The sequence below is a fragment of the Camelus ferus genome, chromosome 23 (assembly GCF_009834535.1).
Source record: "Camelus ferus isolate YT-003-E chromosome 23, BCGSAC_Cfer_1.0, whole genome shotgun sequence".
Lineage (NCBI taxonomy): Eukaryota > Metazoa > Chordata > Mammalia > Artiodactyla > Camelidae > Camelus > Camelus ferus.
Window position 1 is genome coordinate 31,389,710 of NC_045718.1, and position 143,021 is coordinate 31,532,730.

The 143,021-nt window shown below is 46.0% G+C and overlaps 2 protein-coding genes and 1 non-coding gene across 3 annotated transcripts; 1 reads left to right on the forward strand and 2 right to left on the reverse strand.

Annotated features, from left to right (window-relative positions):
• The first annotated feature begins 11,145 nt into the window (after positions 1-11,145).
• TP53BP2 (tumor protein p53 binding protein 2) lies at positions 11,146-65,483 on the forward strand. The gene is made up of 18 exons (XM_032466622.1): positions 11,146-11,487; positions 34,357-34,504; positions 39,938-40,051; positions 43,507-43,589; positions 44,689-44,790; positions 46,772-46,946; positions 47,492-47,673; positions 48,032-48,196; positions 48,589-48,817; positions 50,106-50,216; positions 50,517-50,665; positions 51,565-52,030; positions 53,326-54,101; positions 55,805-55,942; positions 56,821-56,954; positions 59,416-59,582; positions 62,286-62,485; positions 64,666-65,483. The coding sequence occupies exons 1-18, from the start codon at positions 11,461-11,463 to the stop codon at positions 64,705-64,707; spliced, it is 3,408 nt and encodes a 1,135-aa protein (XP_032322513.1). The 5' UTR covers positions 11,146-11,460; the 3' UTR covers positions 64,708-65,483.
• On the reverse strand, positions 42,348-42,419 carry TRNAI-AAU. The gene has a single exon. It is a non-coding gene; the product is annotated as a tRNA-Ile (tRNA).
• Positions 65,484-67,686: 2,203 nt separating the features above from the next.
• On the reverse strand, positions 67,687-116,671 carry CAPN2 (calpain 2). The gene is made up of 21 exons (XM_032466623.1): positions 116,278-116,671; positions 111,735-111,804; positions 91,181-91,299; positions 90,542-90,675; positions 89,238-89,406; positions 88,009-88,092; positions 86,496-86,581; positions 85,548-85,622; positions 84,675-84,835; positions 82,587-82,756; positions 80,903-80,914; positions 79,670-79,881; positions 77,729-77,765; positions 77,125-77,190; positions 75,791-75,848; positions 73,815-73,879; positions 72,802-72,870; positions 72,187-72,265; positions 70,600-70,716; positions 70,291-70,349; positions 67,687-68,557 (listed from the first exon to the last, which is right to left on the reverse strand). The coding sequence occupies exons 1-21, from the start codon at positions 116,512-116,514 to the stop codon at positions 68,534-68,536; spliced, it is 2,103 nt and encodes a 700-aa protein (XP_032322514.1). The 5' UTR covers positions 116,515-116,671; the 3' UTR covers positions 67,687-68,533.
• Positions 116,672-143,021: the final 26,350 nt, after the last annotated feature.

Consider the following 143,021-nt stretch of genomic DNA (forward strand, 5'->3'; position numbering starts at 1 on the left):
GTAGGCTTTATTTCAAGGGCAGAGTTAGACAGGTAGACTCAGCCTGTCTCTAGTTGAAGGGACTAATTTCCCTTGCTTGTGGCTGAGAAACGCTTATTTACAGACACTCAGTGACTCTTTGATTTCTTGATGAATCACTCTGTGGCTGCCCTGCAGTTCTTGATAGCCAAGAACCAACATGCTTGGTGAGGCTGAAAAGTCCTATTTATTATTGCCCTGTACTTTAAAAAAAATTTTAAAAAGCAACCATATCCTCAGTCTGACTTAAATCCATGACTTAGGTTGCTGGCATTATCAGGAAGGAGCCATTTACCAGATTACTGTCCACCAAGATCTGCAAACATCTCTCGCCATCCTTAGGTTCAGCTGGTGTTGGGGTCATGGGCCCAGCTTGCCACTTGGTGTAGGGCTGAGATTTGACACATCTCCCGAGCAGCCCGGCCTCACAGGCTGTCTTCTCCGAACCCACCTGCACACATCCCCAGAGATGATGGTGTCCGCCTGCCTGCTGCTTCTCTGTGTAACTGTAAGGCCCCAGTTTTATCCCAACTTTGTCACCTGGGAGCAGTCAGACTGTCATCCGGGTCAACAATTCTATTGGTTAACCTCAAGTCCAGGAAGATACTCCCATATAAAGAACCAGATAGGCTGATCCAAAGAGACTTTTTCCAGTCCTCATGGAATCCTAGGAGATGGTGAAACCCTTCTTGAGGGTTCAGTGCATCAACCTCATCCCAGTGGAACACACTTCAAGCTTTGCAGCCTTGAGCTACTAACAAAAGTGACAGACTTCAGGCCTTGTTCGGGACCCACCGGGTTGCATTGCTGCTGTTACTGCTGCCCTGGTTGCTGCTCAGGTGATCTTCCAAGCTGTCTTTACTTATGGTTAGAAGTGTAAGCTTTCACTTCTGCTTCTGGCCAAGATGTAGTAATTGGTATTAGACTAGCCTCCCTGCCACAAACAAGTACAAAACTAAACAAAATATATGAGGCAACTGTTTTCAGGCATTTAACAACAGACAGTATAGGACTGGAACTGTGGGACACATAAATCAATGGGACAGAGTGGGGAGCCCAGAAATAAACCCACACATATATGATTAACTGAGTTTTGACATAAAAGCCAGGATAATTAAATGGGGGAGGGATAGCTATTTCATTGGAGCAGACTGGATATCCATATGAAAAAAGAACTTTGACCTTATTTCATAACATACACACAAAGTAACTCAAAATAGCTCATGGACCTAAATGTAAAAGGTAAAACAATAAATTTCCTAGAAAAAAATATAGGAGAAGAATCCCTGAAACCTTGGGTTAAACAAGGTTTCTTAGGACACAAGAAGCACAAAACATAAAAGAAAAACATGATAAAATGAACTTGACCAAAATTAGAATTTCTCCTCTTTGAAAGACACCATTAAGAAAATGAAATAACAAGCCACATAATGGGAGAAAATAGTCTCAATACACACGTCTGTCAAGGGATGTTTTCCAAGAATATTAAAAAATTCTTACAACTCCATAATAATGAAACAAACAACCCAATTAACAATGGGCTAAAGGATGGATACTTCAAAGAAGAAAATATATAAATGGCCAATAGGCATATGAAAAAATGCTCACTGTAAGTCATCAGACAAGACCAAGTGCTCTCAAATATGTGGAGCAACTGGAATCTCATACATTGTTGGCGGGAGTGTAAAATGGTCTAACCACTTTGGAAAAGAGTTTGGCAATTTTTTAAAAATAAAAGTTTTTGGTTAGTGTATGCTACACTAACCAAATGACCCAGCAACTCTATCGCTAGACATTTACCAAATAGAAATGAAAATGCATGCTCAGAAAAAGATGTATACATGAATCTTCATTGCAGGTTAATGCATCATAGCCAGATTAGGAAACAACCCAAATAGCCATCAACAGGTGAAGGGATTAACACAAGGGAATGTTACTCAGTACTAATAAGAATGCACTATCGATATATGCGGTAACATAAAGGAATCCCCAAAATATGCTGAGCAAAAGATGCCAGACACAAAAGAGTTCAATGCTATGTGATTTTATTTCTCTAACACTCGAAAACAGACCAAACCACCTTCTAGTATCAGAACGTAGATCAGTGGTTGCCAGGTATGGGAAACATTGATGCAAAGGGGTAGGAGGGTGGGGGGAGTGTTATATAGCTTGATTTGATGGTATTTACAAAAGTTTATACATTTGTCACAACTAAAAGGACTGTTCACTTCAGGTATGTGCAATACACTGTGTGTAAATTATACCTCAATACAGCTGATTAAAAAACAAAGAGCCTAGACCTCGGACAGTAAGGACATCTGTGGTTGGCTTCCCACTAATATGTGACCTTGCACAAGTGACTTACCTAAGTCCAAATTTCTCTGTCTGTAAACTGGGACTGTCAATAGCACTAACTTCATAGAGTGGTTGTGAGGATGTAATAAGATACCACATGTTGTTTCAGGGTCTGGCATGGGACTTAAAATCAAAGGTGGTTCTTATTACTATTATTCATAGATTTTTTCCTAATCAAATCATGAAGGAATGTAGTTCATGATTTCTCTCGTTTTTAGAAGAGCTGCCTCTACAGATCTCAGTGTAGAGAGAGCTGCAGCTTGCCCACCGCCCACAGATCACACAGGCAGAACATACAAATCACACCCTAGAAAAGCATCTTTTTTAATGCCAACTATTGGCAGGAAAATTGGGCTAACCTTCCTCTCCCAGCTGAACGCTCTGGGTACCTGGTTACAGAGGAGAGTCCCAGCCCTTTAAGACTAAGAGAGATCTTTTGGGGACAGGGCTGTCCAGGCTGACTTGCATTAAAAGGGGTTCATCTGACTCAGCAAGGTGTCAGAAAAACCCATCGCTCTCGGATTCACATGTGGTGTCATATTTTGCTAAGGTTTTCTGCTCTTTGTCTGGGACAGCTTGCCTGACAACTTGAGCCTGCCCTGCCCACAATTTGGCCCTCTGCCACTTACCTGATGATTGTGATCTCAGTAACAACTCCTGTGTGAACTACCACCCTCTCCCCTACGCACACTAGTTTAACACACCTGACCAGCCAGTCCTGCACAGTCTCCTGGAGAACCTCCTGCCCGGGTGGTACCTGCCTGCCAAGGGCTCTTCTCTTGGAGCCTTTAGAAACAGGGACCCCCTGGACTGAGCAGTTCTCTGCTGGCAACTGTGAGAAGTGGGAAGAATTTTAACTTATGCTTATCTGAACTCCTAATCTTCAGTATTAGAGCTGCCTCCCATCACCCACCAGGGATCTCAGTCTAAGATAAGAACTGAGGACGCATAATGGGCTGAGATTAAGATCGGGGTTAAATGAAGCTGGGTTTGATGCGGCTTGGGCAATACAACGCTTTATTTATCTTTGTAGCCCATATCTTTAGGGAAGCCTTTCTGCTCTCAAGACTTAACGTCTTTTTTGACTTTTGTTTCCATATGTTCCTGTTTCTTTGGATTTTCTTTGGATTTTTCAAGTTAACTTAATAACACTCAGTGATGACAACATGTAGAACGTTCGATTTGTTCCTTTAGGCAATGAGTTTAGTGGTAGAGGTGGGCTTTGGCCGTAGGCAGAGCTGGATTTGATGATCATCTGTGCTGTTTATTGGCTGGATGACTTGGGGGAAGATCCCCTGCTCCAGCCACTTTGGTTTTCCTTTCGCTTATGGACAGGCCCAGCTCACTTCCCCCTCAGGGTCTTGGCATGTGCTGTTTCCTCTGCCTGGGACCCTCTTCATCCAGATTTTTCTGAGGATTGTTTCTTGTTGTCATTCAGATCTCAGTGCAAATATCTCTTCAGACAGAACTTGCCTGGCTGCCATTTCTAAAGTACCTACCCCACTCCGGTCACTGTAACATAGTCTGATTTTAATTTCTTCATAGTATTTGTCCCACTTACTTATCATCTCCATCCTCTATTAGAACAAAAACTTCTAGAGAGAGCAGAGCAGGACCTTATCCACTGTGTTCACCACTATATCCCTAGAGTTCAGAATTGTACCTGCACACACACAGTATGTTCTTAGTAAATAGTTATTGAATGAATCAATGAGTTAGCATCTCTAAGCCTTAGTTTCTCCATCTGTAAAATGGAGATAATAGTACCTCCCTACATAGTCGATGAAGATTATACGAGAGAAAGTTTGGAAAAGGCTTAGAATGATGAGGGGCGATTAGTAAGTGTGGTGTAATTGGTGGGCCTTGTTATTCTTATTTCTACCTGCATTTCCTCCTTCCCCAGTTTATAAGCTAGTCAGGGGCCTAGATCAAGTCTTATTTGTTTATTCCATATTGCTATGCATATAGTGGACCCTCAAGAAAACTGAAGTTTAAGTGAAATAATAAAATTTCCTTCCAGTTGATCATGACTTCAAAGAAATGAAATAGAAAATACACCAACTTCAGGTAGCTCATCTTTTAGACTCAGCTCCTGAGCCCTCCAGAGGGCTTTCCAGACTGTCCTGACCTGGGAGGGTCAGGGGATTAAGTAACGATTCCCTGTGTGGACTTCAACCAAGCACCAGTATGTTTGATTTCACTCATATGCTCAGAGGGACATTTTCCTCTGCTAGGCTGCGTGTGTTCTGAACCTTACTTATCTTTATATCCTCACTGTCTGGTCCCGTGCCCCCAGGCACTCAGTGTAGAAGCACTGAAGGACAGGAGGGCATAAAGGAAAATGGCATCATGGTTAAGAAGGCAGACGCTGGACTCAAAGTTCCTGGGCTCAAATCCTAGCTTCTGCCTCTCATGCACTGTGAGACTTCAGTCAAGTTATTTAACCTCTCTGTGTCTCAGATTCCTCATTCATAAGACAGGATAACAGAAGTACCAACCTCACAATTACTGTGGCAATTAAGAGAGTCCCTACATTGGGAAATCTCCAAATAATGCCTTCAATTCTATATGTGTACCTCATTTCACAAAGAGGTAGCCCAGTTTGTGGCTCATAGTAGACATCCGTAGTGTTTATTAAATTAAACAGAAAAGCTGTGTGTAAATTGGGGGTAAATTTGGGGGTAAATGAAAACATACTTAAGTGGACAGGGAGAACTTGCTAAGGTCTGCCCATTAATTGATTGGGCTTTTTCAATTGCATGTTTTTTCTATTAGATGTGGTAAATGTGAAGTATATTTAAGATGAGATTTATAACTTTTCTCCCAAATCAACTTGTAAACACTTTCAGAGAGCAAATTACTTTACAAAAACAGAATCTTCAGTAGTTACAGCTGGGGACTCATTAATTTGAAGTGCACATTCTCTCTAACCAGATAATACTCTCCTTTTTCAGTTTTACAGTCTTCTAAGTTGACCTTCTCTGTGGGCCTTTTTTAAGCTTTCTCTGGGCCTTAACTGAAGCATTACTGTTCAGCCAAGAATTTTAGAAATGTTAGAAATGAGTGTTCTCAACTGTCAATTAATAACCAATTCAAATTTTACACGTGACTGTTACTAGAAGTGAGTTAAGGACTCTACATAAATGGGGCTTAAATGACAGCACAGAAAAAACCTTCTGATTAATTTCTCCTTTTCTAATTATTTGGCTACTGGGAAAACAATTTATAGTAGTAACATGATGACATTGATTTAATACATAATTGATGGTGAAACATTGTGTGCTAGGCGAAAAGGGATACCAAGAACTTTGAGAACTGGTCCTTTCCCCAAAGGAACTTTGGCCATGTGTCTGTAAAACCAGTGTTTTTCACAGGCACTCTTGAAAAATACTTGAACAAAGCCCAAATTTAACAGTGGTTTTAAATCGTTTGGAAATGACTAGAACTCAGTTCGTTCTGATCTAATAGAGTGCATTCTAATAGAGACCAGAAGAAATACATGTACAGCCTCATAGTGAAATAAAGACCCCTTTGCACAGGGGAGAACAGAAGCCACAGGAGGCTCTGTTGATGGCCAAGTGGCCTTTGTGACACCTCAGCACTTGAAAGTGTCTATTTTCAGTAGTTGAGGCAAGACTTCTCTTGCTTGCTAACAGGGAAGCCTGACTTTTATCTTCTGAAATCTCATCAGGTAGATTTTCTTTCTTTTTAAATGCTGCAGAGTAATTATCAACATAGTTCTATATGGATAATGACATCACAGACATCAGAAGGGCAAGCACTTAGGGTTTGTATTCCAAGAAATGGGTTTGAGTCCCGTAGATTCTTTCATCCTCATTCCAACAGAACCACTTAGAGGCATTTATGAGATGGCTTTTGGGGGTGGTGATGAGTATCACATACGGACAAAGAATTGAGAAAACGTGTAAAATGCTGGCTGTTATGGACTGAACTGTGTTCTCCCCAAATTCATATGTTGAAGCACTACCCCTCACCCCTGCTGCCCAGTGTGATGGTGTTGGAGGAGATAATTAGGTTTAGATGAGGTCTTGAACGTGGGGCCCTCATGATGGGATTCTTACCTTTATAAGAAGAGACATCAGAGAGCTTGCTCCCTCTTTCTTTCTCTGCCATATGGGATAAATGCTAAGACAGCAGGAAGAGACCCCTCACAGGGGAACCAAATGGACTGAGCACCTTTGTCTTGGACTTTCTAGCCTCCAGAACTGAAAAAAAATTCCTGTAGTTTAAGCCACTTAGTCTATGATATTTTTTTACGGCGTCTTGAGCTGACTAATACACTGGCTTTAATCATTTGCATTACAGATGAACAACACGTTTGTGTATTCACTCTTGTTCATTCAATTATTCATTCTACTACTATGTTCTGGGCCCCATGTTAGGTACTGGAGAATGAATGGTAAACAAAGATGAGTAGAAATTGCTACCCTAGGGTTTAAAGTCTTGTGGGAGAGACAGACATTAATTGAATAACACCAGCAACGCAAACGAGTCTGTGATGACACACGGCATGAAGGTGAAGTCCTTGGAGCTTCGCTGCAGCATGTACTGGAGGGAGCATGGCGGGCAAAAGGGCCTAAAAAAAGATGGTTAATCTGAGGCTCAGAGATGGAGGGGGCTGTCATACCTTGTAAGGATAGAGGATGGACAGGGACAGACATACAGGGCTTGGAGGTGATGTCAGGAGAGACTTTAAGCAGTGCTGTCTGTTATGGTACGAGTGAGAGATGGTGGTAGCTTCAACAGAGTGGCCGTGGTGATGGAAAATGGGGAGTTTGAAGACATGTTTAAGAAATAGAATGACCAGACCTGGATGACTGAATAGATGTTAGCGATGAAGAAATACAGTCAAGCACGAATAAGGAAAATCAGTGGGGAAAAAAACCCCACCTCGCTCTACCTAGCAAAGAGAAAAGAGGGCATGGTAAACATTAATTCAGTTCCATCAATTCTACATTTACTGAGTATCTACCGTGCCTGAGGCACAATGTTAGGGCTGAAGATACACAAATAAATGAATAACAGATAGCTTTGCCACTGAGTCTAGTTGGGGAGTCAGGTGTGTTTTTTTGTATCATATCGTAAGTACCATAATAAACTATATATGGATATACAATTATATATATGGCTATGGAATATAGATGAGATATTGATTAATTCTGTTTAAGAAACATCAAACATGACTTCCAAGAATGACACTTAGGTAGGCACTTAAAAGATGAGTAGAAGTAGGGTAAGTGGGGAGCTATTCAAGGCAAGGAGAAAACCATGGATGGATGCGAGGAGGCTTAAAACTCAAGCTGCTGCCCCATCTCTGTCTTTTGGATTACTGCTCATTCGAGGGGAATGAAAAATGGAGCATCTGAGGTTTCAAGAGGGAGGATAACTGGTGGAATATGAGGTGGTCCCACATCATCCAGCCCCTGGCTACATCTTCCACCTCCCTTATGACTCCCTTCCTTGTTCACTCAGCTTCAGGCACACTGGCCTTTCTGCTGTTCCTTTAAGATGCCATGCACACTCTGGCCTCAAGCTCTTTGCCCTTGCTGTCCCCCTGCCTAGAGTCTGATTCCCTTGCTTGCTTCATTCCTCAGAGGCCTTCTCTCACTACCTTATCTAAACCAAACCTTAATCTCTTGATCTACCTGGTTGCTCCCCTCACCCTCATAACCCATGGTATTTATTATAACCTCATTCATTTATTGTCTAACTCCCTGACTAGAATAGATGCTTCATGAAGGCAGAGTCTTTGTTCTGCATCTCTTGAGTCTGGAACAGTGCCTAGCAAAATACAAGCTCACCGGAGTATTAATAAAATGTATCAACAGAAGGAGAGGGAAGGAGGGAAGGAGAAGAGAGAAAACCAAGGCTGCAGGATGAGTTGGAAGTGGGGGAAATGATATTGCAGGAGTGCAGGCCCCAGTCACCTTTATTTTATTGGGTAAGCAAGATGGGAGTTCATCTTCTGAGTGGGGAGAGGGAGGTGGGGTTTGGAACACCTGTGGGAAATGGGAAAGAAAGTAACATGGGGAGGAAGTTGGGAACTTAAACATCTGAACTCCAGCCAAACAAGTAATTAATGGTTCTGTGCCTGGGGGTGAGTGAGATCCAAAGAGAAGACAGCTTCTCCGCACCCAGCAGGTGGGGATTTGGTTTATCTTTCTTGAGTTGAATACAGAATTATAGAGGAGGGGAGCCGGGGAGAGGGTCTTGACAGAATCAGCAGGTGAGACTGGGATTGAAGAACGAAAGCAGAACTTGGAAGGGAGAAAACAACTCGTCTGAGAGCTATATGTGAGTGGCATAGAATTTGAAGGAATGAAAACAATGCATAGACAAGCTTTCTATTAAAAAAAAAAAAAAAAGGAAAGAAAGAAAACAAAACAAAACCCTCAACAGAAACATACCTGCTATTTGGCAGCAGGAAACTCTCAATTGGCTGAAAGTGAGTTTCGGGACAAATTGCCAGCTACTGTCCTGCTGTCCTGCTTTCCTTCCTCTTCTCGAGAGAAACGGGCAGTAAAGAAATGGACCCAGGCCATCTTAGTCCAAATTCTTCTCTCCTTTCTTCTGTGTCTGTTATTGTGTTATTAATAAGCCAGGGCTGCCAATGCTCACTCTAAATAAATACTGGTGTGTGTGACCAATTTTTGGATAGCAAAGAGATGTTTTTTCATTGTTGAGAACAGGAGGTTTAGTGACCAATATCCACAATTCTTTTTCTCGATGACTGTAGATCACGATATCTTATGTTGTTTCTGAGTTCTTTGCATGCAAGAAAATGAAAGCCAGAGGAATGTGAGGTAAGTTTTTTTGTGTCATATAATCCCTTTATGAGCTGCAGGTTGCCAAAAAGGATTCCTGCTTTCCACAAATGTGCTAAATTCCAGGATTAGGGTTTCTTTTATTTTTAAGATTCTCAAATTTAACATGATTGCCTCTTCCCTACAACTTGCTCCACTAGGGTCTTCCCTGTCTCTGTAGCAACTTCTGTGCTTCAGGCCAAAAACCTTGGACTTGCCCTTGACTTTTTACTGTATCTCATCTGCTGCTCCTCTTCCCCTCACCCAGTCTGCTTCAGCCCTCCTGGCCTCCTTGGTAACCCTGGAATACACCAAGTAGGCTCCCACCTTGAGGCCTTAGCACTGGCTATTCCCTCTGCCTGGAAGCTTTCAAGAAGGCTGTAGTTCACTCCATCTCCTTCCAGTCTGTGCTCACACATCATCCTTTCAGTGAAGTCTACTTTGACCACCCGATTTAAAATTGCACCAGAGTGCCTCATCCCCTTAACCCCTTTAATTTTTTTCTTGTAACTATATTTGGTAATTTATGTAATTATTAATTATTAATATACTTAGCTATCGGTTTTATTATCCATCCAATTTTTGTTTTCTTCATTAATGTATCCCAGCACTTAGAATACCCAGCACATGACAGGTATTTGGTAAATATTTACTGAATGAATGAAAGGATGAATTCCCTTTAATCAGGACAATCCTCTTAACATCGCTAGACTTTAAACTAGATTTTTGGAGAACTTCTAATCGAATTAGCCATAGTTAGTGTTTCCAGTTATGTAGCTGCGAAGAGTACAATAGGAGTTTGATGGAGATCCTGGGAAGGGACATGTTGGACTAAGAATTGTCCATCCTTGACGCTAGATAAATCCAGGTGCTTTACTCTACTTAACTTTTTGGAATCATAGAGAAAAGTGATTATGAGCTCGCTTATACGGACAGCCTTACCAGAACTGAAGCTTCCTGGAGTCCGGGTTCTCGGAATCTCCCTCCCTGGAAGGTGGAGAGGATACCTTAACCAGCTCTGCCACTCTTTCAAAAGGAGCCACTGCAATTCTCCTAGGCCTTCGCTTGGCCCCTTGCAAAGGGAGCACAGTGTGTACAGTGTACCGTGTACCGTGTATTCGGAGACCGTCCTGAGGTGTAACGAGCACCCTTCAGAGGGGAAATCCAGGACATTCTAGAGCAGCAGAGAAGCACCTCGGAAAGCTGCTTGACACATTTTTACCTTTTTTGATTTTATTTACTTATTTTTATTGTGGTAAAACACCAAATGTACCATTTTAGTCATCTTTAAGTGTTTGCTTTTTTTTTTTTTTTAATTATAGAAAGTCACATAGGAGTTGTAAGGCAGAATTTGGGGGATGGCAAATGAGGAGAAAGGCGACAGCCCGGGGGCTCCTTCCCCGAGGAACTCTCGGAATGCGCTGCGGGCTGAAACGGCATCGCCGAGCTCCATCTTGCTGGGACCGGGCAGTCCTCGCCGCCTCCAGGGACGCCGGCCTTCCAGCCGCGCGGCCGGGTCCTCCCATGAGGTCCGATAGCACGGCTCGGGCCGAGCTCAGCGGCGCTGCGGGGACAGGACCCATCCGGGAGCAGAGTCGCGGCCCAGGATTCAGCCCCTGGCACACTTCGAAACCGCAGGGAGGCGACGGCCGAAGCCCCCAGGCTCCTACAGCGTCTTTCCTTATTCTGTCTTCGCGAGGCGCCGCCTCACATTCCCCGCCCCTCCTGGAAGCGCGCGCTCCAGTCGCTCCGCCGCGCGCCTCCGGCGGCGCGTCGTCCGAAGGCAAAGAAAGAAAAGGCGGCCCGGCCTCCGCCGCCTCGGGTGCGCGCCCGCCGGCTCACCTCCCTCTCGCCGCGGGCCCGCGCAGGCGCGCGCGGCTCCACCCCCGCGGCCTCCCCTCCCCCAGCCAGTCTCGCGCGCCGCGGGCGGGGCCCCGTGCGGGGGGCGGAGCCGGCGCGGGCTCGGCGGGGGCCAGGCCCCGGGGTTAGTTGGTTTCGGAGTGGAGGAGGGAGTCCGGGCCGTCGCGAGCGCTGAGGAGACAAAGCCTCGTCGGGGGCCCGGCCGGGGGTGGCCCGGGGCTCAGTGGCGCCCCAGCCCTCGGGGAGAGCTGTGCGGACCGTCACGCCGCCCCGCCACTCGCCGCCTCCTTGCAACAGGTCCGCCGCCTCCCGGGCGGCCTCCCTCTGCGCTCCCCTCCCCCGCTCCGCGCGACCCCCGGGGCGCCTCCGCTCGGCTCCAGGCTCGGTCTGGCCACCCGCTTCGATGCGATTTGGGTCCAAAATGATGCCGGTAAGCTGGCGGGCTGGTAGGGGGCCGGGGCTGGGGCCGGAAGTGTGCGAGGTCGCGGGCGGGGGTCTGGTGCGCGCCTTCGTGCGGGTCCCAAGTGGAGCCCGGGGGCCGGAGTCCGCGTCGCGGGGGGCCCACGCCTTGTGAACCTCGGGGGAGCGGCCGCGGCTCGTTCCGGCGGGCTCCCCACCCCAACTCCGGCGTGCGGGAACGGGGAGACCCTCACTGAAGGGAGGGGTCCCAGCAACAGCTCCAGAGTCGGTGGGGCAGCCACTCAAACTTTTCTTTTTTCTCTCTGTTTGGGTCCTGACTCTTTGCTGTTCTTGAAGGTCAAGAACAGGGGAACCAGGAATCTTATTTGCTTTGTCTTTAAAGAAAAACCCAACAACAAACAACTTTAAGTTGGAGTGAAATATACATACTGAAAAGCGTATCATTGCTCTATCTTTAGTTGAATTTCGATCTTTGTATCTAATAGCAGCCAAGCTGCTCTATCTCTTTTTGGAAACGGGTTTTAATAAATGCAACCTCAAAGTTTTTGATCGCAGTGAAACATATTTGCCTGGCTCCCTCTGTTTTCCACAGCTTGTTTTAGCGAGACTTATGAGCAGATTAGTGAGTTCTTCATAGGTTCCGTAGGTTCTTGACGTGGCCGCCAGGCCACAGGTGAACAGCAGGTTTGAGACATTTGAAATGCCCCTTTCCTTCAACGGTTGCAGAATCTGGAGGATTGCAGTGGCTCATGCAGGCTTGAGTAGCGTGTTTCTTCTAGGAAGTTGTACTTAAACCTCTCCCACTGAAACGAGATCTTCTTGCAGTCATCCGATGTTTTCTTAATGGCTTCATTTTTTCAAACACAAAAACAACTTTTCTTTTACTTTTATACAATCTGTGGAATCAGTGACCACAGATATGTTTATTTGTAGTCACAGATGTAGGATATAATGTTCTGTCCCCTAACCCCCTGTTTGTGTCATGGGAGGGCATCCTAAAATTTCACGTGCTGGACAGACTTAATTTGTTGGAATTGATAATTGAGTTCATATGGTTTGAGATATCTTGTCCTGCCAGGATGCAAGGAATTTGAAAGTGTAACATTATCCCTCCTGTTTTAGTTTAATACCTGGTTACGAAGTTAGATTTGTGATATGAATGCCCCAAATTAAAATATGAACAATGGATGAGGGTAGGGATTTTGCTGTTAAAATTCTTTATTCCGTGGTTTCACATTTCTTTGCCTTGAAATAACTTCTGCAAGTTTTCTGTGAATTTTTCCTAAAAATAGGAACAAGGCAAGTGTTAGTTGTTGCAACGTGATTTCTTCCTTAAAGATCCATTGTATGTTATGGTGTCCTTTGGGCTTTCTAAATAAACACTTATGAAAGTTTTCCTTCTGCCAACTACAAACCAGATCATCACAATTTATAAAAAGTTATGTAGCTCTTTAGACTGTATTTAATTTAGCAGCATGGTTCTTCTGATTGCCTTTCCTAGTGTCAGTGGAATCTTAATGAGACTCAGTGTGGTGTGCGGCATGTGCCCCAGCTTTGAACAGACTAATGCTTCAGTATTTGCTCAGCTCCTACCTTTATGACCATAGGCTTTTTTCCTTTTTTAATGATTTGTTCCTCAGTTTCACCATCTATGAAATGGGGATGAGAATAATACCTAGCTCTTAGGGTAGTTGTGAGGATTAGAGTGACTGTTTATGAAGCAATTAGTGCCTAATTGCCTTGCTTGGAATGGTGCTAGATAAGAGTTTCTGCTCCTAATTTTGCAAAATTGGTTAAACTGGAGATTCCTATACTTGCGAGACATAAAAATACGAAACAAACTTCCATTTAGTAACCTCATGTTATATGTATCTTTACCGTGTAATATTTGAAATACTTGAAAATAAGGCTATTGTCTTAAATATATTTCTCTTTAGCTTTTTTTTTTTTAAATTGGGTATTGGAGATCTAACCTTGGACCTCATGCATGCTAAGCATGCACTCTACAACTGAGCTGTACCCACCTCCCTCCTTTTTTAGCTTTTAATGTGAATTTTTATTCCAGCATCGAGTGAGATTTCAAATTTATTATTTTGAAAAACTCTAACCAATTTATCAGGAAAAGCGTTATACTTGATATGAGAAAATAGATAGTCTGGGAATGTAGGTAGTTGCCTTGATAGACTTTCTTACTGGGATAAAATGTACATCACAAATGACCATTTTATAACCATTTTTAAGTGTACAGGTCTGTGGCATTGAGTACTTTTTTTTTGATTTGCTTTTAAAGGCTTGCTAAAGATAGCAATTTGCTATTTAGACTGCATTATATTAAAAATGTGCAAATAAATTGTGTTCGTGTGTTTTCTCACCAAACGGTAGAGAATCAAGTGGTTTTCTTTCATGTGGGACATGAAGTGATAATTGGACCCAAAACCAGAAGAGGAGAATGCGTTTTAGCAGACTAAATAAAAATAAGTAGACAAGTGCTGAGAATCACAATAGAGGTAATAATAGGCTACTGCAGGAATGGGTGTAATAATTACGCTCATTTTCAGATATATGTCTGGTTCTGTGATATTTCCACAGCTTGGTGGGGAGAAACTGATTAATCTTTCATACTTGACACCTTACTTTTCTTCATTAAAGAAAGGGTCATTTGCAGTTTGACAGCACGGCTTTTTAGTGAGCCACTCTCATACTGTGTTTGCTGATCAAAAAGGGAAATCATCATTAAAAGCAAAATTTCTCTGCTATTTAAAATTATATCAGATATCTTCTTTTCATTGCTTTTATTTTGCCAAGAATTATATTCAAACAAAAATAGTTTTCTGAAGGAGCTTAGCTAACTCTAAAAGCATTCACTGTTCTTTTTAGATACAGTTTTATAAAAATTTCTGTTTATATCTGCTGTTGAAATGTAAATTAAAAAAATCTAAACACAAAATCGTGCATAGTATTCTGCAGTGCCACGTGGAAGGCCAGAGGACTTGAATTTGCCTGTCTGAATGATAGATGTCGTATCTTTGGTGTTTACATCCAGCTGTGATGGAAATGAGCTGTGTCTGTGCTGTTCGGTATGGTAGCCGCCAGCCAGCCACTGCTACTGCACTTGAAATGTGACTAATGGGACCAAGGAATTGAATTAAAAAAAATTAATTTTAATTACATCTAAATAGCCACGTGCCTGGTGGCCCCTCTATTGACAGTGCATTCGGTTTGAGGAAATAACACAAAGAATAATTTTACATTTAAATCCCATATTTGCAGCTTTATATTTACATTAATATTTTAAATTAGATAGTAATGGACTTCTTATCTCTAATGACTTGGAGAAGAGGTTTTCTGATGATTTAATTTAGTATTCTGTTTAAACGAATTTCATCGTGTAGCCCTAACAGAGGTAATATTTGCAAGAAAATAATAGCTTTATTTTCAAAAGCTCAGTTGAACTAATGATTTATTTTTAGGTTTCTGGCATTTTATCTTTCAGTGCTGCAGAGACATCATAATTATTTCTAGGTGTTCTATGATGCTGTGAAATAATACCTGATTATTTGAGCTTCTAGTTTGGGGAGTCTAGGACCAAAAAAAAGTGGGATCTCTCAGTAGTTCCTTTAGAAGTTTGATACCTGGTCAGTGGGATTTATGCATTAATAAAGGTGGCTATAGGTATCTTGGTCAGCTCCACAGCCCAAGAGCTTAGCTTCTACTGAAATGCTTGAATTATTTTCATGTAGAAGGCTGGTTTTATTTGCACACATTTTCTTAAACTGAGATTGTGTTTTGATATTCCAGACCTTTCAGGTTATAGCTTTGGAACATTGTGTTTGTAGGATTATACCAAGTGCTGAAAGAATCCCTTTTTGTTGTTGAGTGGTAATGGGGTGAGTTAGCTTAGGTTTTATTCCAGAATAAGGTTTAAGGTAGGTTCTCTATAGAATTGTGATTTTCAAAGGTTGTTAAACAAATCATCTATTTAAAAAAATGTGCAAAGTCTCTCACATTTCATGTGTTACAGTGAAGTTTGTTGCCTTGTGATTTCTGCTGTACTAATTAAAAGCTGAAGAGCATTCAAGCATTTTGATAATTTTACCTGATTTCAGCGCAACCAGATTTAGACTTTATAAAAAGACATAGCACAGATGTACACCTGCTTATGTTTAAAAAATTAACTTATTTATGGGGGGAACATGGAGGGTCATTTATTCATACACTGCTTCTAGGAAGAACTATTTTCTCTCTCTCTCCATGTCCCCTGCCCCTAGCAGCAGACAGTAAAAACAATAAAACAAAACCTCTCTTTTCTGGAGCTTTAAGGAATACTGTAGACCTTTCTCTCTTGGTAATCTACCATAGTGTGTGAGAATCCTTGAAAACTCTTTCTAGCGCTGACTTAACACTGAGCCATTCTTGCAGCTCATGTGAGGTCCAGCCTCTCTTCAGCTCAAATAGAGTAACTGCGTACCAGTACACGTTGGTATGATGTGCCATCACCTGGTATAAACCTTGCACCAGCCTTCTCTACTGACAAATATGTAAAGAATAAGAAGAGTGGGGTATAAGAATTTAGGAATCCAGTGTGTTCTTTTCAGCTCATGCCACTTAAGTCAAACATTATTTAAATACTTCTCTTTTGATGGTGTGCTAGGTACTGAACAGCATATTTGTCTTTAATCAGATGTAATTGAGAAAAGCAAACACAGATGACGGACTGTGTATGAGATGTGTACTTATGCTGGAGTGGTAGGAACGAGTAAAATTTTACATCTTGTTGGGGAGAGCCAAAAGGTCTTAGTCATTAGGAGATCCTTCAGGATCACTGAGCATCAAGGAGGTAGGGATTCTTAAAACACTCTGCATACTGTCTTATCAAAAGAAAACTATCTTATCAAAGAAATACAAACTCCCACCGTAATCAGATTATATGCAGGAAAAGTAGCTTTGCAGACTCAGCAAGTGTGATCATTTTTTGCTTTTTTCTACATAAAATTTATCCCAAAACAAGTTATTTGGTTAATTGGACCAGATTTTCACTGAAAGTGTTCATGGGGCCAGTCAATACTGAACTTTCCCTTTTGAAATGCATACTTCAATGGTTTTTCTAGAAACAAATGTATAATTTAGTGCTATTTATTTAAATTTCAAACATTTCAACTAGAAATCCCTAAGGCACACATTTAGAAAAGCAGTAGAGAACAATAATGAGTAAAGTGTTGTAGAATACCAGTTTAAACTGCTAGTGGTAATAGTAAACATGGCTAAAACAATTTGCTGATGTTCCACAGTGAAATGAACAATTTCTCTGTGAACCAGTGCGCTTGAAAGCCCTGTGCTCCCATTTCCCACCCAGGATGGTGTGGGAGCTTCTCCTGAGCACCCCTCTGTGCCCAACACCTGCCCCGAGGTTAGGCTGCTCATCCGTCTAATCCCATTATGACTCTGGGAGGGAGGCTTCCCCCTCTAATTCAACAGATAAGGAATTTGAAGTGCACAGGGTTTCAGTAACTTACTCCCCGGTCACTGGCAGAAATGAGATGTGAACCAGGTCCACCTGTGAAGAATTGTTCTGTTGGAGACGGCAATGCCCAGATCAGAATGTTTTCATATACTTAACAGTAGTCATGATGTTCCTTTGGCTAATGACAACTTCAAATATTGCTCTTCAGAGCATAACTATAATTATTTTTGACGTAGAAAGAAGAAAACAGAGATATTGTCCCATATTTAAATCCAAACTGGATGAGAAGATTGGTAAGTGGTTCTCTTATCAAGTTTCAGCTGACGTGGAGCTGACCTCACGCTGTGTAAAGTAAATGTCTCTGTGATACTATTTTTTTCTGCCTCTAATACTTCTGTAGAGATCTCAGCTCTTCCACATCTGCAGGGAAAGAAAAGGGGTGTAATGATTATCTTTTTTTCCTTTAATGATTACCTTTTGTATGAGGGGTGTTGGATAGTCTTTCTTTAGATGGTATCTTAAATAGGGCGTGAAGGTGGGAGGAGAGGGTCAGAGTGGAGGAGGCGTGTTGGGAAACAGGAGGACAGGGAGACGCAGCGTCTGCCATGAGATTGCCATCGTCATTCTTCAGTCATTTCCAGGGGCCCGAGAGGTGCAGCAGTGACCTGGAGGAATGCCCACTGCTGGTGGGGTCTCAAGATAGGGTGAAGTGACAGCATGTTCGCTTGCTGCTGCAGGCTTGTCTGTATAGTAAGGGATAGTAATTCAATGTAATCGGATGAGTTTATCAGAAATAAACTAGGGACTGACATTGAGTGAAATCACATCAGTTCATTGCTCTTCATTTTTTCTCATTAACCTGCTGATTGTTTTTGGATGGCGATTTGGGCATAACGTCTGTTCAACAAATATTTGGTGAATATCCATTGTATTCCAGGCACTGTCCTAAGTGCCAGGGATACAAGAAAGAAAAAGACAGATTTCAGGTAGCTTTCCTTTTAAATGGAGTTTCATGAAGGGTTGTGGGGGGAATGTGGAAAATTAAAAAAAATCGTGAGGGTTACGTAGGATCTAAATAACATCGCATGGCTGCGATGGACGGTCAGGGAAGTGACATTTCTGCTGAGACCTGGATGACGAGAAGGAGCTGGTCCTGGGAAGACTTGCGGGAGGAGCGTTTCCAGTAGGCAGGATGCCCGGGGACTGGTGCAGAGGCCCTGGGGAAGTGATTTGGACCATGAGGCTGGCACTGAGTGGGCGGCCGGGGACCAGGGGTGAGAGTGGCAGGAACTGAGAGGGAGAGGTGCAGTGTGTAGGCTTTTGTGGGCCGGGGCAGAAAGTGTAGGTTGCACGGAAGGGATGGGGCAGCCTCTGGAAGAGTTTTAAGCAGTAAAAGCGATGTAAATCTGAGTGATTGGAGAAGATCCCTCTGTCGCTATGAGAGAATGGATTGTGGAGGTGCCAGGGCCAAAGAATTGGCTAAGGTGGGAGAGACTTAGAACCCCTGCCATAGGAAGACTACAGAAAACCACCCAAAAGGAATAAAAGTGTTATCACACTGGGGGTGTGAACTGGATGTGAACTCACACAGTGTGTGACTTGCTTTCGATGTTCATAAGCCCGGGGTGCGAGAAGAAACAGTACTACCTACGCAGGGCTGGGGGTCAGACCCACAGGGCTGGGGAGAGTTGCTTCCATATTCACAAGCTCCCCCATGGGATGAAAGAGAAACTAGATTTTGCAGTCGTTAGAGAGCTCTGAAGAGCCTGAGAGAAAGCCTTCTTCTGTCCGCGTAGCTCTTTAAAACAAAACAGGGCACATCAGGTTCCTTACAGAAGCCAGAACTCGACAAAGTTCCACAACAGCCCTGCCTTGGACAGCAGTTTTGACCACGCCGCCTGGAAGCTTCTAATGCTTTTGCCTGCAAGTTCCTTGACCTATCTTTTTTTTTTTTAAATTAGTAGTATCTTCATTTTATGGATGGATGCAAACCAACCAGTGATCTAGGAAATTCAAGTCAGAGCTGACTTTAATTCTAGGAAGGGTCTCCTCGTGCCAGTGTTTTTCTGCACCACCACATCTTGCTGATAACTGCGAGCGAGGTTGCAATGAGTAGGTCATTTTGGGGTAATTTGTTGATCGCCTGAAAAGGGGGGCTATCCTGGATAATAACTTCTATTTTGAAGGTGGATAGGATCCTCTCTGGTAGGTTTTGCTTGCTGCTTTCAGTGGCCGGGGGACCTGGGTGGTTTCCTGCTTTCCTTCCGTTCTTCCATTTTCTCCTGTAATCGTTTCATCACTGGCACAGACCCTGCTCCCCAGCCCCTGATGCACCTCGTCTGATTTACCCTTCTCTTGCCGGGACTGGGGTCATCCTCTCCTTATTTATCTTCTTACCTTTACTGTTCTTTGCCCCTTTCATCCATCGGCACACCCCTTCTGTGCTGGTCTTTACGAGACAGAAATCTGTGTCTTCCCCCTCCAGAATTCTTCAAGACTGACTTGTTTACAGCGTAGGATGTAAACTCCTTCACTAGATACAAAGTATCTTTATTGTCTAGCCGAGTGGATTTCAGCGTTTTTGTGTCCAGCTGTATTTCCATTCCAGAATATTTAGCCTCTCAGTGGGCAGTGGAAGTGATCGAAAGAGTCAAAACTTGGAAAAGTCAGTACTTCAAACCTTCATGTTTCAGCAATTCCAGCCCCACATGGGGAAGGAGGAAGCAGTGTGAGGGCCTTACACATCGCGCGAGCTGCCCTCCCCACTGCTCACTTGGCCTTCCCTTGGGGTGGTGGTGCCGCCTTCGGGAAGATCTGCTCCCTGCACTAGGACTGACTGTGGGGCCTGATGTTATGTTTTCCTCTTGCTCACAGTAAGTTGCACCCTGTTGTATCTCACTGTCCAGAACCTGGTCTGGGCCATCTGACTTTGCTATAATTCTCTCTGTGTGTGTAAAACAAGTTTTATACATGGCAGTTTTTTTTGCAGCTTGCCTGTGGCTCACGGGTTGAGAATTGACCTGGCCCTTCTGTTTGTCCAGCCTTGCCCCCGCCTTCATGTTTCAGCAGTTCCAGGATTGCAGTGATGACAGCATGCCAGTCTTCTCATGCCTCTGTGGCTTTCCATGTGATGTTTTTCTGCCTGGATGGCCCTCTTCCTGCTTGTCTTACTCACCCTCCAGTTTTTGGTTCGGTAGTCCACCTTGAAAGGAGTAGTTTTCTCCTGTTCTCTCTGGACGTCACTGGACCCGCCACCAGGAAGTGTGTCACTTGTTTGCGGTGCTCCTGTGTTGCTCTGTGTGCTGCTTAGGGGCGTGGACTGGTTCTTTCGTCTTTGTGTTTCCAACGCTGAGCACACTGTTTGACCCACCATGGGCATTACTGAATATTGTTTGGGTGAATGAATGTTCTTATTTTTGATTTTCCTTGGTGAGAGTAGTTCTTGCCCATTTAAATTTATGCCCATTATTGGGTTTTGCGCCTTCCCAAAGATTTCCACAGAGATGAAATCTTTGAAAATGAAGGGCCAGTGTGCGAGGTAGAAAGAGAAGAACTAGAGGCAGCAGATGGGTTGTACTCATGGCATCACGGATGGATCTTAGAAACACCGTGCTTAGCGAATAATAGTGAAAGGTAGACTGAAGCATGTAACAGCACCTTTAAGTGAAACAAGACGCTCGCCTACAAAACAGCAGCGCTCAGTTTTGAAGAAAGCACAGCAGCGTTAACCTTGGAGTGGTTGGGGTAGGGGCGGGGAATTAACTAGTGGGATGTATATTTTTTAAAATTCTTTTACTTTGGTGTTGTTTATGACACATTGAAAGCAGAGTAGCCTGAAGTGAGCAGCTTTGGTGGATATTTTGGAATTTGAAATGTATCTAAATCAGGCTTCAGGCATAGTTGAAAAGGAGAGAAAAGATTTAAGTTATCCTAAAGTAAGCAGAATGCTGTGTTTTCTTCCTGTGAGACACTGTCTGGCTTTGAGAAAGCCCCCTTGGAAGTTACACCATGTGTTCACGTATAAACGCTTCTTGATTCCTCGTGACGTGGACGTCCTCTGTCACGTCCTGTCTCCTGTTCACTTTTCTGTCTTCTGGGGAGCTTTGAGTCTCCGAACCACAGTATCAACACGTATTACAGATTTGCTCCATGTAAGATACTAAGATAGATACTAAGATTGCATTTTTGGGAGGAGGAGAAGAACTGGGAGGAAGCATTTAATGGCCAAAACCTCTGTCCTGAAGGAATTAATCGACCAGTAAGACAGATCAGACGGGGCTCCAAACAGCTGTGGTGTGAGTGGCTTCTCAGAGAAGCCAAGAGAAAGTTTACTTCTGGCTGGAAGTGTGTATGTGTGGGAGGGAGAAGGTCAGAGGCAGTTTTATGGTCTGTGAATTATTCTAGAAGGATAAGGGATAACTTTGACACTGAGGCGCAAGGTGTAGGAAACAGGTGAACTACCTACCCTGGGGAGAGGAGTGAGGAAAAGCGTGGGTTTTCTAGATTTCTCATTTGGTGATTTGAGGCTGTGACTGTGGAGTGGATCATTTAAAATATGTTTAGGTCTTAATATTTCTTATAATTGAATGGAAATTCCTTGAAATTCAAAACATGCAAAGATTAAATAACCATGATATATGAATCTTTTTTATTAAAGTATATTTGATGAAATATTATATAAGTTACAGGTATAAAATCTGTGATGTTTTGATATTGTCACTGGGCTAACCATTGACATTGTAACGTTAAATATTGTACAGATGAATATGCCCAGCTGTTATCTGTTAGTGAAACAACTACTGCTATATTTCATTTACAGCAAATTACCCAGAAACCTAGCTTCTTGGTACATCCCTGCTTATAACCCCCTAATGCAGTGGTTCTCAAACTTCAGCGACATTGCTGGGCCCCACCCCAAGGTTTTCTAATTCAGGAGGGGGCCTGAGACTTTCGAATTCTGATGAGTTCCCAGGGGATGCTGATACTGTTAGCCTGGGGACCACACTTTAAGAACTCCTCTAGTGACTTTTCCTGCCTTCTTCAGCCTGCACTCCTTCTTGACCTACAAGGCCCCACATCAGCTGCCACTGTTTACCTCTCTGCCCTCATTCACACGCGCCTTTACTCCTGATCCACTGGCCTTCTTTCTGGTCATGGACTAGACGAAGCCCATTGCCATCTCAGGGCCTTTGCACGGAATGTCTTCTCCAGATGTTTCAAGAGACATCTGGCTGGCTCCTTCAGCCTCAGTTCAAACGTCCCTCCCTGGACGCCTTTCCCAACCATGCCATCCTGTCATCACCTCTGTCACTCTCTGTCTTGTCACTTTGTATTCCATGCTCATCTATTATCAGTCTCTTCTCTCTGCCCAAAAGAATGCAAGCTTTCTCATCACTGTATTCCCAGTGTGATGTCAGTACTCAGTGAATCCTAACGGGTGAGTGAATACAAGATGTTGAAGTCAACAAGGAGTTGGGATTGAGAGGAAAAAGAACCAGGAACTTCTTTAGAGTAACTGGTGATGGTGAGATATGACTTCTCCACGTTTCAGGGGAGGTAACTGTTACCTGTTTACGTATATGAAGTGGTTGTGTGATCAGACATCTAAGACCAGCTGTTTTTCAGTATGTAATGAATTTTTCCCTCAGTTAAAGTAACCACTTCATATTTGCTGTGTCATTTTTTTCCCAGAATGGTAATTATCTTAGAAAATGACCGTGTACTCTAGGCAGTGCCAACTGAATGGCTGCGATAGTCCATGTTTGATGACGTCCTTTAATGTTGCTATTCAAATTGGTATTGAGCCTATTATGTCATTGATTTCTAGATTCTACTCACTTGCTATCATGACCAAAGAAATAGTTTGATGTTAAAAAAAATCCATTGAATATGATTTTATAATTTTTTTAAATAATAACTTAAATGTCTGATAGAAACTGATATACTGATGTTTAAATATTCCATGATGAAAAAGCAGTACATTTAGTGTGGAAGTGGTATGCTTAGTGTAGAAGTAGGTTTAAATATCGTTGGTCTTTACTAGAACATTAGTAGATGTAGCTCATGGTAACTGAAGATTTTATAAAGCAGTTTAGTGGCCTCAGGAGTAAACTCTAGGCAGGAGAGACAGCCCAGAAGTCTTAATAAATAGGTCTCTGTAAGCAGTGATCATCTGATAACTGTAACAAGTTTGGACCAATCATCAGGGAGGCTGGAGAGCATCTCTTTGAGGGAAAGGACTCCAAGATGTAGTGTCCCCCCTACTCCTGAAGGAGGCTACGCAGAGACCTCTGTTGGGTGCCCACTTGGAGACTGGGGAGAGGGGTGACGGGGCAGCACACTGAGTGCAGAAGGATGGCAGCGCAGCCCACAGCGAGGGAGCCACGCTAGCCGACCCGTGTTCCCAGGGTGCCGTCCCTACCTGCAGAGTGACCACTGGAGCAGACAGCCAGGTCTCCGAGGAGCATGAGGCCGAAAATCCCGGAAGATCGGACTGGTCTGCATCTCGTTGCTAACCCCCTTCCAGTATTGTAAGCCAGAGTTGGGCTGAATGGCTCTGTGTGTTTGAGAGGCTGAAAGACGTTTTGGTCATTATTACTATTTCTTAATTAAATACTCTTTCTCATATCTTAGTGTTAAGAGATGTTTTTCTTGACCAGGTTATAGGAAGCCTAGTAGCAGCATCCTCTTCCTGGAAGTAGTCTGGGGCCTTCCTTCATTCATTCCCTTTCCCTCTCCACAGAGGAGTTACTAAATACAAAACCACCTGGACTTTTCTCTGATCCTACTATCAGATTATTACTCGGCTGTCCCTATGGTGAGTTTCCTGTGAGTTGTAAGATGGAGGACTTATGCCACTCTTACAGACTGTTCTTTTTCTCTAAAGGACAATCTTTCCCTCTCTCTCATATTCTCCCCCCTTAGGTAAACCTAAGCAAATCGAGTTTTTGTAAATCAGAACTCTGAAGGTGTTACTGCAAAGCTTAACTTCCTTTCTGTGACAAGGAACCTCTTACACTCTTGTTTCTTTTTTTCTTTCTGTGGAACTTCATATCAGTTTTCAATCAAAGGAATAAACTGTAGCCTGTGACACAAAGTAAATTTCTTATAAATGCCCTAGCCAGTTTTCTTTCTTTCTTTCTTCTTGAGTGGGGGAGGGGGGGAGGGCGGGGGGGAGGTGAGGCTGTAGGGAGCGGGTCTTTATTGGGGGTCTGAGGGAGGATTTCTTTCTTCGGAGTAGGTTCTTGAAGGCCGTGCGGAAGGAAGGCCTTCCTGACAGTCCTGGAGTCGGGCCTTCTTATTTCGAGGTTCTTTCTTTCTTTTCTTATCGTTTTCTATTACTTCTTCATTCTTCCTTCCTTTTCTTCCTTTCCTGGCCTTTCCTTTCCTTTCCTTCCTTTCCTTTTCCTTTCTTTCTTTTCTTTTCTTTTTCTGTATTTCCTCTGGAAAAGTCTTCCAAATTTTAATCTGAAATAATTCCTCTTTGAAATGAATCATTCTTGTATTAATAGCATTAACATTAGAATTGCAGTGAATACATGTCCTGGACAAATGGAACTCTTAAAAATTAATCTATGACCTGTTCTTTTGAAATAAAAATTGTCTGTGACTTTGGAGTTTTGGAAGGGCAAGTCTTCATTCAGGCATGACTTGGGCGTGAATTACCACGCAGTGTGTGTGGAGGTCACCTGGAGTTACTTAATATAAATAGTGTTTACTCTTTCCTTGAATCTTCTTTCTCTTCAGATTAATCACTTTAAGAATCAAATCATATTTACCATCTTCAGGGAAGCAGTTTCACATTCCTTTATCACAGTTTATATTATGGGTACTTTAAAGTTGTAAATTATAATAAAAATGTATTAACCTTGAGATGTAAAAAAATGTAAAGTGACATCTCTACTCGCTCTCCTAACACTGCTGATTTCATTTATGTATTCCATTAAGGTCAATTCATAGGTCCATATATTCTAAATGGTTACAACCTACAACTTAATATTATCGTTTTGTAACTTTATCCTACCATGCATTTAACACTGTTCTTAGAGTAGTTGGTACCTGGCTCATAGTCCTTCCAGAAAGTGTGTTTTAAGTGACTTTTCCATGCTTAACTTGCTGGATATTTAGTTTTTCATCTTCCTGTTTATTGATCTAACACTGTAGTGACAATCTTCATACATCTAGAATTTTTCATAATTTCAGTTATTTCTCTGGGGATAAATTCCCAGAAGGTAAAGTCATGAGGAATACATAAATTTATGGTTTTTTAATACATGACTCATGTTACTTTCCAAATGGGATTTTTAACAATTTTTAGTACCACCGTTATGGTCTTTGAATGAATCACTTTCCCATGTTCTCACCTCTGTTGGATCTTATCTTTTAATTGAAGACTCATTTAATAGTTGTCAGTGATACCTCATTGTTTTAATTTACATTTATTTCCCCCATATTTTATCATCTGTGTTGTCCTATGTGATCTGTCTCTTATATCCTCTGCTTTTAAGTATACTTTAGAGTTGACTCTTACTGTTTATCAGTGAATCTATTCTCCTTGTGGCTCCTAGTATTAACAAATGAAGTTCTTGAAGACTTAAAAGTTGAAAAGAAGGTTGCAGTTTATGTCTATGTCACTGAGAAGGGACAACCTGTATCAAGAGAAGAAGAGCCATCTCCTCTGTTCCATCTAAGCTGGACCTTGTGAGCAGTTTCAGATGCCCCAGCTATTTATTGTCCTCAGAGTCACAGGGGCAGCTGTAAAGGCTGGTGTGTTGTTTTGATTGGATTAATGCTGCACTCTTAATGATGAAAATAATTTATGTCACAAGTTCCCAGGATCCTGTTTGGAGCATGAGTCAGTGAGAATCATTGAGTTTCTCACAACAGCCTCCCAGAGGATTTAACTCTGGGGAACTCCATTGCTTCTGTGTGGGAAAGAAACTGATGAAGTCATCTCTCTTTTCTTAAGAATATAAGAAAAAATTAAAAAAAATCCCAACTCAGGAAGAGATGGCATTTTGGAAGTAAGGTTACTATAGGATTATTACTGTTTTTTATTATTTCTTTATGCTTTCTGTTAATTTATGCCTCCTTGCTGAAACTTCAGTCTACCTCAGATCACATTCATCTTTCTCATTCTGAATTTCCATTTTACCTGCAGCCTTACTCATGTAATTCAGTACCAAGCTGTCCTTTAATTTTTTCATGAGTAAATTTAAGGAAAATTACCGTAAGAGATCTCACATAGTAAGCATGTAGGGGGCATTTTAAATTGTGATGTAATTCACATACCATGAAATTCACCTTGTAAAGTGTATAATTCAGTGATTTCTTAGTATATCGCCAAGGTTATCGCCACTAATTCCAGAACATTTTCATCACCCCAGAGAGAAACTCTGTATCCTGGAGTCACTCCCTATTCCCCCTCTCCCGACACCTGGTAAACGTGGGTCTGCTTTTTGTCTCTATGAATTTAAATATTCTGGACATTTCTTTCTGTGTCTGGCTTCACTTAACATAATGTTCTCAGATTCATCCACATTTTAGCATGCATCAGTACTTTGTTCTTTTTGTGGCTGAATAATATTCCATTCTAATGTAGTGGGCATTTAAGGTGTATTTCTTGATCGCTTGTTTTTAGTGGCCCCTGACTGAAGTTGAGGCAGCATGGTAACACAGAAAAGCACCGGCAAACAGATAGTTGCCTTACAAATCTCACAGGAAGGACCCAGGGAATAAAAATGGCACTTTATGTTTATCTTACTAATTTCATCATTGATTCCTTAAAAAATCAATTTTATTATCCAGCTGATGTTTAATCATTCTAGAAAATTTAAGCATAGGTGAATGCTCCAAAATTCATTTCATAATCTTAATCACCAAAGCATAACTACTGTTAATTTGATGAATTTAATTCCAGGCTTTTTTCTATGCATGTATTTCATATATGTATACACACATTATTATTTTTCAATTTGTATAATAGGATATGGTGAATACTGTTTTGTAACAAAACAGTATATAACTGACACATTCTTGAGAGTTTTGCTATTTGTACTTTTTCTTTCTAAAATGTTTTCATAAAAGATGCTGAAAACATCTAAGATTTAGCTGTTTTATTTGTTATTATTAAAGGTCATGAATTCTCAGCCAAAATTGTTGTTTTCTGAAGGACTTAGTTGATAGAGTAGGCTAAACTTTATTTCTTAAGTTAATTGTCAACATGCTGATAAAACTACTTCATCTCAATGGAATAAAAACAGCTTCACCTTGTTTCTGTTTTATTTTTAGGGAATTAAATTACATTTTGAAGAATTCTTTTGTTATATTGGAGCACAGTACATTTATGAAACAAAGATAAAAGGAAAGGGGCAATATAAAGAGCATGTGTGCTTGCTTTTTTCTCAGGTTAACATGATAAGTTAGTTTAATCAGACCTCTCTTTTGACCCTCTTTTTCTTTTTTCTTTTTTGTTCTTCTAAGTAAATTAAGAAGGAGAGAATTGATACTCATTGAGAAAATACCTGTTTCACTTCCTCTATAAAATTTGAGATAGTTACAATGTATCATACTAAAGCCTATAATTATGGGCAGATTATAATTAAAATGTTTAAAATTGTAAATGATATATGTGTGATATTTAACCTTTATAACTTGGGAACATACTTTAATGCCTGTAAATTTAAAGGTGGGTGAAATGAGTTTTAAAAGTTTATTTCAAGTGATATGGTGCCTTTTTGTTCAAATCATAATTTTCTAGGGGGAAATGTAGCAATTATAGGAATTGTCGCCACCCGTAGCAGCTGGACTGGTGGGTGGTCTCTGTCCCCCACACCCTCAAGGACCCTCAGTTGCATGTGAATTGTCCTACAGTCCAGTCATGGCTTAAGGCCACGTCTTCTGTCTGTATCATTGTCACCATGCTGTGGCGTTCAATTAAGAAACCAACAAGCTTGACAGATTATCTTTGTAACTGAAAAAGTAAAATCATCTCTACAGCAAAGAAAGTAAGTGAGAATGGGGCTGTGGCGGTTTGGCCAGGCCGAGTGGGAAGGGGTTGTGGGTTCTCCAGATGGAGATCACCCCTGGGCAGTGAGCACTGATTTGGAGAGAAAGATTCAGCGACGTCAGCACCATTTCCCCTCCCGACTGGATCATTCCATCCATTAAAATATCCTGTGAAAACTCCATGGTGAAATTATAAAAGCAACAAGACACTCCTTTCACCCTGGGTCTTCTTCCATCGGTGGCTCTGTGGTCCCCGTGTGCTTCCCTTGGGCTCTCTGGGCTGTTCCAGCTGGGCCTGCAGCCTCATCCTCAGACAGCACTTGTCAGGGCGGTGTGCAGCCTCCATCCTGCCAGGTCTGGGCATCAGCCCTCAGCCCTCATGGCTGAGGTCTCTGAGCTCCATTTGACTTAGTTGAGGCTGCCTTTGCTTGGTCTCTGGTACGCCACACTCCCTGGGGTTTCTTTCTGTTTTTTTATTGATGGGTCCCCCTCGGTCCTTTGTGGACCCTCTTACTCTGTGGGACTTGTAGGTGTTGGATAGCTCACGGCATAGCCCTCAGCTTTCTTTTCCATCTCTGGCTATTCCTTACTGATCTAGGGGCATCCAGGCTTATGGTTTTAAATGCTTCCATTTGCTCAGCTCCTACATTCATCATCCCAGTCAGATGAACAGTTAGATGGCCTCTCCACATCCCAGGTGTAACACAGAGGTCCTGGTCCTGGGGCCCTCCCCCAGCCTGTTCCTCCTTCATCTCGAAATCACACCGCTGTTTGCCCCGTTGCTTAGACAGCAAACCCAGATTCACTCTTCTTTTCTCTCTACTCACACCCCACATCCTGTCTGTCAAGCAAGTCTTTTTGGCTCTACTTTCAAATATAACCCAGGTCCAGCCATTTTTCATCACCTTTGCTGTTCCCTGCTGTCTGTACTACCATTCTGTCTCATTTTATGTGCTACATTTCCTCTTAATTGGTTTTCCATTCCTGTCCCCCTGGAGTCTAGTCACATAGTGGCCAGAGTGATTTTTTAAAAAATGACATAAATCACTACCCTGTTCAGAATCCTCCAGTGACCTTTTTTTTTTTTAAATTGAGATATGATTCACATACCACCATTCTGAAGTATCTAATTTAGCGGTTTTTAGGATTATGCAGCCATCACCACTAATTCCAGAACATTCTCATCACCCCCAAAAGAAGCCTTGTACCTGTTAAGAACCACTCTCCCAGCCCCTGGCAACGACTAATCTACTCTCTGTTTCTAATGATTTGCTTCCAGTGACCTCTTAGATTAAAATCCAAATTCCTCGCTCTGGCCTTAGAACAGTGTGGTTCTCAGCTTGTGGTTGCCAGACAAGCATCGGCACCATATGGTGCTTGTTAGAAATGCCCCCATCCCAGATCTGAGTCAGAACTTCTGAGGGTGGGGCCTAGCCATCTGTGATTGACAGTCCTCTGTCCACGCCAGAGTTTGACACTCACTGGCCTCCAGCATCTTGCACGATCTGGCCTCTTTGAATGAATCTCCTGTAATTCCTTCTTCTTGCTCTCTCTACAGTGACCTTCCTCTTCCGCAAATGTGACAAACTCGATTTTTCCTCAGGGCCTTACACTTGCTGCTACCTCTGCTTGGGATATTTTTTCCCTGGACCTTGTGCTCTCATTCTGTTCAGATTTGTTGCTCAGTGGCCCTCTCTAACCACATAGATGCTGAAGTCATTGAGCCTGAGGATGGAGAGGAGGAACATTTTTTGCTTGCCTGTCTCCACCTCCTTTGTGCCCCAGGGGGCTGACTTCTATAAACCACATCTGTGGCCTCCCTTGCCTTTGGGTCCTTCTAGTCGGATTTGTCCAGTAGGCAGTGATGTGACAATGTAAGAAGGGAGCTGGGTTGGGGTATCTATGCCCTTGGCTCCCTCCCTGTGGGGTGACTGTGTCCCTCTCCACACAACTCTCTCTTTTGAATTTTGTACCATGTGCTGTGTTAACTGTTGAGTAAAGGTTATTTCTGCATTAGAACTTAAACCATGAAATAGGTGGTGTATGAATCTTGGATGAATGAAGAGCGTGTTGAAACAGGAGGAGGAGGATGAAGCGTGATACAAGCTGAAGAAGTGAGGAGAGGACACTGATTTTTGTCAGTGTGGATAGCTGGGCTCTGTACTGTCTGCTCTCTCATCTGTCAGTACCTCAAGGAAAACTTTCTGTGAAAATAAATCAGAGGTACATCTGTAAAGTGTGATAACAGCTTTGTTCATTCATAAACACATCCTTACTGTGTGCTTGCTGCATACCAGGCCCAGTGCACGGTGCTGAGGATACCATATTCAACATCTCTGAACTTAATGGAACTTAATGTTCTGTGAGTGGGGAAGATGGGTAATGAAAGCAGATTAAGTAAATATAATATGGGGTATGTTGGTGACTGTGCCAAGGAGAGAAATCAAGCAGGGAAGTGTGTGTGCCCCGGTGAGGGTGGGGGTGGAATTTTAGGCGGGATGGTGGGGGAAGGCTTCCGGAGAAGGCAGCGTTGGAGTGAAGACCTGGGGAAATGCTGGCACATAGGGAAGAGCGTTTGCTGGGGAAGGTCGTCCAGAAGACGTGACCGCAGGTTTGCCCTGCAGTCTGGACCCAGGCATTTGGAGGCGCTTCACCCCTTTTCCTGTCCTTGGAATGTGCTCTCTGCTTGCCCTCCCCAAGCTTGAAGCTACCCAAGGACACAGCCTCCAGACTGAACCTGGTTAAAGCTTCTCCATAAACTTTCTGTTCATCTTGCAGCCACCCAAGACAAGCCTTGTGAGTCTTGTAAGCTCCCTTGCTGATTAAATTGCCTCCTGCCAGTCTGGAGTGGGCTGTCTTTTTTCTTCCTTTTTCCTTTGGTCTCTCCCTGCCCTCTGTGTCTGGGGCCCGTTTTGGATTTCACCTGGGAAGCTCCAAGGAGATTTCAGAGATTTTGACCCAACAACATTGCAAACAGGAACAGCAGGTGCACAGGCCCTAGGGAGGAGGGAGGGGGACAGCAAGGAGGACACTGGCAGAGCAGAGCAAAGAGGGTTAGGAGGTGAGGGCTGGAGAGGGAGTGGGGCCAGGTGTTGGTGTGGGCAGATCACAAGCCACCTAATCCAAACAAAGCTCCCTCCCTCCGCTCCTCCCCTCCCTTACCTGATGCTCCCACGGTCACAAAACAGAGCAACCCTGGTTTTCCTCCTAAATTTACTCTCTCATCATCCACTGAATAGTTCAGTTCACACCCACCCCTGTTTAGTCACCTGATCCCATCTTTCTATTGAATCTCTCCTTTTCCCTCTGTCCTCTTCACCACTGCCTTTATTCAGGTCCCCGCTTCGTGCCTGGGTTGCTGATTTCCAACATGCAGACTGTTGTAAAGATGTTGGCTTTTGCTCTGACACCCAGTGAACACCCAAACTAGATGGCAACTCGTAGGGAACTTAAAGACTCATATTTTGAAGACAAGGAGGCTGAGATTCAGAGAGGTGACATTACTTCCCTAATAATTATTAATGAGTCTGGGGTGAGAACCCAGATCTCCTGCCTGGGAGTCAGCAGCAGCATCACATTGCTAGCCCTCCTTCACGTCACCGAGCTGTCTTCATGTGTGATGGCAGCAGTGGGGTCCACTCGTGTGCCACCATTCATACCAGTGTTAATCTTGAGGGTTTGGGGGGCGGGGAAGTAAGCTTAAACAGAACATCATTTCTTATCATTCATATTTATAATTGTCCTTTTAAATAAACAAAGCTGTTGTTTCCCAGAAAGTAAAAGGCCAGATCTCTATTAAAGTTTGGTTACTGGGTTTGAAGAGAGCATTTCCTGATATTCTTCTGCTATAAGGAACAGCTTAAAGAGTAGAGCATGGAAATAGATAAGCAAAGTCCTACTGTAGAGCACAGGGAACTGTATTCAATAACTTGCAATAACCTATAATGAAAAAGAATTTGAAAAAGAGTGTGTATGTGTATAACTGAATTACTATGCTGTACACCAGAAACTAACACAACATTGTAAATCAACACTGCTTCAATTTTAAAAAAAGAATAAACAGGATCAAAAAAAAAAAAAAAAAAAAAAAAGAAGATGATAAGAACAGAATTGTACCCTCTCTCATTTTGGTAGCCAAGTGTATCATTTCCCTGAGTCTTTTTCTTCATTTATAAAGAGAAAATAACGTCTGCTCAGCTTATCTGAGAGGTGATGTAAGTTTCTGAGATGTGTGTGAAAGATGAAGTATAAAGGTAAGGTGCTATTATCTTATGTAATAGCCTTTTATTTGTTGACACAATTAGTGTTTAGTATATACACAGTATGTTAAATATTTCTGTGATTTAATAAATACCTCCAAGTCTCATATTTACAATGAAACCAGTTACTATGTTTGAAGTGTTAAACTTCAAAGAAAATTTTGGTGTGGGTAGAGAGTATTGAGGACAAGTACTATTTAGTACTAAAGTGACTAAAGTGTAAATTATTTATCTCCCTCCTTAAATGCCCTGTATATGTATCCAGAGCAGCAGTGGGTTGAAAATCTGTTTATTTTGTGTAACAGTTTTAAGTGCTACTCTGTTGGCTAGATTGAGGGCTTGGAACTATGTATCTTTATGCAGCGCAGTTTATCAGAATGTGGAGAACCTGATACAAGTAGCTTGAAAGCTTCTGAGCTCATACTGGGAGACTCTACAGTTTTGTTTTCACATGTTTTATGTATTGTTTCAACAGAAGCCACTTTTAAATTTTTTTCTGGGTTACCTTGTAGATGTAATGGATTATCTTCTATGTTTTCTAGTATTCTGGGTTACTCTCTGTTATACATGTTTATGTGAGTTAAGAGCTTTGGTTGGAGACTTGGCTCACCTTAAGAAAACATGGTTTTAGTGCACAGTGCAGCTGGTAAGCCCTCTGGGGCTGAGCCTGCTGACCCAGTGGGCTGCCTTCTCTTGTGCATGTCTTGAACCCTTACTCGAACCAAATCCTTGAGGCACCTAGTCTGCTGTCTTAGCCAGTGTCCATCATCGTCCCTAATCAGGTGCTGCATTTTTTTTTTTTTTTTTTTTTTTTTTTTTTTTAAAGAAGAACCTAATGCAGCTTTCTCACTTCTGGGGTAATGGGAGAAGTTAAAGCTGGATGGGGAGGTTGTATGGTTGTCATATGACATTCCTGTGTCATTGTGATCACAGTGCAGATCCTACTCATTTTGCTTTGTTACAGCCTTAAAACTTAAACTTTCCCCAATGTTTAGCATGGTCTTGGTAATTATTTTTACAGACCGTCTACTGTACTGGTCCATCAAGTTTATGTTTCACAGCCTTTGTTATTTTCTTCCTTTGATTATAATTGTTTTCACAGGATAAATTCTCACAGTGGGATTACGCTTTCAAGTTGTCTGTTTTTTTTTTTCTTTTTCTTTTTCACCCTGATATACACTAATCTGCACAGAATAGGTACTCACTGAGTGAATGAGCATAGGGGTTTGCTGATTTGCAAGGCCATCAACAATTCATTTGTTGCTTCATTCAGTCTCTTCAGTACTAAGAATTCTAGGAATTAACAATGGCTTTTTGTTTGGTTGGTTGGTTATTTAATAGGTGTGAAAACTTAAATTTGTCAGTAGCAGGTCTACTTTTACTGGGAGAAAGAATGTTAATGAATTTTAGATCTAAATCTTCTGGTCTGTGTTTATGTACAGAGTCAGATCAATTTTAGCATAACAGCCTTTCATTTCTAGTTACATCTTACTGATGAAGATTTATGCTTTAAAGTAGGTATTTAATTGGATTAAAGCATCTTAGGTTTAAAATACATTTTTTTTCAAACAGGTAATATATGCACATGGTATAAATAGTAGATTTCCCTCCTAGTTCTGTCCTGTTGCCCATCCTGCCTTCAGAGGCAATACCTGTTCTGTTCTTGTGTATCCTTCCCCAAAAGAGGCTTTGCATATGTGTGTGTGTGTGTGTGTGTGTGTGAGTGAGATATCCCTTGATCATCTTCACAGGACTGATAGGAAGATCTGTTTGTAGTGTGGGTCTGGTCCAGCATACTAAGAACTACACAAGTATTCTTAAATAACATAAATAAAATGTTTATGTTATAAACATTTTATAACATAAATAAAATGTCAGAGAAAGCTTTAATTTGGCCTTTCATGTGCGCTTTGACTGTTCTCGGAGGATCCCTGAGGGTTCTGCGGGCGCTGCTGGTGGAGCAGGGCCGGGGGCTATGGGCAGAGGTCCAGGTCCCTCCCCCGCCCGGGCCACAGGGCAGCCAGACTGACCTGTTGTACGTCTGCACTTCAGCTGAGACTGTCTGGGGCAGGGACTCTAAGGTGAGTAGGAAGTGAATGGCACTAGTGTAGACAGTACTGCTAACTGGTGTTGTTTCTCCTTCTGTTTCCAGATGTTTCTTACTGTGTACCTCAGCAACAATGAGCAGCACTTCACAGAGGTCCCAGTTACCCCAGAAACCATATGCAGAGACGTGGTGGACCTGTGCAAAGAACCAGGCGAGAGCGACTGCCACTTGGCTGAAGTGTGGTGTGGCTCTGGTATGCGTGCTTTGGTTATGCCATCTTTTATTTTATTTTATTTCTCCCTTTTATTATTATTGGTTTTAGACGGGGCAGTGTGTGACACACATGTTTATCCACGGAGAGACTATAGACTGGGGTGTCTGTTGGAGACAGTGTTCTCAGTCCCGCTTTGTTGTGACCTGTAAAGTCTTTTTGCTGTTTTCTTTCTCCACAGTACACTGAAGACAGTACAGTGTGAAAGGTCAGAGGATAGGCAGCTGGTGTACTGGGGGGAGGCTTCGGGAGTGTTCATGCTAAACTGTATGATGCTCAGGAGGGTTTTTCATATGCTTAGCCTCCACTTAATTAGAAATTGGGAGCATCCTAGTTGTTTTGCCGTCTCTGAGTTTTTGTAGGTTTTTAGAGAAAGCTCATCTGTATTGAGTTACTGTGGTGGCAGAAAGAAGTGGTGAAATCATAGCCATTATTTTAAGCCTTGAAATCAATCCCTTGCGTAGTTCTTTAGAGCTTTAGAATGGGACAGCCCGGTTTCTTTTCAGCCCCTTAGGAGTTTGTAGATTCGGGAGTAATTTTTCATGATTTCTGCCTTGTTCCCGTACTGCCTGAGTGAGCTCCCACTGTTTCCTTTTCGTCCCTGGGGGTGAATGTCCCAGTGCAAGGTTACCCACTGTGTTCACACCGTTCACACCATTCATGGTACCTGACTGCAGCTGAGCGCCCACTGCTTCCCAGGCAAGTCCTTTTATGCATCTTCAGGTGACTTTCCTGCAGGTGGGGGTTCGGGGAGGTCTTCCGCACCTGCCTGAGTGGCATGCTTCACGTAGGAGCTAGATTAGACCACGAGTGCAAAGAAACCCCAGTGATCCTTTTTAAAGGAAAATACGATAGTTTGCCTTACCTGCTGAAACTCTCTAGAGGCTTTCTCTTCTACTTAGAATAAAACCCAAACTCTTGATCTTGGATTGTGAGGTCTTTGCTGTCTGTCTTCTGGTACCATTTTCCTCCTTGCCCGCCGCCTGCAGCTTTTTCATACTCCTGCATAAACGAGGCTCTTTCCCGCCTCAGAGCCATTGGCACCAGTTGTTCCCACCGCCTGAATTGCCCTCCCTCCAGATTTTGTCATTGCTGGTTCCCTCTGGTCATTTGGATTTCAGCTAACTTCACACGTCCTCAGAGATGCTTTTCCTGATCTTCCTACCAAAGCAGGCATGAAGTCTATTATAGCATCCTTATTTGATCTCTGGAGAAGACCTGTCTCTGTGGTTTTGTGTGTGTGTTTATTAGTTTATTGCCTCTTTAATCCCTGTAACCCCAAACACACGCACAAGAATGTAAACTTCCTAAGAGTAGAGACCTGCTTGTCTGGTTCCTTGCTGTACCCAGCTCAGGGAGAGTGCCTGGTATTTAGTAGTTGCTCAATAAATATTTACTGACAGAATAAATGAGCTCCGAGCTGCTCTGGTAGCCTCTTTGCATTCAACAAATTTCCTTGCTTTATGCTTTATCGAGATGGTTGAAACCACCCATTGTGAGTGTCCTCAGTTCCCTCCTTCTGCGCTCACCTCGGGTTTCTCTGAGTGTGTGCCTGTCCTTCCTCCTGATTTTCCTAGAGGAAGAAGTGTTCTTTCTTGTTGCCAGGCCTCACTCTCATCCTTGAAACTCTTGATTCCACCTATTTCCTTTCCTCGCTAGTATGTTGCTCACTTGAGTTCAGTAGCCTTTACTATGTGACGATGGTGTTTAAAGGATTTTCTTTCTTCTTTAATTAAAAAGATAACACTTGAATATGTTCTTTTTTTTTTTTAATGTGAAAGAGGAAATAATGTATATAGAATGGAAATCTCTCCCCCAAGGTTATTGTTGCTTGATGTATAATTGCTTTTAATTTTAGCAGATAACTTCACAGACTTTTTCTCTGCAATTGTAAGTAACTATATAAATAGTTTTGTGTTGTCTCCTTCCCTGTTTTTTCTTTATGTAATAGTATCAACCTCTGCAGTTTACTATTTTACCCATAGCTTGGAGATCTTTTCAGATTAGCATGTGTAAATCTGCACCATTGTATTTAATAATCATGATTTTCCATAGTACTATCACAAACTGTAGTTGATCTAACCATTTCTTTTTTTGAAATGGTTGAAAATGCCCTTTATTTTTTATTGAAGTATAGTCAATTTATAACATTGTGTTAATTTCTGGTATACAGCCTAATGATTAAGTTGTGTGTGTGTGTGTGTGTGTGTGTGTGTGTGTGTGTGTATAAATTCCTTTTCATATTCTTTTCCATTATAGGCTATTACATGATATTGAATATAGTTCTCTGAGCTCTACAGTAGGACCTTGTTGTTTATCTGTTTTATATATAGTAGTTGGTATCTGCAAATCCCAAACTCCCAATTTATCCCTTCCCACTCCCTTTTCCCCCTGGTAACCATAAGTTTGTTTTCTCTGTATATAACCATTTCTTTATTCACAAACATATAAATGAATTCTCTTGTTTTTATAAATGCTGCAGTAAAAATCTTTGTAGGAGCCTCTTGATCTTGTGAAAGCATTTCTCTAGAGTAGATTCCAAGAAGTGGGATTGCTTGATTAAAGGTTCGCACATTTAAAAGTTTGATATATATTGCCAGATTTCCCTCAACAAGGGCTGTATATGTAAGTTCACACTTCTCCCAGTTATTTCTGAGTGTCCCTCATTAACAAATGATACAATAATATTTTAATTTTTTGCTAAGCTGCTAGCTAAAGTTGCCCATTTTTTCATTTGTCTGTTGGCCAGTTGGGTTTCCATTAAAAATGTTTCTTCATAGCCTTTGCTCAGATTTCTTTTGGCTTTTGCCTTTTTCCTTCTTGATTTTTAGGTATTTAAAAAAAACCTGTTTTTGAATTCAGGCCTGTTTGTGTGTTATTTTAAAAAAAAAAAAATCCTTTCTTTACTCCAAGATTGTAAACATATTATCCTAATATTCTTACTATTATGTTTTAAAGTTTCCCTCCACACTTCCTCATTAATTTTTGAGTACTGTGAATTAGGGATCTAATGTTTTACCCCCTAGTGGATAGTGAATTTAAGTGTCTTATTAAACAGTTGGTTTCTTCCTTACTGATGTGAAACGTTGCTTCACATTCTTGTTATATCTCATATGAAGTATGTTTCTGTAAGCTTTAGTAAGTTACTTTTATTTTTTCTTCTAGTTTATGGTAGTACTGAACAGTTTTAATTACTGTAGTTTTATAGTAGGCTGGTTATCTGTAAGGCAAGTGCTTATTTCATTATTCTGCTTTTTCAAAAAATGACCTGAACTATTCTTGAGTATTTTCTTTTTCGGATATGTTTTAGAATTACCTTGAAAGGGCCCATGAAAAGGTCTTTTGGGATTTTGATTGGTTGCAGTGAATTTATACTTAATTTGAGGGTTGTTTGGATGGTGGTATGATTAAGAACAAGGTCTTGGGTATCACAATCTTGTCTCTTTCATTTACTTTATAAATAAAGCTTTATAACTTCAGGCAGGACACTTAATCTCTGTAATCCTCAAGTGTTTTCCATGCAGAACTGGGGTGATAACTGAATCTATTGCATAGGATTGTGGGAGGATCCCAGGAACTCCTATTTGAAGGGGGTTTAGCATTGCCCCTGGCACTTTTAGTATTAGCTCTCAACAAGTTAATAGCTGATATGTTTTCATCTCCCTCTGTTTTGCTAGAAATTGTCCAAGGTGCCCACCCACTTTTAAAATAGTAAATATCTTACTTCCATTTTGTTAGCTTCTTAATTTTCTCACTTCCTTTAACTGACAGTCTTTGAAAATAAGTTGCTTTTTGTTTGCCATCTCCATCTCCTTTCTATCCACTCATTTGTTTGCTGAGAGAACATTTCTTTGGATTCCTATTATGTGCTGGGAACTGTGCTTGATTGTGAGGAATAGAGATGAAAGTCTCCTGCCTTCAAGTAAAAGCAAGAATCAGCAGACATTTATAATACCACGTGATGACTACAGTAATAGATGGATGTGCTCTGTCTGCAGGAGAAACGGGTACTGGGTTTAGTTTTCAGTGCTAAGAATGGCTTGTTCAAAAACAAGCATGGATGTCAGGACAAGGGGAGGGGTGTGGTTGGAGCATGGAGTGAACAGGCAACCTTGAGACTGAAGTGTGTTTCAGTTTGTGCCAGCATAAGTCTGATTTTTTGTCACTGTGAGCCATCAGGACTTTAGCTCCTAGACCTTATAAGAAGGTTTGTGCCCTATTAATAAGGTCTAACCCAGTATGGACTGGAAGTTACTTCATTTCCTTTGAATTCCCTCTTTGCTGCTGGAACCTGGGGATTTTGCTTCTTTTTTTTGAAATAAAATGTTTTTGTGTGAGTGGGTGGAGACTCTGCTCAGAATTTCCTTTGGGAGGGTGTCTACTCAGCTATGGGTTTTTCGTTTTGAGGATGAATCTTAGTTAGAATTTCTGTGGTTTAGAGTAGAGGGGTAGCATGTCAACTCAATAGGTTATGTTAATGTAAATAAAACCAGAAATGTACTTTGTGGCAACCTAGCAGATTAAGTTCAGTGGTTAGTTTACAGAATTGGCTGCAGAATGCTTGGCTGCTCCATTCTTCACCCTGTGTTGTTTATCTAAGATATCACATAGTGTCTTTGATTACCGACAAATGCAATGCATTTAGGTTATTTCGGGATTCTTATATTAAAATTTATATTGACGTTACTGAAGTTATTTGATTTTAAATAGTTGCATCCTCAGTTTTTTAGGTTTTGTATCCAGATCTCTTGAGACTGGAAGATTTTTTTGAGGGAAGCCCAAGACAGTTTCTCCTAAAGTTCCCATTTTTTAAATATTTAGCTGTGCCCTTCTTTTTGTCTCTAGAAAAGTTCTGACAACTGGCAGTCTAACTGGAAGAAGGGCCAAATAGGCATATTTTCTGGACAGTAAACAGGCTTTCGTTTGGAAATGTATGCATCTTTTTTTTTAATATAGATTGTAAAATTATAATTTAAAATGAACAAACCCAATAGATAGTAAGACTTAAGCTATTTAGAAAGTTGTTTTTTAATTTTTCATGTGTATACTTAGAGAATCATAGGACCATTAGAGTTAGAAGGGACCTCAGAGACCATCCAATGGGACACCCATAGAGCTTCAGTGGCATGCCTCGGGCTAGTAAGGAGCCCCCTGAATTAGATCCCTGAGCTCCTGACAGTGGCTCAGATACAGTCTTCTTTCCAGGACTTCCACCCAAGTTTGATCCTGATTATATGTATGGAAAATCGGTGATACTTCATTTTCTAAGGGTTCTTTTAATTAAAGAAAAACATGATCTAAGATGCTAAATACTTTCTGCATTCATAACGCGTAATTTGCATGAAGGATAGACAGCAAGTGGCATGTTTGTCTTTCCTTTACCTGCGGGTAATAGGATTTGTTCATTTCTTTTAGAACGTCCAGTTGCTGATAATGAGCGGATGTTTGATGTCCTGCAGCGGTTTGGAAGTCAGAGGAATGAAGTTCGGTTCTTCCTTCGCCATGAACGCCCCCCTGGCAGGGACATTGGTAGGTAGCACCCTATGAATCCTATCAAGGATCTGAACTTTTGTTTCATGCTCGGGCGTAGCTGGGGGAGAGGTAGCATGTGATCAGGAGCCAGGTAATTGGAGGGATGAATGAGAGGTAAGGAAGTGGGAACAGTGAGGATGGACCACTGTTCGAAGCCCTGACTGGGGTTGGTGGGGAGAAAAGGGCATGGTTCTGTTCAGTTTGTTTTGCTTGAAGACGGGAGAAGTTTGATGACAGTTTTTAATGCTGGTTGTGAGGAGTCAGTAGAGTAGGAGGTCGAAATGCAAGGAGGCAGTGCTTGATGGACAAGTCACCAAGAAGGTGCTTGCTCAGCCGGGCAGGCTGTCTTCTCCCGGCAGTGGGGAGGCTCTTCTGTTGTAACAGGATGGGAAGAGAACTGCGCAGAGGCAGGTAGCTCTGTGCCCGGTGGGGCAGCGGGAGGGGCTTCTCATCTGAAAACATTTGTTTTCTCTGAGGTGGGAGGCAAAGTCCTCTGAAAGCAATAGAGGTGGGTGGCAGTTGGAGCTGTTGTGGAGAGCAGGCAAATGTGCCCCCTAGGGGAGCCAGGTTGCTGGGGTCCCTGGAGGCCAGTTGAGATTAGAGACCATGGGTGATTTTTCCCCAGTGGTGCTCTGCAGCCCAGAGGTTTGTAAAAGGAGAAGATGATTGGATTGACCCAAGATTGGGGTTTGGCCAGACCAGCTCAATGCAAAGGCAGTGAGACAGGGAAGACGAGGATGTTGGCAAGATGTCATCTAAGCTGGGTGGGGAGAAGTGAAGATGGTGGGGCCACAGGGAAGGAGCAGAGCAGGGCTAAGAAACCGCAAGTCTCAGATTAACAAATAGGTCTAGTGAGAGGACATATGATCAAAAGGTAGAAAGTCTGAATTTAAGATTTCAGGGGTAGAGCACTTCTAGTGATGTGGTCCTGCATTGGGTCATGAAGTGAGCCTGAATTAGGGCGGAGACAGGAACCACAGGATGGAGAGGCTGGATTCTGGATGGTGAGGTCATCCAGATTGAAGGCAGGACTTGGAGGGGAGAGAACAGGGCAATCAAGAGGTCACATCTGTGGTGACTGCGGGTTGTGACCAGGGTGTATAGATGACAATAAGGAGAGGGTAGAAGGTGATACATGAAGGTGGAAAAACAGTGGGCTGAAAGCAGCATTAGACACTGGGTACAGGGCCATCCCTGTGACCTTGGAGATCTCGTAGGATGTGGGAGAAAAAGTTTCAAGTCTGAGATCTGTGGGGAAGCTTTGCTGTCAGTGGGAAGCCACTGGTTGGGAAAGGATTACTAGGTATTTCTAAAAATGTTGGAACTTTTAAAATGGAAAGTTGAGGGTTTGTGTTTTCAGTATATAATTCTTGGGAGTAAGAATGTCAGTAACAGAGGTTAATTATTAGATGTCATAAAGTCTCAATTTTATTCCTTTAATAACAAATGTCCATGTGGCACCCACAATTAGAAATTATTAGATTGTGAGGAACCCAGAATTGACTTAGTCTGGCCTCTTTCGCTCTAGAGATGAGAAGTGCTGATACTTAGGGGTTAAATGACTGGTCAGAGGCCTCACACCTAGATGCAGAGCCAGGTGCAACTTAAGTCACCTCACCCAGACTGGCTCACCTGCCTGTCAGCGTCATTGGTTGTCTGTCATTTTATTTTAAATAAACATTTTTTTTTTCCAAAGCTGTCCTTTTTTGTAGTTGTAAGTTGACATCCATCCTATTTTTGTTTTGTTCTTTATTTACATTACTGCATACATCTTCTTTTAATAAATTAGTTGAATTTTACCCATTCATCTACCAGTTCAAGTATCTTCCTGTATAGTACTGGGTAAATTATTAAATAGCTTCTCAGTAGTGCAATATGCAGTTTTAGTGTGTTTGTAATGTGAGAAATGTAATGTGAAGATGAAGGCGCTGTTTTCACGTTGTTGCAAAACACTAGTGCCACGTAGTGTCTAAACTGGGGGAAAAAAAAACAGGATCGCTGTTCAGTGTCCTTTAATAAAGCAGTAACATTTTTAGTGTAGACTTCTGATTACAGGTTAGGAGACTGTTACTGTATTCTTTCTCCAATTGAACTAGGACCTGTGACCCAGAATGTATTTGAAATTATTTTTAAAGCTCTTGCTTTTTACTTTGATTATGCCAGGGAGAAATTCATTGAGTGCTCTCTCTTTGAGGCAGCAAAGAAAGCAATTATTCTTTTTTTTTTTAATTCTTTTTTTTTTTTTTTATTTTTGGAGGCGGGATAATTGGGTTGATTTATTTATTTATTTTAATGGAGGTACTGGGGATTGAACCCAGGACTTCGTGCATATTAAGCACATGCTCTACCACTGAGCTATACCCTCCCCTCACAATTATTCTTAAATAATAGATTTTTTTTCTTGCAGAATTATTGTGACAGATTACCTGAGCTATTTTGTGAGAGAATTGAGCAGTATTTAAAAGTAAAGCTAACACACTGGAGTTAGGTGTAAGTGGGATGCCTGGCCCTGAGGATAGATGTGTTTACTTACTGGCAGGGAATTCATGCTAAGCTTCTAGGCAGGTGCAGTAGACCTTTGATTCAAAAGAAATTTTAATCTAAAACTGCTTGGGAGATAATTCAATAATTTTTCTAACTTCTGAGAAGTACAGATATAAGCTTAATTTCATATATTTAAACAGTTCTTTTTGTTGATATCATTTATTTCTTAAACTTCATCAGTTTAAATGAAGATTATTTTCCCTTCATGATGCATTAAGTGGTACTGAGAGCCCCGAATATTTTGGCTTGAAAAAGTCTTTTTAGCCAAAAAAGAACACACAATGGTTTCCAGTTAGTTCTTTCCCCAAACTAAGAAAATGGAATTTTTTTACTCACCTAAATGAGGAAGTGCTTGATAGTACTTAGGAATTACCACAAAATGACCAAATATCTGAAATGCCACTTGTTCTGTTTTCAATTGCTTCCTTCCCATGTGAGTTACAGACACTTTAGTAAATACAGGAATAGATCGATTTAATTTTCACTTTTTCCCCCATAGATTGATTTAATTTTCACTTTTTTCCCCAATGAAACCATTCCTGATTTCACTATGGCGTGGCTAAAGAGAGAGCTAGGCAGAGCAACTGTAAACAAATAGTGTGAATGACCCGTAATCAGAAGTACATTTGTTTTCTTACATGTTCCTCCTTTGGTGTCTGAATCCTGCAGCTTTCCCTGGCAGTAGTTAGCCTGTGACGTTTTCTAGTGCTGACTGTTCACTATTCCAAGTAAGGTTTTCCAAAACAGGCTGAATTATGAGACTTTAACTTCATTGCTATTAGAAAATATTTTAAGTATATTTTCAACTTAAAATATCAAAGAGCAATAATAATAGAACTGAGGAATGAACTGGTACCTGTATCTGTCAGTTCTAGTGTTAATGCCTACTGTTTGAATTTTGTACTCAGTGAGTGGACCAAGGTCTCAAGATCCAAGTTTAAAAAGAAATGGTGTAAAAGTTCCGGGTGAACATCGAAGAAAGGAGAATGGCGTAAGTGGTCCTTTTTGTCCAGGCTGTGTTTACACCACAGTGATGCTGCTTTTTAACCTGTAAATCTCATTCATTTACTTTTTTATTCAGTGGGTTTTTAAGAATGGGCCTTATTTTAAGTTTATTTCATCAAAATGATTAATTCTAATGCTCTCTACGTGGCTGTTGAGTGAAGTTAGATGCTGAATATACCACAAATTCAGAGCAAAACATGCTCAGCAAGTTTGAGAAAGCATTCGTTTTTTGGTGCTTTTATTTGTTGTTAGAATCACATTTAGTGATTAATTATGTATTAATGCTCTTGCTATTGTGTATGAATTTTAGCAAGTACCTTTGGGGTACCTTGTAGACATTTTCTTTTCAGAGCTCGGAATTTCTAATACTGTTAGGGATTAGCTAAATTACCTCTCTTCAGTCTACACTGCTTCTACTCTGCCTTTCCCCACATTCTTCCTGTTTCTCTTTTTGACCTTCTGGTTATCTTACAGTGATGAAAGGCTGATAAAAGGATAACAAAAGTGGTCTTGGCCATGAACAGGATTTCAGTGTCTCTTGACACAATATATCTTTCCCACCGCTGGGTTTAAAAAAAAAATTGAAGTATAATTGACATATAGTAAACTGCATATATTTTAGGGACACACTATGCTGATTGCATGTTTAGAGAGTGGACATTTTGCTTTGTCTCTGAATTTTTAAAATTCTAGTCTCGTATTTTTAAAGGGTTTTTTGATGCCTATATTCTAGGTTTGCTGCCAGTGCCCCACTATCATGTTTAATATGATTTTGTTTAATATGATCAAACACTGCCTTCCTAATTTAAATGAACTACAGAACAAGGTAATTCTGAATTGTTCCATTTGTGTCGCCGACTATTGAAACTATTTAATTTAAATTTACAACCTCAAAGAGCGCTGGTCTGTATATTAGTATGTTTACATCTTAATAAGTCAGTGTGGGGGTATTAATGTTACAGAAGAAAAATGGCTAAATAATCTTGTCATGATTGGTTCAGGTGACACTTGTGGACAGACAGACCTTGGTGGGAGGAGTCTCTGTTCATTTTATACTAAGTTGGATTGTTTGCCATTTTTTGTAGGTTAATAGTCCTCGGATGGATCTGACTCTTGCTGAACTTCAGGAAATGGCGTCCCGCCAGCAGCAGCAGATTGAGGCCCAGCAACAAATGTTGGCCACAAAGGTAACATCTTGCTTTGAAAGACCTAACAGACCACTACCGTTAATGTGTGTGTAACGCTGTTTCCCTCCCACCCTTGTTAGTGAGCCAGTTGCTTCACAGATATGAATTGATCCTCTCAACCCAAAAGGTATCTGCCATGTGATGCTTTCTTCCCTTCCCTACAGCATTTTGTAGGAATCCTTAACTCATCCAGTTCCAGGTCTTCCTGACCTCGATTCTGATCAGTATTACCCATGCTATGTTGAGTATCAGTAAAGCTGAAAAGACATAAAGAACCCCTCAGCTTTGCTAGTAGGAACTGCTCTGGGCTAACCTTGACCTGAATCATTACTGCAGCAAGAGGAACTTTGGAGTCTGCTCTTGCGAATGCTGTCCTCTGCTGCTGCTTAGCACCTACAGAAGGCTGCTTGCCTTTATTTGGGGACATTCTCCATCCACACACTAATCTTAGTCCTGTCCTTGAACAGAGAAAACATGGGATGCCTCTCCGTTACCATCAAAAGCAATGTCACTGCTGTTGCTCCTGCCAACCATAGGATTCCAGTCTAAACCAGATGTTGACAGCTGTTCTCTGTAAAGGGCTGTAAATATTTTATTTAGGCTTTGCGTGCTGTGCTGTCTCAGCTCTGCAGTTATAGCAGGAAAGCAGACGTAGACAGCAGGGAACGGAATGGATGTGGCTGTGCGCCAGTAAAACTTTCCTTACAAACACAGATAACAAGCTGTATTTCACCTTCAGGCTGTATTGTCCGCCAGCCCCTGGGCTGAACACTCAGTATCTGCCGCCGACCAGTCTTTGAGTGACTAAGTTCACTGATGCTGGGGTGGACAGCTGATGGTTTGGGTAGCAAGTGACCCAGCAGGGCTTTGAAGTGATGGCCAGGGATTCTTTAAGGAGGGTCTCAATATGCATTGTGGCCTGTAATCCTTCCTAGGGTTCCTTTCATCATTTCTATTTTTCATGGCAGACACCAGCTTTTTCAAAATCATGTGTATCATTGCATATCAGACTTTAATGTGCATATGAATCACACAGGGGTTTTGTTAAAAATGCGTATTCTGATTCAGTAATTACAACATTTTGCATTTCTAACAGGGTCCCATGTGGTGCTGAGGCACCAGTCCTTGAGTAGCAGGGACATAAATTCAAATAAAAAAGGTGATTGTTAAAACAGGATAAATCTCTAACCTCGGAGTCTTATTTTGAAACTATTTCTGTGTTATTGATATGTTTTAGGTATATTAATCTGTGGCGTTTACCTTTGATTATAAATTGTGTGGCTCTGTTACTCAGTTTTAGTTAAAAATTTTAGTGTAAAAGAAGTAAAGTTTTAGGTTGCGTAATTGCAACCTTCTGAAGGCGCTAGTGCTTTAGCGCTTTTCTAAGTGTACTGAGTGTGCACTGTGTACAGTACTGTTCCGAGAGCCTTACCCTTCGCCTCGCATTTAACCCTCACTGTAGCCCTCTGAGGACCAGTGCCCATCTCATTTCATAGGTGAAGACACCGACTTGTGTACTTGGTGAGGTTCTGTAACGCAGTGAGGTATACACCCAAAGTCTCGTAGCTATTAAGTGGCAGAGCTTAGGTTTGAATCCAGATTTGACTTCAAATCTTATCATTTAACAGCTTTCTTTTACTGTCTCCCATCTCTACACGAGCTCCCTCTTAAAATTGGAGCCACAGTTCATGAAAACTAGTTCAAGGATCACTGCTTGTTTGCTGCACAAGACCACATGGATTAAACATTACTGATTCTTGGATCTTATCTCCCAAGAAATAGGTTTCAGGGTGGGGCCCGGGAGTGTCTGTATTTTACAGACTCCCCAGGTGGTTCTGACAGTGGTGTGGGACAGATGGGGAGACCAGAGCAACGCCACTGGTGCACCTCAGTCTGGCCATCTCAGGTGTGGTTAGGCTGATTGTGGGTTAGTGGTCTACCTGTTTAAGATGGTATGTCTGATGATGGCTTATGTCTCTAGGAACAGCGCTTGAAGTTTTTGAAGCAGCAGGATCAGCGTCAACAGCAACAAGCTGCTGAGCAGGAAAAGCTCAAGAGACTCAAAGAAATAGCTGAGAATCAGGAAGCTAAGCTGAAAAAAGTGAGGGCACTTAAAGGCCACGTGGAACAGAAAAGGCTAAGCAACGGGAAGCTTGGTGAGTTGTTCCCTGTCCGTCTGCTTCAGTGCTGAATGCTGCACGGTAAACCGTCTGGGTGTAAGCAAACACGCTGGTGTAGGAAGTTTCTGTAAATTTGTAGTAAGTAAGTAGAATGAAATGAGACTTCATGTGTAGATCATTTTAAAAGGATTCTTTTTGAAAAGTAGAATTCACTGCAGTTTTGATGCTGCTGGTTCCCCTGAATTAAATTCAGCTGTTGAGTGTTTTAGATGAGGTTTCCAAGTTCCCTTTGGAAAATGTAGTAGTAGTTCTCTCTCTCCTGAAAATTGGATGAAGGCAAGGATTTTCATACAATAGCTCCATCTATTACAGTACCATTTTAATTAACATTTTAGTGATGTGATTTAGAGATATCTCTTGATTTCAGTTGCTTTTGAAAGAAATAGATTGGTTCCAGGACATTTCTGAAATTTTTCTCTATTGTGAGAATGGTCATTGTACAGCCTTGTTGCCTGGGGAGCGGTCTGTTCTCATTTTTCTTTTCAACTTTTCAACTGTTGCATTTCTCATTCTTACTTTAGTGGAAGAGATTGAACAGATGAATAGTTTGTTCCAGCAAAAGCAGAGGGAGCTCGTTCTGGCTGTGTCCAAAGTAGAGGAACTGACAAGGCAGCTGGAGATTCTCAAGAACGGCAGGATTGACGGTCACCACGACAACCAGTCTGCAGTGGCTGAGCTCGATCGGCTCTACAAGGAGCTACAGGTAAGCTGAGGCTGTGCACGGCTCTCAGTGGAACCTCCGCTCTAGGCCGCAGTGTTGTCCACATCAGGGGCAGAAAGTGCTGGATTCTGGCTTCTTTTCCCTAAAGCTGGGAGGAGGAGGGAGGCCTAAACCCCATGGAATCCAGAATAAACTTTATGGTACCTCAGACAGGAAATCTGAGGCGTTCCTTATGACCACAGCTGGTGGTCTGACACTTAATTTTAAACCATGAGCTGAGACATGTGGAGGGGCCTTACATTTTTAGAAATTATATAATAGAGAACCATGTGATTATCTGTTTGAGAAATTTTTCTTCCTACTCCTTGGCTACTCCCCCCCCCCCCCCCATTTTGTTCAGTTGAGAAACAAACTGAACCAGGAGCAGAATGCCAAGTTGCAACAACAGAGGGAGTGTTTGAACAAGCGCAATTCAGAAGTGGCGCTCATGGACAAGCGTGTTAATGAGCTGAGGGACCGGCTGTGGAAGAAGAAGGCGGCCCTGCAGCAGAAAGAGAACCTTCCAGTGAGTGTGCTCTCGGCAGGGGGCCGGGGAGGAGGGGATGATGACCAGCAGCGAGGTCAGCTCCTCGCGGTTGCGTCTTCAGAATCATTGCTCAGTGTGCCCTCAGGAAAGAGACAGGGCCCGCGGCTCCTTGAAAGAGAACCCACAGTTCTTGTGCTTTTTTGTATCATCACCTCCGTAGCTCTGCTCTTCCTTCTGATACTTGTGATAAAGTGTGGGTAAGAGTTCATCATTGTGGGCAGTTTTTGTTTGGGGATGTTTCTTGTAGACTCTGTGGCTAGATCCTAAAAGTGCCGATTTTCACAAAATTAAAATGATGACAGTAGCACAGGCTTTTCTGCGTCTGATCCACCGTAACTTGTAATACTAAAGGCCCTGTGCTTTTTCCGCAGGTTTCATCTGATGGCCACCTGCCCCAGCCGGGGGTGTCGGCGCCGAGCCGAGTGGCTGCAGTCGGGCCCTACATCCAGTCGGCCACCATGCCGCGTGTCCCCTCGCGGCCCGAACTCCTGGTGAAGCCAGCCCTGCCTGACGGTCCCCTGGCCACGCCGGCTTCCGAGGGGCCAATGAAAGTCCAGACGCTGCCCAACATGCGATCTGGGGCTGCTTCACAAGCGAAAGGTAAAGCCAGTCATTTCCAAGTCCTTCCCCCGCTAGCGGCTTCCCTGCTCACCATGATTTTCCCCCAAGTTTAAGTTTTAAAACGATGTCTTCCTGTTCCTTGTTCGTGTTGAAATTCTAAGAATATCCTTGTGTTCTTTAAGGGTTAAGAAATGATAAATAGCTTAGCCCTAAATAATACAGTCCTATTCAGGAAATGAAAAAAAAAAACCATAATATTTTTTGAAAACCTGAAAATTGTTTAGAATTCCTTCTCGTTACTAAGGAAATTTTGATCTGATGTTAGTAACTTGAGAACTTCTCTTTTGGTGTAAAAGTACCCTGAATGTGTTAGTGGTGTCACCTTCACAGAATGTGAGATGGTGAATTCATTCTGTTGGTGAGTGATATTTACTGTTCGTATGTGTGTCTGCAGGAGAATTTGGCTGCTGATAATCTTTAGCATAAAGGTAAACATACTGGGAGATAAAAGTGAAAGAAACAGGCTCCTTGTGTTAGTGATCTTTGCATTCTGTGTGCAGCCCTCAGATACTTGGGCGATGCAAACCAGAGATTTATAATAGGAGGGGAAAATGAAGGGAGAGTTGTAGGAAAAGCAGGGCAAAAGCATCCTTTTATAATCTTATCGTAGATCCCTGGAGAAGAAAAAAATAGCCAGAATTGTCTATTTCCCCTTGTCACTATCATGTGCAAATAGTAGCTGACTTTAAAATTATTTATTATTTTGCTGTAATTACTACTGTGAAGCAATAATGCTACATAGTCTGGGTTTTATTGTAGAAGGAATTACTTTTTTTTCTATAAGGACAAGTAAAAGCTATGGCTTTGGAATTTAAATATCAGTGTAGAAAAAAATGTGAATACTCTGGTTTACGAAAGACTGTGGTCAGAGCCATGGGCTAAAAGTCTGCGTTTTTGCTTTTGTTTTGCCTTCATCACTTATGGTGTCGTTATGTGAGATACACCGTAGAGCCCTCCATCTGATACATTGGAAATTGTTTTCTGGGTGTGATGGTGACGTTTTCTTATCCGTGAAGAGTAATGTGTCCTTGCTGCTTCAAGCAGACTTTCTGTTAATCATGATTAATTTTAGCTTGTTTGACTAATCAAGAACACTCTTAAATTACAAGAAAAAAAATCTAGTGTCTTGTAAGTATGTTTACTGGGATTGTTGTGAGTCTGAAATTTAACTCTGTTTTTTAGAAATTAAACTTTTTAGCAGCAAAATGAACCATTAAAACTCCCTTGAGAATGCTGGGTTATTTGTCTTTGCTTTTCTGCATTCTAGGCTCTAAAATCCATCTGCTTGGCCCTGATTGGACTCCTCCGAATGCAGATCTTTTCTCGAGCCAAGCCTCTGCTTCCGTGCCTAAAAGCTCTGGGAATGCTCCAGACCAAGGTGAGGTTTACTGGTGCTGCTCCTGGACATTATGTTTTGGCCATCTAAAGGTCTGTGTATGCTTTTTCAGGTAGTTTATTTTCTAGTGTGTTAAAACTAGGACCATATTTCCAGAATAGCTTCGTTAAGCCAGGGAATTAAAATACTAACATTGTATTGTTGGCTATTCTTTACTCAGTATAATTTAAAAGTAGAAGAGCATTCAGTGGGTATAGATATTAAGGAGAGAGAAACATGTGAATAAGAAATTTTATCACAAGCAGTTTGATTATCGATGTGATTTTTTTCCCCCGTCTTCAGCTGATGATGGGGAGGTTCCGCTTAGGGAGAAGGAGAAGAAAGTGCGTCCCTTCTCTATGTTTGACACGGTGGACCAGTCCGCTGCCCCGCCTGCCTTCGGTTCTCTCAGGAAGAACCAGAGCAGTGAAGATATCTTGCGGGATGCTCAGGTACTTAAGAATGTGCCAGTTTGAAATTTAACGGTAATTCTATATGCATTTTTAGAAGAGATAAAATGAGGGAGAGCAGGAAAAATGCAAATGTATCTGGAAGATTAGAAAATATAACAGTGTTCTGCTATTTTAAATTCTGTTGCTCAAGTATATTTGTGGTCTCAGAATGACTGACACACTTGCTTCTGGGTCATATTTTGTGTGATTCTCTGAAAAATATGGTGCATGGAAGAACATCGTGTCTGTGCTGCTCATTTACCTTGTTTCTTCAAAATTTGGAGCTGAGATTATGTCAAATAATTTGATGGTTAATCTTCTATAGCTGTTGGGATCCCAGCCTTTGACAACTGGGCCACAGCTGCGTGCTCCAAGTTAGGAGGTTTGGGGGTTTTTTTGTTTTTTGTTTTTTGTTTTTTTTTCTTCACTATGTGGCCCAGATTGCATGAAGTTCTGATGAACGAGGATGGTTCCGGTTACTGGTGCTGTCCATGAATATGTAACATGGCAGTTAAAGGTCTTCAAGTGGGCACTTGGAATTGTCCAAATAGGAAGGGGCAGCAAGGAGAACATCATTCAGGATGGGAATTGTATTGCATTACTGAAGTCCCTTTTGCATGTAATAAATTCAGAGATTTAAAACTTTTTTTTTGGCGGGGTAATTAGATTTATTTTTTAGAAGAGGTACTGGGGATTGAACCCAGGACCTTATGCTAAGCATGCCCTCTACCACTTGAGCTATACCCTCCCCCTAAAACTTTTAAATGATTTTACAATGTAGAGCCAGTATTTTCAGTCTGTACTTACATTTGTGAAATTTAGGTTATCTAGAACATCTTTTGTACCCAGTTATACAGTATTTTGACTGGCTTTTTACTTTTATGTGTGTGTGTTTACAGGCTGCAAATAAAAATGTGGCTAAAGTACCACCTCCTGTTCCATCAAAACCAAAACAGATTAATTTGCCTTATTTTGGACAAACTAATCAGTCACCATCAGACATTAAGCCAGATGGAAATCCTCAGCAGTCATCAGCAGCTGTGGCATCCATGGGAAATAAACCCAAAACAGCAGGACAGCAGCAGAGGGTCCTGTTGTCCCCCGGTGTCCCTTCGGTTGGCCAAGCAGACCAAACCCTTCCTCCGGGTTCTAAGCAGGAAAGTCCCCCTGCAGCCGCTGTCCGGCCCTTCACGCCTCAGCCTTCCAAGGACACCCTGCTTCCACCCTTCAGGAAACCCCAGACCGTGGCTGCCAGCTCAATATACTCTATGTACACCCAGCACCAGGCCCCCGGGAAGAACTTCCAGCAGGCCGTGCAGAGCGCGTTGACCAAGTCCCATTCCCGAGGGCCGCACTTTCCGAGCGGTAAGGTTCTTGGTCTCTCTCTCACCCACGTCAGTGTGTTTACGTCCTGCACCAGAGCTGCGGTCTCTCAGGAAACAGCAAAATGACCTCTCCCTGTTTTGGCTGGTGCTTTTCGTCTAAGAGTTCTGTTTAATTGTGGCTTCTGTTCCTAACTGGGAGTTTGATAGGGTTTGTGCTAAATGTCAGCTGCTTGCAGCAGCTGAAGATAATAGGTGAATAAGACAAAATGTGAATAAAACGAAACAAACATGAAAATAATAAATGAATGAAATAGATGAATAAACCTATAGCGAAGACCTAGCCTTTGGCGTTGAATTACCCGTGCGAGTTTGTTTTCTGCTCACGGGTCACTCCTCGGTGAGTGGGGGAGAGTGATCGCCACGCGGACAAAAGGCCGTGCGTGTCTCTGCTGTAGGTCGGGCCAGATGTTTCTTGGTGTATAGAGGATTGGACAACTGTCTCTGTGTCTATTTTTTTTAAATGGTGCCCTTTGCTGTAGCTTAAATTGTTCTAATGTGGACACAGCTACACAGAAAGATTACTTTGTATTAAACGTACATAACCTGGTCATTTGCTGGGTTCTTTTTAAGAGTCAACAGTTTTATGAAACTAGATTAAAATCCACTCTCTTTTAGTTGAATGAAAATGGCCTTCTAGTTATGAAATAAGGGTGTACTTGTGGCCTAAAATGTTATGGAAGTAACTAGATGGCAGAGACTTAGTATATACCCTACATCTTACTGGTTTCTTTCCATGAGTCTTTGGTGAAAACTGCTAATACGATAATCTGGGAATTAGATAATGATGATGTAATCAGAATGTTTAAGGGGAATAGTTTTCGTAAATGTAGGTGGCTACTGATAATTTTGTAAGCCAGATGCTTTCTCACATTGATTGACTTTAGAAAAGTGAGAAGCAGTGGGGTAGTGCGTATTTAGTTTTCATCTGGGCACGTGAAACGATCGCCAGTTTTCACTGATTCTAAATTCTTTTCACATTTTAAATTTGGATGCTGTGCTCAGTGATTTCTTATCATTGACAGCGTTTTCTTTCCTATTGGTACGTAGAGTGATGGTGCCTGTTTACAATCAGGATTTTCATTCTGTAATGAGTTTATTATGCAGCTGTGGAAACCTTGCTTTGTCATCTGTTATTTTTAAAAATTAGTTGTACTGAAGGGTACTGTGCAATAACTATGAAATTAAAAGAGGCTCTAATTGTTGTTAGCTTTGTCTATTATTGGCTAGTTTTGTTTAATTAATACTAATCAGGCCTTTTTTCCTAATTCCAATTAGTATATGGCAAGCCTGTGATTGCTGCTGCCCAGAACCAACAGCCGCTCCCAGAGAACATTTATTCCAATAACCAGGGCAAACCTGGCAGCCCGGAACCTGAACCCGAGCCCGTTTCTTCAGTTCAGGAGACGCATGAAAATGAAAGAATCCCTCGGCCACTCAGCCCAACCAAACTACTGCCTTTCCTATCTAATCCTTACCGAAACCAGAGTGATGCCGACTTAGAAGCCCTCCGAAAGAAACTGTCTAATGCACCACGGCCGCTCAAGAAACGTAGCTCTATTACAGAGCCAGAGGGTCCCAATGGGCCGAATATTCAGAAACTTCTGTATCAGAGGACCACCATCGCCGCCATGGAGACCATCTCCATCCCAGCATACCCACCGAAGGCCGCTTCTGTGACTGCCAGCCCAGAAAGCCCAGTGGAAATCCAGAATCCGTATTTACAAGTGGAGCCAGAGAAGGAGGTGGTCTCTCTGGTTCCTGAGCCAGTGTCCCCAGAGGACTTAGGAAGTGCCAGTACAGAGAGCAGTGACGTGCCAGCTCCTTCTCCGGGCCTTGAGTATGTCCCCGAAGGAGTCCCAGACAGCAGCCCCAATGTCCAGAATAGCTTGGAAGAACCAAACCCAGAGGCTCCCCCTCTGCTGGAAGTGTACCTGGAGGAGTACCCCCCCTACCCGCCCCCGCCATACCCGTCTGGGGAGCCAGAAGGCCCAGGAGAAGACTCTGTGAACATGCGTCCGCCTGAGATCACCGGGCAGGTTTCTCTGCCTCCTGTAAGTAACGTGGTATCTCGTGGTCACCGCATAAGCCTTTTCTCTGGCCACAGCCTTCTGGGTGGTTGATTGTTATAACTCAGTGAAACCCCAGTGAGGACTCATGGCCATTTGCAGAAGAGGGTTTGTGTTTAAATTGCCTTGGCACAGAGTGGATCTCATAAGTGTTATCAAAATTTAATATATTCTGTGTAAAGAACATTTTAATTTTTTAGGAAGAACCCATTTCTTTGTGAAGGAAACAGTTTTGTCCTTATACCTGTAAACACCACGTCCGCTGTTTCTTCTGCAGCTGATGTTATGTGTGAGGGAGGCAGCACTCGACTGGCGATGAAAGACCTGGATTTGGATCTTCTGATCACTAGTTTAGCTCTGCGAAATCAGGCAGATGGCTCGACTTCTCTCACTGGTGGTTCACTCTTTCAACTCTTTTTCTAGCAGTGAAGTTTGTTTTCAATGTACTATTTAGGTGGAACCTCAAACTTGCACCACTGCTAACGGTGGGAGGGTTCTGGACGGCTGGGGGCGGGGAGAGGTGATGGGCAGAGGGAGGCGGGCGCCTCTTCACCGCTTCCTCACCTTCGCCTGGTCTGAAGTCTCTGGGTAGCATGACGACCCCGTAGGTGTCCTCGGGCTCTGACATTAAGTTATTCTGAAGCTTTGTATGTTTTGACTTGGACATATCTTCCTCACTCCTTCCAAATGCTAAACTTTTCTTTGGAAGTTTGTGATGTCACTTTGAAATCGGAGAGAGAATACTGAAACCCCAGAATGCCTTTCAAGTCAGTTTTTTCAGTTTAATTTGAAGTTGTTTTGTTTCAGTAGGATAGCAAGCTCTGAATTTTTAAAACCTGGGCAAAAGCAAAATAGCATAGTGTAAGGGTTTTTTTAAAAAGTGCCTTATATGTTTGATCCCTTATTGCATCTTTTGGATGTGATAGTATTCAAAAATAATGATTATCCAGAGTTGCTTTAACTACTACTTACAATCAGCATTTGCTTAGAAGTTTTATATAGTAAACATTGAAATCTAGGGGGGGAAGTTTTAAAATAGAGGTTAACATGTTTTGAACAACTCTGTGCTGCTAAGTCCTGAGGCATGATTCTCTTTGCGTGTTAAACATGTAAGATTCTGTCATTCTCTTCCCAGGAAAGTGATTTACACATTTTTTCCTTCTTAGTTCAAGTAAAATAGAAGCCATTATTCCTTACTTCTGTTTGAAAGTGGGTATGACTGTACCATTTATGAGTTCTTTGATCACAGTCATGTAATGTTTACACTTTTCTTTTTTTCAAGCAACAATAACATTTTAGCCATTGCACATTTGTGCAGTACATTGATTCCAACTTACTGTTTTTCAAAACTCAGTAGCTTTCCACATCTGAAATAAAATAAGGAAAAGTATGTCTTGACTAATTTTGATCCTTGACAGAAAACCAGCCTGCTTACCACTGCAGGCTGTACCCTTAGCTTAGTGTTACCCAAATGTAACTTCACTAGGTTTTAAAAAATTAAGTTACATGGGTGTATTCACTAAGCTGTGTATTATGATGTATATACTTTCCTGAATAATGTTATACTTCAATAAGATGTGCTAAACATACATATTTTTAAAGTTCTTTTTACTGACTCTGCTGGGATGTTGTTTTGGTTTCTTTTACTTAGACGAGGGTCCTTGATTTTCCATGCATTTCTTCTGCAGGGCAAGAGGACAAACTTACGTAAAACTGGTTCGGAGCGGATCGCTCATGGAATGAGGGTGAAATTCAACCCCCTTGCTTTACTTCTAGATTCCTCTTTGGAGGGAGAATTTGACCTTGTACAGAGAATCATTTATGAGGTATGATTGAAGGTAGTGAATTTCTTAAATACGGCCTTGTATTTAGTTTTAAAGCTCTAATCAGAAGGCTACTTTAGAGAAATTGTGCTTTTAAGTTACTTTCTTTTTAGGGGAAGCAGGGTTGTTGTGAGGAACTCTTGATCATACTCCAAAACAGGCTTTGCTGTTTTCAAGGTGTGGCTATTAAACTTTCCATAGTGCAGAGTTTCACCTTTCCCTGGGGGTGCTTTTCGTTCTCCGGGAGATCATGACCCTCCTTTAAAAAGTGCTCATGTATGGATTTGTACTCTACAGTGTTAAATTACAGATGTGGTCTCTACTTTTCAGAAGCCTGCTATTTAAAATATTTTTAGTTGACCTTTTTTCTTTTCCACGGCAAGTGTGACTTCCCCTTAGACACTAATTTGTGGTGGGAAGTTGGAGGATAAATAAACAAAAATGACTGTAAGGATATAGTTTCTGGGACTTCTTCAACTTTTAAGAAATCTTTTTATAGTGAGTGCCTGCTTGATGTCTGTCTTATTCCTAGAATTGTCCTTGGTATAGTGTTCTTGGCTCCTGTAGGTTTTAATTCTGATTTAGAAAAAATACTTCAAGAATCTATTTTTGTTCTGTTGATGTCAAGAGCCAGTTAATAGTTGGCATTTTCAGGTGACAAGAAATTTGAGTGATGGTCACTCTTCTTCCTTTTTAATTTTTTTTTTTAATTTTTACTTCGGGTGCAGGGTATGTAATTAGGTTTATTTTTAAATTTATTTTTAATGAGGGTATTGGGGATTGAACTGAGGACCTTGTGCATGCTAAACATGCACTCTACCACTGAGCTATTCCTCCCTCCCCCTTCCATTGGTTACCCTTCTTCTTAATTGGTGTTCCAGGTGGATGACCCAAGCCTGCCTAACGATGAAGGCATCACAGCTCTTCACAATGCTGTATGTGCAGGTCACACAGAAATTGTTAAATTCCTGGTACAGTTTGGTGTAAATGTCAATGCTGCTGACAGTGATGGATGGTAAGGTTTTCTTTCAAACTCCATTCATGCTTCAGTTGTATCTGCTGTGTAGCAACCGAGGAGCCATGTTGTTGGTGCTGCTGGAAGGGAAAGAAGTCTGTGAGGGCGTGTTTTCAGGCTGCTTGTCGTCTAGAAGGAGAGACATGGTAGACGTTTTTAAGGAATTAACGTCCTCATGTATCAGTCATGTAATAGATGGAGTGTTAGAAATTCAGTAGTTAAATAATAAAAATAAGAAATGTCGCAAAATGGTACACAGTTCATTAGCATGTCTCAGCAAATCTGAGAAATGCTCATTTAAGCAAGGTCCCCCATCCCCTGAAACGTCTGTGTGTCTCTAAGAGGGAATTATAATTTGTAACCTTTCCCAAATGGACCACAGAATCCTTTTTTCATGGAGCATTTTGTGGAACTGGTATGTGCATAAAACACAGGCAATAATATTGCAAATGATGAATATTATTCTTCTTAGGATAATGTATTCTTATTACTAAGTAATAAGAAAGGTCCACATAAGTTACTGTCACTCTTGATAACTATAATTGAATGGACAGTAAAGTTTGTATTTTTTTTTTGAAAAAAAATTTTTAAGTTATGATATGCTTTTTGGGGGGAAAGCACAAAACATTTACTTCTTTGTGTATGAAAAACATTTTTAAAATTGTAATCACAACTTTGTATTTACTCACTTGTATTTACTCAAGTATTTTAATTTTATAGTCTATTTTTCTCTCAATATGGAGAATAGTTATAATATCAAATTTACATGTACATGCATAGAACTTGCAGGTGCCCACGTGCATAGATTTGAAATTGCCTCATCTACCATGTGGCTCTGGTTCATTTATCATGATTGTCTCTGTCTTTCTAGACACTTAAGGGTGTTTTCCAATTTTCTGTTTGTTATAAATAATGCTTAGAAAGAAGCATTTTGGTTGCAATTTTAAAAAGTCATAAAAAATAATGTGAACCCATTGTGGAAAATGTACAAAATAGAGAAATGAGAGGAAAACAAGCCATCTGTACCCTACAATTAGAGGTAAACACCATTAATATTTTAACATATTTCCTTCAGGCGTATATAAAAATATATATATAATTTTTATGCCCTTTTTTTTTTAGTTTAGCTCTCAATAGGATTTTTTTTTAAATTTAGGTACAGTTGATTTACAATATTAGTTTCAGGCATACAACATAAGAATTCCAAGTTTTTATAGATTATACTCCATGTAAAAGTTATTGTAAAATATTAGCTATGTTCTCTGTGCTGTACAACATCTCCTTGTAGCTTATTTATTCTGTACCTAGTGGTTTGTACTTCCTATTCCCCTACCCCTATCTTGCCATCCACCCCCCACCCCCACTGGTAACCACTAACCACTAGCTTGTTCTCTGTATCTGTGGGTCTGTTTCTGTTTTGTTATACTCGTTCATTTGTTTTATTTTTTAGATTCCACATACAAGTGATAACATACAGGATTTGTCTTTTTTATGCCAGATTTTTTAGTTTACCTTTCTAGCATGAGCGAAACAGATTCTTAATGTGTCACAATGTCTTTGTTTCCCTAATATTGGGAGTCTAGATTATATATAATTTTTCACTTTTAAAAGAGCCATGCAGTTTAAAAATCTGTAATAGTATTCACCAAACTATTAATGATAATGTTCCAGGATGGGGGGTGGGGTGGGGAATGAATCTCTGAAAGGCGCAAGGGGAATAAAATGAAGAGCAGAGGGAAGAAAAGGATAAAGAAACAAAACTTCGTGTACTTCAAGGCCTGATGAGCATCCTCAATCCCGTCTTTGGAATCTGGGCAGTGGTACTGGCTCTGCTTCCACAATTACTATGAATCTGGAGTTACTTATATTTCATTATGAAACATTTGAGATGCTGGAGGAGGTTCTCTGTAGTGGTATTCCTAAATTCCTGCTAACATAGATTGAAACGTGAATTAAATTGACAGTTGTTTTTCCAATTAAAATTTAATTCAGATTTAAAAACACATCGGATAGAAGTAGCTCTCTATGTGCAAATTAATTCCCTCAGAACTGGTGGTGATAAAGGGATATTTAAAGGCTCACGCTTTGACGAAGGCCTGTAGTTTAAAGACATGTCCTCCACCCTGGCAGAAATAATTAGGCTGGGTGCTCCAGAACATAGAACTAAATACTTTTTATCCTGCTTTAGACTGTTGCACAAATTTCATGTCCTTTTGCTCATTTCCTTGATTCCCTTCACCCTCCACTCTAGCCCCAGTGTAGTCTGGTGCCCCGACTTTTACCTTTGTGGCTATAATTCTCTGATGGGCTCAAGTATCTATGTTTAACTGATTTTTTAAAAACTGTGTAAGAGGTTTTTCAGAAGAAAGGGCTCGGTGGATGACAGGCTTGAGAACTTTCTCAGCAGGTGTCATTCAGCATAGGGAGCCAACTCTAGCTCTTGCTGTGTCCTACTCCACAGGACCCCACTGCATTGCGCCGCCTCCTGTAACAACGTCCAGGTGTGTAAGTTTTTGGTGGAGTCGGGGGCCGCCGTGTTCGCCATGACCTACAGTGACATGCAGACTGCTGCCGATAAGTGTGAGGAGATGGAGGAAGGCTACACCCAGTGCTCGCAGTTTCTTTACGGTATGGAGCGGTTAGATTTTCGTGTATCAATTATTGCATTGATTTATCCCACATCTCTAGGGTATAATCTGGTAAGCGTTTTTATTATTTGGGAAAGCGTATTTTGTGTTGTACGTAGTCCTGGGCACTGAAAATAGGGCAGCTTCAATCCCAGATGTGAATGCAGCTTTTGTGTGTTTGCCTAGAAACAGCTATTGTCAGGGGCATCTTCAGCTACAAAAGACAGTGATGCAGCATTGGATCTAGTGCTGTTAATGGCTTTTGACCTTCAAAAGTTCTCTAGTAAGACGCAGTGCTTAGCGTGTGATGCTGCATCTTTGCAAATAAGTAAACAGAAGGGAGAGGCTCAGGGAGAACCACAGACCACAAGTCCTCTCATCTCTCGGCTCTTAGTTTTTATCGTTGATATTTATGATTACTTTATGTTCTGAACTCTAGGTCAAAGAATGATTTTGATACATTAACCGATTTTAAAATTAATGTGATATATTAGTATGTACTTCCTTATATTAAATGTATTGGCGATCAAGCTGTATTTAAGTATGGAATATGATTTTTAAAAACAGCTACGGACATTTGATTAGAGATTTTTAACTATGGAGATTTATGAACTATATCATGGACACCAGGAGTGTTTCTGACATAGATGTGCAATTTAAGTAATGATGACAGTAGATTGAACACGGAAAAACCCACGTGTCCATCTTGGGAGACAGAACCTTCGCCCTCTCTGACATCATCAGAGACCCTGTCCTGATGTCGTGCCTCACATCCGTGGTGACTGCCACCTTGAATTTTATGTTTCTCGTATTTGTCATCCCATGCTTTTTAAAAATAGTTCATCACCTCTGTATAAATCCTATAACTAATATTGTTTAGTTTTGCCTGTTTTTGACCTTTACATAAAAGAAACCATACTGGTGATTCTTTGGCTGGCTTTTTTCGTTCACCATCGTTTTTGAGATTCATGTGTGTTGTTGCACATAGCTTTCGTCTCTTTTCACTATGCTGCACTGTCCCATTTTAAGATCATATCACGATTTGTCTTTCCATTCTGCCTTTGGTGGACGTTGGCTTTATATGCTTATTTGTTCAATGATAAACGCAGCTCCGGTGACATTTTTGTCCTCATCTTCTGGTGTCCGGCTAGACCTAGAACTGCCAGGGCACAGGGACGCACGTCGAGCAGAGTTCCTTCTGCTCCGTGTTCTCTTAGACCCTTGGTGGATTTGGAATCATATCTCACTGTGGCTTTAGTTTGCATTTCCCAGATTGCCAGGGATATTGAGCATGTTTTTGGCCCCTCAACATTTTTTCAAACAGTAATTCATAGGTCTTAGTTCGGTAAATAGCAAAGCAGTGACAAATTTTCTTCCATTCCTAAAGATTTCTTGGAAATGAGATTCGGGTTCTTATTTTGAGTACACAGAAGTGTCCAGAATTTCTCTCCTACCACCTTCCCCATTCCTGTCCCAAACAGGTAATGAGTCTGGCCAGCTTTAAAACTCTGTGGAATTACAGTTATAGCAAGTCTTACCTGTCCTCATGAATCTCACTGTCAGGCTTTGCATGTCTTGTGTAAAGAGGAAAGTGGAAAATTTACTTGTCCTCATTAGTAGAAACCTGACTCTCAAGATTGGCAGAGTCTTCCTTTGGAACAGAACGATTTCATTTCTCGTTTCATTTTGTGCAGAGTGAGACACTGCATGCTGCATCATATTAATTGATAGAGGAAAAGTAAGTTCATAATTAATAATTTAGGTTCACATAAGCCAAAAAACCTGACAATTCAAAAGCGGGCAGATACTTTCCTAGCTTTTCTAAAAAGGTGAAAATAATAATGAACTCTGAATTGCTCAGAACATTACTGTCTGTTTCCTTTCCTTCCCCCCCCCACCCCCGTGTTGCCTGCTGTCGCTGGTTGTTCCTGCTTAATAGCATTGCCCTGTAGGGTGGGAAGGTGTACATGGGGAAGGGCAAAGCCTAACGTCATAGTTAATCTGCAAATCTGTTATTAACTCTGGTGAAAAGTGGACGTTTGGGGATTATTTTCCCTCCCCAGTGTGGATTTCAGTATCTTTTAGAATTCTGATTCCAGTTATTTTAGAGTTGACTGTATGTAGACTTTTATATCATGTCTAATGTACCTGGCCATATTTCTGCATTCTAACATTTTGGGTTTTTTTTTTTTTTCTTTTATTTTTCCCCATTTAGAAATTGATAGAGAACACTTTAAGAGTTACAACACTTTTGGTCTTTTTTCTCTGTAAGGAACAAAAATGTTTCCAGAGTTCCTTGGTCACTTACACTTAGGAGCAGGCTGAAATTTGACAAATGCGTCATTCACTTTTTTAATATCCTAGACACAAACAGTTCTTTTTTTTTTTAATTCCTGGGCTTGTGAAAGTTTTTATATTCTGAGTAAGACTAGTTTTGAGGGCTGCTTATAAGGCGTTGGTTAGTTTTTAGAGCTGGTTTAAAGATGACAGGGTATATGAACTTGTCTTTTATGTGTTGCCTCTGCACGGCTGGCCTTCCTATCCTCCCACAGCCCTGAAAAACTTATTTATTGAGCATTTAATGAGGTAGTTCTGCCATTCCGGCACATCCCCATTTCTTTTCGTCTGGTCTCATAGAGCTAGAAGTTCTTAGCATGATGTACTCTGAGTTGCTTATCCTGTGCTGTACCTTACATGGTTTCAGGAGTTCAGGAGAAGATGGGCATAATGAATAAAGGAGTCATTTATGCACTTTGGGACTATGAACCTCAGAATGATGACGAGCTGCCCATGAAGGAAGGAGACTGCATGACGATCGTCCGCAGGGAGGACGAGGACGAGATCGAGTGGTGGTGGGCCCGCCTGAATGACAGGGAGGGCTACGTTCCACGCAACTTGCTGGGGGTAAGTGAATCTTCGATGCGTCGGGGAGGGGCTCTGGGGAGACCGTGTGTCCTGGATGCAGGGCGGCCTGGTGCCCTTCATTCATGAGACTCGGGATTTCACATTTCTGATTGTCTTAGACTTAAAACCACATTTTCAATGATTCCTATTATGATCAATAGCACATGTACGTGTTTGCCAGCCCCCAGAGGTCGGGGTCCTGTCTCCATTTATAAATGGAGTGAAGGGACCTGGATAATGTGATGGAAATTGAGCTTGTGACATTGGAACTAAATCTTGAATTTGTTTAAATCAGGATTTGTCAGTCTGCTACCGAGCTTGAACAGGGCACTGGAGACAAGATTCTTTGTTCTTTCTCTATTGCTGGGTTTCAAGCTTCATAAAAACCAAGAAAACAATCAAATCGTATAAGCACATATAAACCGATAACACATACATCTTAGTATGAAGGACCCGCTGCCATCAGGCAGAGAGTCTCAGGAGTATTTCAGGAAAAGGCTGGTATAGTTGGCGGAGTCTGATGTACAGCAAATGGGAGATACTTTTATTGTATTTTCATCTTCTGTTGGGCAGACACGGTCTGTGCCCGCAGGGAGCTTCCGCGTCATGTGGAAGCCGAGTGCCCGGGCTCCATCTGTGAGCGGCCCGCTGCCTGGGCGTCAGTCTCTGTGGAGTCTGTTAAGAGGGCGCCAGTGTTGGGACCTGGCTGCCTGGACTGTGGCCAGTGTCTCCTCCTGATTCCTCCTTCTCCTTTGCGGTTGGTGTGATGTACGGTGTACACGGCTTCACACGTCCCGACTGCCGCCTTCCTGGTGGCAGAACTTACTAAGTAAACATTTGGGATTTGGACAATATTTCTTCATTTGATCATTATGTAAGTTATAAAGAATAATGAAAATGAAAAAAAATTAAGCCATGGAGCCCTTTGAAAAAGCTTTCAAATTACCAGGCAAAAGTAGAAATATAAAGGTGGCTCCCTTTCGAGCCCTCCCGTTCGCCTCTACGTCTTCAGCTCCAGAGAAGTAGACTCACGTGTCCTTCTCTAGGGAATGTCAGGGCAGCAAGCACGTGTGCTGGGAAAAGCTCTGCCTCTTAGAAGTAGTTGCTTATTTGAGTCTTATTTTAATTTTCTAACGAAGTGGTCTGGTAGCTAATGAAACACGGGGAGAATGATCTGTTCCCGAGTGTGGAAGCAGCTGGTCGGAGGCCAAGCTCTGCCTCCCGTGTGTGGCTTTCCAAACAGGCTGGACTGAAGGTTTTCAGTTAAATGCACCATCAGTATTCTTCGTCCTTTGGAAATCTCTCCTGGATGGAAGTGACCTCTATGTAACTTCTTTGGGTTTCTTTCGAGGTTTGTTTTTTTTTTTTTTTTAAAAAGGAAATTGCATAAATGTTGAAGTTTTAGGCAGAGGCTCAGATATGAGTTTAGAAAATTATGTTGGCTAAATATCTTTCTTCCCGGAGAAAAATGGCCCTTTATATAACTCTGATTCGTCAGTTAGCTTTTCAGTCTTGGCTGGAAGTCTGATCGACTTTCTTCAGTGAACTTTCCCCCCTTTGTCTTGGGGAGCATGAAGAGGAGGAGGGTTTTGTGGAGTTTGCCAGTTGGATTAGTTTGACTTGCTCTTGGCTTTGGGACTCCTCCCCGGCTCTGGTCATGGGAAACACAAAACCAAAAACTCCACCTGTCCTTCCTCAAATCTGTAGACTTTTAGTCTTGTGGCATTTCGTTACTGACAGCCATCCATCCCATCACACAATGTGACTTCCACTGTGAATGAAGTAAAAAGAAGACTTTTCAGTCCCTCTCTTTTCCCCTGGAATGGAAGCTCCACATGCTGGAGCTCAGAGCACGTTGCAAATCACCTTGAGTTGTTTGTGGTCCTTCTTAGACTTGACTTACAGTTCAAGTCAGTAGGCTGTGCCATGGGGTGATTGCTCAGAGATGCCATGGATTATATATCGTCACCATGGCATTGTCCCTGTCAAGGGACCTGTGACCTTGGACTGTCCTTTGGATCTTTGGGCAGCTCTGGGTGCTTCACATCGCAAGTCCTTTCTTTGGTTTAACCTCTTTCTTGTGACATCAACACCTGCCCCCAGCCCCCTTCATTTCTTGAAATTTTGTTTTACTCCCATGCCTGTGCAGTATGTAAATATTTAAAAAATTCTTTTTACAGCTATACCCAAGAATTAAACCAAGACAAAGGAGCTTGGCCTGAAACATGGCAGAATTTTAGTTAATGAAGAATTAATCTCTGCTACCACTGAGAAGAAATAATATGATCATTTGGGGCAAAAAATTTCACGAGACTTATTTTAGTGACAAAGTAACTTGAAAGCCATGAAGAATGCACTCTGGAAGCAAATGAAGGGCTGGAGAAGTCAGTCCCTGTTCGCAGAAGATGTTCAGCACGAGGGAACGGAGCTCGCGAGGAAGATGACCGAGCTGCATCAGGGCTCAGTGTTCCATGTGGCACTCAGAAAGATGCACAGCGACAGCCCTGTCCTCTGCTAGAAGTAGGACCACTTATTAGGCTACTGGGAAATCAGCGTCACGTCCCGCCTTTTAAGTTGGTGTTTTCCAGCACCTGCCCCCATACCTGTCCTCCCGCCAGCAGTACCAGGGCCATCATGGTGCCATCTGATGTCCCCCAGCACCAGCAGGCCCCCAGGGGACTCGTGTGAAGGCTTGAAGGTGCCGCACAGGTGTGTTGTCTGTGAAGAACTGTCTTGGTTGTCAGTGAGCAATAACTTTGATATGAGTTCTTGTAGCATCTTAAGGATTACACGTTATTTGAAATACTGAAACCATGCCACACTACAGGTAATTAGATTTAGAATCTTGTTTTTAGGCTGAAATTTGAATCTATATTTATTGTCTTTTGTATCTCAGAAATTAGAGACTTGCTATAGACTCACTCATGATATTTGTCAAGATCATAGCTGACTTTAAAAACAATTGTAATAAAATTAAACTTTTTGACTTTAAGCTTTTTACTGGCTTTAGTTTTTTTCCTAGCTTTGTTTAAAGTTCTTAAGCCATTGGAACACTGTACCCAGGTGAAAAATAAGAAGTATTTCTTTGCTCAGTTTTGCAATTTGTGAGTTTTGTGGTGGTCTTTGCTACAGAATTGAGTTTTTTTTTAAAGACCGTGGTGAGAGAAACTCGTACCTTTACCTGGAGCCTCTGATAGGCTGTTCACTGTCCTCATTTTGTTTCAAATTCTTCACAGAGTTACATACGTTGATTTATAGGATGGAAACTTGTGTAGCCGTGGTCCTGCACATCATTTTATTAATATGTTACCACATTTGTGAATTGTTTTGGAACTCATCTTGCTTAATGGAACTAGTTCATTTAATAGAAGAGACAAGTGAAAAAACCAACGGTTGCTCCTATTTCTATAGAAATATTTAAAGGTGCAGGAACAGGTTATGAAGCAGATGGGGGCAAGGACCACTGTGGACACGGCAACTGTGACCGACACTCGGGCCTGTTTCTTTCTGGTCTCGCCTATGACCTTCTCTTCATGTAGCTGAGGGCGTACTGTTTAAACAGTTCCGTGTTCTCCTGTTTTATGCTCCACGTTGCATCATAAACATAACTTGTAACGACTGTATAGCACTGTCGTGTAATTTATTCTGTCGTACTGAACACATGGCTGTCTTCCAGTTCTGTGTTGTAGCTGATGCTGTAGTCACGCCTTCAAGGCAGCAGGGTTTTTAGGAGCGTAATGTGTAAACCTAGCTTTGCTCAGAGTCCACAGCAGTGGAGCCACTGAGGAGCCTGGGCTCAGGGAGGCGCGGGACACCGCAGATGGCAGGTTCCCAGGAGAGGAAGAGGGAGTGGGGGGGATGCGAGCCGAGAGGAGGATGGCTGGTGTGCTTTGTAGGATTTGGCTTTGGAGTAAGAGGTGACCCTGGGAAGCAGTTTTAGCAGAGTGGCCGGGCCACTGGCCAGACTGTAGAAGATGAAGGAGTTACTGAGAAGGCAGAACTGGGGATCTAGCAGGGACGGCTGCGGCTGCTCAGGAGGCCTGGCTCTGTGGAAGGAGGGGAGGCAAGATGCGGGGGTGTTTGGTGTGTGACCGCGCGGGGAGCTCTTGGGCCTGAGTGAGGGCTGCGGAAAGAGAACGTGCAGCCGGAAGAGAGATGCCTGGCTGACAGGCTGAGGCTGCAGGTCAGAGCAGAGCCTGTGGAGGGCTTTTCTCCTGGACTCGGCACGGGCAGCAGAGAGGGTTTAGGTTGCGGTGACTTCCTACCGGCTCAGAGGTTTGGGGGGGATTTTGTTTATCTTCAATTTTTTCCCCTGTAAAATCTCTCCCATTCTCTTCTAAATCTTCTTTAGATTTGCTATGGTAAGCACATACCCTAACTTTATTTTTGTTTTAACATTATTTCTTATCCTGTGACTGAAAGAGAAGTGGTGAACTTTGAGCTGCAGATCAGAGTGCGCCTGGAGGGGCCTGCACCCAGCGCAGCAGCCCAGCCGGAGAGGTTTGGGGCAACCTCTGTGGATTGGGGGTGCCTACCTTTCTCCCCCCAGTTTCTCCTGTCCCCTCCCATATTCCAGCCATGTCTGTCAGCACCCTCCTCTCCCTCCTTCCCTGGCCACACTTCCCTGCCCCCTGGAATCCTGAGTCACTGGAACATCTAACCCTCCGGAACCCAGTACTGCTGGACAGAGATCGCCTACCCCAGGGCACTGCTGCCGGTTCACAGTTGCCACCGCCTCTGGGCCCTCAAACACTTAACCTCATGTGAGCTGAATTTGGGAAATCCATCTTCCTATCTTTTCATGAAATAGGAGCCAGCGTTTACCTCTCTCAAGTCATCTTTCAGCTTTCCCGTCTTGCTGATTCCTCAGCTTAGCTGCACGTCTCCCTGGCTCCCTCTGGCTCCCTACACCAAAGTGACACGTGGGTGGCAGGCAAGGCAGGAACCTGTCTTTGCCTCTTTAAGAGACCAAGAAGCCGTAGACATTGGAGCCACAACAAATTTATGGTCAATTATCAGAGCTGCTGGATTGGATTTTTTTAAAAGTTTTATAGTTCCACCTTGAGATGATGGGTGAGCTGCCCTTTCCTCCCAGGACGGGCACTTGCAGAGGGAGCGAGCACGCCTTGCTAACATGGAATAGGCTGTCGTCAGGGGATGCTTGCCGCAGAGCCCCTCCAGGAAGGACAGTGGACATGTGATTGCTTGGGCAACTCTTTATTTAACAGTACATCTGGAGGAAGGTAAGGCAACAAGGCAGTATTTTTCTAACGTTGCTAGCATTTTCCCAAGGAGAAGCCGGGAAACAAGCTTGCGTCGTTTTCACAGATGGTCCTCTATGACCGTCCCCGGACCCATGCACAGATGCGAGCGGTGGTGAAGTTCGGGGAGGTCTGAGGCAGGTGCCAACAGCTGTGGTGTTTTATCGTAAGGGGCTGCGGACCCGACGCCCGTGTGGGTGAGCGAAATCCCTTTAGTACTCAGAACGCGCAGTGTGTGAGACCAGATGTGCTCAAGGACTTGAGTTAAGACATACTGTTAACCAGTTTTATATAAAACCTGTCTCTTACTTAACCCAAATGACAGAGCTGTGCTTCTCACCTGGCTTCTTCAGAAGCCTTCGTGATGTATCGTGTTTTTCTATTTTACTCAAGGGAGATGGTGATCCCTGGACTGCTGTCCGTTAAATGCCACAGCTGCATTTTTTTCCTGATTTAATATTGCTATAAATGGGAAAGTGTGTAAAAGTAAAAAGTGTGCATACTATGTACATCTGAAGGTTTTCTCTAAGTTTATCGAGCGTTAAGCGACTCACTTGTATTTAGTATAACACTATGCAAATCTTTCACTTTCATAATCAAAATAATGATACTTTGATACCTGGAAGTTCTGCTTTCTCAGGTGGACAGTATCATTATTTTCAGCTAATTATCAGTTTAAGTAAATGTTCCCATAACTTCAGGATCCAGATAAAAAGTTTCTCTGTGAAGGGTTAGTCCTTGGCTGATTTTCCTTCATGAGAAGTCTTCAGGCAGGTTAGTTAGAACTTCAGAGTACTGAAAAACACAGCCACTGCGGGAGGAAAAAGCAAGTCAGCTTAGTGACTACTTTTAAAATTTAAAAGTCTGTTTAAGTCCCTGTGGATTATCCTGAAAGACTGACCACTGTACCAGAAAAGCTGATCAGGGGTTAAGATCTCAAGTGCACTAACTCACCTTTTTTCCTACCTGATTTTTACAGGTCTAGCTTTTTACAGGCTGGTAAAATCAGGTAGTCATAAATCATACCACAGCGTTGACTGAAACACATGAAACTCAGACACCATGAACCAGCAATTTCACGTCTCTGCCTCCGAGTCACCTCAGAGGTCGGTTTGGGGTGTGGAGAGCCCTTAAACTAGTGGTTCTCAACCCTGGTTCTATATTGGAGTAATCTGGGGCCTTTAAATCAGATTCTGGTTGAATTGGTCTGGGAGGGGACTGGACAGCAGGACTTCTGCAAAGCTCCGCAGGTGATGTCACCTGCAGCCAGGGCTGATCGTCACTGCAAACTGAAGGGGAGACCTTGCTGTCGCAGCCTTGGCAGAAAAACAGTGGTGTATGGGGAACTCATGGGACCCGTGGAAGACAAGGCTTAGAAAAGGGGGGAGGGACAGCCGGTGGACAAGATATTGCTCAGAGGAAGCGGGGAGAAGGACTGAGTAGGCCGGCCAGCACAGAGCAGTGGGAGCTGGGGAAGAGTAAGATTTCCAGTGGGAATGAGGAGGAGGCTGGTTTCCTGAATTCACAGATGGCATGTTCAAGTCCCAGCTGTATTGCCTCTACCTTAGATGGCAGTTTCGGGGAGGGGTATTTCCTAGGCTGCGCAGAGTTCTAAGCAAGTCAGTGTTCTTTGTGACTACCTAAAATTTATGTTCATTTGGCTAAAGTTACTTTAACATAACAGAGTGAAACAGCTGTTTAATTGCTGGGTTCCTCCTGAGTTCAGGTTCAAGGAAAGGAGTTGTCAGTCCCTCACATTTGTCCTTCCTACCACTCTGGTCCATGGGACATGTCATTCGCATTCAGCACTGGCCACCTGACCCCGCCCTTTGTCACCTGTGTGCCCCAAGCTCAGCTGCCCCACGGACAGAGGAGGTACCGGCTGGAGGCAGGTGAGGATGAAAGTACACCCCAGCTGGCTTTCTCTGAAGTGAGAACTTTCTGTCTTCAGCTGACAAGAGAACATTTGCGCTCTGCTTTTTGTGGAATTGGTATAGTGACTGGCTTTGGATTGGTGATCATTTCAGAGGTGGGCATTGCTGGGGTTCCGGGCACATGAGTACAGTCATTCTATTTGGCAGCTTATTTACTATTGATCATTTTATTCTGAAGGGGAGGGAGTAGAGAAAAGTCACTTGCTCAGAAAATATTTTAAGTAGATCTAAGAACGACAGATCTTCCCAAACCCACTTGAACTTCACCCACAGGGTTTCTTTGCAGAGCACCTTCTCCTGGGCGTGCTAATTAATTAGCAGGTCATTTTTCTAAATGGCATCCTGCAGCCGCCCTCCTCTTATTTTAATCTTGTGCAATTCTCAAGGCAAAACTCATGGGAGGAGAAACCGGGTGTGTTTCTTGGACTTGAGAATCAATAGGTAGTTTGGAAACGCCTGCAAACGGCCGTGCACTGTGGGACCTGATAAGCATTTACAGCCCGTCCCCAACAGACCGAGATTCCGGTCAATAAGGCACGGGTCTCTGTCGCCCGAGGAACAGCCCTCCTCCCTGTCCCCTTGGGGCGCGGCTGGGATGCCGCAGACTCACAGAGATCAGGTCGAGCTGGATGGTCCCGGTGTCCTCGGGATCCAGCTGCTTGAATATCCCTGTGGGGCAGCCAGAGGGTGTGGGGGTGAGTGAGCGGGAACAGCAGGTGGCCCACCTCCCCAACTGGCAGCTGACTTCACTGGACGTCACAAGCTGTTATTTCTCCCCGCTGTCCCCAAATTAAAGAAGGATTTTCCTTCTCAACTGGGCAGACCCGTCTTGGGCTCAGGTGGCTTCGCCCGTGGTGAAGGGCTGGCTGCTTTAATCCCCAGGGCGCTGAGCTGGATCTTTCCCCAGGTAGGCACTTACTGAATAGTGTTTCCAGTCGAACCAAACACCGAACAAAATTGTCAAAATCGATGATGAGCTGCTCATCTGCAAACCGAGCGACAACGACCTGGTGGAGCTGACAGGGCAGCTTGAACCCTGCGGTGAACATGCAAACCGATTGCTAAGAGTTAGGCTGCACCCTGGGGCTCCCTCCCCCTGGGTCATGTGGAACGGGGATGGGGGGAGGGCGGGGGGATTTAGATCACAATCAGAACTGCTCTGCGCCCCACCACCCCCTGCTCTGAAACTTTATTTTACAAAGCTAGTGCCTTGTGCCGATGCTGTTTCCACACTGTTCACCTCTACCTGGCCTCTCTCCTTACTGACTGACACCTAAGACCCTCCTTGCCTCTTCCTACTACTCCCGTGGTCACACAGCTTCAGGCTGTCAACCACACCTCCTTTTCTGTTTGCTTAGCTCTGAATCATCTTGGAGACTAGATTCTTCCTGGATGTATGTGTCAGAAACTGTTCAAGGTTAACTGATATTAATTCTTGTAAATCAACTGTACTTCAATAAAAAAATAAAAGATCTATTTAGTTTTAAAAAACAAATGCATATAATGTTGAAACAGAAAAATTTTTTCTTCTATAGAATATAGGTATATAATTTTTCTAGAACAGAAATATATTTTCCCCTCTAATATGATGAAGAATAGAATTTCAAGAACACCTGTGCTTAGAAATATACATATATATTAAAATGTTTCTTTAGAAAAAAAATTATTTCTCCCTTTATCCATAGTGGTAGAATTTTTAACAAGCCGTGGCTGCTGAGAATCAAGGCTGCCTTTCCCAGCTTCCCTTGCAGTCCCACTGCCAGGACTTAGTCACAAGGCCTGAGTCCTGGCAGGGGGACATGTGCCCTTAAAGGCAAGAAGCCCCTCTTTCCCACCTCCTGTCAGCCCACTGCTTGAATGTGGCGGTGGCTGCAAGCCATCCCACTCCTGCAGATAAGGGCAATGCTCTAAGGGCCGGTGACAGTATGATGGAAGGAGCCTGGGTCCCTGACTGCAGGAGGCACCATCCCAGCCTTGGATAGCGTGAGCTTGAGTTGTTCTGTGAGAGAAAGATGTATCTTGTTTAAACCACCGACTTGGGGTCTCTGCTGTGGCATTATATCCAGCTAATGAAAACCTCGTGTTGTCATATTTGTCCCCTAAGCACACAGGCTTCCACTCTGCTGTGTCCCCCAAGCTGGTGTCCCTTTTACTGACATCACATTCTGCTAGGGACTCACCCAAGGGTGGAGCTGGACATCCCATTTCTGCCTGACCAACCCTGTGCTTGAGAGGAGGGTCTGGGTGGGTCTGCTGAGAACTGCTTTGCCTGTGACCCACCAGGGCTCTCGGAGGGAAACTGAGATTCAAGAAGGCTTAGGAGGCAGAGTGTCCTGGACTCCATTTCATTTTACCAAATGGTCTTTAAAAAGGAGAATGAAAAGGATGTGTTGGTATTGAACCAGCACCTACTTCATTTCATACTTTACCAAACTTTGTATCGTATGGAGTAAGTTTTCACATACTCTGCAGATGGAAGAAAGGAAATACAGCTAGGAAGTGTTACCTGCTTCTTCTAGTGCTTTCCGCATCTCATAGGAGTTCATGGTACCGGATCTGTCCACATCGATTTCCCGGTAAATTTTCTGGAACATGCAAAATAGAAAACCATGACCCAAAAGGTGGCAGGTTACCTCTGTTCTGTGTGCTCAGTGGGGCTGAAGTCCCTCCAGCTCCGTGCTTCTAGTTTGCCTTGGGAAGAGTCACCCATTTCTGCCTTAAGTGTTTCGCCTCTCTCCGTGAGCTGGTTTATAAATATGCCCATCAGACCCGCCAGCCAACCGCATGAGCCCCTGTGAGTGTCTTCTATGCTTTTTGTACCTGAGCTGCCAAAAATCTAAACCACAAGGGGCTCCTCAGGCTTTCCAGGAAACTCGGTGGCTTCTAGAAGACCCTGTTTCTAGCCAGTCTGGCAGGGAGGAGACAGCCTAACTTGCAAAGTCTTTGCTTTTTCTGTTTGCATTTGCCCAGCCCTGTCTTCACACATCCTGAGCGCCATTATGGGTGCAATCCCCTCCCCTGGGAAACGTTCCTCCGCTGTCGGGGAGAGTTGCTGCATCCGGAAGTCCACGGTCCCCACACAGATCCCCCGCCCTGGCCACTGGGTCCCCCGGGCTCTTACTTGGTATTTTTGAATCTTCGTCCAGAGAATGTAGAACTCCTTCAGGCCCAGCTTGCCACTGCCATCCGACTGCCTTCGGTTAAGGAAAGCTCCTGGAGTCTGGGCTCACGTGGGCCGTGTCCCCTGGTTTGTCGTCCCCCCTGGGGAGCCTGGTAACCACCACTTATTCACGGGGGGCCCTCACAGGACCCTCTCCTGCTCCTCCTGTTGGCTACAGCTCCCTCGAAGGGTTGGTGAAGGGCCGGATAGAGACCCGCTGGCACCCCCACCTCTGCCTGCTGATTGTCTCGGGTGCCCTGAAGGCCCAGGTCCTGCTGAAGATGAGCTGTCGGACGATATCCAGGGGTTTCAGGTGGCTTCTAACGGCTGGGCCCTCACCTACTTGGGGAGATCATTACTTCTAAGGGGTCTCTTGTGAGGGGAGCTACACAGGGTGCCACACACCCAGAGATGAAGCATCACGCAAGTGTGACCGGCCCTGCCCCACGCCCTCGGGAAGCATCAGGAATGGGGGGAGGGGAGAGGATGATTAGTTGGCCTCAGGTGAGTGGGGCCTGGGGAGGAGCCGGAGAGAAGAGGACGGAGAAGGTACTTGGAGGGTGGGGCCCACACCTACAAACCAGGAAGAAAATCATGACAGGGAAAGATTCCCATCAGAAATATGGTTTAGGGGACACTTTCCTAGAGGAGTAATGGAAACACCGTCACTCAGGAAGCAAATCCAAGCTGCCCAGGGCAGAGACCAGTGGGCGGACTGGTGGGAGCGCCTGGAAGAGCCCAGGGCCCAGCTCACCAGCCGGTGCGGGCAGCCTGGGGGTGTGACCTCTCACTTGCCCTCATGTGAAGTTGTGCCAGTTTTCCCTAGTGAGGGAGGTGAGCGCTGACAACAGGCCTACAACCCAGCAGCGGTCCAGCCAGCAGCTCTGAAGGGGAGATGGTGAGTGTGTGTGTCCGCCCGGAGCGAGGTTTCAGACTCCTCCAGTCTGTCCTCCCGGGCACATATTAAAGGATACGTCGAGCATGTCAACCATGATTTTGCAGGTCTCAATGCTGAAGCCGTCTGACTTGATATCTTGGCCTAGAAGACAAAATAAGTGACAGGGAAACGTAGAATGGCTCTGCCGGCAGAACTTTCTGCGATGACAGGAGTGTCCTGTATCTGTGCCTCATACAGGAGTCACCTCAAGTTATTTCAAATATCCAGATGAGGCTGGTGGCCACCACACTGGGACAGTGCAGAGGATGTGGGACATCTGTCTGACTTCTCTGTATGTTGACCATGGGCATATACGGTTTTAATCAATGCTTTTTAAATAAAAGAATGATAAGAGACCGGGCCTTTCAAAGCTCACAGGGTACAATAAGTCACCTGTGGTCATCAGGCAGGGACAAATCAGAGGCCACATGTGTTCATTCTAGGCTGGGACCTGTGAGAGGAAGAGGTTGACCTAACTGTCCGTCTGCAGGCATTTCTGGAGCCTGTGTGTCCCCGGCTGGGTAAGCACCCAGTGGGCCAGAGGCTGTCGGAGCCCCCATGCTCTCATAGGTGAGTCCTGTCAAGCTGGTGGTTGGCAGGTTGGATGACAGCCTTGTCACAGACATGACTGTTCCCAGACTTCATGGGAGCCCACGCTTTCCATCAAGTCCTTGTAAAAGGTTATGACTGAACCTGTCTCAGAGTAGCCATTCTGGGCTCTGACCCGTCCCACGTCTGGGCGTGAGGCGGCCTGGGGCAGAAGACAGGAGTCGCCAGGCACGGGGAGGCCAATGCTGCACCCCCGCGAGGAGGAGCTGAGCCCGCTCCCCCCTCCTCCCCGCTCCTGTGCATTAACAACGAGGCTTAGTGTCCTCATGACGGCCACACATCTGGGGAGCCCGATGACCTCACTTGTGCCTGGCAGCTTCAGGGTAACACCATCTTCTTGTTACCCCCGGCCTGGAGGAGGGAGGCTGAGGATGGGACCTGCCCTGGGGACGCTCTGGCCTGGCCGTGCTGGCCATTCGACCCCTGGCCGGAGCTCTGGGACTCACAGAAGCTCAAATGCAGTGCGGTTCTTGGGACAATTTGGGGGGGAAACGTGTGTGTGCGTGTTCTCCCCCACCATCCCCTCTACCCAGCAGTGGTGATCAGCAGTGCGGAGGTGGACAATCAATCCTTTGATATTTTTCGCTTTAAGAAACGGTTACCAGCTGGAACAGTGTGGGAGAACCACGGCTCTCTAGCTCCTTAGCTGTGTCTGTTCTCTGAAGCCCGTCAGCCTGGGCTGGGAGCGGCCATTTCTGAAGACTTGAAGGCATCTGCCCGGCCCATCAGCTCAGCTGAAGTGGCTGACCCTTCTCCCATCCACAACTGGCCCTGCATGAGGCTCACTTAAACACACACTTGGGAGATGAGGCTTTTTAATGTCATTCTCCTTCGTTTGAGTGAAAGAGGGACCATTTCTTTCTCCATTCTGGCTGATCAGTGAGATGTCGTCACTCTGTCACTGGCTCCCTGCTACATCCAGCTGGGATTCAGGGATGGGGATGCTTTCCGGCTCCCATCGTCTGGGCTGACTCAGCTTTTTTTTTTCACCAATTAATCATCTTAATAGCCACCGTTTATGGAGCCTTTGTGCTAGGCAGTTCCTACACGTCATCTCATTTACGACGTTCAACCCCTCTTAAGAGGTGAGTAAGAACACGACTATTTTGCAGATAAGGAAACAAGAGTCAGAGAGGTTATCTAACTCGCTTTAGATCACAGTTAGTAAGTAGTAGAAACCTGGGTGTGATCTTTGACCTCCAGACTCCAGAAACCTTGTTTTAATCACATGGAGGAGGAACCTCATTCACCCAGTTCCTTAGCGATGGCGGCGGCGGTATTTACGGGGCAGCAGGTGTGGCGGTTCAGCCACAGGAGCCAAGATGTGGAAGGGGAAGGACTCCCGCGTCCTCTCACCTCCCAGCCCCAGGAGCAGGATGAGGGTTGTAAGGAGGGGATACTTACGCTTTGCTAGAACTCTTCTCAGGATTGTCTGCAACTCAAAGGCAGAAATCTCTGCATCCTGCGGACGTGCAAGCAGAGCATCGTTAGTGGCTCCCTGGGGGCCACAGGTGGCGGAGCAGCAAACATGAAATGGTGCCTGCTCCGGCCACGCCCTGTGAGGTGCGTGAGTCTGGGGTCTGCATTTCTCACAAGCCCCCCGGAGATGCTGCTGCTGCCCCAGCCCGCACTGCCACAGCCCGAGTTTTAGATAGTGTTTCGCTGTGCAGTGTGCTCTAGGCAGAGCTCAGCCACCGCTCCTTTGCTGTAGGGAATAGAGTCAATTTTCCGCTCCACCCATGTTTGTGGTCTTTTGACTTAGTTCTCGACTCCATTCCTCCCACCCAGCCACCTTCCTTTACACCCCAGATCCGGCTTCCTGGAAAGCTGGTTAGAACTGGCTGTCTCCAGGAGCCGGCCCGGCGCTTTGTCTGTGGCCCCTTAGGCCAGGGCTCCTCCCAGGTGGTGCAGGTGCCTCTCCTCACTCACACCACGTGGAACTGGGGGACACGCCCCGTTATTTACGACCAAAATTGACTGTAGTCATTTGTTCCTTCTTGAGGTATGCGGGCATGTGGCGGGGTGGGGGTGGGGGGGTGAGTGTAAATGTCCCCAGTTGGTGGGGAAGTCTGTCTTTGTGATGCCCCTTCCCCTGAGAAACCGGGGAGGGGGGCGGGGGTGGGGGGGCAGGCAGGTGGAGGTGTGCAGTGGTGGCATGTGCTTCAGCATGCTGATGAGGAGGCCCAGGTGAGCTGGATGGTGAACACCGGACAGAGCCAGAGTCCTCCATAGAATGGAGGAGAATGACTTTTTAAAGTTGCTGGGAAGAAAGAGGCTGGAATAACTTTGTAGCAGATGGAAGCCTAAATGGCTGAGGTTTTTGTTTTCTTTTTAAGAACAGGGAAGTCTAACGTATTCTTGCTGCATCCATGATTTAAAGTCCTCCGTCACCTCAAATAGTTTTGTGGAAATCAAGAAGGGGCCGAGTTCCATGTCTCAGCTGCAGTGGAACAGAGCAAATAACAGCCATATGGTGAGGCCCAGGGGTCCCAAGGCCAGAGGAACACAGCGCTGGAACCCACCAGAAAATGGAGGCCCCTGGCCAAGGGCAGAGGTCCTGGGGTGGGGCAGGGGACAGAGGCAACGAATCTGAGCAGAAATCCTGGTTACATTTGCAACTCCTCTTTGCCGTCATTCAGTTTGTTTCCTTTCTCCCCTTAAATGGAAGTCTTCAGGACAGACTGTCTTCCCCTTTGCATCCAGCAGGGTGCGTAACACTGAGGTTTGGGGACACTTACCTCCCCTGCCAACTGGGCAAACAGCCTCCGGAATCCATCATCGATGTCGTCCTCACTGACGTCGTTCTGGGAGGCGAGGCACAGATGTGAGACGCAGTGGACCAGCAAGGTGGCTTCCCCCTGCCCACAGTTACCCTCTCCCCCTCTCTCGGGCCTAAATTCTATGGTTACTGGGATCGAGACACAGGATGGTATGAGGAATTAGTAAAAAAATTCCCGAGTTGTATCTCTCAAAGCCCTTCAGGATTTACTGCTGAGTCACAACTCCTGGAACTCTAGGGGATCTGAGAAATCTCATCACCCAGTGCTTCCGTTTGATCGATGAGCAAACCCACGTCCAGAGAGGGGAGTGGCAAGAACCTCCACTGATCAGTGCAGCCGGGTGTCTCATCCTCCACGGCCCCCACGTGCACATGAGTGACCTCCCAGGGACCGCACAGCCAGGGCAGGGGCTCCAGACTCCCAGGCCAGGGCTGCATCCTTCGTTTCATGCTGTGTTCATCACGTCCTAGGGGCCTCCTAAGCCCTTGGGATTATTTTCTGCTTCTCTGCTCCTGGGTTGTTCAGGACAGAGTGTGGGTAGAATTCAAGGGGTTACAAGTACCTCTTCAAGGTTGGCCTCGATTTCATCGTCGACAGCCCTGGAAACAGAAGGAAACTGTGGGTTACTGGAAGGGAGGGGAGGGCGCAAAGGGAGTGTTGCAGAAGTCATTGCTAAAATGGATCTGTGACATTAAACCCAGCATGGGGTGGGCACAGGGGTCTTCTCTGCATAGCAAGTGCCTGTGATAACATGTCCCCTGCAGCAGAAATAAAGCAGAAACGATCTAAGGAAGTGTCGTGGCTGGAACAATCTGCAGAGCCCCGCGTCCCGCAGTGCTGGTGCCCTGGACGACTCACTCAGTTCCTGGCTTTGAGGAACAGCTTTTAGATTCCATTCGAAACACTCTGTGCCATCATAAATGTCCACACTGAGGACCACGCAGTGCACACTGCTGCCTGCTCACTCTGCTGAGGGCTGGAGAAGGCAGGCGGTGGGGAGGCCATGGGTGATTTCAGCTGAAGCTTGGGCGGTGGTTAGTTTATCCCACACTCAGTCCTGTGTGCAGAGCTGGGTCCTCTGCTCCCCAGTGAGGGAAGTAAGGTTCAGGAGGGTCTTCCTCAGGCCCCCTCGGATCCCAGACTAGGCCACCCAGAGACCCCTCTGCAGTGCTGACACCTCGCAAAAAGGGTAAGGGGACTTCTTGGTGCCGCTAGCTGGACTCAGCATTCATATCCTGGGACAAGGAAGGAGACAACTTTGAGGGGCAGGACAGGATGTCCTGTCGGGGTCGGGAGCTCCCCCGGCCAACAGGAGAGCTAGGGGGGCTGAGGCCTCCCTGGGACGGCGGTGTGGTTGGCAGGGAGGGAGAGGACTGAGGCTGACACAGGACAGTGTCATCCCAGTGTCACCAAGTCCTGTTCCCATTTCCTTGTCAGTAAGGACTGTAGGCTGAACACACCAGGCTCCCTCCAAGGATCCTTCTGCTGAAGCTTGCCACGGGGAAGGGCCGTGCTCTCAGCTGCAAGCAAGACCCTTCCCATGATAAGCTTCAGCACAAAGAGAGAGCCTGTCAGAGGCAGGAGGGCTGCAGCCACGAGGCAGGGATGCTATAGGTTTGCGGCGGCCAGGCGCCATCTCCTCGCCTTAACAGCACCCCGGTTTTCTCGAGGGAAGTTATTTCTCTGCCGTGTACTGTGCTGGACCATGGGTAACCCTGCTCCTCCCTCCCCCCCACTGCCCCCTCCCCACTCCAGACGGGCTCAGAGAGGCCGTGGACACCCTCTGCTGGGTCTCTGGATCTCAGCTCTGGGCCCAAGGTCAGAGGGGACAAAGCAGTGGCCATGCCCCCTGCTTCCCACACCCCGGCCCCACAGTGAGTCCTTGGTCCCTGCTCTTCCTCGTCCTGCCACTCAGCCTTCCATCAGTTCTAGACAGTTCCATGGCCTTCCGGTAAATCTGCTGCTTCAGTTGCCCAAGGCTGATTATCAAGCAGGCAAATGCCCTACTGCAGAAGCCATGTGAATTGAGGCCGTACTGACAGTGGTATCGGCCAAAAAGGGTCCCCAAACAGCTGGGATCCAGTGAGGAAGGGGGAGGACCTGGAGGCCTGGTGACTGTGACGGAGAGCGATGCTAGAAAGCTTTGAGGGGCCACGGAGACCGTCACTTACACCCGTGGCCTTGCCCGGCCACTGGACTGGGAGGGCAAGGATTCTGCCAGCACTGCCCCAAATGACAGGCGTTCCAGCTGTGAAATTAGATTCTGCATCTTGCTTTTCAACAACCCCTTTCTAATCAAAAACAGCCTGAGTGGCTCTTTTCTTGGCTCACCTGAGTACAACACTAAAGGTCTTCAATGCCTCAAATGCCCACACTGGGCCCGAGAAGCGGGCAGGTGGTGCAGAGAAGGAAGCTGAGGTTCGGGGCAGTAAGGTCCCGGGTGGGCCAGGGACGGGTGGGCAGGCGGGACGAGGGGTGGGGAGGAGGGGGTGGAGCCACCTACTGGTAGTCGGCTTTCTTCTCGGAGAAGACCCGGATGCAGAAGTCCCCGTCCTTGTTGGGCTCAAAGGTGGACGGCACGAGGATGTACTCGCCCGGGGGCAGCTTGAAGCGGTTGAGCACCTCGCGCAGGTTGATGAAGGTGTCCGACCGCTCCCGCGCTCTGTGCGTCAGGAAGAAGTTTTTGCTGAGGTGGATGTTGGTCTGTCCAGTCAGCTGGTGAAGAAACGGGAACAAGTGGGAGGGGAGGCCAGAAAGGGCTCCAGGGCCCCGTCCTTTTCACTCATCCAGATAAAAGGGCTCCAGCAACAATGTCTGGACCGTCTGAGCTAAAAAGCAAACTTTCTACCCCAAACAAGAAATGCCCACTGAGGAACTAGGCGGCACGGGCGACGGGGTCCCCGCGTCCACCTGCCACTTGGACATAGGTCCTCGGCCTTCCTCTAACCACTCAGGGACATTATTGTGCGTCAGGGATCCGCTCAGTTCCCTGTGGCGTAGACACATTGACAGAGCAAACTGCACCAGAGCGAGAAGGGGGCTCTGCTTCCAAACCCATGCACAGTCTGACCACGGCATCCACAAAGGCCCAGCAGGCCACCATCCGCGCTGTCCTGGGTGTCAACTTGAATAGCTGTGGCCTTTAAAGACACACACCGCTACTGTGCGTCTCACCTTATCGGTTAACCCTACCTGCGGGCCTACTAAGTGCTCTCACATAATTCAGTGCATCCCAACAGCTTGACAAGGTGGATGGCTGACCAGTTATATGGAAGAAGAAACTGAAGTACAGAGAGGATAGGATAATTGTCCAAGGTCACACAGCCTGCAAATGGCAGAGCTGGGAATTGGGTCCAGGCCTCTTCCTTTGTTTCCTCATCTCTGTAACACAACCTGTGGGCTCACCATTTGCCTTCAGGCTTGTGGAAGAGCAATACAGGACTCCGAGAGGAGCCTCCTGCAGTCCCGGACCATGGGTCCTCCGCCCGGGACTAAATGCGGCCCTGCTGGCCCCGGGGAAGCAGCTCAGACCCCAGGGACTCCCCAAGGCGCCTCACCCTGAGCTCAGACACCAGGATAAAGGACCTGAGCAACCTCCCTGGGCCCAGAGTGGGTGGGGACTCATCCTTCATGGCCACCAGCAGGCTTCACAAGACCCCTGAGCCAGCAGTCTAAGCCTTTGACTTGTTGGTGAACCTGAGCCCCCAGGGACGAGACTGACTCGTGGGAGACGTACCTCCTCCGGAACCTGCAAATAAAGGAGAACACGCTTAATTCAGACTCTGGAAAAGCTCCAGGAAGAAATGTCCCCACTGAGGTGGTCTCCTTGGCTACTCCCCTTTCTCTGCAGCTTTAGCAATATTAACTAAGCTTAGGTAGTAATTATTTTCTCAGGAACTCAAAGCATTCCTACATTAAAAAAAAGTATGATCCAGTAATAACGTAGATGAACTCTTAGTAATATTCCTAATTTATAGAGCATGAAACCGAGGCATGGAGCTGTGAAGTGACCTGTCTAAGGTCACCCAGCCACCTGTAGCAAAGCCCCCCCCCCCCCCGGGGAAAGCAGGTCCATGCCATTGGAGGAAGCAGCACAGGGAGGTGGGTGCACTCTGGGCTAGGAACTAGCAGGTGTTGGGTCTAGGCTTCCGTTGGCCACATCTGTGTTTTCTCGGGCAAGTCATTTCCCTTCCCTGGCCTCAGTTTCCTTGTCTCTAAAATGGGACCAAACCAGCTCTGAAAGCTCCTGGGTGGATTTCCAAGCCTGTGAAGTGGTGGGAATGTTGGGCTGTGTGTCACAATTCAGTCTGCATAATCCTTGCAGCTATGCTGTCCCAGATCTGAAGTCCTCAGCTCCTGTTTCAGAGACTGAGGAGCTTGGACTCATGTGCATTTGGGGGAGTGCTCCACTTCTGGGTGGGTGAACAGGTAGATGGTTGGCCCATGGGTGGCAGCCATGTTGCCCTGATGAGTGAGCACAGAGAGCCTTCTCCCCTGACATTGGGTCTGACTCCTATGTGGTATGCTGGGAACCCAGCTCTTGGGATCTGGTGGGAGCCCTGATCTGTAGTATTTGCTTATTTCCACGGTGTAAATACTGCCCCCTCTCTACCATGGTCATTTTCAGGCTGTCAATGTGCCCTTACTGAACGTGGGGCTGGGAAGAGTGGGCTAACTCTAGTACAGCAAAGTGAACCCCACTTCGGTGGCTTCTCCCACTGCTCAGCCCAGGCCAGGAGCGGCTCTTCGCTGTGCTGTGGGAGTAGGGAGGGTGCCGGGCCCCGCAGCATGCCCCCGGGGGTAGACGTGGCAGTAATGTCGCTGCCCTCTGACTGCGGCTGAGCTGGGCTTTTCTTCAATTTGGTTCAGACTGAAAGGATCTGTGGGCAGTGAGTGTCTGTATGGGGAGCGGGGCTCCAGCCTACAGAGCCCTGGGGGGAGCCTATGACCAACCGTTCCGCTGCCCTGAGTGCTCCACCATCCAGACCAGCCACTCTGCTGAGCTCTGACCAGCTGGACCTGTTGCCCCAGTTCCTGCCCTCACAATGGCTCCTGAGGTGGTCCAGTATACTCTGTACTCAGCTTAAGTCTCTTCTGTTCTTTGGAGACTGGTGGCTAATCAGAGTGCTAGGTCTGGGGGACATGAGACGGGACGTGGAGGCCATTAGAAAGAGTAGGACTCCCAGGAAGCTGGCTGCAGGGGAGGCAGGGGGCTCGTGGTGACACAAGCCAGCTGCAGGGACCTCCTTGCATGACTTCTAAGACTGGCCTGGCCTGTGGCTTTGCTCTTCCTTGGCCAAGCTCCCGGTGTGGGGTCCTATTTCTGGGTCTGCCTTCAGGATTGGCCTTCCTTGAGGTGCTGAGAGGAGCCAAGTAGGAGGGGAAGGTGGAGCCCATGCCCCGTGGCTGCCCTCCGGTACCTCGTAGATGCCGAAGCCAATGGTGTGCATGTCCTCGCCCATCTTCCTCTGCCGCCGCCGGTGCTTCTGGATGAGGCCCACCAGGAAGGTGCAGCCGCTCTCCCCGTCCTCCTGGTCCTCGTCCTCCTCCTCCAGCTTGATAACGTACTGAGGGTTCATCCAGAAAGTATCTGCAGCCAGAGAAGGGCCAGGGTCAGTCACCCAGCACGCAGGAGCCCAGCCCGAGCTGGTGTGCACAGGGAGGAGGCGCTGAGGCGGCCCTGGTCTCAGGGGCTGGAGGCTGCCGGGGAGGGATGAAATGGGGACGATGGAGTGGCGAGAGGCTGCGGCACAGAGGAGCCAAAGGCCAGGACTATCAGTAGCCTGTCAGGAGGGGAACAGGCAAGGAACAGCGGAGGGCTGTGGGCTTGTCTGAATCTCAGGGGAACCGAGATTTGAAACTCCCCTTGGCCCATGTTCAGTTCTCTCCCACCTGCCCTCAGGCTGGCTGGGCTCGGGGGCATTTCTCACCTGGGAACAGGGGGCTGGAGCTGAGGGGCAGGTCCCCTTTGGCTCGGCTGCAGCGTCTCATCATGGTACCCTCTCCCACCAGGCTCTAATGTGGGGTCAGAGATGGGCCAGCCGGCCTGGACAGGGAGACTGGAGACTAGCTCCGCACCCTTCTCAGTGAACCCGGGGGCCAGGAATATCCTGTGCACAATTTCAACCTCTTGTTCTGTGTCCCTGTCCTTTTGGGCCTGTCCCCTTGCCCGCTCCCAGGTGTCTCTGCCCTCCCCACTTTCAAAACCTGTTTACAGGATGAAGCTGAGATTCATTCACGTTTAAGGCTAATTAATGGGGTGACATTCTAATTGTGGAAATAAAGGCATCACCTAGTACAGGGATTAGCAAACGATGGCTCTATGGGCTGCTGGCTCCCTGTACTTACACATAAAGTTTTATTAGAACACAGCCACGTGCATTCATGTAAGTACCGCTGCCTTCAGCTACAGCAAGAGTTGCATAGTTGCCATAGAGACTGAATGGCCCACAGAGCCCAAAGTGTTACTATCTGGCCTTTAAGAAAGAGTTTGCCGACCCCTGATCGAGTGGGGAGGGGAGGCAGTCGTGTCTGAGGCAGATCACCACCCCAGCACCTCTGGAACTTGCTTGGTGGCTGCACACTTGAGGTGAAGGATTAAAAGCACCAGAGCTGGAGGTACCAGTCAGCTAGCCCCAGTCTGCCTACTTGCTCTGTGGCCCAGGCGTGCCACTTAGAGCCTCAGTCTCCTCATCGGTAACAGAGAATCAATATACGACCATGACTTTTCACTGTAATACTGAAAGACTGATTCCACAGTCAGCTGCCTGGGTTCAAATCCCAGGCACAGCCAAGGCTGTGCTGCCTTGGGCAAGTCACTTAATCTCTCCAAGCCTTAGTCCCCTCATCTTAAAGATGGAGATGATAATAAAATGCCTGCCCCAGAAGTCTTTTGTGAAGATCAAGTGGAGTAATATATTAATGGATCACTTAGCCCAGCTCCTAGTGCCCAATGTATGATCCATAGTTGGCCCATGTCATCACGAGGAGATAATTTCTGAGGAGGAGAGGGCAGGGAAGGACTGGGCCACCAAGGCAGAAGAGTCAGGGGGAACCAACAAAGGATAAACCAGAGGAGAAATCCTCACCCCCATCTGAGCAGGGCCCTGTCAACATTTGCTGAGTGAACGGAGCACAAGAGGGTTGCCAGGCAACCACCAGGGAAGGCCTGGATGTGCAGAGGCCCAGGGGGTGAGGTCTCCCTGCTGGGTAGCCTGCCTGGGCTTCAGGGGGATAAAGCAGCCCACGGGCACAAAGCGGGATCAGCACTGCCTCAGTGGGTGTGGCAGATGCTGCGGCATCAGTGAATCTGGGGTCTGGAAGGGACATCACAGAAACAGCACATCTTGGGTTCTGCCCAGGTAGGAAAGCAGGTGGTGCAGAAGAGAAGGGGCCAGGGGACTCAGAAGGGGGTTGAGATGGAGACTCAGGGAGAGGAGGCAAAGGGCCCCAGCAGGCAGAAGCAGCTGGGCTGGGGTACAGCACAGCAGGGTGGGGCGGGGCCGTACTCGGGTAGTTCCTGCAGCCGCCCGCGGTGGAGCCCCGCCTCCAGTTCCCGTCCATCTTGCTGAGTTTCCACTTCTTATAGGTGTCACTGGTGAGCGTGTCGGGGGTCAGGTTACAGATCTCCAGGCGGGAATAGTGCCTCAGGAAATCGCTGAAGGACATCCTGGCAAAAGCAGGGACCCGGCATCCTGGTTAGCAGAGGACACGCCGTTGAGCCTGGACCTTTCACCCAAGGCTAGACCAGGAGCCGGTCGAGGCCGGGCAGAGCAGCTAGGAGACAGCACCTCGCAGCCACATGGCCACCAGGTTGGCAATTGGAAGGCACCAATTCCAGCCCTGGCGCTGCCACCTTCTAGCTGCGTGACTTTGAGCAAGTTACTTAATCCTCTCTGCAGCTCAGAACTCTCATCTGTAAAGACAGGAGCCATGTGTGTCAAGCGAGGCAACAGAAAGGACCTCATCTGGTAAAATGCCGGCCGTGTACAGACACAGGGGCTCCCAGAGCGGCACAGATGCACCCGCCTAGGCCCGTCACTGCTCTCTAACGGACTGGGTTCTTGAGGCGTTGGGATGACTCTAGGAACGGGTTGAGAGGAAGGCCCTTCTTTCCCTTGTTTTCTTCTGGGATCTGAACATGACTGCTAGGTTCCTCTTAGCCTTCTCTGTGAAGCTGCTTGGCTTTGAAACCCCATTGTTGAGATAGACAAATCGAAGGGGTTCAAGAACTTTTTCTGTTCAGGGTCTTACAGTGAATTTAAGGCAACAGCAAAACCAGGATCCCACGCCCCTGCGCCCTCAACATGATAATCTCACTAATTTTCTAGTAAAGATCACTGGGGAGACACCTCTTTCCTTGAAGCCTCCAACAACCTTACCAGAACTCCCCGTCTTCGTGACATCTGGTCAGCGTTTCCCTCACCTCCGGGTCGATAGTGTTCCAGTTTGGGCAGCTGGAAAACCAAGCAATGGGAGAGGCATTAGAAACTAGTGTAGGGGGAGGACTTCTCCCCAAGATGCCCCCAAAACCAGGACTGAGGACACGCTCCCTCACTGGAGGGCGCAGACCCCAGTCAGGGAGGGAAGCAATGCACATGTGCCTAAGAGATGCAGGGAGCAAGGTGAGAGGATACGTTATCCTGGAAGACAGTGGCCAGGAAGAGCCAGGAATGAACACAGCTCATCAGAGAGACATGGGGCAGCACCAGTGGCCTGGACTGAGATAGGCCTGGTAGCTCTTTTACGAGCTGATTGAGATCTGCTGGGGACCCACTCCTCTTGGTCTCTGCAGCTGACCTGGAGGCCCTGGCGGCTCTCTCTGTCATGGCAGAGGCTGCCTGGGAGTTGGCCACAGAGAGGGTGGAAGGATGTGGGTGCCAGGCTGTGCAGGAGGATGGAGGAGAGGAGCAGAGGAAGACAATGAGAGAAGCCCTGGGAAGCCCCACTCAGAAGCCCTGGACATCAACAGAGGGACTTCTGTCCGGTCTCAGGCACAAAGTTTACACCCTTGGAACAGAAGGAGTGTCCGGGGGAGGAAGGGTGTATTGTTCCCCTGAGGTCCAATAGCAGATGGACTCTGAGCTAGGGAAGGGGTGAACCATGGGGCGATGAAAGGAAGAGCATCTCAGGAGCCCCGGGTCTGGGAATGGCACCCAGATGGCTGTAGCGCACTGGTTAAGTCTGTAGCGGGGCCACCTGCTCCCACTTGGGGCGGCCTATGCTCTCAGGTTTACTCCTCAGCGCAGCCTCCATGCCCTCTCTCCTCACTTCCCCGGAGCCTCCCAGGCAGAGCGCCCCAGCCCAGGCGCCAGCCCCACCCTCCTCACTTGTCGTTCCACTGCCCGGTCCACTCGACCTCTCCCCAGGGGTTCCGGATGCGGATCAGCTTCTGCAGGCTGCCTCTACTTTCAACCTGAACAAGGGGTGGGTGAAGGAGAGGAGGGAGATGCTGAGTTCAAGCCAGGCCTGAAGGTTCTCTGGTGCAAAGCCCCCTTCTCCATAAGCCAGGGGTGGAGGGCGTCAAATCCATGTTATAAGAGGGATCACCAAAGGGAGAAGCACTTGACCCCAGACTCTCAAAGCTGCTCAGCTTTGGCAGCTCCCAGGATCTGGGCCTCGGAAGACCGGGGCTCTTTAACCTCTGTCCTAAGCCTGAGGCACAAATGCACTTGTTCCAGACTCTGCATTGGGTCTTTGCCTCCGAACCTCAGGTTAACTGACTATAACAGGATGTGCTTTTGTTATGAAGATAAACACTGGTAACAATAAGCAAATACAGTGCATGAGTCTCAACTGAATCCTGGATTGGGGAGAGGAGGGAGTGATATAAAGGACATTTTGGAGCAACCAGGAAAATGTTAATGTGGACTACATATTAGATCACATTATTGAACTGTTTATTTCTTCAGCACGAAGACAGTACTGGGATTAAGTAAGAGAGTGTCCTTATGGGTAGGAGACAAATGCTGAAGTATTTAGGAGTGAAGTATCATGACATTTGCAATTTACTTTAAATTGCTCAGGAAAAAAGACAAAACAGACGTGGAAAATCTTAACCACTGCTGAATCTAGGGAAATAGTAGTTGGACGTTTACTATACTATTCTTTCAACTTTTCTGTAGACTTGAAATTTTTCAAAATAAAAAGATGTATGGGGGGTGTTGAATAAAACAAAGATTCAAGGTTAAAAAAAAAAAGAACACTGGACATGTCAGAAGACCTGGGGTCTCGTCTGGGTTTTGTAAGTAACAGTGAAAGTAGCTGCTTAATAATATTCATAGTAGTAACAGTAACAGCAGCGCCAAGGACCCGCCTGCCTGAACAGCGTGTCAGGTGCAGTCTGAGCGCTTTTCATATATTAACTTGTTTGAATCACCATAACAACCTTACAATGGATATTCTTATTGTTTCTAATTTGAATTTGAGGAAACTAGGGGGCAGAGAGGTTAAATAACTGCCCAGGCTGCACAGCTGACAAGAGGAACATTTAGATTTGAACACTAATTGGTGCACTATAATGCTTTTGTGAGCTCAAATATGAAAGGATAAAGCACTACACAGATGCAGAGTGTTGTTCCGCTGTTTCCAGCTGGTCCTGAAGAGTGAGGCAATTCTACAGCCGAGTGGAACAGAGCGCCTGGGGCCGAGCCGGCGGCCAGCAGAGGGCAGTGTGCGGCGGCGGCTCGGGGAGTGCCGGCCAGTCGCTGGCAATGAACTTCAGGAATGCGGGGCCTGCTGGGGAACATGGGGGCCCCACCCTAGGCAGCCAGGCAAAAATGTGCTCCCCGGGCCACCGTGTGCAGGAAAGAAAGACCCCCGAAGATGCCTGCCGGGCGTTACCTCCTCGGCTCCGGTGACCGAGTACGCGTGCCCCTTCACCAGCTTCTGGAACGTGACGGCCTCCGAGTCCGCAGCGCTGGTGATCTGGAAGGGCAGGAAGAATCAGCGGGGCACGCATCCTGCCTCCTCCCTCCCGCGCTCTCTCGGGTCCTACAACGGGGCCCTGGCCTGGGTCAGGAGGGCGGACGGCGTTCCTGCTGGCAACCGGAGGACCTCCCATAGCTGCTTTCAGGTGCTCACTGTCCATTTACAATCAGACAAAACGCTGAAGGCAGCCCTTCAGGAGAGCAGCGCTGGGCTCACGTGTGCACCGCGCAGACACAAACTTCTGCAGGAAAGGGCACACCACGGAGAGGGGGCTGCTGGGCACCCAGGCAGCTCAGGACACACCTGGACGGCGTCCAGTGGCCCAGGGCGCTGAGCTCCCTGAAGCTGGCCCAGCCCAGCTGCAGGGTTTACGCTAGGACAGTGCTTAGTTGCTGCCTGACTTCAGAGTGTGCCTCTGCTTTGTTAGAACTTCCCCAGTCATTCCTTTCCCCATCTAATCTGATGGAGGTTGTTATTTTTGTCTCAGTAAATGTGTAGAAAGGGTCTTTGCCTCAACACGGTCTGCAGAGAATATCTGAGAATCCCTGCCTGGAGTCAGACAGAGACTTAGGGTCCAGGAGCCAGACTTAGTAACTCTGTCCCCATGGGGACCAGTTCCTGGATAGGACGGGGCTCAGACATTGGGCCCAGCCTTTGCCTGGAGGCTCCTCAGGGACAGGACATCGGGCCCACCTCCCTTCCTCTGGTGAGGTTTGCCTGCAAGGCTAGTATGAGGGGATGGTTCTGTCCCTGGCCTTCTGAAGTCTTCCTACGGGCCCATCAACCCTGCAGCAGTGAAGGGGAAGGCTGTTGGGCTCCAGGCACAGGCCCTGCCGATGTGACAGAAGATGTCTGGGGCGGGGGCCCTCAGGGACCCTGGGGTCTGGAGTGGGGATTTACAGGAGGCTGAGGGTTGTAAGTGGGCTGGAGAGGGAAGGGATGGAGTCACCGTCACCCTCCACCTCCACCCCAGATAGCCTGGCTGCTGCCCAGCCACCCCTGGGTTCCAGGTGATGCACAGCACTGTGGGCAAAGGATGGACTAATGGTGTGGGAAACAAGGGCGGTGGGTTCTTGGGCACTGGTGGAGGCTCACTTTCGCTGGAACAGATGGGGGTTGGGGTCAGGGAGGCCTGGACTTACATCGATGGAGCAGCCAAGGAGAGAGCCCTTCTGCAGAGCCTTCTGGATGATCCTGAACAGGTTGGGTGGGGCCTTCCTTAACTCATACCACTCAGCGATGCCTCCGGTGAAGTCCTCGAAGCCCTCGGTGGTGGCACCCCCCGAGAGTGCTTCGTAACACCCATTGATCCTACAGGAAGGGGAAGATGCAGCTGCCACCCCAGCCGGTGCGGACACTTCTGCTTCTGAAAGTGTCTCCCCGCCCCCCGCCCCATGCCTCCTTCATTGGATGCTCCAGGGACCCTCTGCTTAGTTTCTTGGTTTGTCTCCAACTCAGGGAGCCCATGAGGGCAAAGGACTGTCCCCACAGTTACCACTGCCCCGGTACTTTGCGAAGGTTTTGGAAAATCTCACAGAACCTGAGAGTTGGAAGGACCTGGGCGATTTGTCTGGTACATCCTCCCATATTGATTCTTTCTACATCCCAACAGGAAAGGGGAGGTCTGCTAATTGGCTGTTTGGCATTTATAGCTTAAAAGAAGACAACAGTTCAGTAATGTGAGCAGCTTCCCTGCTGCAGGCACTGTGTTAGGAGGGGCTGGTCGCTCCTCACACTACTATTTAAGTGTGAGACTTAGAAGCAGCTCTCAGGCCCCAGAGTCTCACAGCTGGGTGTGTGAATCCCGGCCCTCCTCTCTGGCAGGGGCTGGCAGGACCAGACATCCTCCTGGTGCCTGAGCTTTCTTTTTCCCAGAGGACACGCAGGCAGCACGGCCAGGACAAGGCCCTTCTGCATCGGGGCTGCTATGGGTGTCCTGCTGAGAATGGGCAGTGCTGAGTGCAGGACAAGCTCGACTCTGGGCAGCCTGGGCGGGGGGGCGCAGCTGGGAGGGCTAGAGGACACCATTTCTAAGCAGCGACACCACATATTCTGGGCAAATTTCCATAATTTTCACATCTCTGCAATGGACAGTTTTGCCCATTGGCAAAAGCTCTTTGCTGTATTTAGCTGACAAGAATGTAACATTATCTGCTAAGGACCTGCCAAGGAAGTAGAGTCCTTCTCAAGGCCAGCACGATCAGTACCGTGGCTTGTTCCTGTGTGTTTGATTAAAAATGGCAAGAGCTGTCATTTATCAGGGCCTAATGGGGCCAGGCACCCTGCATGCAGTATCTCCTTGAATTTAGAGCCCAATTTTGGCCAAAGTAGTCCTTTTATAGAATAGGACTTCTACTCAAAGTAGTCCTTGAACAGTTCCTGTTTTTTTCCCAGAATCCAGGCCGTCTGGGGGCCGGCTGCCCAAGGGAAGGGTGCGGGCACTTACTTGGCGTAGGCCTTCTCCAGCAGCGCGCTCCAGAACTCACTCCCCTCGGCCGAGTGCACGAACAGCAGCTCCCCGTCCTTGGTGGGCAGCCTATCGTCCACCACCACCTCCACCCACTCACCGTACTGCCAGAACTGCGGGGCAAGGGCGGGAAAGGGGGGCCTGGAGGAGGAGCCGGGGGCAGCATGGGGACCCGAGCCTCGGCTGCATCTGGCTCCTTCCTGCCCACGCCCCTTGGCATGGGTTCCACAAGCCCATCCTGGAGGAGGGTCCTCCCTCCCACCCCCTCCTGCAGGTATATCCTCTCTCAGAAACCAGCACAGAGGCCATGCCTACCTCTCCAGCACTCCCGCACCTTATGCTTTTTAAAATACTGCTTCTCATTTACCAGCATAAAAGGAGAAGAGTGAAAGTACCTTAACATTTTTTCTCAGACTCCAAATAATAAACTATTTTTTAAACTTGGGAATTACTTCCTGAGTAGTGCTCTGCCTCCATCCTCCCCACTGCTGTCCTGACAGGGCCCCACATCAGCAGCGGGCCAGGCAGCTCCGTGTCTCCCAATGTCCTTGGTAGAAGAGCATTGTTCCTAGCCCCCAGGGCCTGCTGAGAAGAAGCTTGAGCCAACCTCTAAGTTACCTGGAAGTGGAAGATCCCCGCATAGTTCTCTTGGAAGCTCTGGTCCAGGGGGACGACTCGAGCCAGGATTTCCTCATTCAAGGTGAGGGAGGCGATGGCCGCCAGCAGCCAGCAGTCACCTGTGGACACAGCGCCAAGGAGCTCTCATCTGAGGGGTCCCAGTGCCGGGAGGATGTTACACATCTTATCCCTGCCTCTGGGTGTTTGAAGTCTACCAACACCTCGGTGGGGGGGGGTGTGGGCCCCTTGCAGGCAGGGACAAGGACGGGGGCAGTCAGATGGGCGCTGGTTAGGCAGCCTGGCCTTCCCTGAGCCTCGGAGCCCTCCTCTGTGACCCGTGGGAAACTGTCCGGTAAAGCGCACACCCACTTCACGTGGTCAGAAGCGAGATGGGCGTGGTCACATTTGCCACAACAGGAAAGGCCCGACTGATGGGGAGCCTAGGATGAGGGTGAGGAAGTTTACTCCATTCTTAGGGAATGTAGTTTCCCACAATTTCCCGTGACAATAATAGTAAATAGCCTTAGATGAGTTTGACTTCCATGGTTCGGTTTATTTTTATTCATTGGCAGGTCTATTAAAAATGCTATTGAAGTTCACTGCGATCTTTGAATTCTGCAGACTAAAATTAATGTCCTGACAGCTCTTGAACTAGACCGTCCTGTTAACACTTAGAAATAACAGTCTGTAAATGGCTCTTTGAGGCTTCTGTGCGCTCACCACAACCCCGTGCTAAGTGGAGACACATCCCTCCCTAATCTGCCAGTCAGTAGCCAAAGGAAGTTAAATCCCCTTGCTCCTTTAGTTAGGTGGGGGCTGTGGGTTCACCGTCATTTTCCACTCAGTGGCCATCTCTTTCCTCCTGGCACCACCAAGGACCCTTGTGAGCAGCCAGCTTCCCAGCCTTCTCAGGCTGTGGGGTTTGGGTGGTGTGGACCCTGCCCCCAGTCCCAGAGGTGGGCCCTGCAGCAATCTAGACAGCATGTTCCCTGGCATCAGTGATTGGCTTGGAGAACTTGCTGGAACCAGCCATAGCCAGGGAAGTGTGAGGACACCTTTCTTGGAGCTTTGGGGAGAGTGGAAGCCCTACCATACTGCATGGACTCTATGATGATGTACAGTCTGCTGCTGGTAAAACCATCTTGCTGCTGTGGGAGAGGCAACCTGTCTAAAAGTGGAGGCAACTCAAGAGGAAGAGGGGCTGAGAGCTGGAGAGAAAGAAACTAGGTCCTGGTATCATTGCTGGAGTCCCTGGATCAAGCTGTACCTGAAGCCACAACTGCCTTGGACTTTGCAGTTACATGAACTGATCACTTCCCTATTTCCTTACCCATTAGGCAGGCTACAATTTCCTGCCACTTGACTGCTAGGGGAACTTGGGCAATAGCCAATAGCCATTGGAAGGTTTATGAGGCTCTCTGTGCCAGCTAAGAGCTCTTTGTTCTAAGAGCTATAAGTTCATTATCTCACTTATTTCTCACAACAGCTTTGTGAGGATGGTGCTCTTACCATCTCCATGCTGAAGCTGAGGATAATAAGGCTTAGGAAGTTAAATGCACATGGCCAACAGTAAAACACTACAAAGAAGAGTTTAAAAGGTGTGGTGTTTCTGTTTGTCAGATCTCAGAGACAACCTTTTCGGGTCAAGTAGGTCTTTATATAAACCAGAGACTCTTGGACATGTTGAGAATAGGAGCTTGCAGAGAAACTTAGTGGGGAGAGTTTTTAGCTCTGGCCGTGGGGAAGGAGCCAAGGAGCCCCTGACTGGTCGGGATGGGAGTCTATGCAGAGGAGCTTTCCTGGCTGGATTCCACATGCTGCCTGGTAGGAACCAGACAGTCATGAAAACAGATGACCTTCAGCCCTTCTCTGACCACCCACTGCTCTCTCACTTCCACCTTATCCTACTGTCCATCCTGGAGGGTGATTTCACCAAGTGTCAACTGCTCCTGGAGTCACAAGATCCTCCTTTTCAATCTATTCCTCTTCCTCCAACTTCACATCTTCTGACTTGAGACCTTCTTTGAGAACCTGGAGATGTCTCTGATTCTTATTTTTCTTGAGCTTATTTGAGATTTTCTGGGGATCTTGGAAAATGATTTTGGTCTATCAACACATAGAGGCAGAAATATGGGATAATACGGGCCCTAGTGTAGGAATTTCAGCGACATTAGTCCTGAAACCAGTTACTCCCACGGTTTCCGTGGCTCTTCCATCAAATCCCTGAGCAACCTCAGAAGAGCTGCCCGGTCCACCTGACTCCAGAGTGGCCATCTTACCACCCTCCCAGTTCTGTTTCTTTTGGTACCAAGAGTTGATGCCTTTACATTGCGCGCGTGTGTAGGCATCACACAAGTGTGTCTGCGGGGCTGGCTAGTCGCTGTTGTAGTGTTGGATGTCACAGCTGACTGTGCTGCTATTCATGGGACAATGACTGAATGTATGATGGACTGGTGCCATTTTCTTCCTTTTTTTCTTTTTTTTGTGGGTTAGACATCTAGGTCAGTGCTGGCTGCACAGCTGTCTCAGATTATGGCTCACCATCAGACCTCTCTTGCCACATCCCAGAAATCAGTGGTTGAGCTTCAGGGCTCCCTGTTTTCTTCCTTTGAATCCCAGAGGCATTTATCCCGGTCACCCTGGGAGGAGCAATGTCTCATCTCTCCCAGCCCTTTGGAGAGGACTGATTGCTTTTTTCATCCCCTCCAAGTTAGATTGGAATCTAACTTGTTTCCTCTGAAAGGATTCATAATCCTAGAATCTTTCCTAGATGACAAAACTGTGCCTTTAAGAGATTAAGTTACTTGCTTGAGGTCAAAAGTCCCGGAAAGGGCAGATCAGAGACCAGAATCTGGACTCTTGACTTCTAGTCTGTGCTCCTTCCACCAGAAGGAATAAAAGAAACAAGTAGCTAACATTTTGTATAAGACTTTGCAGTTTACAAAGAACACGGTACACACTTTATTTGATCCTTACAGAACTCTTATGAGGATAAGAGTTCTTATCCTTACTATTATCACCTTTTTTGGATGAAGAAATTGAAGCTCTGGAAATCTGTGTTCTAGACAGCTGGCAAGTTTTGCATGCAAAGCCTCTGAATCCAAATCCTGTGTTTTGTTTAAAAATCATGCTTTGCTACAAATTCCCTTTGGTTAAGAGTATTTGATTCGTTTAACTAGGGAAAGACCTCACTAGGAAGATCCAACTGCAATTCACATTTAAAACTAAGGGGCAACAAGCTGGCAATTTCCTGAAATCCTGTATTATATCTTAATACCCTAATATCCTTGGCTCAGAATTATTAAAACATGTCACCTATCCAATGCAATGTAATTCCCTAAGGCAGCAGGAGGACAGATGGCCTGTCACTGCACAGCAGTGACCCCGGCACTAAGATCACAGCACAGGCAAGAAGAAACAAGAGTTAGATGTATTTCACAGTACTTTTACTGTAATTAAAAAAAAAAAAAGTAAGGTTCAAAGTTTTTCATCAGTTCTCCAAATTCTGGAGTTGAGGGAGACAGAGCCATTTAGAAGAACGTCTTGATTTCTAATAAGGTGGAAGCATTTGAATCCTATTTTATATTTCTGATTTCTTAATTCTCTCCCTCATCCCAAGCAGCGAAATATTTTTAACTAAGTTGAGGAGCTCCCTTACAGAGCCCATTTTTAAAGTTTATTTAATATTTGCTCATATAAGCTTTCTCAGTAGCAAGACCTGAAAATAACAGTTACAGTAGATTACAAGGATGGAGACATACTACGTGCAGGCACCCTGTGCTAAAATGCTTTACATGTGTTGCAGACAAGAAAACAAAGTTGCTTGCTATTTCAGTAAACAATGAATGTTGCCCACCATCAAGCCATTAGCCACTGCAGTGCCGCACCCCAACCCCACCCCCAGTACACCCCATCCCACAGCACATCCTCAGGGGAATTCAGCGTGGAAAAAAACAGGATACTGGCCATATCTAAGGTACATATCTAAGAAATAATTTCAATGAGCCCAGACTCTTGCATCTTCCCACACACAGAATGGTACTACGTTAGCTTGAGATGTCTGTTTTTTCTGACGAGCAGTAATCTTTTGATGTTCAACTACATGTTTTTTTACTTTTGTTTTTCAGCAAAAACTCCTACAGATCCTGCCCCTCCCTTACCATTTGGGGACAGTTCCTCAGAGCTACCTGAGAGGCTGTCTCCCAGGCTATCGTCTCAGTAAAGTCCCCGAATAACTCTCAGCTTCTAGGTTGTGCGTTTTCCTTCAGTCAGCAGTATCATGAAGTGATCTCATTTCATCATCACAAAACAGTTCGAGATAGGTGGGTACAGGTACCACCCTCTGTCACAGGTGAGGGAAGTGAGGCTTGAAGAGTTGGGAAGCTCACCTGAAGGTCCCAGCTAATGAATGGCCATCAGGTTGGTCTGAGCAAAGCACATGCTTTTAATGTATAATCTGAACAGCCTCCGTTCCAAGTTGGTGTCAATTTCTAATTCACCTGGTTCACAGGACACTATCTTGTGGACTTATGTCCTTGAGAGGTGACGCCACTACATTTCAGGATCTGGGCTGCACCGTGTTCTCTCACCAGCTTCCTGCTGGCTCCGCCTGGATGGCAGTGCCTGCATGAGGGTCTTCTCCCCACGTGGAAACCTGTTCTACGCCCTCATCAGTTGTAGACTGCTTCTGTCCCACCCTTCCAGGCTGAGGGTTCAGGTCTACAGTTCTCCCTTCCAAGGTCAGAATCAACCCTTCCTAAAATGATTTATGAAAACCTGTCTCCTGGGGGAGGGTGTAGCTCAAGTGGTAGAGCACATGCTTAGTGGGCACTAGGTCCTCAGTACCTCCATTAAAAAAAAAAAACTAATAAATGAATAGACCTAATAATCTCCCCACAAAAAATAAATAATTGATTTTAAAAAAAAAGAAAAAGAAAACCTGTCTCTTCTGGATAATCCCACGGTGACTTGCTCTGGCAGAGGTGACCTGGCTGGAGAAGTCACTGGTGTCTCCTCCCAGCGCACCTACTGGGTCTGACACACCCTGGACTGGATAACACCAGGCCGGCCTGTACAGGCCAGGCCAGACGACCCATTCACCTCTGAGGCTCCAGACCGCTTGTGGTTCTAACTGGTTTTAGAGGGTCCCCTCCAGCGACCAAGGCCTCTCCTGGAATGTTGCCATGTGGATGGGGCTTGAAAAAGAAAGATCCGGTATGTGGTTTTATAGGTTTTTAAGTTATGTAACTATAAGAGACTCTGGACTTTCAAACATTTTTTTCCCTTGCGCTCATTTGTTTGTTTGGCTCTGCTCTCCAGTCACAGAGGTGGCAGAGGTGAGGGTAGGATGGCCACTCAGACCTCCAGGGGACTGTCACTGAAGAGTGGATCATGAAACTCCTGCCTTCCTCTGCTGGTGGGTTTTCTGGTTGTGACATGCTTTTGGCCCTCCTGCCCAGGAGCAAAGCCTTCTTAGACATGTCACCTGTTGATAACCTTCTACTCTTTATTTGCTCCATTTATCTCAGAGCAGAAATAATTGTCTCGGGGACCTGAGTGCTGGACTGCGTGAGTTAGAGGTGAGCGCTGGTACCTTCTGGTTGCCACCCCACACCCAGCCCACAGCCTTCTCCATCCTGCTCTCTGCCCCCAAGCTGACCTCAGTGGGTGACATCGTGGGCTCCCAGGGCCTCTGGCCTCTGGTAGGGTTTGGCCACTGGGGAGCCCTAGGGACAGGAGGAAGAGAGGAGAGTGAGGTTAGGGTATTTCTTCCCTGGCTCCTTCTTTGTGAGCTCGGCTGGAACTGTGCCCTTTGACTGCAGGACTGTGCTCCTTCAAGATGGCATCTAGACATAACCCAGGTCCAGAATTCCCAGATCAGGGCTCTCTTCTGGGAGGATGGTTACGCTTCCCCACTTGATTACAGAGGATTCCGACCACAATGTTTATGCCCAACAGAGTTCGAGACTTCACTGACTAGTGTGCTCTGTCCTTCTGTTCACCCTTATAAACTGACTCCTGCCCGGAGAGGCATACACAGTCATTTACTCAATTTAAAAAGTGGCTCATATGCTTGGCTAGAAAGATTTACCATCATAAAACTGCCACCTTCTCTGGCCAGTCTATAAATTTAATGCAATCCCAACAAAAATAGCATGAGGGTTTTCTAAAAATTCAGAAACCCAGCTGATTCTAAAGTTTACAAGGAAAAATTAAACAAGATGCCTAGCCAGAGAGAAAAATCTAAAAGGGAGGAGAATTTAGCTCTATCAGATATTAAAACACACACAGAGCTATAATAATTAAAATTGTATAGAACTTGCACAGGAGTACACAGAGTTACATAGATGGCACAGAATAGAAATTCCAGAAACAGTTCCAAACACAGAAATTTAGTAAAGATAAATTATTCACAAATGGAATTGAAAACAACTGAGAAGACATCTAGAAAAAAATCAAGTTGTAGCTCATCTTGTCAAGGGGGTAAAAACCTAAATAAAATAATATTTATGTATAAATATAGCATTGTATATCTTAACTGTATGTTCTAATATATTATTTACACATTATACATAAATATAAACCTAGCCATTTGTATTATTTATATATTTTATGTATTCACATTATAATATATAGTATTACTATAAATCCATAAATATTCTAGAGGACATGATTGGAGAATTCTATAAAAATCTTATAGTGGAGCTAGGCTATCAAATTGGTACTCGAAAGCCATCAAATTTTAAAATGATAAATTTAACTACATCAGAGTAAAAAAAAACACTACATGGTAAAAAAAATCACAATAAGCAAAGTCAAAATGAAATTTAAAAAAAAATAGAGAAAAATATCTGTTATTCAGATCCCAGACCAAAAGTTATATATAAACCTTTCTAGTATTTAAAGAGAAAAAAATTGAAAGCTCAATAGAAAAATGGGCAAAGACAGAGTTAATGGGAAAAGGAAAATTTAATGTCTCTTGAACATATTAAAAGGCACTTCCCCTCACTCATCATAAAAGAAGCATAAAGTAAAACTATACTGAGACAGTTTTTCACCTTTCACATTGCAAAGATCAAAAAGTGTGATCATCTGGAGAGACTGAGGGGAAATGTACACCCTCGTATCGTGTCGGGGGCAGAGATCAGGGCAATCCCGACAAAGGCAATTTGAGGATATCGCTGTGCCCCAGCAATTCCACATCCAGCAACCTGCCCTGCAGACACACTCACAGAAGAAGATGATGTATGAATAAGATTATTGACTGCAGCACTGGTTGCAACAGAAAAGACTGGAGACGAGGTAATTGGCCACCCACAGAGCACAGGTGGAACAATCTACGGTCCCTCTACAGCGCAGCCACAGAAAGATGCTCTCTGTTGATACAGAATGATCTCCAGGACATGTTAAGTGAACAAAGCAATGTATGGAACGGTATGTGGTATGCCAACAAAAAATAATGGGGAAAAACAAAAAAGAAAAAAGGGGGGAACATTATATTGACCTTCTTTTGTAATTCTTCAAAATCTGAAGTTATTTTTTGGATGATTTATTATATAGAAGAGCATATGTGTCCTTCTATGTGCCTAGATTGTGGTTTTATTACTATAAATTCTAGTTTATTGCCCTTAAGAGATAATTAGTTATGTCAGTACTTACAGCAAAAAAACAAGTAGCTTAATATCAGTTCTTCTAAATGAAAATGATTATTTTTGGTAAAAGTCTTCCACAGTAATTGGCCTAAAGTCAATAAAAACAAACAGCCAATCAAGCCCCTTATTCCGGTGTCTCCCAAAGTGCATTCTGTAGAAACAGTTCCTTAGAGTTAACAGATATTCCTTGAGAAATGGGTTCTGCGGTCAAGTAAGGAAAATGCAAAGCTAACCAGGTCAGGTGTGGACATGTCTCAGACCCTTTCAATAATTACTCGTGGTGACGTTCCCAGGAGCGAGGGGGGAGGAGTATGATACGAATGTTTCCCAAACTTATTTGACCCCAGAACCCTTCCTATTGGCACCTCGCATAGCCAGGGACGCCTGGGGCCTGCCAGACGCCGGCTTACTGAGTGAGGGGCAGATCTGTGGTGGGTTCACCCTGGCAGGTCTCCAGGAGCCGGGCTGCTCAGAACCAGGTCTCCCCGGGGGCTCGGAGAGTGGCTGTCAGGCATCAGCGCTAGTGAGGGCCCCCTCCAGCAGCTGACGTCCTTTTCACAGCACCCATGTCTTTCTCTTTCTCTCCAGGTTTTGACATCCTCTTCTTTCTGGATTATCTTTAGAACTGTTTTTCTTCACTGTATGCTTTTTTTTGGAGGTGGGTGGTGGTGGTGGTGGTTAGGGTTTAAATTCTAAAGAATGAGGTGGGGCGTATGTAAATACTAACACATTCTGACTCACCACCTCTCATCTGCCTTCCTCATCGTGGGAGCCTGACACCTGTCTCAGTCTGTCCAGTGCCTTAGACATGGGCTGGGACAAGTGTCAGAGCTGGGTCACTACAGGTCCTTGACCACGCTGGCTGCCTGTGGCCTTTCCTCTCAGCAGGTGGCTGCTGGCCACGTCCAGACAGCAGACAGGGCCCTGCCCAGAGGTTCCTGAACCGCCCACTGAAGGCCTGACCGCAGGCTCGACAGACTGGCTGTTTCCGCATCCAGGCTCCCCCAACACCCAGGTAAGTTTCAGCCTTTCTGTCTTGGAAGACACTCAACCTGCACAGGCCTATGAGACTGAGGGATTATCGACCCTGCTTCCTATCCTGAAAGCTCACCTGGGCGAGCCAACAGCTCCTGCTTAGTCCACCGGAGCTGCCTACAGGAGTTGCTGCCCCTTTCCTCTGAACACCCACACTACATGAAGACAACTCCCGAAACAGAACAGTCCTCAGGAGATGGGACCTAGAATGCAAATAGCCATGGGAAAGGGAACCTTGGGTTTAAATGCCCTAGTGTTAAAATGACCGAAAGGAAATTTGTGGGGACATGGGAGGAGTAGGGTTCTGGGAGCCTGGGGTGGGGTGGGGAGAGGCAGGTAAAAAACATGATGGAAAGGAAATCACCCAGGGGAGGTGGCCCAGGACCTGAAGCCAGACGTGCCCCTTGATCTCGGACTTAGGTGGGCACTGGGATTCCGGGGCCTCCCCAGTGGGGACCCTGGATCCCTGTAACAGGTGTGTCCTGCCAGAGGCTGCATTCATGCCTGATTCCTCAGGAAGTTCCACACCCTTCCCCTCACCTTCCCATACACCTTCCTGCCTCCAGGCACTGGGAGGCCCTGCTTCAACTCCACCTGCTCGGATTCGGGCTCTAGGCTGCCCTCTCAGTCACCCTTGGCTGGGCCTGTCCCTCCAGCTAGGCCCCAGAGATCGCCCTTCCTGCATGGTCCCCTCTACAAGGTCACTCTATGTTGTCCCAGGCTTCTCTCTGCCAGCACCAAGCTAGAAGGGGGCGCACAGACCCACAGGCAGGGTGCCGGCCCACCGGGAGCGCTGGCCTGGAGGGCTGGGAACCTCGGGGGCCGGTCAGCTGGGCCTGCCGGGCTGGTAAAGCTGGGGCTGGGCTGGTGTGCTCTCCTACCGATGGGGCTCACGGTGAAGGGGCGCCTCAGCTGGACTTCCCCAGCCACAAGGCACAGGGCAGTGGCTTCAGGGCTCCCACAGCCACGCGGGGCCATCAGTTGATGCCCAAACCAGAGGGGAAGGACCCTCTGGATAGACTGAGGAGGCCCAACTGGATTTGAATCCTGATACTGCCACTTCAGACTGTGTGAACTTGCGCACATGTCTTACCTTCTCTGAGCCCATGTTTTCTCAGCTGTGGAAGGGGGTTAATACTCACATATCCTCAGAAGGATGCTAGGATCAGATGAGAAAGGGAAACTAGGGGTCCTGGATGGGCTTCAGTGACCTGGAGCCTAAAACCTTGGGTGCACACTTTGCATGTATGCAAATACATGCATTTTTCTAGGCATGAGTCAGGTTTTCCTCCCACTCATACCCGCAAAAGTTAGGAAACACTGGAGCCAGCACATGGAGTTCAAATTCTGGCTAAGTCACGGCACACAACTTTCTGTGTCTGTTTCTTTGCATATAAAATGGATTTCATAATAGTCAACTGCCTTACAGAGGTGAGAATTAAATAATGAAATGGGAGAAGATACATAAGCATTTAGAACAGTGTCCCTAAGTGTTTGCTGTTCCTATATTCTGAGTTTATAGGGGAGAAAACTGAGGCCCAGAAGAGGTGACGTCTCGACTGAGGATGAGTTATGCGCCAAACATTGGCCACATTTAGTGGTCTTGTCCCGGAGAGGGTGACAGCTCAGGATGGGGGTGTGGGGAGATGGGAGAGAGGCGGGAGGGGAGCCACAGAAGGATGGGGTGAGATGGGGAAGTCTGTGACGTGCAGAGCGCCTTCGGGGCCTGTCTCATCATCCTGAGCCCCTGCCAACTGTTCAGAAGTGAGGGAGTCCAAATAATGAGTAAATAAAAGTAAAGCAGGCGCGCAGAGGAGGTTGTAGACACAAACGCACTTACTTAAAACCCAAGAGCGGCCCCCGCGGTGATGGAGCCCCTCACCCCACCCTCACCCCTGCAGAGACCTCAACCCGGGACTGTTGACCTCGCCTCCTCCCCTCCCAGCGCAGGACCGGGACCTGAGAGCTGTGCTCCCGGGGCCGGGGCCGGAGGCTGGCTCTGCAGCACTTCTCTGCTGTGTCCCCCGCACAGAACATGAGGCAAGAGGGTCCTTTAAGAGCCAAACTGCCTCCTCCTGTGTCTGCAGTTTGATAATCACTTTCTCTCCCTTCATGCCTCAGCTGTGGGTTTTCAAACAAAATTTTTACCCTTTTTGTGCCCATGGCAGAAGAGTATTCCTGTGTTAATTTGTTCACTTATTCCACGACTATTTAGTGACACTCTCTCTGGCCCACCCCCTGCACCTGCTGAGATTACTTAAGCCACTTTTGCTCAAGGGATCCCAGGGAATCTCCTCCAAGTCCAAATCTCCCCCTCACCTTCTAATTTGTTTGGATTTTTGGATCATTAAGTGCAGCTGCCTCGCCCTCCTGGACTCGGACTCAGGCACCCCGGGCCTACCTTGATAAAAGGTTTGACTGTCTCCAGCTGGGCTGCCCCCGCCCGCTCCTCCTGGGCCTCACCAAGTACACACAGGCTTCCTTCCCCAGACAACCCAGACCCCCACCCTCTGAGGAAACAGCACCCCAGGCAGATCTTCTGAATGGCTCTTTTCAGCTCCAGACCTCTCTTCTGAAAAGAAAAATTCATGTAGAGCCATGTGAGTAAATTTCCAGAGCTGTGCTCCCCGCGCCTCTGTGTCCATATCCTGAAGGTCACCTCTGTGCACAGGCCAAGGTCACCCAGGGCCCATTGTGGGGACGGAAATGTGGCTGGGTGACAAGCATTATATTTGCACTGCTGGAAGTTCTTCCAAGAGGGGAGCATAATATTTGCTGTGTGCTTTCTCCTTCCTTCCCTTCCACCATCACTCTTTCCTTCACACACAGGGAAGAGGAGCAGAGAACTCGGGCTACGCTGGCTTCCGTCCCACCTGTCCTGCTGCACTGCATCACAGGAGTGAGCAGCGGCCTGTCCACAGTCCCAGGAGAGCGGAAGCTCTGTGAGGGCAGGGACCATGTCCCCACGTCACGGTGGACAGAGCACGTGGTCCATGAAGAAATATGGGTTGAGGAAGTTCTACATTTTGGAGAAAAGAGCAGACAGAACACGGAGCCCCAGGCCAGCCTCCCAGAGCTCTCCGCGGTCCCAGCAAGTCTCCCGCTGCTTCCCTGTCTCCTTCCTCCCATCTGGACTCAAATTTCCCTCATCCCTCTGTGCCTGGCCGGTGCCAGGTCCAGAACGGCTAGCCAGCGCAGGGAATGACTGGGAAACACAATCAGAGAGGGGAGCGAGCACTGGGCCTCAAGTCCAAGCAGGGCAGATGGGCCGTAGTGGGCGGGGTTCGAGGAGGCAGGGCGTAGGCTGGTCCTGAGAAAGCGGTGGAGGTGGGAGGGACAGGGAGGGTCAAGTGCACACACCAAAAGGTGTGGGGGTGGCCCAAGGACGCTGGGGTCCTGGAGAGGGCTGAGGCTGCAGACGGGTTAAACACCCGCAGAGGCTGAACTCACCCTCGAGGGAATTTACGGGAAGGTTCCTTCTCACCCCTTCTTCTGCACAGACCCTTCAGCCACAAGGAAATACCACTTGCACTTTCCAGAATGAGCCTCTTCCGGCTGGGGAAGTGCATACTCTGCTCTGTTTCCCCGGCCAGACGCCCTCCCTCCACCCCTCTCCTTAGTCATCCTAGAGACTCGGTCCCAGCCTTTGAGGGCCTCTCTTAACCCCAGCTGTTCCCCTCCCATGTCCTCCCCCTGCACCCCCGCTGACCCCTATTATAGCATGATCAGAACTAATATTTAATTTGTCCATTTAACTGTTTCTACCATGGGGAAGTCACCTCCCCGAGCTGACCACCCTCCAGCCCAGGCACCAAACACATGAGTGGGAGGCCTTCAGGTGACCCAACCCCAGTCCCCATCTGACTGCAACCGCCTGAAAGTCACCCAGCTGAACCCAATCATCCTTCAGAACCACGAGAACGAACAAGAAAATGACTGCTGTTGTTTTAAGCCTTTGCTTGTGGGGTGGGTCATTACACAGCAGATACTGGTGTAATGAGACAGGGATATTCCTGACAGCTGTGCCTGGCTGGGGACACTAAGATGCACCTGCCAACTAACAGAGTCTGGCCCTGGGGGTGGGAACAGGCCAGCAAGAGAGGAGTCAACATGGAGCGATGCCAGTGTCAGGACGCCGCACCCAGATGCCCAGTCACTCTGTGGTCCCCGGGGCACCCCAGGACCCGAGATACACTGCACACACCAAGTCCAGGAAGCTGCTGAGACAGATGGTCCCCCCAGGGGAGCAACCCAGAGAAGCAGGGAGCCCGTCTCCTCCTCTGCTGCAGCAACTCACCAGGGAGGGTTGGAGCTCCTCTCCCACAGGGTCAAACACCCCAGCAATGCTGCTCTTACTGTTCCCTCCTTCCTTATGATGACTCCTAACTGTGCTGGGTTAGGGGAGGCTGTACTGGAAGTGTGTGGAGTTTGTCTTCCGCAGCTCACCTACCAACTACCACTCCCACCGCCCACTCAGGGTCCTCCTCGCTGGCCTCCCTTCACCAGCTCCCGGCATGGGCATTACACCCCAGATGCCCTGTGATGACCCTCTGCCAGCCCTGTGGTACTTAATGCTTCCAGAGACCCCTCTCTCCCCAGATCTATCTCTGGTTTCCCCCTAGGAAAGGGATTTTTGGCAATGTCTGGAGACATTTTTGGTTGTCATGCTGAGGGAGCGGGTGCTAATGCATCTAGTGGGCGGTGGGGGTGTGTGTGTGGCTAGGAATGCTGGTCCACAGCCCACAGCACAGGCCCCCACTATGAAGACCCCAAATACCAACAGTGCTGAGGTCGGAAAACCCTGCTCTGTCTCAAGTCTCGCTTGTCCTGTGTTTCATCCTTGTAGTGCTTTGTTCCTTTGCTTTCCATGGTGACAGCTAGATCAGTGATAAATGGTCCAAGATTTTCAGGCTCTTCTCACTAAATTTGACCCCTCCTGGGACACTGGTAATTAACAGGCTCCAGAAGACTCGATACCCTGCCCGACAGGACTTCTCTCTCCTGGCCTATGCAGCCTGAGGAGGAAGGGAGCCCACTCTTGGAAGGGCAGGGAAGGAAGTCCTGGGGCTGCCCTGGGAGCTGGCAGGGAGGGAGTTCCCCAGAGAAAGCACACACCCTGTCAGGGCCCAGCCCTTTGAGATGGTGGCTGATGAGTCACACTGGGTGTCTTTTTTATGCCTGCTTCATGGCCTGAAGCAGCCCAGAAAAGGGTACCCCCAAACCAGAGTTACGCTTACACACAATCAGGTCTCATTGCATCAGTGGCTGTCAGCAGAGGTGGAGGAGATCCACTCTGCTCATATCCCAATCCTGGTTAATGCCAGGCCTTCAGCCTCCTTCCCTGAGCTGCACACAGAACCATAGCAAGAGCAAGTGATCCAAACCATGTGTCCACACCTCCCTCCTTCCCCCTGCTGCTCCTGTGGATGGGGGCCTGGAAGGAGAAGGGATGGGGGCCAGGATGCCGAGGCGCTGCACACTGACTGGACTCTCAGAGGGGAAGCCCTGCCCCGTGTGTGCTGCCCTCAGCCATGCCCTGGACCAGGAGGAAGCAGCCATCTGCAGGGGTTGTTTCTGCTCCCCAGTTCCCTGCAGCCATTGCCCCCATGGCTACTACCCAATATCAGAGCTCCCTGCCAGTCCTCTGAAGCCTTGTGCCTGCCTGCTTGGCATGGTCACAAGCACAGTGCTTCCTCCCGAACCTCTGCGCCCACAGACCCCTGCAGGAGAGGAGGAGAAGCCAGCCCTGGCCCTAGTTCCTCCTCCTCAGAGCTTGACCTCCTCACCTCCTGGAGGAACCAGCAGGGAGGCAGCTCCTTTCCTGACTTCCTGGGGGCCTTCACAGCATTGAACTAAAGGCAAGTCTCACTGTGGCTGGGGCAGCAAAATGCCAGGAGGAAACTCACATTGTGGGTTGCAGTAAGAACGAACGTTACAGATTTTCTGGCTCTGGTCCTGATCCCTAGAGGGAGAGAAACCACAAGGGGCCCTGGGTTCCAGTGGCACCATTCAGCCACAGTCTTAAGGTTCTCCACCTTATGGGAAAAGGAAGGATGCCAATATCACCTTGTTCCCATCTCACAGGTGGGTAAGTGGAAGCTTGAGGCTGAAAGGAGCAGGGGCCCTGCGGGCAAAGCGTGTGCTGGGAGAAGAGAGGGCCAGAGTGGAGCCAGTAAAGAACCTCCTGGCCTCTTGGGGAAACATCATGGATTATGGCCACCTCCTGACCCTGAAAGCTGGGGCAGGAGACTTCACTGAGTTTCCTGAACTGTTCTCTGAACAACTAGCTCCTTTCACCCCCTCTCCACAACTTCAGTGGTCGTCAACGCCAAGTGCTAGAGCTGGGACCCCATCGGATATTCAAGATGCGGCCCAGCGCGCTCTGCCTCACCTCCCCAGCCTCATTTCACATACTCCCCTGGAGCCACACGCCCCCCAGAGATAACTTGCAGTATGTAGCTATTAAACCCTTACTAAGTGTCAGCCTCTGGTGCTCCGAGCTTTCCAGGCATGGTCTCATTTCATCCTCATGGCCCGCAGAGGTAGGTAGTATCATCATCCCCATTTTATGGATAAGAAAACTGAGGCTTGACGAGGATAGTGATTTGCCCCACATGACAGAGCCAGAAAGTGGCAGGACCAAGAAGCCAACCTCTCACTGCAGGCCATCCAGGTCCTCCCTCTGGCCCCTGCTCTTTACAGATGGTTATCGATACATGTGCCTTGCTTGGCTCTGTGTGGAGACACCCAGGCCTGTGAGGACCAGCCCACCTTGGAGAATGGCCGGCTGATCCCCACACTCAGTTCTGCTGTGCCGTCCACTGCAGTGGCCGTAGCGTACATGTGACTCTTTACTGAATTAAATGAAAAACTCAGTTCCTTGACTGCAATAGGGACAGTTCAAGTGTTCTGCCTGCGGCTTGTGGCTATCGTACTGACGGTACAGAATGCTTCCATCACTGCAAAAAGGTCTGCTGGCAGGGTTGGTCTAGAGTCTGCCCCCTGGCATACCTGCTGGCCAGGCCCCCCGATGCTGGGCCAGCCAGAGAGGACCGCCCTCCTCCTGGGGCTCCTTTACTTGCACTGCTGTGGCCCAGAACCCCACCAACCTCACGGAATGCTCAGCCTTCATTTCTGAAATCGCCTGGGTGGGGGCTTCTCTGTGTTTGATCCTGCCAGAGATGATCGGAGCAAGGGTCTCAGACCTTGGAGCAGAGACATTACTGCTCAGCAAACGCGAGCTGAAGCCCGGTGAGGAGGGATGTGGCAGGGGAGCAGAGGCTGCCGGTGGAAGTCACAGCCCATCAGGAGTGGTGGGACCTTAGGAACCTGGAATCCCATCCCCTCATCTTAGAAACAGACCACTAAGGCCACACAGGGATGTGGCCTGGCTCCTGGCTCGGGGGGACCTGCCCAAGTGAAAAGTCACACTCTGATCCATGGGCCACAGGAGCAAAGGAACCGTGTAAACTCCTTCTAGCAGTTTCCTCTGGCTTCAGAGCACAGTGTATGCGACAATGGAAGGATTTCCACTGCCTCTCCTCCCTGGGGAGAAGAGGTCAGGGACAGCCAAGGAGGGATTTGCCCTTCTGGCCCCAGATGAGGCTGGAACTCGCTGTGTGACTGCCACGGCTGGGGCAGCCAGGGAAGGACAGGGGCCTCTGGGGGACTCATCCCTGCCTTGTTTGTGGGACTGTCTTAGATGCAGCAGGAAAGGGAGCAGGGAGCACCAGCAGCGGTCACAGGGGAGAAAGGCTCTGAAAGAGCATTTACAACCCGGAGAGACCAGAGAGGAAAGGATGACTCAAGGACAGCGCATGTCTGCTCCCGGAGGCTGGGAGGGGCCTCCGGGCTGAAGTGATTGTTTTCAGAAAGAAAAAAATGTATTTACTTTCTCCATCAAACCAGCCAACACTTTTTTTCCTAGTCCTTTTATTTTTAAAACTACATGCACTGTTTTTTAAAAAGATACCTGCAAATGCCAATAGCAGGCATCCTACAAAATCCCCAACCAGCACTCCTGAAAAGTAGCAAGGTCATCAAAAACAAGTGGAGTCTGAGGAAGTGTCATAGCCAAGAGGCACCTAAAGAGACCTGACAACTACATGTAATGTGCTGCCCTGGGTGGGGTTCCTGAACAGAAAGAGGACACCAGGTAAGAACTAAGGAACGCTAAATAAACGTATGGGTTTTAGTTAATGATAATGTACCAGTATTGGCTCATTAATTGTAGCAAACATCCCACACTAATGTAAGATGTTCATAATAGGGGAAACTGGGGGTGGAGTGCATGGAATTCTCTGTGCTACCATCTCAACTGTTCTGTAAAACTAAAACTGTTCTAACAAACTCTATTAAAAAATTTTAAAGGCATTTATTAAAATGGCTTTTAAAAATTACAATCTAAGAATCATTTAAAAATTACTTACAACATTTAAAAATGGGGAAAAAGGAAGATGTTGAATTTATTCATGATTTGTGTTTGCCTATATTAAGTGCATTTTGCACCACAGCCCTGGGAATGGAGTATTACCATTATTCCCATTTTACAGAAGAGGAAACTGAGGCCCAGAGAGCTTGGGTAACCTGCCTGAAGTCACCCAGACAAGACAACAGGAACTGGAAACCTCCTTTCCGTGTGCTTTTCCCACTGGCCCTGCCACTCCCTACTCTCTGCTGAGCTGAGCCCTGGGGAGGGGCACCCTATAGACAGACACCCCCAGCAGGTGCTCTGGGGGCCCGTGTTACTCTTAGGGGTAGAGGCAAAGTGATCTACTTCTGAGGGGCCTGGAGAACATGTGTCAGGTTACAAAGAAGTGGGGCTGTGCAGTTTCAACAGCTCTGACTGTGCAGGTAGCCTCCGGCCCTCCCCCAGGAAGCCGAGGGCCCATGGGGGCACCGGGCCAGGATGGCTGCCTTCCCCTGAGAGCCGTGGGCACTGTGGGGGCCCTGGGGCTGTGAGGGGCCATGCAGGGGATTAGTGGTGCAAGCTCAGCAGCAGCCCGTGAAAACCAAAGGCATGAGGGGCTCAGCTCTGGGATTCCGGGGCCCCGGGGGCCACTCCAAGTGGCAACCACTTGTAGCAGAGGCTGCTAACAGCAACCCCAGAGCCACATTTAGCTGCAGGGCCAGCCTGGCCGAGGCTCAGCTAGGTCTCCAGCCCTTCCTCCAGATGGGCAGATTTTTCTTCGCTGACTCAATGCTTAGCACACCCAAGGTCTGCAGTGCAGGTGGCTCATGTCAGAGCAGTTCTGCAAACATGGTGGGAGTTACTCTGGTGAGGCTTCGAGCTGACCCCTCTGGAAAAGAGGGTGGGAGTCTGAGGATTAACCACTGCCTGGCAGCCCTGTGAAAGGAGGCTGGGCCTTGGAAAAGGTTCCAGCCCAAGGGTGGCCCCCATCCAGGTTCACTGGTGAACTGAGTCTCAGGGTAGAAAGTCAGATAAAGTTAATTGTGCTTTGAGAATTTTACCCCTGCAGTCCCTCAACACAGCATCATGGCAACTCATGATGGGAGTGAAAAGAGACTGGAAAAATTTTAAATCAGATCAGGGTTCTTTCCTTTGACAACTTTTAGCTGTGTGGCCTTACATGTATCCCCACCTCTGCTTCAGTTTTCTTATCTGCATCATGGGGGTGAAAATAGTTACTTCAGAGACGGGATGATTACATGAGATAACAATGAAAACCGCTCCAGGAAGTGCACACTGTTCAACAGGTGGCAGGCGCTGCCATCACTCCTTACCTGAGATAAGAGGTCTGGTGGGCGGTGCTTTAACCCTTGCACAAGGTCTACACTCAGCATCAGACATGAGGAATGACTTTAGAACAGCTGAATGCCCCATCTGAGGGGATCTCTGAGGTCACCTCACTCCCCCTCCCCCCTCCCATTTTTAGAAGAAACTGAGGTTCTCAGTGATGACTTGTCAATAGTCTGCCACCTAAGAGCTGAGCCTCAACTTGTATCTCTGTTCATGTGGCCAGGGGTTGCTGCCACAGCCCCCGTTCCCGATGCCTCTGAACCTGCTGGGACCTGGTGACGGTCACCACTCCATCACCACCCTGTGCCCGGACGCTAGAATCAGGGTGAGAGTTCAGTCCACCACATTTCACTGACTGTAATCGAACCAGGATCACCCAAAATAAAAGGTCAAGAGAACAAAATGACTAACATGATATAAAAAAAAAAAAAAGCCCTAGAAATTATAGACCAGTTTTTTGAGAAAATTTTAAAGGACTTACCCTTAATCTTGTTTCTATTTGATTTGGTGCTTATCATAGGGAATTTATGCTTTGCCTGTCTCCTCTCCAAATGGTCTGGCAGTACTTAAAGGATTTAAATCTTGCAACTTGGCCCTTAAGATGTCATTAAACTTTGAAGTAGATGTTCAGTCCAGGTGTGGAATTTAGCCCAGGTGTGACAGTTGCTGTGTTTGTTTCCAGATTTTCTAAAGCCCCCACAGTTGGTCGAAGTTGCTCCATCAACTTCTAGCCCTGTTAACAACCATATTCTCTAACCAGTGGATTTCCCTGGAGCACCCACCTTAAATGCCCAAGGGCCCCTGGACTTCTATCTTTGTTGCGGAGAGAAGGTGGGAAATGCGTTTTCTACAGGTATGAATGTGCTCTGGCATCTCAGGAATTTGAGCATAGAGGCTGAGGTCAGACAGCGGGGTGTGCATGCCCAGCCCTGGGTCACATTCTCTCGGGGAGGCATTTCCCAAGGGGCTCCCAGTGTGCCCTCCCAGTGATTCACACAGTGGCCCTGACATCCCTCAGAGGTTGAAATTTTTCCATGTCCCTTTTAGGGAGTCTAGCTCAGGGGTTAAACACACAGGCCTTGGAGTCATTTGCATCCCAGACCTTCACTTCAGCTGTGGGATGATCTGAAACAAGTTACTCCCAGGATGGAAACTCCGCTAGGTGGGCCAAGAAAGGAGGTACAATTCAATTTGATCATTCTTGTTGCCGATGGACTAATCTGGAGAGAAAGTTGAAAGTGATGGCAGGAAACAATGGTTTATTGCCTCAAATAATCTGCTCCAGTGATCATAGGCCTGTATTTATTATGAGTAAAAAAAATGAGCATGGATTCTCTGAGAATCTTAAATAATGGTCTCAGGCCCCACTGTTGAGACCTCTTCATAGGAGCCTTGGGGGCTTTCATGCCAAAGCCGGAGACCCTGCAGGTTCCAATCTCAGCAGGCACTGTACCCAGAGAATCAGAGCTCGGCTTTAGAGAGCACAGCTTCAGACCCTCCCAATTCAGCCACTCCAGGTAATCTTACTGAAACAAACATTACAACTGCCTGTGACAACGAGCACCGAGTCCACTGTTGTGATACCATGGTGAGCTCATCTGGCAAACACTGAGGACGCCCCAGTATGTTAACTTCCTCCCAGCAGCAACTATGAGGATTTCCTCTTCTTTCACACTGAGTCACCATCCCATCCGCAAACCCCAGAGAACTGATGTCTCAGTGCTACAGCTGGCCTGGGGGAGTCCTCCCACCCGGCCCTCAGCCCAGAGCCAGACTATTCATGAGCCACTAGTAACGCTGGCCCCAGGAGGTACAGGGACCAAGGTCCAGAAGCGCCTCCATCCTCCAGTGGCAGTGTCTTTATAACTTCAACAACTCGCCCAGTGCAGGGGACACAGGAGGCCTCGCTGCACATCTGTGCATTTGTGTACTGCTGCACAGGGCCCTCAGGCGACAAGAAATTCCAGGGAGCTTCTGGAAATGGAAATTGCCAAGCTGTCTAGCAAGGGAGAGAAGCCACAGAACATCCCTCACCCCTTCCACCCACACCCTTGCAGAGGCCCCCCCTACCCCCCACCCGCAGCCTGCTTCAGAGTCCGTCACTTACCCAGGGCTCCTTGGCAGATGTCTGTGCGGGTGGCTCCTTCAGTAATAAATTGGGGATCACTGCAGATCTCCTGGAAATAAGACCCACAAAGTGCTGTCAACCCACCAGGCCTGAATTTTTACAGTTAGGACATCTTGGCTCCCAAATGGTACATCGGACCCCCTTTCCCTGTTCCCCACCCCTCTAGGGAAAGTTCTGCAGTTACAGTTAGACTGCCATGGGGTCCTTCTCTGACCTCTGCTCTGGGGGTCCTGATGGGTGGGTGGGGGCACCACTGCTCCACTGGCACTCATCACCCAAACTGCCCAGAGTCCACTTCATCATGCTACTTCCTGGGGCCGGGGCAGCACCAAGTCCAGCCTCCTCTGGGGGCCTTGAAACTGTCTACTCTGTGGAACTGCCCTACCCACCACGCCAGCCCCTCTCCTCTCTTCCTGCGTGTAAGCTGTTCTGCCTGCAAGCTGTTCTGCCTGCATGGAATACTTCCCTCTCCCACCCTGTTCTCTCCTTTTCCACATGTTACCATATCTCAAGACTCATTGTCACCAACTCCAAGAAGGCCTCCTTCCCCATCCAGCCCTCACCCCTCCCTTTGATTCTGAGTCCCAGCGCATCTGTACTCTGTAATTTAGTATCTGGTTGTGCGCTCTGCCGCGGTGCTGACAGGTGTCACTGTCTTCCTAACATTCACACTCTTCTTGAGGGCAGGGCCATGTATCCAGCCTTCTGAACTGGCCCACTGGCCGTGGTACTTGGGGCAGCCACAGACTGTGCGCCTGCTGTCAATACCGTGCATGGTGTCTCATCTCAGGCACCCCCTCAGGAACACAGATGTGCTCCGACCCCGTTTTATAGGTGAGGAAACAGGCTCAGAGATAAAGCAACTTGACTCAAGTTATATCACTCATAAGCTGTAGACAGCACGGGGATCTGAACTTGCTGGTGTTAAACCACATACTCTTTCCCCTGCTGCGCTCCCTCTGACTGATCAGACCAGGCCTCGAAGGGCTGTCCACGTCGCCTGACTGAACAGTGCTAGCTTGGTGGCAGCTCTCTCTGTGTAAGTTTCCTGATTCTGAAGAGCCCCACCCGACAGCCACAGAGGAAGTCAGGCATGAATCTGGGCTTCCCTCCGCCGGGGCCCCTGGTTTGCAGGAGCTCCACCCGACAGCCCCCGGCGGGCCCCTGTCCGTCCTGCCTTAGACGGTGGAGGCTCTTCCAGAATCTGCAGCACGACACCCTCCTTTCCTGCTTTGCACAGTCCCTTCCCTGCTTAGGCTGGCCTGTTTGGGGGATAACAGAACCAATGAGAATGTTTTTCTGCTGAGCCAAACGAAGCTAGCTCTGCCCAAGGCCTGCCAGGCAAGCACTTATCCAGCTGACAGAATAGACTGGGCCTGGTGCTGGGAGCCCAAGAACCACGCTGATAATCCTCAGTGCACCAGGCACTTACCCCAGGAGGATTTTTCCATTATGTTTGAGAAACTTTCTCTTTTGGCAGCCTCTCCAAAGAAGGCAAAGTTTAGAGTGGCCCTCAGAGATGCTTCAGGAAATGGAAACTTGTTACAACACGAAGAACACTGAATTAAATACAGAATGTCAGAGTCCGAGGAAGCGGGTGAGGGCTGGGGCTTTGGAGTCAGACAACCTGGGCTTGAATCCTGGCCCTGCCACTTCTTATATGGGTTCTATGACCCTGACAAGTTACTTCCCTCTTTAAGCCTCAGTTTCCTCATCTCTATAATGGGGATGGTGATGACATGTGCACCCACCACACAAGGTTCTTCTGGAGGTTGGATGAGATAACTATGTAAGAGTGCCTTGGCAAGCACGCTATTACCTACTATTGTTATTACCAAAGAAGTTGATGATTATAATCTCTGAACTTGGACACAGGAGATGCAGGTTTGAGGCTGAGTTCAGCCAGCTGAGTGTAAACACTCAGGCCTTAGATGTCTCAGGGTAAAATGGGGACTGACACACCTGCCCTGGCTCCCAAGGGACTGGTGCCATCCTTGGATGGCCAGTGTGAAGGCCCATCCAGTGTGACTTCAGCCATGCCCTCCTCAGCCCCCTGCCTGAGCCCGGAGTCCTCTGTAGCCAGTGTGGGACATCCTCTCAGAGAAGGAGCGGTCCCTCAGCCTGTTCCTGCCCGCCCTAATTTCCCATCCTGTTTCACCGTCTCCTCCCTGCTTTTATCTTCAGTCCCTTCCTCTTGGTGACGCAGAACACATTCCAGATGCTCCCATCTGATACAACAGCCCCTCAAACCCCAGGTCCCACCCTCCCTGCCACTCCTCCTCCTCTCCTCTCACAGGCGCCCCTGCCACATGAGGTGAGCGCACTCTTCATTTCCGGTTCCTTACTTTGGGGTCTGGCTTCCACCGCACTGAAATTCTATCCCCTTGCAGTTGCTCTGTTAAAGTCACAATGACTTGCTTCCATCCAGATCCAGGGGACACATGTTTGTTGGCCCTGCCTGACCACAGCAGTGTTTGGGAAGACAGAGGGGGCGGCTGTGAGCTGTGGGCTCTCACATCCACAGGCTGGACACAGCCCTGCCTCCATCCCAGCACACCTGCATGAGCAAATATTTAGCCTTCCCAAGCCTCAATTTCTTCAACTGCTGACTGGGAATATAATAGCTACCCCCTGCCTTGGTTGTGCAGTGGACAGACTGTCCTGCACTAAGCAGGGGACCTGGAATGGCTCCCGATCTCTATTTCCCCATCTGGGAGTCCTACAGGCATTTCCAATTGCTGGGTGACCTGTGTCCCCCACTAGCCCTTAAAGCCTTCAGAGGCAGAAGCCATATGCACTGTGCCTGGCATACAGTAGGTGTCCAATACATGTTTATTGCATGAATGAAAGAATAAGTAAAGAAGTGTGTAAATTCACTTTGTGCACTGTAAAGGGCTATACAAGTGTAAGGTGAATACATTATCTTGTTCATCACTTTCACAGCTGTAATTTCATTTGAGGCTCATTACAATCTTGTATTCATTCATTCATTCCACAAGGAGTCACTGTCTGTTTACAGATGTATCCCAAGCATTTAAGACAGTGCCTGACATGTAACAGGCACTCAGTGAACATTGTTAAATGAATGAATGATGCATGGATACTGTGAATGCACTAGGGATAAACTGTTGAATAACACACACATGGTCCCTGCAGTGCAGTAGGAAGGACACACAAATTATGTAGTTATATTTACAAACTGTGAAAATGCTATGAAGGAAATTAGCACAGTTCATTGAGAAAGAATACAAGACGGGAAGGGGGCTGCTAAGAAGATCAGGAAGGATCTCTTTGGGGAGGGGCTATTTAACTAAGTCCCAAAGAGTGAGTGAGCCAGACTCCAGAAAACCAGGATAGGGTGTCCCTGGCAGGTGAGGCAGGAAAGAGCTGGGTGCCCTTGAGAAACTAGAAGGTGCTCAGCCTGGTGAGTCAGTGAAGAGGGGAAACTATTTAGGAATAACTTCTTTTAGAGGAAGAAACGGAGGTGAAACGGCTCTTGCAGGTTAGCAAGAAATGAACTCAAGTGCTCCGGGCCAAGGGCACTACCTACTGTACTTATCGCCTGTGGGCTGGGTTCAGGGTAACAGAAGGTGACTGGAGGAGGCGGGGGCTCGGAGGAGTGGAAGCAGGGCAGGACTGCTTATTTTCATAACAGGAATCTAGAGGTTGGATTTCCCAGGGAGCCTCCTTGAGGTTTGGTGGGGGAAGCTTGGGGAGCAGTCACACAGGAGGTGGGGCCAGCAGGGCTACCCTGGGAAACAGTATGGATGATTGGAGTAGGGAGCAAACTGTCCCAAGGCCTTTCAGGGCAAGGGGGACAGAGACCCAGCGCGCGGGATAAGGGAGCTCAGAGGGGCCCCTGAGACTCCAGGGTGAGGATTCTGGGCCAGTGAGTGAGGGGCAGGCACTGGCTTCTTCTCCCCGGTCCTTTGATAATCACCAGGTTCAATGTTAAGGGGAGGTCTCCTCAGCTCCCATTTGTTAAAATAAGCAGGAAACTGACTGGATAAATCTAACCATCACTGCGTGAGACAATCCTCAGTCACAAAGGACCGGGCCGTGAGGAGACTTCCCCCCTCCCCGAAGCAGACAGAACCAAGTCAGAGACCGACTTTCCCCGGTTAAATACTGCCCCCCGCATCCCGCCTCCTTTCTCCGCAGACTCTTCCCCACTTCCCACCATCTCCTCATTGGAGTCCAACTGAAGTTTCCTCCAGGTCCCTTTATGTCACCCGAGTATCTGTGCGGTTTTGCTGGCGGGCCTGCTTGTGGGATTGAAGGGCAGTGGGCGCCTCGGCCCGTCCTGCAGAAGCCGCGGGTGGCAGAGGAGACGCGGGCGACCCGGGAGCCTCCCTCGACCCCGCGCCTGCAGAGCCCCTGGCTCGGCTGCGGGCTGGGCTCCGCGCGGTCCCCGAGCGCCGAGCGCCGGGTCCTGGCTCTCGCGGGTCAGGAGGCCCAGGAGCCGCGCCTCCGGGCCCCGAACCCCGCCCGCCCCGCCTCTCGCCGCGGGCGCGCTCCCTACCGTGGGCCGCTTCCACTCGATGCCCCGGGTCTTGCTGGAGTAGGGGCCCAGCTCCTTGAAGCCCAGGGAAGACGGGAGGGCGGGGAAGGAGGGGTCCTGGAAGAGCACGCCGGCCTCCAGGCACTCGTCCCGCAGCGCCGCGTAGTCCTGGTTGAGGTACTTGACCGCCCTCTCGTGCGAGCCCAGCCCCTCAGCCGCCTCCCTGTCCTTGGCCAGCTTGGCCGCGATGCCTGCCATGGTCGGGCCCGGCGCCGGCGCTGCGGCCCAGCGAGCGAGCGAGGGTCTCGGCTGCTGCGCGGGGCGCGGCGCTCGGCGGCGGGACTGCGGGCGGCTGCCGCGGGCGGTGATTCACCCGGCAGGGAAAGCACCCTCCGCCCGGCGGGGCGTGGCCTGGCCGCTCCCGGCCTGCTCGGCGCCCCGCCCAGACCCCGCCGGCCGGCGGCCTGCGGCCTGCGGAGCAGCGGCGGGACGCCGGCGGCCCGCGCGGCCGGTGCTGCCACCTGTGGACGGCACCCGGGATGGCCCCGCTGGCCGGCGCCGCGCACTCGGGCGTCCGGGTGGAAAAGTCGGGACTCCAACCGGACCCCGATGGCCGACTTCCCACCTGCGGGGGAGGAAGGCTGGGAGAAACCCGAGGCTGGGCAGTTGTGATTCCCGAGGAAACACCCTGTGAGTCACATCCCGGAGAGAGCTCGAGGAGATAGTATTAGCTCTGTAAGAAGCTTGTCCTGCTAGGGCCCCCATTTTACAGATGCGAAAATTACGCATCAGCGAGGTTAAGTGACGCTACTCTATGTCGCACAGTCAGGGGCAGAACAGGGATTCTGTTACCAGAGGCCGCGTTATAATCAGGATGCTGCGCACCACTATGAGTTAGGTATATGATCACAGATAGGGTTGCCAGATTTGGCAAATAAACATACATCCTAGCGGAGGGAGGGAGGAGAGGTACACCTCAGTGGTAAAGCGCATGCTTAGCATGCACAAAGTCCTGGGTTCAATCCCCAGTGCCTATATTTTTTTTTAAAAAAGTAATAAACAATAAATAAACTAATCCCCTCTCCCATTACATCCTCCCAGTTAAATTTGAATTTCAGGCAAATACCAGTGATCTTTTAGAATAAGTATGTCCGAAATATTGCATGGGGGCATACTTCAACTAAAAAATTATTCATTATGTTGGGGAGCAATCTTTGCCTCCCCCAAATGTCTCTTTGGCATATAGATTACTTCAAGCTGAAAGTAATCAAGACAAAAAAGGACCTGACCTGGAAACTGCCTAAAGAATTTAGATAAAGTGCCCACTCCTGGATAGAGCCATGACCAGAGATATCTGCGAAGAATAGGGGCTAGGTGTGGAGGTGGGAACTCAAGCAGGGCCTAGAGATCTGATTCCTCTGTGTCCCATTGTCTCTGTGTGGGCCCAGCAAACATTTACTCGCCAGATATTTGTTTTCCCAACTCCAAGTCAATCGCCTTCCTTCCCTTTGAAGTCCCAACCCACTACCACCAACACCCTCTTTTGTCTTTAGCTAAAGATGGTATTTAAGGAGAGGGCTTTAGCCATTTTGGTGAATTTTTACTGTTTTTCTGGGTCTCTCCCATGCATCCATGTTATTAAACTTTTTTTTGATTTTCTCCTGTTAACCTGTTTCATGTCCATTTACTTCTAAGACCAGCCAGAAAAAGCTAGAAGGGTAGAGGAAAATGTCTTCTTACCCAATAGCTGTTTATCTGAAACTCACATTTAATTGGGAGGACTGAGTCCATACTGGTAGGACATTTAGAACCCTGTGACCGCTCGGTTGGGGAGACAGCATGAGATTCTCAACTCATACACTAAGAAATGTGTGTGCCAAGGAGTACGGTGCTAATATGAAGTACTTTTATTTCAGTGGAAAGCTATGCATTGTTTCAAGCAGCAGTTCCTAAGCAGCGGGTAAATTTGCCCTCTCCTCCCCACCCTGAGGAACATTTGACAATGTCTGGAGATAATTTTTTCTATGACTGGAGGATGGGGGGGCTTGCTACTGGCCTCTACTGGGTAGAAGCCAGGGATGTTGCTAAACATCTTGAATGCCTAGGACAGCTCCCCACAGCAAAGAATTCTGTAGTCCATGTGGACTGAAAAAAAGAAAAAAAAGCACAATGTGAGAATTGTGAATTAAGTTTTATGTGGGGCAAAATGAGGACTATTGACCAGGAGACAGACTCAGACAGCTTAGAAGAACTTCTCCGGAGACGGGGGGAAGGCCAGTATATATGTGATTTTAGTGAAAGAGGGACACGTGCAGTCAAGCACACATTTTGGCCGAAGGTTGCTGCTAGTCATGAGGAGCAGATGTCTCCTTTAATGATTTTAAGTGCGTTTCTAGACAGGAGAAGATGCAAGAAATTGGGCTCATAAAAAAATCTCCTGAAAATATCTAACTATCTGAAGGCCTGTTCTGCCAGTTTTTCCCAGAGCACAGAGGGCCTCATTCCTGATCTCAGCCCTGAACCCCTTTCAGGGTGTGCTGAAGGTCAGTGACTGCAGTGGCTGGTGACTTTGTTCCTGTAGAATCAGACGGCAAGAGACACTTTTTAGCTGGCATCCAAAATGTCAGTGACCTCAGTAATGCTGAGGCTGAGAAACCCTGGCTTAGAGCACCTCCTTCCAGCCTTTCATTGTTTTTGAGTCTTTTTACACTCTAAGTTGTAGATAACTGTAGCAATGCAAAATGATTTTTCTATATACAAATTAATCCTGTCCAATGGAGGGGACACACGTTTATTTTATATTTGTATGAGAGTCCTTATTTACTCTTTTAAGAAAGTATCTTTTAACAGACATTTTGTGGACAGGCCCTGCTATGTCATGTGCACATTATCGGCTCTTAGTGGGTGATGGCGAAATAAATAAAATGGGTGAGAAGTATTCAAAGATCTCCTTGGATAAGAAAATGCATTTTTTCTTGGATAAGAGAAGGCTACTGGGCACTTGGTACTAACTTCAAGTGTTTACAGGACTGTCCTGGAGAAGAGGAAGTGTATTCATTCTTTGTTGCTCCACAGGGAGGATTAGGACTAGGACTAGTGATGGACTTAAAGGGGCACAGATTTTAGTTAAACATAAAAAAAAAATTATATTGTGGCTGGAGCTGTGCCACGTTGAATGGGCTGCCTTGTGAGGGTGAGAATACAGCACCACTGGTTGTGTTCAAGGAGTCAGGGGCTCCCCAACTTGGTTGAGCATCGGAATCCCTTGGAGAGTGTGTTCAAAATACAGATTCTGGGCTCTGCAACCAAGATGCTGGTTCACTGGAAGAGAAAGCGTTTGGTCTTTAATGATTGATAGTCAGCCAGTTTGGGGCCCTACTGCCAGAGGAGCCTGTAGAGCTGGAGGCTGGTGACCTCTGGGGTCCTTTCATAGCCAAAGATTCCATGGCCTGAGGCTCTTCTGGCAGGTGGTATGAGCCAGCCCTGTAGGTACATTTCCATCATCATCAGGGTGTCAGATTCCTCTTAGCTTTAAAGTCAACACTGGCCTTGTTCTTGAGGGCCACGCACCCATTTTATAAAGGGGGACTGCATCTGAAGGAACTTGTTAATTCTCTGCCCCTTAGAATCTTTTGGGGACTGCCTATTGCTCCTTACTTTCTAAATTTCCCAGATAGGAGAAGGAGTCATAGTACATGTGAATTGCATTGGCAACCATGGGTATTTATTCAGATTTAAGAACTGAGCCCTTTGCACCAAGTGCTTCAGGAGTGGAATTCCCAGGCACCCCACATCCATGGAATCAGCCAATATTTGGGTTTGGTTTTGTCTTCACCTGTTTTATTCCTCCTCCCTGTGAATGAAAAATATTGACTGCCATATCAGCAAACAAAGAATGTTACAGCCATCAAGCCATCACATTAGAGCCACCTCCACATTGAGCCCTGAGGGAACTCAGGATGGAAACAGGATACTCAGCCAAAGCAGCCACCCTTAATGGTGCCCCCTGAGGAGACTCGGGATGGGGAAGCACGAGGCACTGGCCCTAGATGGGTGAAGTGCACATCAAAAGAATAATTTCAATGAGCCCAGACTGTTGCATCTTCCCATACACAGAAAAGCCTAAATTCCTTAACTTGGGAATATCCGATTTTCTTTAATTAACACTAATCTTTTGGGGGTAGGTATAGCTCAGTGGTAGAGCACGTGCTTAGCGTGCATGAGGTCCTAGGTTCAATTCCCAGTACCTCCATTAAATATAGAGACATAAATAAATAGATAAATAAACCTAATTAGCTCCCCTCTAAAAAAGTTACAATAAAGTAAAAATTAAAAAAAAAAACAGTAATCTTTTGATATTCCGACTATCTGTTCTTTGTTGCAAAGACTCATATAGCCTGGCTCCTCTCTTCCCTTTTTGGAGCAGTCCTTTAGAAGGATCAAAGAGGCTGCCTCCCAGTCTTGAAGTTTTCAGAAAATCCGCCAAATAAAACATACCTCTCAACTTTAAGGTCGTGCATTTTTTTTTTTTTGAGTTTTTAAAAAAATTTGGGGTGGAGGAAAATAGTTAGGTTTATTTATTTATTTTAATGGAGGTACTGGGGATTGAACCTAGGACCTTGTGCATGATAGGTACGCATTCTACCACTGAGCTACATACTCTCCCCCTTGTTGTGGATTTTTTAGGCTGACATCCCTCATCTGTTCTTGTCCTTGGCCAGGTGTTTGGTGGCCCATTTCTTACACTCTGCTTGACCAAACTTCAGTCAGGTTTCTCTTTCCTACAAGCCCCTCAATGCTGCTTGCCTCCAAGCCTGAGGAAACACAGAAAAAGTGGACCCTGTGTCCCCCTTATCAGCTTCTGGGAATCTGCTGGCCCTGACATGACCCTTTTCCAGTCAGGCACTTCCCCTTGTTTGTTTGGCTTCCTCTCCAAAGATTCTGCTTATCTCTGTTGCCCCTATTCAAAACAAAACAAAACAAAATACCCAGTCGACTGAAGTAAATGCGCAGCCTGAAAGTTGAGAGTTATGTTTTATTTGGTGGGAGGACGCGAGCCGGGATGACAGCCTCTCAGATCGCTCTGAGGGGCTGCTCCGAAGAGGTCTGGGAGGAGCTAGGATATATAGGAGCTTTACAACAAAGACCAGGTAGTTGGAACAATAAAAGATTGCTTGTTATCTAAAGAAAACCAGGCATCTCAAGTTAAAGAATTTAGTGCTTTTCTATGTATGGGAGGAAGAAAACATTTGGGCTCATTGAATTCATTCCTTTGACAAGCACCCCGCTATCTAGGGCCAGTATCCTGTCCTTTCTTATTCTGAGTCCGCTCAGAGGGCACCATTGTGAGTGGCTGCAGAGGCTGGGCTGCAGGCCTGTCCTCACTGGGGGGAGGCGGCAGCCGCTGAGGACTTGGTTTCAGCATTCTTTGTTTACTGATATGGTTGCAGTATTTTCGTTCACAACCCAAATCATTTTCTGTTTGGTTTTGAGACACTTGCAGCTTTCTGAGACTGGAGAACTCTCTCCATTGTAACAGCCTTTCTTTCTGATTAGTCCTCCCCACCTAAGTCTGGATGTGTTTTTACTTGACCTCTTCCATCTCCAGTTTACACTGCCCGAAGGACAGTACCATTGCCACCACCAGGCTCTGGATGAAGTGGGGGACACAGGTATTCATTTCTAGCTCATGGGTTTCAGGTGCAAGGGTTTTATCAAACCATCACAGTTGGGAACAGAGGACAGAGACAACTCACCCTGGAAGCTGTTAATTTCCTTCGCTGTCCGATTTCCATGGGGCCCACCCGGATTTCTTCTGAGCTCTGGGCTCTTGGGAGAAAGCCTGTCTACCTGTCCAGGGTGGCCGAGCAGCGGAGTGCTCAGACTTCTCCTCTAGCCAGTCTCCTCAAGGACAGCCCACCCGAGGGAAGCACCTCCTCCCAGGCGAGTGTCTGAGGTTCCCCTCCCCAGTCCTCTCCGTGGCAAAGGACTGGGCAGCCCAGCCCTAACAGAAGCTTCGTGCAGCCCTTGGCAGAAGAACCTCCTGGTCACCCTGGACTGCCTCCCCCGGCCCAGACAACGGCCTCTTCTATGTGGCCCTAATTGGTTGATACTCCAGCCTTCAGGGTGTCTGCACACAGGGCTCTGCTCACCAAGGAACTCAGCCGTCCTGAGCTACTCAGATCACTTGTGGTTACACACAAAGATGAGCGCCCCCGCCACTGGACAAGCTCCAGTTTTTTAAACCTGAGAAAACACCGCTCTTTATACTCTTCGAGGCCTCTCACATGATACTATCTTGCTGGATCCGGCAGCATCTCATCTCTCTGACCACGCCATCCCTTTCACAGGAACACACCAGTGCAGACAGACACACACTCCATCGGTCTTACGGTGGAGAACCTTCCTGCAGTGAGTCACCCAGCCTTGAGATCAGTGGGTGAGTCAGAGCAGCTGGGATTACCCAAAGCTGCCTGGGGGTGGGCCACGGCCCTGTGTGCCAGCAGTTGTGTGTGTGTGTGTGTGTGTGTGTGTGTCAGAGAGAGAGAGAGAGAAGGAATGTGTTTGTCTTAGAAGGCCACAGCAAGGTAATCTTTTTTTGCAGCATTTTTTTGTTTAGATTATTTTCTCTAAATAAGACATCCGGGTCATGCAAACTCCACGACCCAGGATACTTGAGGTGTCAGAGGTATGATCTGCAGGTCCCGGAGATACTCTTCCAAGCCACCTTCTTAACTGAGACCCTCCACAGGCCAGGCTGAGCTTCACCATTGGTCAAAGGAGATCTTATTTCCTCATTTCATAGATAAGGAAACCAAGGCCCAGAAAGTGGCAGCTGACGAAATGTGTGCTAGAGGGCGCCTGGCCCTGATGCCTGGGGCCAAAGTCCTGTCCACCCTCTTCCTGGCCTAGGAGGGCAAAGCGGGTGACAGGGGGCCTGCCTCGTCCCTAGGGCTGAGGTTGAGGAAAAGCCGGTTCTGCCTTCACCTCCATCTCTCAGGCCTGTGATCAGAATCCAAAAAAGAGCAAGGGGAATACGAATTCCACAGTGTTGTAACAAATGGCTCTGTTTTAGAGGTTTCTCCCTTATGGAGCGGTTACAAGTCTCATTCCCTCCTCCTGACTGTAGCGAGAAGGCTGGAGGGCCTGCTGGATTCCACCAAGAAGAGGGGGATGGGAAGGGCTGTCCCTGGCGCTGCAACAGATGGGAGGTGCTGGGAGTAGGAGGAGAGAGGAAAACTCCAGAAAGAGAGCTTCAAAAAGCCCAGTTTCCTGGGCCCTTTGATGATTTTACCCGTCAGCTGGAGCTCAGGATATTATATCTGACTCTTGCCAAGAGGCCAGAGAGAGGCAGGGCTGCTGCCCCTCACCCACCGAACACCATCTCTGGGAGCAGTTTTCATAGAAGGGTCCCCTAGCGACAGCTTGGCTAATAATAAGTCACATCTTTTCTTTGTGGGATCCTTTGCAATTTTCAAACCCCTAGCCCTCAATTCCCTCAGATCTTCAAATGGGGAAGTAATATCTACTCTGCAGAGTTCACAGAGTTGTTTGTAAGCATCGAATCACAACATGTGTGAGATGGCTGGGGCTGGATCACCTGGGGTACAGCCTGCACACCTTTTGTCTAAAGGCCAGGTAGTCCTTGACGCGTGGGGAGCGACTCCTCCGTCTTCCCACTGCCCGCTGCAGGGAGCCAACCCAGGGCAGCGTGTTCCTCCTCCAAAGGAAGTAATAAGCTCAAGTGTCTGCGCCATGGGTGCCAGGAGAGGCTCTGGCCCACCCATGATTTCCATCAGCAGAACCCCAAACTACCCCCTAATTAGGTTTCTAAGTAGAACAGGGGGTTTACTAAGCAAAAAGCAAAAGCCTTAAGACCAGCTCCAACGCACCTGGCTTCATTACCATCAACATTTTCAGTCCCAAGTCCTTCCCACATAGAATTTCTAGAACTGTTCCATATATGTGCTCAAATTCACAAGGTGAGAAGGCCAAAGTGGCACTTGGCCCCCTCTGCCTTCCTGCGTCTGCGGTCTTGGTGGTCGCTGTGCAATTTGCACTCTACCCCGACCCCTGCCGGCTGGGGCAGAAACCAGTTTCCCCAGGACTGTTAGCTGCAGCTGGAAAATGGTAAGACTCACCCATATTTATTCACACTGCAATTTAGGTAACCGCATTTTGAGAAGCATGGTTCTATCTGTCTCTTTATTTCATTACTTCCTCCAATTCTATTCCTTTTCTCAGCCAATCAGTTAACAGGCTTGTTATCAGGGGATGAAAATGAAACTAATAATGACTGTGGCCCCCGACAGCCACTCATTGAATGGAAGGAGGTGCTGGTTCTGGTTGAGTTAGGTGGTGATTCTATAGTGTGTCGATTGGGGTGGGGAGGGATCCGGGGGTTGCAGAGAGAGGACTAGGGGGCCAGGGTGCTGGAACAGTGAGGGCACGTGGCGGGGACTGGGGCAGCCAACTGGCAATCCTGCTGGGACACAGGACAGCCACCCAACCCTGTCACCTAGTCCCTCTGGGTCTCCACATTTTCTGCACTCTTACATTTGTTGTCTGGCAGTTTGGACACGTGTTGGTATTTTTTCTCCTCGGTGCAATGTTGTATTCTACCTGGGCTCAGGCACTACTCTTCTGCTGTTATTTTTTACCTTCTCCCTCGTTCAGGCACAGGGCTCAGCCTAGTGGCATCTTGTTCTTAGTGTGATCCAGATTACCCCCGTGACCTAGATTCTAGGAACCCTTCCGTTTCCCTTCCCTCTTTGGTCTTCCATCAACATAATGCCTCCAACTGACCATGACTCGGTGGCAAAACCAGGAACTCGAGTGTGGATCTGAGGCAAGTGTCAGTTCTGGTGCCCCAGTTTTCCCGTCTGTAAAATAGGGATGATGACATCAGCAGTGTTAACAAAGGGCTCTGTTAGGCGCAAAGATGGGAGGAGACTTATAAATATAGCTTGGGTTGTTGATAAAAATCAAGTGAGGCCTTGGGACTTTCATTCTGTACAATGAGGCCCTGGATGCTCTATAATTATTCAAGTGTTTCATGTTTTGAGATCCAAGGTTGGATGGAAATTTAGAGGTCTTCTCGTTCAGTGTTTATCACACTTTACTTAGCAGATCATAAGTTCCATGAGACACTAATGGATGTTCTGTGGTGCGTGTGGGTGTGAGTGTGTGGTCGTTAGCTTTCAGCGATCAAGTAAGTTTGGCAAACAATTCAAATTATGTTCCCCTCTTAAGAATTATAATATATATGGAGGGAAGGTATAGCTCAGCCGTAGATTGTGTGCTTAGCATGCACGAGGTCCTGGGTTCAATCCCCAGTACCTCATTAAAAAAATAATAAATAAATAAACTTAATTACCACCCCCCAAAAAAACTGAATTAAAAAGACAAACAAACAAAAGAATCATAATGTATATTATTACATTAAAGGCTCAGGCAAGTCCTGTAGCAAAAAATTCTGTTTCACCTAGTCTGTCAATTTCGGTCCCCCAGGAAGCAAAGGCCAACACAAAGTTAGGAATGCAAGAGACTGACCGGGGGTAATGCCAGGGAAAGATAAGGGGGAGAAGGAGCAGAGGAGGTGGGGGAGCCTTCGGACCACAGTGCAGATCTAACACGTGGGAAGAGAGAGAGAAGGAAAGACAATGGGGTAGAAGGGCCAGCAGTGCCACCTGAGAAAGTCCCAGCCAACCTGCTGGGGACTCCCAAGCAAAGCTGGCCCATTAGAGGTCAGCTGTGGGCAGTAATGGCCAGCCCAGTGCCTCTGCTGGGTTCTCACCAGCCGGAGCGGCCTGGGGAGAGCTTGTCTTCATCTTGAATGCTCTGCAGATATTTTTTTTAATCTAATTCTCACAATAACCCTATGAGATGGGTCTTGCTGTTTCTTCCACATATACAGATGAGGAAACTGAGCACCAAGAGTTTCAGTGACTTCCCCGGGGTCATCCAGCCAGTGAGTAGTGTGCAGTTGGAATCTGAATGTAAGGCTGCATTTGGGAACCCCTGCCTTAGACACGGGGCAATCCGGTTTGCAAAGCAAATGACCCTTATTCATCAGCAAGCCGCAGACTGCTGGGGCCACAGTCACCGATGGCTTCCCAGACCCTCAGTCCAGCGAAGGCTTCTCCAGTCCTACCTTACGTGGTCTGTTTCCTGCAGCTGCGCCGTTGTTCTCTCTCTCTTCCCTCTGCTTCTGTGGACGCCTCCCTCTGCTAGTTTTTCTCCCAGCTCTCTGGTTGTTGTTTCTCAGTCTCCTTCACCAGCTCCTCCTTCTCTGTCTGTACCCTTTGTGTAGGTTAATCTGGCTTTTTCTGCCTCAAAACTTTTCTGGTTTAACATCTCCTCTGCTTCCAGCTTCTAATCACTGGGGTCACTTGCAAATGCAGCCAGCGCTGGGGGCAGAATAATCAGGATGTTTCCACTGCCTGAGCTGTCTTCTCCGCTGGGAGGTGGTTGGTTGGTTTGTTTTCTTTTACACACACACACACACACACACACACACACACACACACACACACACGGCTTTTCTATGACCCTAGAATATTTACTTTTTAGAATACTAATTTGGGCTTCCAGGCACAGCTAATGAAGCTTAATGGTGCCCAAGTCGTTTTCCATATGATTTAGAACCTAAATTTACATATGATTCAAAACTTGGAAAGACATTTCTTTGCATCAGTTTTTTCTGAGGATGAGCTGGTCAGCCACCAAGCCCATGCCAGGCTGTTATCACCTGAGTGTTGGGCCCCAGGGCTCTTCCTTGGCCCAGAGACAGACTCTCCCCAGCAGCTCCCAAGAGAGGGCGTGGAGATCCTGCCTGGGGCCAAATAAGGGAATATTACAAAAGGGGCCTCAGAGTGGAGTCTGGGTCTGAATCACGGCTTAGTGATGTGGCCACACAGCATCTGACTCAGAGCATGAAGAGTCTTCAGCTCCTCGTGGTGAGAATGAGGATAACAAAGGCAACAACGGGCTTAGAGGCAGAGAAGAGGGCAGGACCATCTCCTCTCATCTGATCGCTGCAGATGAGAGGCCGAGGCCCGGGAAGGGCTGTGACAGCCCAAGTCCCACAGCCCTAAGGGAGGGCTGGAGCCCGCTCCGCAGGCGATGCCAGCCTCTGCCCCGTCACTCCACTCTGGCCATGTGATGCTGGGACGGCCTCGGCTTCCTGACTCAGACTCAGAAGGGAGTGTCTTGGAGGAATTTATTCCACCCAAGCAGTGTAGGGACTGACCAAGTCACATCAGGACACAGGTGCTCTCCAGTGTAAATTCTGTGATGCAGGTTTGAATATAAATAAGAAAACACAATAGTGAATAATTAGAGCTGTTAACTTAGCCCTTTTTATATAACTTCTCTTACAGCACTTACAACCAGGTGCTGTACACGTTCACGGGTCTGACTGCCTGCTGGCCTGTAAGTTCCTAACGTGGAGGACTGCGTCTTTCTTACTTACCTCGCGATCCCGGCATGGTACCTGGCACCTGGTGTGTCCTTGGTAAAGGTCTACTGACTGAAGGATCAGAGACACAGGCTTACCTAAGGCAAAGCTTGTTGGTGTCTTCAGTGTCCCTGTCATGGATGTAGAAGGAGGGAACGCTATTTAGGGCCCTGTGTCCTGCGAAAGGGGACTGAGAGTTTTTAGGAGCCCAGATTTAATACCCATGAGGATTGTTTCAGACGTCAGGGCCAATTATAAGGTAATGGAACCACAGAGACACAGAGACCTCTCTTGGCCTCTTTGATAATTGGTGCAGGGGGATAGGAGTAGGTGGGTAGGGAGAGGAGGTGGTAAAGTGGTGGGGGGTGGGCAGAGGGGTCCAGAGGTGAGCCTGGGAGGTGGGGAGGGGCCAGCTCCTCTGCAGGGCCTTGTAAGGGCGTCGAGGGAGTCACTGAAAGGTTAAGGATGTAAGTGTGGTCAAGTTAAGGAGGTGAGGCTGGGCGGGGAAGGGGTAGGGATCTGGTGGAGAGGACCCCTGAGCCCCACCGCAGGTTTGCCAGGGGCACTGAAGGCCCCTTCCAGAAGCAGAACTCTGCAGGACTGCAGACCCCTACCTCTCAGCTTCTAGAGCTTGCTCAGCCCTCAGAGGCAGGCCCTGACAGAAAAGTGCTTGGCTTTTTAGAAGACAGTAATTCCCAGTGGTCTCTCCTAGTCCACCCTTATTCACAATGGAACAGCCTGCTCACTCATTTCTGTACAACAGGCCGGCAGGCTCTCACTGGAGAGAAAATAACCCTTTCCACCCTTTTGTGGAGTTGGGATGAGTTTCAGTGAGTTTTAAAGATCACCAAGATTTCCTGAACAACAAATATTAGTCTGCAGTAAAGCCTTTATACCAAAATAACGCTCTCCATTGTCAGCAAAGGTGGGTGACATCACAGCCAGTCAGATGCTGAGGGCGAAATGGCGCCTCTGAAAGGCCTCTTTGGTGTTGTGTTGGCTCCACCGCGTGGCAAAATGCAGTATTGTTACTTCAAAGCCATAAAACCCCCAATCTAGCTGTGGAAAAGGAAATCTCTACCTCTAATTTTCAGCATTAATGACAGAAACTGGCAAAGTGTACTGCTGTGGAGCTCAGGAGGCCATGAGTCTAGATCCCAAAACCCTCTGGAGTTTGACACTGAGCCAGTGGTTGATTTATCTATCCTGTCTCTCAATCTCTCTCTCTCTTTTCTCTTTCTCCCTTTTTCCCTTTCTCTCTCTCTTTCTTTTTTTCTTTCCTTTCTTTCTTGTTATCTATCAATCATCTATGGATTGATTGATTGATCCATCGATCCATCCGTGTATCTGTCATTAGTTGTGGCCAGGTATAATGTGCTAGGTATAATGATGGGCCCTGAGGCTTCAGCCATGAACAAGACACAGTACTGTCCTCACAGGGGATACAGACAGGTAGACAGGAAATTACAATTCACACAGCAAACCCTATGGTGGGAAGTGCATTTCTGAGGATCCTCAACCAGACTTGGGGAATCTTGGAAGGTTACAGAGAAGAAGGAGAAACCAAGCTGAGCTGAGTTCAGTTTATGTCAGGGTGAGCGGGTGGGCAAGAGATGCAGGTGGAAGAAGGGTAGGAAGGGAGAGGTTTCCAAACTGAAGGAGAGATAGTGGGCTGGAGGAACTGAGAGGAGTTTGGAGGAGCTGGCATGTAGGGTGAAGAGGGGAGACGCAGTGGGAGATGAGGCCGGAGAGGAGAGCAGGGGCCGGAACACACGGGGCTTGGTGAGTTATCTGAAGGGGCTGGGACTCAGACTGAAGGGCTCACCCAGGGTTTTTAACCTCAATGTGGCACATGGAGGGGAGGTGGGGAGGACAGCTAGCAGGCTATTGCAATGATCCAAGGAGAGATGGGGGTAAATGGACAGGCAGGAGGGTGACTATCGTGATAGAAGTAGACAGGTTGGGAGAGATTTAGGAGACAGAAGGGACAGGACTCTGATCGGAGGTGGTCAGTGCAGGGTGATGCTCAGGCTCTATCTTCACAAAAAGGCTACTTTCCGAGTAGGGAAGACTGGGGCAGGAGCATGGCAGAGGGAACAGGAAGATGGTGAGTTCCTTTTAGGACATGTTGAGTTTGAGATGCCACTGCGATATCCAGGTGCAGGAACCCAGTGGACACTTGGAAATGTGGGTATGAGGCTTAGAAGAACAGGACCTGAGCAGGAGACCAGGCTTAGAGAATCATCAGCATGAGGTGGTCATGGAAGCCATGAGCAGAGATGAACCTGACGGGGGACACTGTGAAGGGTGGCTAGACCAGAAACCTGCACATCACGTGCACGAAAGGAATGGGTGGAGAAAGGGGAGCTGGGAAAGAGATGGAGACCAAGCAACCAGAGAGGCAGAAGGAAAACCAGGAGAGCCATGTCAATGGACATGGAGGGAAGGGATGTTTTCAAGAAGAAAAAGTCAATAGTGGATTAGATATCAAGGAAGGTGACTGGGGAGTGGTCCTTGGACTTAATCAATCATTAATTGCAGTGGTGGGTCTGGAGGCCAGAAGGCTCAGGTCCTCCCTATTCTCAGCAAATCTCATTGTCCTGTGTCTTGAGCAGCCATTTCCAAACCTTATCACTTTGCCAACACCAAATGCCTCCACTTCTCTTATATGCGTGTAATATGTGTATGCATATATTCATATATATATATATATATTTTTTTTTTTTCTGAACTGCTTGAGATTCCGTTGCAGACATTGTACCCATTTACCCCTAAATACTTCAGGGTGTAACAAAGTCAGAATACTTAACATCGATTTACTGCTATTATCTAATGCACAGTTTACATTCACATTTCATCAGTTTTCCCAGTAATGTCTTTTATAACTTTTATAAGTTTTTTCCCCCCAGGTAAATGATCCAATCCAGGGCCATAAAATACATCTAGCTATTATGTCTTTTTAGCCTTCTTTAATCTAGAACAGTTCTTCAGTCTTGTTTTGTCTTCCATGACCTTGTGATTTTTGAAGAACAGAGGTTAGTTTGTCCAGTGTCCTTCAGTTTGGATTCGTCTCATGTTTCCTCATGGTCAGATTCAGGTTATGCATTTTTGGCAACAGCATCATAGAAGTGATGTCATGTCCTGAGGAGGCACATGATACTGATTTGTCCCATTACTGGAGATACTAATTCTGATAACTTAATGAAGGTGGCGTCTGCCAGTTTCTCCATTGTAAAGTTACTATTTTTTCCCTTTGTAATTAATCATTCATTTCATAGGGAATATTCTGAAGCTATTTAGATATCCTGTTCCTTATCAAACTTTCATTCACTAGTTATAGCAGTCATTGATACCTCGTGCCTGAACCCACCATGACCATGAGTATTACAAAATAGTGTTTTTCTCTTTTTATTATTTCTTCTACCTTTATTGGCCAGCATTCTACTGTTAGGAAGAACTTTCCCTTCTCCTCTAATTATTTCTATAAAGACACGTGAATTCTTATTTAACTCCATGGATTATAATCCATTGCTACCATTTATTTTGATGTTCAAACTGCTCCAGATTTGTTTGGCCAGTGGGAGTCCCTTCAAGCCAGCCCCTGTGTCCTTTTAGATGCCCCACCATCCTTCGAGCACTCCTTTACTGTCTGGCACATAACTGTATTCCAGATTCCTCTCGTGTGTTTTCTGTCCTAACTCTAGAATCAACCATTTCTTCACTGAGCCTTTGTCCCTTTTAGTGGAGAACAGTGTTTTGAAACCAAGATCTGGGTGCTTATGGCTACCTGGTGGACAGAGCTTGTCCTCTCTCTACAGAGGACACTGTCCATTCTCCAACTAACAGATTTTCTTTTTTATTTTTCAGGGGAATGTACTTTTGTTTGGTTAGTCACCATTGTATAGAGCCCAGACTCTATAAGGTTCCATGTTAACACGTGGAGTTTTGTCTGATACTAAAGAAAATCATTTCTTTTTTCTTTCTTTTTTACTTTTTTTGGGGGGAGGGAGGTAGTTAGGTTTATTTATTTATTTATTTTTAGAGGAGGTGCTGGGGATTGAACCCAGAACCTCATGCATGCTAAGCATGCAGCTCTACCACTTGGGAGCTATACCCTCCCCTCTGGTACTAATGCAAATCACTTCTTTCAGGTACAAAATAAAAAACAAAACCCCAAACCTAAACAAATCAGAAACAAAATCCCCAAATCCCAAAGGTTACAGTTTCTTTGCCTTTATGACATTAACTAGTTTCGTATCTAACCCAGAAATTTTATTTTACCATTCTTTACTCAGTGCCTATAATATTTAATCTCTCAAAATCTCTTTGAACTGCCTTTACCACACTGTTGATTCTCGCTTAATTAGGTAAATAAATTGTAAAAAAAAAAAAAAGGGTAAATAAATGCATCTTCACTTTATGTTTTTGAAAGTGAATAAATGAAATAACATCTTAACTTATTCAACATTATACCTTGCCACATGACTTCACACTGACCATCAATTTCCAAACCAACACCACACGGTTTGTTTTAAAGTTCCCTCTCCGTATTGGTAATTCCCCTTGCCAACAATGAAAAAAAATGGCTTCCGTTGTTCTTAATATATTTCTTCACTTACTTAATACAAGAGTACACAGAAAGTAGTTTTAAATTGCTAACCCATCCTACTATGAAAATCAAAACTGCCAAGCAGAGTTCAATATTCGTTTACAGTTCTTTCTGACTTCACTGAGGATAATGGTCCAAATGCTGTGGGTAAATCTCTTGGATTAGTCTTCCTTTTTCCTCCTGTCTGACAGGTGTTTCTGAGGCTGAAATCTGTTTAGAATAGGACTGGTGTGCTTTATTCCATGCTTGTAGCTAGAGCGTTATTTGGTGTGGAAGTTCCTTGCATGTGAAAATAGATCCTTTCTTACTTTTTGTTCAAAGTGGCCATGTAAATACAAATATCAAATACACGTGGAACAGAATTTAAAAAAAAAAAGTTGTGTTGTGATCACATCCCAGAAATTGTGCAATTTACCAATGACATAATTTTACTAGCCTCTTGCTGATATCTTAACTATACATTAGTTCTTCCTGCCCCACGTGGAAAATGACAGTCTTGGCACATTTTAATTAATTCTAGATATTTTTCTCTGATAAGTTGATATCCCTCCAGAGAACCCCAGATAATAAAAAGCAGCCCCAATTCTCTGGAGTTGGGCCATTCAAAGCCAGTTTTAAATAAGAGGTTGAATGATGTTCCTGACTGTTCAATTTTTTATGTGGTGTTAGGGTACTTCTGGTGGTAAGGGATTTTTTTTTAATGATTCATATAAATGATAGCTTAATTTTTAGTTTTTAATAGCCGGGCTGTGTATTTTGTTCACATTGGTGTCATGAACAAGATTCTAACAAAGCCCAGCTGGGTACAAAATTTGGAGTTTATCTTTAGGCTCCCGAACCCCCTTTCATCACCCTTCCCCACCTTAATGGTGTTCTCTCCATTTTCTGTGTATGGAGTGCCCTAAGCTCTCTTCTTATGCATTTTAGGATCCTTCATGAAAGGATCTGAAATTTACTAACATTAAAGTAAATAACAGAGAGTGGCTTATGGTATTACCCCTCTCTTCTAAATTCCTATGGGACAACCAAGTTAGTGGCATGTGATCTCACCCACAGGGCCAGCTACATAAATTAAATTTAAATTTTAAAATGTAATAGGGGTAATAGTCATACCTGAGTAACAATATAAACCTGAAAACTGCAAAAATGTACTATTTTTGGTACCATAATTTTATATAATACAATGAATAATAATACTTTTCTTAATGTGACATATTGGTTGATGATAAGATTTTCCTGGCTTACTTTTCTGCAGATTCATTCATTAGGCCATCATAACTTATCCTCTCAAGATGGTGGCAGCAGAGCATTGAAGCAAGCATGGGGCCCTCCTGAGAGCAGGCCCTGTGCAGCTGCCCAGGCTGCACAGACATGAAGCTGGCCCTGCCTGCTCTGCTGCCAGTTGGGTTCTCCAGAAGTAGAAGCTGAGATGGAGTTTGGCAGGCAAGAGTATTTACTAGCGGTCCACATCTGCGAATGGAAGGAGGAGGGTGTCTCTGTCAGAGGGAGAAGTCAAAATGTCATAGAGTTGCGACCAAATTTTGGCCAGTCCCATGGGGTGCTCTGGGCCATCCACAGCCCATAAGAAATGCCAGGTTGGGCCAAAATGTCTTTACACCCTTGCCCATATTGGTCTCTGGAGGACTGCTCCAACTGCAGGCAGAGTGATTAGCAGAAAGTTTCCAATTCTCAGCTCCTTTAGGGCCTGTCTTAGTTGCAGAGAGCCACCTCATCCAAGGACACACCCTTCCCACCTCGACCCACATCCTGCTTTGTCTTCCGAAGAGAATGTTAACAAACCAAAGCCAGCCATAGGCATATGGTAACAATCACAACCAACAGCTTGGGTCTGTCCCATGAATAGAGGGTTGGTTTAACATTGGGGAATCAGGGAATCAACCACTGATTAACTGATCTACATTAACAGAATGACACATAAGATTACAGATACAAAAAAGTTGGAAATAAAATGATGGGAAAAGATAAATCATGTGTCAATGAAAAAGTAAACAATCTAAGAAAGACATGGAAAATTTCATTCGAGCCAAATTGAGGGTTATAACCCAGGAACAGCATCTCAGAAAGCTCCAAGAACTGTTCTGCTCATTAGAAGTCAAAGCACAGTTATATATGTTTTTGGAGACACAGGACTGTACCTTATGATATATTATTGCCAGTTTACACAATGCAGATCTAAGTGTTGTTGGGGCCCCTTACAAGATCAAGAGAGAATGTTATGTTTTAAGGAGTTGTCTTGCTGATGTGAGGAGAATGTTGCTCTTTATGGCTGAGCAGGTATTTCTGCCAGAGGCGGAGGTTTGGTTGATGCAAAATGCAGATACACGATGCACAGTAAAGGGGAGAGAGAAGGCCAAAGGGCAGAGAATATTTTTTTTAGGTTTAAATTTTTTTTGTCTTAAAATATGAAGTTTATTTCACACATGTAAACATGAATGAGAAGGAAGCTGGCATAACTTTACTAATGTCAAACAAAATTAACTTTAAGGCAAAAGCAGAAGAGAAAGGGGGCTCATCTGGTAATAATTAAAGCTCAAATCATGAAGACATTTAAAGGGGAGGAAGAAGCATTGCTGAAAGGAAGGGTGGCAAAGAAGATGGAGGAACTTGGGTGTCTCAGGAAGGGCAAAGCTGCCTCCTACCTCTCCCACCAGCCGCAGATAGAGATTTCAGTTTAATTTTGTTCACTTAGTGCTTCAGTGTGTAGTTGAAATAAAAATTTTAAAAATGAAGAAAGGAAGAAAGAAAGGAGGAAGGAAGGAAGAAGGAAAGAGTTATCAAGTGATGAAAAGACAAGGAGGAAATTTACGTACATTTTGCTAAGGGAAAGAACCCAATCTCAAAAAATAACACTGTATGATTCCAACTATATGACATTCTGGGAAGGGCGAAACCATGGAGACTGTAAAAATATGGTTGCTGGCTGTTTGGGGGAAGTGAGGGAGGGACGGATAGGTGAAGAATGGGGTATTTGTAGGGCAGTGAAACTATTCACTACGGTAGTGTAATGGTAGATTAAGTCATTATACATTTGTTCAACCCATAGACTGTGCGACACAGAGTGTACCCTTGGGTAAACTATGTTAAAATAATGTATCCATGTTGGCCCATCAGTTGTAATAACTGTATCACACTAATGCAAGATGTTAATAATAGAGGGAACTGTGTGGGTAGGGTGGGGTGGGAAGGGAAGGGTATGTGGGAACTCTCTATACTTTCAATTCTTCTGTTAAAACTTCCATAAAAAAAGAATGTCTCCGAATTAAAAATTATTATTACTAGGAGAATGTATACAGATTCTTTTTGGTACAAGTAACAGAAACTAACTCAAACTAAGTCAAAAACAAAGGTACACGCATGATAAGATCCTGAGGGTGTGGGGGCCGCCGAGTGGTGTGTAAAATCCAAGGTCACAACAAAGCATCTGAAGTTCTTAGCAGAAAGGAAACATGAAGGCGCAGACAGGACCCCAAACTGAATCCCCACCATGGATGAGCTCACTGAGGACACAGATGTGATGGTGGTACTCTGAGAGGTCTTGCTGCCGGTGACAGTGGGAAAGCTGTGAGATCCCCTGGCAGACCTACAACGTGTACATAGCCCCGCAAGATCAGCTCCTTGATGACAAAGAATGCGGCAGATTTGTGGCAGGGCTGGGGCTAGGAGGCCTCGGGCGGAGTCCTCACCGGCTTTGTCTCTCCACCCCTTCTCTTTCTCCAACCCCATTTTCTCTCAGCTTTCTCAACAGTAATCTCAATCCCACACATGCAAGAAGGCCTGCGTATACAGAAGCAATCTCACTGGTCAGTAATGGAAACTCTCTTTTAAAAGAAAAATGAGTCAAAAGGAGTCTAGGAGTAGAATGGTGGTTGCCAGGGGCTGGGGGAAGCGGAGTATGGGGGAGGTTATTGTTTAGTGGATACAGAGTTTCAGTTGAGGAAGAGGAAAAGTTCTGCATGACAGCGATGTTCGTAAGACAAGGTGGATATAGGTAATGCCAGAACTGTACATGTAAATGGTTAAAGTGGTAAATTTTATCTTATGTGTATTTTACTGCAATAAAATTTTTTTAAAAGTAAGTGCATGATACAGATTCTGGAATATTATGGGAAAACCAAGGGTAGAATACTTATATGTCTCAGAGGACAAGTGAAGCAGAGACTCAAATAACAGTAGAATCCTCTTTCCAAACTTTGGCTCTCTGGCCATCATGACAAGAAAGCGGGGAGGGAAAGTATTGAAGTTTTGCTTCTTATAGTTTCAGCCTTCAGATTCAAGTCCAAAATCCAGGGAAAGGACCCACTAGCACACCTTGGATCAGATGCACTTCCCTGCACCAATCAGCTATGAGCAAAACGGTGTCCACGGCACCAGGGCGATGGGCTATGTAGTGGTCAGGTTTCATAAATGCTCCATGTGCCCTTGAAAAGAATGCATAGTCTGCTGTTGCTAGGTGCAGAGTCCTACATATGCCAATGAGGCTAAGTTTGTTCATTGTACTGTTCACATCTTCGCTATCCCTACTGATATTTTTGTCTGCTTGTTCTATCAGTTACTAAAAGTATTATATTAAAATCTCACACTAAATGGGGCTAGCTCAGTGGTAGAGTGTGTGCTTAGCAAACATGAGGTCCTGGGTTCAATCCCCAGTACCTGCATTAAAATAACTAACTAAATAAATAAACCTAATTACCCCCCTCAAAAAAGCAAACAAATAAATAAAAAACCCCAACTACCTCCCGCCCAAAACATTAAAAAAAATTAAATCGCACACTAAATTGCATTTTTTCCCCATTTTTTGTCCTGCCAGTTCTTACTCTATTTTGAGCCTGTGTTGTTCTGAGTATACAAATTTAAAATTATTACTAGAGCTTCCTGATGAATTAACCTTTTATTATTATGAAATAATCTCCCTTTATCTCTAGCAATGCTTTTTGCTTCAAAGTATACTTTTTTTCTGATACCAGTATTGCTGTACCAGTTTTCTTTTGATAAGTATTTGCATGTATTTTCTTTCTTCCTTTTTTTAGTTTTAATCTTTCTATAACTTTACAATTAAAGTGTATCATTTTGTGATGGTTTTTAACTAATCTGAGAACTTCGTGCCATTTAGATTTAATGTAATTCCTGATACATTTGCATTTAAACCTGTCTTTTCCTGCTTTTTATTTGTCCCATCTATTCTAGTCTATGTTCTTTTCTCTCTCTTTTTGATTTCTCTTGGATTGATTAACTATTTTTAAATATTCCATTTCACCATGAGGTTGGTTAATTACACACTCTATTATTCTTTTAGTGGTTACTCTAGATATTGTACCACACATCTTTGTTTCATTAAAATCTAATATGAATGAGTACTTCCACCATTGTCTGGACAATGCAAAGATAGGAGAACACTTAAATTTCTTTTACCTCCTCCTGACTTCTGTGTTTTTGTAATCATGTATTTTCACTTTCTCTATATTTAAAATCCCATAAAACATCATCATTACTGTTATTTTACAGTCAGTTTTCATTTGGATATACACACATGTTTACCTCTTTGCTCTTCATCCCTCCTTGCACCCCAGGCCTTTTATTAGGAGTCACTTTTCTGCTTAGAGTTCACTCAGTTTTGTCTGTTCAAAAGGATTTTTTAAAAAAAATCTGAAAGTATCTTTATTTTAGCTTAATTCTTGAAGGATATGTTGGCCAGGTATAGAATTATAGGTTGATATGTATTTTCTCGCAGCAATTGAATATTTCATTCCATTGTATTCTGACCTCCACTGTTGCTGTTGAGAAAGTCAGTTATCAATCTGTTCTTTTGTTGAGGTCATATTATTTTCTTAGGGTATTTAAAAGATTTTCACATTTCTCTGGTTTTCTGGGTTTTCCATGATGTGTCTTGATATTGATTTCTTTTTATTTATCCTGGCTGGACTTTATTGGGCTTCTTGAATCTGTGGTTTGATGATTTTTATCAGTTCTGGAAAATTCTCGGCCATTGCATCTTCAAATATCCTCTACCTCATTCTCTCTCTTCTCTCCTTTGGAAATTCAATTATATGTTATTATACCTTATTGTACTCTTTATGTCTCTAACCCTATCTTTTTCTGTTTCACATCTTTTTATCTTTCTGTGCTTCAGTCTTCTGATCTATCTTCCAGTTCACTAATTTCCTCTTCTATTGTATCCAATCTACTGTCAAATATATCCAGTGAGTTTTATTTGGGTTACTGAATCTTTCAGTTCTAGCAATTCGTTTGCCTCCTTTTCAAATCCATGATGTAGCTTCTTATAGTTTCCTGGTCATGCAAATGTTTTAAAGTTTCTGTTTTATTGGTTTAATTATAGTAATCTTAGATATTTTACAAAAGAAAATTCTTAAAGCTTAAGTCTTTGTAGGTCTTTCTGTTGTTACTTATGGCTCTTGATAAATATTGCTTTTGAAAAATTATGTATAGGAATATTAAAAGACCTTGGATGATATTATGTTTCTCTAGAGAGGCTTTCATTTGTTTCAGCCAGGCTCCTGGGTCTAGTCCAGGACCACTTTTGTCACCCTTCAAGGCTTGAGGTTCTCTGGACAGGTCATTTGGATTCAGGCTGCAATTCTAGGTGACAGTTTACTTCTGGTTTGCCTTTATCTTTAGGAGGTGAAACTTCAGGGTCTAATTTCAAGTGTGGGAGGGTGTTGGACTTCTTACCTTAGTTGGGTTCTGTGCCACGACTCTTGTTCCCTTCTTCCCACAGGGCTGCTGAAACTTCAGCTTAGTTTTAAAGCTATTTCTCAGTTGTTCCTTCAGAAGCAGCAAAAACAGATGTATAAACAAACAAACACCCTCAGGGCAAAAGCAACTTTGCATACATGACTTATCTCTCAAGTCTTGCCTTCCTAGAATTTAATTTGGTTCCTTCTCGTTAACTTTTAATGCTTTTAAAATTTTAACACTTTCATCCAGCTTTCTTTTGTGTCCTTAGCCGGTTGTTTTGAATAACCTAACCTTTCTTTTGCTTTTATTTTATTCTATTTTTACCCTCTTGTTATGGAATATGTACAACATATACAAAAGTAAAGACAGAAGCAGAATGAACATCCCTGTACTCATCACTCAGCTTCAACAATGATTAATTCCCCGGGGGTGGATATAGCTCAGAGGTAGAGCAAATGCTTAGCATGCAGGAGGTTCTGGGTTCAATCCCCAGTACCTCCATTAAAAAAACAAAAAAGCAAAAAAACAATGATCAACTCCCTCAATTTCTTGTTTATTTACTCAACCTTGCTCGTTCTTCCTTTTTTCTCTTTCTTCTGAATATTTTAAATCAAAAGGCAGAAAAATATAATTTTAATAGAAAATACCTTAGTGTGAGTGTTTATCAGTTAAAGATTTAAAAATATATATATTTAAAATATATAAACATATATATACATAAAAGTATCTACAATATCTTATCATATGCAAAAACAATTAACAGTAATTTCTTAATATCACATAGTACCCATAGTACCCATTTCAGTGAAGGTTGCAAAATGGTGACTTCGAATTCTATTATTTGTTCTCTTATTAGTTGCAATTCTTCTATACAGAAAAGTTTCACTTTATAGTTTTCCACACAGGAAAGACAAGATAAATGCATGTCTCTTTCCCTTTAGCCATTCTCAGAGGGCCCTGGTCATTTAGAAATACGTTTAAAATAGTCTCTGTAAGTGTTTTCAGAACAACCAGCTAGACCACCCTCCTGAGGAGGGAAACAAGAAAAGCATGCTACCACACAGACACTGTTAACACCAAACACTTGGTTTTAAAAGAATCCACAAGGCTGGCTGGGATGAAACAGGGATCTAGGGGGCAGCAGAGACCACCAGCTGCAGAAGCCAGAACACCTTGGCTTTGATTCCTTTAAAAATTCCTTGCCTCTGACGGTTACTGCTTGCAGCTCTCATTTCAGCTAGTTAGAATCTCAGCTGTTATGAGAAGCCACATGCGCATCACGGCTGCAGGGATGAGCCCGGGGTCTCTCTGGTGCTCTGGCCCTTGCTACCTGCTGCTGGAAGGATAGTCTCACTCGCCCAGCCGCCGGAATGCGGCCGCCCTTGTGAAGGCAGCCCCCACCAATGCGCCCAGGGTGCATTCTGCATGTTTCCAAGCGATCATTTGTCTCTTTGAACAGTGTCAGTATAGAATCTTAAGATAAGAGCGTGAGCTTTTAGGTAAGACAAACCTGCGGTCAAGTCCTGATGCTGCTGCTTATGAACTGTGTGATGACACTCAGCTCCCACAGCTGTAAAACGAGGCTGATAAGAGCAGCTACCGCACGGGGCTGTCGTTGCTGAAACAAAAGATGATGGAAGTAAAGGGATCAGCCGGGGCTCTGATGCGCAGTGCGTGCGTGCGTGCTTACGTGCGTGCGTGCTTGAGCGCGTGCGCAGTGATCACTAAGGAGCGCCCGTCACCTTCCCCAGGTATGGCTTGTCCCAGCTCCAGGGCTGATGGCTGCGTTAAGTTTGCTCGGGAGCCGAACGCCTCTAGACAAACGTAGTCTGGTTGAGCGCATAGCGGAGCTGTGTTCTGGGCCCCCCACGCCCTCTGTGTCGGATGAGCAAAGGAAGACCTGGGGGAAAAGTGACTTCTCCCGGGGACCGTGAGGACGGGACAGAGCAGAGTCTGGAATCCAGATCTAGTGACTCTTGGCCGAGCGCTCTTATTGGGTGCATCTAAATTACTATTTTGTCTAGATCCTCCTAGCCTTTCCCTAATCCCTTCTTACATTGGTTTAAGTCATACTTTTAAACCTTTTCAGAGAATCACACATGAAATAAGAGTCCTTAGGATACCTGTGTACTTAAATTCCTATAATTTTACCCATCATGGGCCTAATTATACTGTCTCTTGGCAATCCAAGGATGTGAGATACAAAGCCTGAATATAACTTGTATGTTTAGCAAGTTATTCATTCATCAAACATGTATTGAATGTTATGTGTCAGGTATTGGGCCATAGGAAAGGGGATTGTGATAACGGGGGAGGGTGAGTGGAGACACAGGGATGAAAAATGCAGTCCCTGCAGGCAAGGAATTTCAACACCATTGGGAGGAGTGAAGGAGACATGAAACCAAGAAGTAAACAAATGATTACAATTCAGTTTAGTGCGCAGGGTGGTCTTTACCTTGAGAGCCTTTCTGGAAGATTGATACTTGAACTTAATCTGGAAAGATGAGTCACGGCAAAGCAGGGAGAGAATAGGGTGACTGTCACTTCAGCTTGAGGGAGGATGGGGTGTAAAAAAGCATGGTGGGTTTGGTGGAGTTTCTCTAAGTTCTGGATGGAGGCAGTATGGGCAGATAGGGTCGTGGTGATGGGGCTGGGGCAGGAGCCAGGTGCTGAGAGCCACGGTGCCATGCCAAAGAAATGGGACATCATCTTTAAGGCAAGATGAGGAGTGTTGAAATACTTAGAGTAACATCAGACTGGAGATTGGAGAGATTTGAGAAATTTACATGACTCTTGCCGTGATCCAGGCTAGAAGACATAAAGAATTGTACTTAAGCTGTGGCTGTGGGCATGGAGAAGAAGGAAGTAACTCAAGGAACATTTAGGAGAAACATTGGATAGGACATATGTTTAAACAGTAATCATGGGAAGAATCTACACTGATGTTTTGGAATCAACCTTGAAAAATTGCTATAATGTGTCTTAAGTTACCACCTGGCTTTTATAACTTCAGCTTGGGGCATTCCTCTCAAGTAGGCTGGAAATTGGAAGTCTGATAAACACCCAGGAATATTTTTTTCTTCCTTTGCCTTCCCTTTGAAAAACTCAGTGGAAAATTCAGTGTTCTCTTTGTCCTAGTAATATGGGGGGCTGGAGATGAGAACCTTGGCTGGTTCCCAGTGCAGCCTCTAGCCTGCAATGGAGAAATGATTGGGGGGCTGTGGACACCTTCCTCCCATCCAATTTCATGCCAAGCCCTGCTATGGCACGAGGGTTGTCAGATTTGAGACTCCTTGGGCAAAATTCCCAACCCATAAATATCTCCCCCTCTGCCTGCTGTGAGAATTTTTTTTTCTGTCAGTGTTCAAAACTGGATTAATTATAAACCTTGATTCATGACACACACTCCTCAGTAGTCCATGTGTAGACTAACCTTTACTTTCTTTAATTTATTATTAATAGTATAACAAACTCCACCACCCAACCCAAGAATGAAAGCATAACCTAAAACTTACACAACTCTGTACTCCTCTCCCATCCCAACTCCCCTGCTTCAGGATGGGGAAGGAACAACCATTCTAATCTTTGTGCACATCTTTCCTTATTTAGTGTGTTTTAATTTGTATTTTTGTATATATGTGTCCCCCCCCCCCATTCAAAATTTCCCCACTTCCTCGTTAGATGGTTGATCAGAGTGGAGACTTGCTTCCGTATCTGGCTTTCCATGGCCTTGTTTTCTAACCCAGATTGGGTCAAGACCATTCCCAGCTTTTTTCTTGGCCGTTTTTTCTTTTCTAAGAAGTAGTTTTTTTTTTGGAGGAAATCATGTTTCCCCTGTTTACTTAAAAAATGAGTCCAGAACTGTGAGAGCTCTAGGTGTGAGTGGGAGAGGGTCTCCTGGTTGTGTCTCCCGTCCCAGCTGCTCCCGGACATGCAGAGGAGGGAACCTTGGCATTTCATCTCCCCACCTGTCCGGTCCCACTA

Bases quoted from the DNA above. Each gene is read 5' to 3' on its own strand.
- TP53BP2 (XM_032466622.1), top strand. From the start codon at position 11,461: ATGCGATTTGGGTCCAAAATGATGCCG. The intron at 11,488-34,356 runs GTAAGCTGGCGG...TTCTGTTTCCAG, and splicing joins TTGGGTCCAAAATGATGCCG to ATGTTTCTTACTGTGTACCT. The intron at 40,052-43,506 runs GTAGGTAGCACC...TTTTGTACTCAG, and splicing joins CCCCCCTGGCAGGGACATTG to TGAGTGGACCAAGGTCTCAA.
- CAPN2 (XM_032466623.1), bottom strand. From the start codon at position 116,514: ATGGCAGGCATCGCGGCCAAGCTGGCCAAGGACAGGGAGGCGGCTGAG. The intron at 77,191-77,728 runs GTACTTGTAACC...CTCGCCTCCCAG, and splicing joins TCGAGGCCAACCTTGAAGAG to AACGACGTCAGTGAGGACGA. The intron at 75,849-77,124 runs GTAAGTGTCCCC...GCACGTCCGCAG, and splicing joins TTGCCCAGTTGGCAGGGGAG to GATGCAGAGATTTCTGCCTT.